At 44.1% G+C, this 119,445-nt stretch overlaps 1 protein-coding gene and 1 pseudogene across 1 annotated transcript; both read right to left on the reverse strand.

Moving 5' to 3' along the window:
* Positions 1-2,106: 2,106 nt before the first annotated feature.
* Positions 2,107-107,984, reverse strand: PTPN9 (protein tyrosine phosphatase non-receptor type 9). Its single transcript, XM_054450042.2, has 13 exons — positions 107,211-107,984; positions 56,386-56,529; positions 53,494-53,583; positions 52,418-52,542; positions 46,580-46,685; positions 38,257-38,367; positions 35,005-35,333; positions 22,102-22,195; positions 14,432-14,498; positions 8,319-8,397; positions 5,667-5,817; positions 4,775-4,982; positions 2,107-3,969 (listed from the first exon to the last, which is right to left on the reverse strand). The coding sequence occupies exons 1-13, from the start codon at positions 107,271-107,273 to the stop codon at positions 3,755-3,757; spliced, it is 1,782 nt and encodes a 593-aa protein (XP_054306017.1). The 5' UTR covers positions 107,274-107,984; the 3' UTR covers positions 2,107-3,754.
* LOC129014507 (small nuclear ribonucleoprotein F-like) lies at positions 42,124-44,208 on the reverse strand (annotated as a pseudogene).
* Positions 107,985-119,445: the final 11,461 nt, after the last annotated feature.

Here is a 119,445-nt window from a genome sequence, read left to right on the forward strand (position 1 = left end):
GGTGAAAAAAACAGCAATCAAATCAGAAGCAGAAGCCTGCTTTAGCTCACAGTGTTTTCTTCTTTCCTGAACACTGTCTTTCTTTTTTATTTATTTATTTATTTTGAGACGGAGTTTTACTCTTGTTGCCCAGGCTAGAGTGCAATGGCGCAATCTCGGCTCATTGCAACCTCTGCCTCCCGGATTCAAGCGATTCTCCCATCTCAGCCTCCCGAGTAGCTGGGATTACAAGCACATGCCATCACACCCAGGTAATTTTTGTATTTTTAGTAGAGATGGGGTTTCATCATATTGTTCAGGCTGGTCTCAAACTCCTGACCTCAGGTGATCTGCCCACCTCGGCCTTCCAAAGTACTGGGATTACAGGCATAAGCCACTGCGCCTGGACCCTGAGCATTTTCTCTTGCTTTGTTCACTAAGTCTCCTGTATGAGAACCCCGACTTGCCAAACAGATTTTGGGTTGCGTCTCCGCCTTCCCTTTCCTTTACCTCCTCCTTTAACACCTAACACAGGTAGGTTCACACTGGTAAAAGCTACAAACAATGGCAGTGGGAGGAGTTCCTCTGAGTTTTACTGAAAATTTAGGAGACATCAATTCGTTAACTCTCTATAGGGTCAGAAACATGAACTAAATCTGTGGTTCCAAACCTGGATAATCCTGTTACTAACAACCTACTGGATGGGCCCAGGAATCAGCATTTTATGGAGCTGAAGTGATAGATAATCTCACCAATCTTCAGATATGCAATGAGGAACTCATGCATAACCTTAAATTCACAGGGCAGTCGGGTTACAGCCTCTTCAAATAAATGACAATTTAAAGTTACCTCCTCCAGGCCTTTTATCATTAATCCCATTTCTTACATGTTCCACCAAACCCCTGACCTCTCTGGTTTCCCAGATTTCCAAGAATCTCTGTTCACTTCTTATGTTTGTGCACTCCCAAGAGAATGGAGGCTCATATGGAGAAAGAACTAGATTAATCTTCTGCTCTACACTTGAGCTCCTGATTATGGTAAGAAACTCAATAAAAATTTATTGGCAGATCAGAAGATGGATCCTTAGAGGAAGTCTAGTGTAAGAGTTGAAAGAAGATACTTTGGAGTCAGATGGTCTGGGATCCTGGCTGTAGCAAATTAACATTCCTGTCTCTCAATTTTTTTCTTTTGTCAATACCTACCTCAAAAGGTTGTTGAGGGTGAATGAGATGATACCTAGAAATTACTCTGAACAGTGCCTGGAATAGAGTGAGCATCCAGTAAATTGGCTGCTGTGACTATTATTAACACCTCAATATTTCCCAGCCACAACTGCCCCAACTGGGCGCCTGCCCAGGCCATCAGCAGCCAACAGGTATGATATGGGGAGTGGTCTTCCATGTACAAAGCTTCTGGTTCCATTCTTTCTAAGAGAGAAATGCAAATGACTCAAGATCTTCTCACAAAGACCGTGTACCCATAGATACGGAGTTTCCTGGGGAGAATGATAACCCCTTTGGTACGCTGCAGACATGAGGACCCTACATCAGGAGGTCCTAGCTAGGACAGTCAGTCACCAACCCTGTCGCCCTTCGAGTCTACTACATGAAGCATGGGCACAAGAACAACAACCTGGAATTTAAGAACTATTTATACTCTGAAAGGAGAGCTAAACAAACCTCTGTTCTCCAAAGACAAGATCTCCATCTTCCATGCAGTGAAGAGACCACAGGCTTTGTAAGCAGACCAACTTGAGCTCGTTTTAGAGCAAATCACTGTAACCCTCTGGACCTCACCTTCCTCATCTATATAGAAATGAGAAAGGGGTGCACAGGAGAAGGGAGAGAAGATAATATCTCACTGAATTGTTGTGAGGTTTGAATGAGACAGTGGGGGGAAAAGCACCTTAGCAGAGCACTTAGCACATCTCAAGCACTGAACTGGTGCTGGTCCCTCTGTCCAGAGATAGGGCCATGGCCTACAGACAAGGTGAACTCAGAGTGTCAGAACTCAAAGTCTCAGGTACTGAAGCCTTGGGTCCCTCCCTGCCTCCCTCATCCCTCCCAGACCAGCCCCTGGACCCCCTCCCTCATGTCCCAGGCTGCTAAATTGATGAAGCTAAAAGGGTTTTGATCATGTCGGTATATTTATATGTAAATACAAAACTGTATCACTGTAAGATATTGAATATGAACATTACAATTATTTTCTGAATCTGACTCAGTCCATTGATATTAAATACAAAATGAAATGATTGTAAAAAATAATAATATACACATTCAAAGAGCTTATTACAATATAAAATTATTGAGGTCTGATCAGCTGCCAACCTCATCTTCTGTGACAGGGGAAGGTTTAGGAGTTCCTGGGATTTTTGGGGAATGTGGAGTGCTGAGGACTCTTGATTTATCCCTAGCACATAAGGATGAGTAGACTGGGAGCAGGCAGGGACAGGTTGGGTGGGTAGGGGACAAACAGTGATTGCAGGGGACCACCTCACTCAGCCAGGGGGTGAAGCTTTTTATTGACACAGAACCCACCCAGTTTGAGGGTCTAGCAGGCTAGCAGGCAGGAAGAGATGGGCATCTCAGTAGACAGGGCCAAGCTGCATAAAGGAACCATCCAGCAAAAGAAAAAGGGCCCCAGCTCATCCTCCCAGGGAGGTATTTTCTTAGTAGTTTTTTCTTTCTCATACCTGGGCTCCCCCTCCTTCCTTCTAAGATTCGTACCGATTGCATTTGGCTCTGGCTGCTCAGTGAGTTCATCTCTACCCTCCGCCTCCCATCCCTGGGATAGTGAAAGCGAGAGTATGGAATCACAGTGGAGGTCTGTTCCCCAAATTGGCCAAGTAAATGCAGAAAAATCATCAGATAAGGGAAATCCATGCTGAGCTAACCCAGTGTCACCACAAACTAATACATTCTTGGCTCCAACAGGTGGCAACTGGAAGGAGATAAGTCATTACTTAAGGAAGGGGCCCTGTGGCAGGAACATGGAGGAGATGTGTGTGTGTCCTCTTCCACCACTCTGTAGCCTGACAACAGGAGACATGATCACCAACCCAAGCTAGTCCAGGATAAATAGTAGGGTCCGAGAAGCAAGAGTCCTGAACTGCAACACGGAGCCCCAGGAACTTCTGCAAAGGAGTATCTGTGTGTATACGTATTTATAGAATATGATCATATTATCACATACAATATATATTATATACACACGTACATATGGACCTATACACATAAGTGCACATACACACACGCACACACACAGAATGACAGAAAGGACTGGAATACACGCCCTACTTATAAACGTGCTTGGCACTCAGGACGATCTCTAGAATATGTAACTTGGTCAAGCTCTCTGGGGAGAAAGGCAAATGCTCATCAAACCTCCCCATAAAATTCTAGCAAAGGGAAGGAGTGGGAGACAGGAGACCTCCAGAAAGAGAATGGCGGGAGAAAGGAGGAGGGAGGTTCCTTCCCCACTTACCTCGGAGACCCTAGCAAAAATCAATAGCCACAATTTGGTTTTGATAAGGCACAGTTTGATAGCAGATGCTAGGAATTAAGAACACATTGCTGCTGGCCCTTTCTAGTGGCAATTTCACCACATTTATCTAGCCAAAGGGAAAGGCTGCCTTGCGTGCACACGTGTGCCGGGAGACACAAGAAAGAAGTTGATCCATGGCTTCAGCGTAACTGATGGCAACCTATAGGCTCAGCAGTGTCCAGGGTAGTTTAAGGAAGGCTGGCCAGCAGGTAGGAGGTTCGTAAGAGAGTTACTGACTCTCCACGGCCAGCAGGTTTTGGCCAGAGGATACCATGCCCTCCTTCTCTGCGAACTCCAGGATGGCCTTGTAGCAAAAATAGTACTGCTCAGGGGTCTGGATGCTGAAGGCCCTCTGGGTCCTCATGCGTGACACCGTCTGGAACACATTAAGGGTGCCAAGCTCCTCCAGCTGTGCCAGGCAGATGTCCAGTGAGCAGAAGGTACCTGAAGAAGGAAGGAAGTGATCACATCTGGTTTACCTCTCCTCTCTTCCTCCCTCTACCAAATAACCCAGGCAGAACTGAATGAATGAATTCAAAGGCAAAGTGCCTCATGGCAGAAGGCCAGGTGGCCTTAGGCCTGAAAGGACTCAAGGAGGAGGTCACAGGGAGTGTTGGAGGCCAGAGAAATGAGAAGGCCTCCTATCTCTCAGGACATACACTGGGGTAACAGGAAGTGGAAATGGGAAGGTGACACGGGAACTTCCTGCTTCAATCCCAGACAGACAGACTGACAGCACTCCCACACCTAATTTCCAGAGTCCACAAGTTTTTCAGAGGCCTAACAAAAACCTATTCCCAACTTTCTCCCAAAGGGACCTTTGAACTAGAAAGGCCAACATTTCCTACCATGTACATGCCCTTAAGGCAAAAGCTGCTAACTGGCTCCACAATGGAGAACACAGCACAGGGTGGGGAGTCCCTCCAGGGAGGGCTGGATGGGAAGGAAGCAGCAGCTCAGCTGAGCTCTCTGGGATACCTGCAGTGACAGTGCTAACAGGTGACAGAGTCAGCGTTATGATGGGGTGTATAAAACATCAACCCCTAGAGGACTTGGCTTGTGAAATATATATTCTGGCCATCACTTGGTCCACCAAAAGGACATTAGAAGAGGGATTTTTCACAGCAATTCACCACCAAGGGAGCAAGTGAGTTCCTTCTCCAATCACAGATGTGGGCTAAGAGCTTTGTTTTTCCTCGTCCACCCCTACTGCCCCTGCAGACACCAAGAGTTGCATTAGGTGCGTTACCTGTCCTGCCAATGCCTGCACTGCAATGGACCACAATGGGTGGCTCAGGGCACTGCCCTTTGGAGCGTGCTCCCATGTTGCTCACAGCCAGACTCTGCTGGTTTCTGACCACTCTCAAGAAGTCAATGAGGGAAGCTGCTGAGGAAGGGACACCATAGTCTGGCCAGCTCAAGAACTGGAAGTGGGTCACCTGGCGTTTCTGCCGTTCCTTAGATGAGAAAAGAAGTAAACGTTAACGAGGTTATTTCTGCCTGCCCCTAGCTACCTCTGGCTTTTCCAGATTCTCAACACCCTGGTTATCCCCACCACCAAGGCTCCTATCCACCACTGTCAACTTTTCCCATAATTGCTTCTTTACTACAAACCCAAAGGAAGGGTTGGTTAATTGTTTGGAAAGGGCAGAATTCCTATACTGTAAGATCCAGAATTTTTTTTGAGACAGGATCTCACTCTGTTGCCCAGGTTGGAGTGCAGTGGCACGATCAAACTTACTGCTGCCTTGACCTCACAGGTGTGTGCCACCATGCCCAGCTAATTTGTTCTATGTTTTGTAGAGACAGGATCTCACTGTGTTGCCTAGATTATCTTGAACTCCTAGGCTCAAGTGATCCTTCTGCCTCTGCCTCCCAGAGTGCTGGGATTACAGGCATAAGCCATTGCACCCAGCCCCAGATTTCTAAAATTATAAGCTTTACTCCTATTTAATGTTCCTATCGTGCTGCAGTAATATGGCTATATTGGCTGTGAGTTAAATATCCTCATCCTGTCCCTAGAAAAACAGAAGCAACTCATAACTTCCCTGGTATCCTACCTATTCCCTCTGGAGATTTTCATTACAGTAATTATTCTCCCCCTGTTTCAACAAGGTGAGAAAAAAGAAACCTGGATTTACCTCTGTGTTGTGAATTTCTAGCGTTGTTTTCTTATAATGATTCATGTTCTCCACGCCTAGATTGGTCACTGTGAGGAAGCCAAATCGGATCCGAGAGTCTTTTTCTAAAGGCCAGTACTGGCCACACTTTCTCCTGCCGCCTTCCTCAAAGCTGAAGACACACAGAGCAAGGTAAGCCTTCCATCCTTCCTCTCCACAGCAGTAACCTGGCTTCCCCAAAGACCTGATATACCCCCAGGCAGCAATATCATCTCTTGCATTGCTTCTAACTTACACCATTGATTCTCAGCAGAAAGGAAAGGAAACCTCTTCATTCTAAACAAATGTACTCACAGCTAAAGTTTCTGTATATAGCAGACAGTTACTGAGCACTTACTACAGCATTTGGTCCTTTTCCTAATACGCAATAGTACTTCTCACATATGTGGGATAAATACTGGGTGAACAGAGAAAAAAACAGTATAGTAGCTGGGTATAGTGGTGCATGCCTGTAATCCCAGCTACTTGGGAGGCTTAGGCAGGAGAATCACCTAAGACCAGGAGTTTGAGACCAGCCTGGGTAACATCGTGAGACTCCATCTCAAAAAAATAAATAAATAAATAAATAAAAGAAAAAGAAAAAAAAAGAGTAGAGAAAATATGAAAATATGACAGGTCAGAGAGAATTCTCTGATAAACTGATAAACTGATAAACACACATCTACTGGTATGTTAGAAGGAGGTTTATGTAAAGGCCTGAAGTCCCAGCCCAGGCAACATGGAAACCCTGTCTCTACTAAAAATACAAAAATTAGTCAGGCATGGTGGTGGGTACCTGTAGTCCCAGCTACTTAGGAGGCTGAGGTAGGAGGATTGCTTGAATCCAGGAGGTTGAGACTGCAGTGAGCTGAGATGGTGCCATTGCACTCCAGCCTGGATGACAAAGTGAGACTCTGTCTCAAAAAAAAAAAGACCTAGGCCAGGCGCAGTGACTCATGCCTGTAATTCCAGCACTTTAGGAGGCCAAGGTGGTGGATCACCTGAGGTCAGGAGTTCGAGACTAGCCTGGCCAACATGGTGAAACCCCATCTCTACTAAAGATACAAAAATTAGCCAGGCATGGTGGCAGGCACCTGTAATCCCAGCTACTTGGGAGGCTGAGGCAGAATAGCTTCAACCTGGGAGGCAGAGGTTGCAGTGAGCTGAGATCACACCACTGAACTCCAGTCTGCGCAACAGAGTGAGACTCTGTCTCAAAAAAAAAGGCCTAAATCTACCTCGCCACCCTCCAGTGGCCCCAAAGTATTCCAAGGTAGAACTTCTCCCACTACCTCCTCTCCAAATAAGTGGTGGTTATAACAGTGTTAAGGAAAGGAATTTAACATTCACATTCATTTTTTTCCTTCCTCATCTGAAATAGGTTATTCCTTAAATTTGCCAGATTTGTAGACCAAAATTTCAAAAATATTCCTTTCATTAAAATCTTCCTGGCCAGGCGCAGTGGCTCACGCTTGTAATCCCAGCACTTTGGGAGGCTGAGGCGACGGATCACGAGGTCAGGAGTTCAAGACCAGCCTGACCAACGTGGTAAAACCCCATCTCTACTAAAAATACAAAAATTAGCTGGGCATGGTGGCACATTACTATAATCTCAGCTACTCAGGAGAATCACTTGAACCCGGGAGGCAAGGGTTGCGGTGAACTGAGATTGAGCCATTGTACTCCCACCTGGGTGACAGAGCAAGACACCGTCTCCAAAAAAAAAAAAAAAAAAAAAAAATTAGCTGGGTGTGGTGGCACATGCCTGTAATCCTAGCTACTCGGGAGGCTGAGGCAAGAGAATTGCTTGAACCTGGGAGACGGAAGTTACAGTGAGCCAAGATCACGCCACTGCACTCCAGCCTGGCGGCAGAGTGAGACTCCATCTCAAAAGAAAAAAAAAAAGTAGCAACAAATGGAGAGCAAAGGGAATCTGGTAATTCAGGAGTCAGGAAGGCAGCACCCCTCTGGAAATAGGGAACAGATTAAAGGAGAATTGTCCCATGTTTCCCAGAACTTCCTTTAGTGGATAACGCCAGGACCTCAAAATAGGGTATAACTGGCACAGGGTTGCCAGAGCCAGGGATTAAAGCTTTAACAAGTTAGATCTATTCATCTCCACCATACCCGGGTTGTGGATTAGCTAAGAGATATCTCAAAATCTTTGCCCTGGCTTTCCTAATCCTCAATTTTTTTTTTTTTTTTAATTGAGACAGAGTCTCGCTCTGTAGCCCAGGCAGGAGTGCAATGGCGTGATCTCAGCTCACTGCAACCTCTGCCTCCTGGGTGCAAGTGATTCTCCTGCCTCAGCCTCCCGAGTAGCTGGGATTACAGGCACGCACCACCATGCCCGGCTAATTTTTTGTATTTTTAATAGAGAAGGCACCATGCCTGGCTAATTTTTTGTATTTTTAATAGAGACGGGGTTTCACCAGGCTGGCCAGGCTGGTCTGGAACTCCTGACCTCCTGATCCGCCCGCCTCGGCCTCCCTAAGTGCTGGGATTACAGGCGTGAGCCACCGCGCCAGGCTGACCCTCATTATTTCTAAAAGCTAAACTTCCCTCTTCAATCTTAGGGACATGCTTAGGGACAGAGTGGAGGTGGAGACCTTTGGAAAAAAGGGATTAACTCACCGAGTGGTCATGACAATCACCAAGACTTTTTGCTCCCATACCATGAGCCAGAAATCACGATAGGTATTCTCCAAAGGACCTGAAATAAAAGGAGAAGACAAGAAACATGACTCTGGGAAACACTTTTTTTCTTTTGTAGGCTCTTCTGTTTTACTCCCCAATGGTAACTCCAAACCACAGATGGTTAGCTCCCTGCTCATCTTTCCACATCCCTGCTATTCAGTATGGTCCATGGACCAATCACACCAGCATCGTATGGGAGAGTGTAAGAAACATGAATCTGCATGTCAACGAGATCCCCAGGTGAGTCGTAGGTAGGTTTGGGAAGCACTGCTACATACCCTCAGAATCTTAATCATCAGAACTTCAGCCATCACATCCAGGCTGACAGTGTCACCTGTGTACGAATCTCTAGCTGTTTTCATCTCACCTAAGCTTCAGTTTTATAATCACAGATTGCTTACTAAACCATTAACCTTCTGTTTCCCATAATCTCAGATTCATTATGTCTGCAACTAAGTCTCCTCCTTCAAAATTAGCTTTATCTTGGCCAGGTGCAGTGGCTCATGCCTATAATCCCAGCACTTTGGGAGGCCATGGCAGGCAGGTTGCCTGAGCTCAGGAGTTTGAGATCAGCCTGGCAACATGGTAAAACCCCATCTCTATGAAAAATACAAAAATTAGCCAGGTGTGGTGGCACATGCCTGTAGTCCCAGGTACTTGGGTGGCTGAGGCACAAGAATCGCTTGACCCCGGGAGGTGGAGGTTGCAGTGAGCCAAGATCGCACCACTGCACTCCAGCCTGGGCAACAGAACGAGACTCCATCTCAAAAAAAAAAAAATTAGCGTTATCTTGCAACTTTCTTATCTCTGTTAACAATACTAGCATTCTTAAATCATTCAGTCTTAAAAAGTTGAAGTCAACACTGACTTACCCATTTCCTTCATCTCCCAGAAGCAGTCAGTCACCAAATCCTAGAGATTTTTTACCTTTGAAATGTTTTTGGTTTTTATTCTTTTGCCCTCATCTTCTCCCCATCCTGTTCTTCCTGCTCGATTTCACTGACACAAAGACCACGTCATCTTCTGTCTAAGTTACTGTAACACCCTCTTAGTCTACTTTTCTGAAGAGGCCTTTTTCCCTTCCAGTCTACTCTGGGAAACCCCACCAGTTTAATCTTTCTTAAAAATTACTTCATCAGAACATAGACACAGCATGCTCACTTTGGCCTCTATTCTTTCGCTCAAGCTGTCTCCGTCACCTCCAATGCTATTCATTTTCTACCCATTTTCAAGTGCCGCCTCTTCCTTGAAGCTTTCTCTGACCACCACATTCCTTGTGAAGCTTCTTCTCTTTTGCTTTTGATGGCACAGCTGGATCTATACAGGTTGACCATTTAATTTATATACTCTTCCATCCATTATTTTACTTTGTGGGAATTAATGATATCTCACTAAACATGGTCCTAAGGACAAAGGATTACAGGTGTGAGCCACTGCGCCTGGCCAAATTCTCCTTTTATAGTTAGAACCTGCACAGGGCTGAGCACTCAGCAATAACTCTGAAGATACTTGTGGGCTACTAACTCCACTTTGATCAAGACAGTAACCGGCCGGGCGCAGGGCTCACATCTGTAATCCCAACACTTTGGGAGGCTGAGGCAGGTGGATCACTTGAGGTCAGGAGTCCGAGACCAGCCTGGCCAACATGGTAAAACCCCGTCTCTACTAAAAATACGAAAATTAGCTGGGCATGATGGCGGGTGCCTGTAATCCCAGCTGCTCGGGAGCCTGAGTTAGGAGAATTGTTTGAACCCGGGAGGCAGAGGTTGCATTGAGCCGAGATCGCACCATTGAACTCCAGCCTGGGCGACAGCAAGACTCCATCTCAAGAAAAAAAAAAAAAGTAACAACTCAAGATAATTCCTTATACTTTCTGGGTGTTTCTTTCCTCTCTGCTTTCAGGAAAGCAGTGCAGTACTAATGGTTAATTTTGGTCTAGAAGTCTGCTGGTTCTACTACCATTATTGCTAAGTCTTTTAGCAAGCACTAACATGATACTGGAATACCCTCTCTGCAGAAGTGGATGATGTCAAAAGCATGTGAGATCTTAGAAATACACTAAATATCCAGTAAGAGAGGATTAATTAAATTATGACATATCAGGTGGGGTGCAGTGGCGCATGCCTGTAATCCCAGCACTTTGGGAGGATGAGGTAGGCAGATCACTTGAGCCCAGGAGTTTGAGACCAACCTGGGCAACACTGCAAAACCCTGTCCCTACAAAAAATACAAAAACTAGCCAGGTGTAGTAGCACATGCCTGTAGTCCCAGCTACTCAGGAGACTGAGGTGAGAGGATCATCTGTGTGTGCCTGGAGAGGCCGAGGCTGCATTGAGCCATGATCATGAACCATGATCATACCACTCTGTCACCCAGCCTAGGTGACAGAGTGAGACCCTGTCTCAAAAATAAATAAATAAATAATACCATACCATAATTTATACAGTCTATAAAGTTGATGTTGTAAGAGCTGTATTTTTTGCTATGAAAAGGTATTCAGATACCATTAAATGAAACGAGATAGTATAGAAAGAGCACATTTGGTTAAATTAAAAGTTTAGTTTTGTTTTTTTGAGACCGAGTATCACTCTGTCGGCCCAGGCTGGAGTGTAGTGGCGTGATCTCAGCTTACTGAAACCTCTGCCTTCCGGGTTCAAGCGATTCTCCTACCTCAGCCTCCTGAGTAGCTGGGATTACAGGCGTGCACCACTACGCGGCTACTTTTTGTAGTTTTAGTAGAGAGGGGGTTTCACCATGTTGGCCAGGCTGGTTTCAAATACCTGACCTCAAGTGATCTGCCCACCTTGGCCTCCCAAAGTGCTGGGATTACAGGCTTGAGCTACCGTGCCCGGCCTGGTTAAATATTTTGTATGCCTATATCTGCATGTATGCATAGATAAAGGTCTAGGAGGAGATGCTGTAAAATGTTAACATTATCTCTGGGTCCTAGGGTTATGAGGGATTATTTTTGTTTTCTAAATGTTCTACAATGGACATGCATTACCCTAGTATACACATCAAGAAGACAGTAAGGATACCTTTTCCACATCCTACTCTCCTGCACTACAGCAGCTCTCATATACTTCATTTTCCACATTCAGACCACTGGCAGAATTGGAGTACTGAGCAGTCAGAGCACATGGTAACTCAGTTACCAGACTCGGGCTGGGCAAACTTCTCACAGGCTCAAGAGAGATACTAAGAAGGGAAAGTTGTACTTCCCAGCTTAGATCCTTTAACAGTAAACTTCTCTCAAAAAATAAAGTCAGCAGTTTATACTGACGTAGGTGAAACAATCCACTGACTTGACTTGTAAAAACTTCTGAACCAAACACACATGGGTTCAAACCCTGGTTCTGCCACTTACTAGCTGCATGGTCCAAGGTCACGTAAACTTTTGGGTTTCAGTTTGCTCATCTATAAATTAATAAACCTCGCTTGCAGAGTCTCTATAATAATTAGATAGCATTTATGCATCTGACATATAATAGGTCTTCTCAATAGATGACATCATTAATAGAAATATAGGCCAGGCGCACTGGCTGATGCTTGTAATCCCAGCACTTTGGGAGGCCAAAGTAGGCAGATCACTTCAGGCCGGGAGTTCGAGACCAGCCTGGGCAACATGGCGAAACCCTGTCTCTACCAAAAATACAAAAATTAGTCAGGCATGGTGAGAGGTGCCTGTAATCCCAGCTACTTGGGAGGCTGAGGCACGAGACTCGCTTGAGCCCTGGAAGTGGAAGGTGCAGTGAGCCAAGATCATGTCACTGCACTCCAGCCTGGGCGACAGAGCGAAACTCCATCTCAAAAGTTAATTAATTAATTAATTAAAAATAAAGAAGTTGCAGACATTATGCTATTTTATTCCTAAATACTTGAGCACTTACTAGGAAAACAAGGACATCCTCCTATAGAAAAATACCATTATCACCTTAAGCATACATTAAACATGGATACAATGTTGGCTAATAAAAAGTCTCCAATTGTCTCAATAGTTTGTCTTCAATAGATTTTTTTCTCCCAGTTGAGGATCTAATCACAGATACTCTTTTTTTTGAGACAGAGCCTTGCTCTAGTCACCCAGGCTGGAGTGCAATGGCGCAGTCTCGGTCCACTGCAACCTCTGCCTCCCAGGTTCAAGCAATTCTCCTGCCTCATCCTCCCGAGTAGTTGGGACTACAGGCACCCACCACCACACCCAGCTAATTTTTGTATTTTTAGTAGAGACGGGGTTTCACCATATTGGCCAGGCTGGTTTGGAACTCCTGACCTTGTGATCTGCCTGCCTCGGCCTCCCAAAGTGCTGGGATTACAGGTGTGAACCACCAAGCCCGGCCAATCCTCTTTTTTTTTTTTTCTTTTTGAGTGCAATCTCGGCTCACTGCAACCTCTGCCTCCTGGGTTCAAGCGATTCTCCTGCCTCAGCCTCCTGAGTAGCTGGGATTACAGGCATGTGCCACCACGCCTGGCTAATTTTGTATTTTTAGTAGAAACGTGGTTTCTCCATGTTGGTCAGACTGGTCTCGAACTTCCAACCTCAGGTGATCCACCTGCCTCAGCCTCCCAAAGTGCTGGGATTACAGGTGTGAGCCATTGCAACCGGCCCTTTTATTTATTTATTTTTGAGACAGGATCTTGCTGTGTCAGCCAGGCTGGAGTGCAGTGGCACGATCTCGGCTCAGAGCAACCTCTGCTTCCTGGGCTCAAGTTATACTCCCACCTCAGCCTCCCAAAGTACTGGGGTTACAGGCGTGAGCCACTGTGCCCGGCCATGGTTCTCTTTAGTCTCCCTTTAATCTAGAACAGTTCTCTGCCTTTTTGTTTTTTATGGCATTAACTTTGGAGAGTCTGAGCCAGTTTTCTTATAGTATGTCCCACAGTCTGGATTGTTTCCCATGACTAGATATGGATTTTAAAACTGGCAATACACAATGCAGGTGATATTCATTTCTCAATGCATCATATCAGGAGGTGTACATAATGTCCCTTTGTCCTTTACTGGTGATACTAAGTTTGATCACTTAATTAAGGAGGTATCCACCATATCTTGCTCTGCAGTGGTCAAGGGCCTTACACCCATTTGATGGTTTGTTGTCTTTCTGTGTTATGATTTCCTCCTACCATCTTTGAAAGTGACATGATATTCTTGAGATGGAGAGGCCAGGTCAGGAAGAGTACTAGGATCATAGCAACATTTATAGAAACTCCACCTGAAATCCTCCTAGAGGCCGGGCATGGTGGCTCATGCCTGTAATCCCAATACTTTGGGAGGCTGAGGTGGGCAGATCACGAGGTCAGGAGTTCGAGACCAGCCTGTCCAACATAGTGAAACCCAGTCTCTAATAAAAATACAAAAATTAGCTGGGTGTGGTGGCACACACCTGTAGTCCCAGCTACTCTGGAGGCTGAGACAGGAGAATCACTTGAACCTGGGAGGTGGAGGCTGCAGTGAGTTGAGGTCGTGCCACTGCACTCTAGCCTGGGCGACACAGCAAGACTCCATTTCAAAAGAGAAAAAAAAATGAGAAATCCTCCTAGGGCTCAGTATTTCACTGTCAGACTCATTAGCACATACTATCTATGTCAGAACATTTGCTGGAGTGCTCCATGATGGGATAGGAACCAGCCTAGGCCTATTAGGACAGCAATACTCATTCCTAGATTGGACTCAATCTCTGAGAAGTCCACTGCTATTCTTGGCCTCTCACTAGACAGGAAGAGCATGAAGGGCTCACTGGCTGATGAATTCTGATGCCCTACACCCTTGCCAATACTAAGAAATAGCCCCAAAACTTGTAGGCAGTAGTGTCATGTGTTTAAATCTCCAGTTTATCTCTATGCGGTGAGTTTCCAGGCACACCTGGTACGGAAACCCCAAACTACTTATCTGCTTTTCTCAACCACCACCAATCTTTATAAAAGGCCAGGATCTAGTGGCCAAAACCTCCACTCAAGTTACCATTTGTTTAAAAATTATGCTATCATTTGGCACAAGGAATCATAAGTAGATGGCACAAAATCAACATGGGAGGGACAGACCAGCTTACCTTGTGTGCCAATGTAAGCATTCTTCTGCTTGTAGCCATCCATGAAACTGGCATTGATGTAATCTGTCTAATGATAAAAAGGAGACATCACTATAGCTACACAGAATATACCATTTGGGTCATAAAATGATGTACTCAGTAAGTAAAACCCAAGGTGTGAATATTCTCTTCTTGTTGAGCAGAAAATGAGGAGTGAAATGGCCAGCTCAAACCCTCACTTCAATAAATGGTGCTGGGACAAGTAGATATCTACATGCATAAAAATCAAGCTGACTCCTTCCTCACACCGTAAAACTGACTCAAAATGGATCACAGACCAAATGTAAGGGATTAAAACTATTAAAACTCTCAGAATAAAATATAAGAGTAAATCTTTGTGACCTTGGGTTAGGCAAAGCCTTCACAGATATGACACCAAAGGCGTAAGTGACAAAAGAAAAGAGATAAATTGGACTATATTAAGATTAAAAACTTATGCCAGGCGCGGTGGCTCATGCCTGTAGTCCCAGCACTTTGGGAGGCCGAGGAGGGCGGATCACGAGGTCAGGAGATCGAGACCATCCTGGCTAACACGGCGAAACCCTGTCTCTACTAAAAATACAAAAAAATAGCTGGGTGTGGTGGCAGGCACCTGTAGTCCTAGCTACACAGGAGGTTGAGGCAGGAGAATGGCATAAACCCGGGAGATGGAGCTTGCAGTGAGCTGAGATCGTGCTACTGTACTCCAGCCTGGGCAACAGAGTGAGACTCCGTCTCAAAAAAAAAAAAAAAAAAAAAATCATTCATCATTAGCCATCATGGAAATGCAAATCCATACCACGAGATACTAATTTATACCCACTAGGATGGCTACAGATATCAAAGATAGATAATACTGTTGGCAAGGATGTGGAAAAACTGAAACCCTCATACATGTGTAAACCCTCCTTATACATTGCTAGTGGTAATGTAAAATGCTGCAGTTACTTTAGAAAACAGTCTGGTTGTTCCTCAAAAGATTAAACAGTTACCATATGACCCAGCAATTCCACTCCTTAGCAAAATAACACACATCCATACAAAAACTTATACATAAATATCCATAACAGCATTATTCATAATAGCCAAAAATGCAAACAACTCAAATGTCCTTCAACTGATAAATGAATAAAAGTGGTATATCCATACAATGGAATATTATTTGGCAGTAAAAAGGAGTGATGTGATGATACATGCTATGACATGGATGGACCTAGAAAACATTATGCTAAATGGTAGAAGCCAGACACAAAAAGCTACATAGTCTAGGATTCTCTTTGCATGAGATCCCTAGAACAGGCAAATCTATGGAGATAGGAAATAAATCAGGGTGGGTTAGAGGGAAATAGGTAGCGACTGCCAAGGGTGTGAGGTTTCTTTGGGAAATGAAAAAAATGTTCTAAAGTTGATTGTGGCGATGGTTGCACAACTCTGTGAATATACTAATAGCCACTGGCTTATATACTTTAAATAGGTAAATTGTATGGTATGTGAACTGTTGGAGGCTGAAAGAATGAGGGTCATGATCAACTCAGTATACCACTGGAGGCTACATGAGCAAAAAGCAAACTGTTCTCATGAAAGCAGGATGTTGGCAAACTGACAAACTGCGTCTGCCGCCCAGAAGGAATGCTGAGGGCAGTCACAACCCAGGCACAAGTGTTTCTTGTGGTTAGGCACATCTGAAGCCTGTTAGCAATAATGCATACCTGTGATCAATTAAGCAGCTGACCAATCGTTACCTCCTCCTCCCTGCTCTTGCTACCCAATAAATAGGAAGGGCTGTAGAAGCTCAGGGCTGCCTTTGCTCACTAGAAGCAGGGAGTTCTCTTCTTCCCCATGTTACCCTTCCTTTAAAATAGTTATTTTTGTCTTAAGTTTTCATTTCTATGTTCGTCCCCCTTCATTCAGTCTCCTAATGACGGTCTCAAGTAATAACAATAGTAACTGCCCTAGTGACATCTCAAGCAGTAATTGTGGCAGTCTGCCAGAGTGAACTATATAACTCAATAGAAACTGTTATTTACAAGAAAAGGGTCCATCAGGACTTGCAACACTGTAGCACAGGACCAAATGAGAGGCAAGGCAAGCAAGTAGGAACATCTGGTCCGTCCTGCCACACACAAAAGGCAAAATATGAATGGAGAAGAAATAAAGCTACATCTCATACTTAGGACCATCAACAGGACAGGCCAAACACCTGGACTCCATTACTACCTGAATTAATGCAAAGCAGCTTCCAGTCAAATTCAAAGGCATCTCAATGAATAGCTCCTGACTACCTCTCTTCCAGGGTATTCTCCCACCTCCTAATGTCCTCAGTCTTAATTACTTCAACATCATTTTTTATTAATACCTACTCACAAGATCCTTTGATCCAGGCTGATAAAAGAGAAACATCAATCAGCTGCAGTTTCATGTTATAGTATAACTAGTTGAGAGTTGAATGGATGGAGGCAGTGGAATGGATAAGGGAAGGTGTGAAGGGTTACAGAAGGACAAAAGAAAAGTTTCAATAGCAAACTAGGGAAAGCTCATAACCCACTGCACTACAGAGAGGTCAGACTAACTCTTTCCTCAACTTATCACTCGTTCTCTTGTGGGTCCTATCACTGGGAGGGCAGTCTGAACTGTCAGTATCCCATAGCTAACCTCCTAAGATATCTCCACCTCATGGTCAAACCCGTGTTACTTGGATTTGTGTTCGTTAGCCAGTCAGTCTACCAATTTATCACTCTACTATTTATTTAGTCAAGAGTTTCCTCCTTAGAAACTGTTTCTTTGACTAAATAAATAGTGGAGTGATAAACTTGGAGTTTTCCTTCCCATAGCAACTAGTATTAACCTCATACGATTACTGTCCTACCCTGACTCAGACAACTTCACTGAGCTAATAGACCACCTGCAGCAGACCCAGCATGCTAAAAGCCTCACTCACTTCCAAACAGGCTTCTCAATCCAGGGTGCACCCAGTCAGCCAAAGCCCATCCTCTACTCAACCTGGCACATACAAATGGTATACCCGCTCGAGGATCAAGGGGAGAAGGTATGGAAAAGTACAAAAGATTTACCTGGTATATGCCAGTCAGCATTAGTAAGAACATAAGGAGGAACTAACTTCATGCTTTGAAAAGAATTGTCACTTCTTTAAAGAAGACATTATTTCTTTATAACTAAGAATTACCAGCTTTAGCACTGGTCTCTGAGCTGATTTTTAATTCCCAAGGAATTAAAATTTTTAATTTCAGCAACTTCAGAAGAATCATTGGATATTAAAACTGAAGGCCGGGTGCAGTGGCTCACGCCTGTAATCCCAACACTTTGAGAGGCCAAGGCGGGCAGATCACGAGGTCAGGAGATCGAGACCATCCTGGCTAACATGGTGAAACCCCGTCTCTACTAAAAATAGAAAAAATTAGCTGGGTGTGGTGGCGGGCACCTGTAGTCCCAGCTACCCAGGAGGCTGAGGCAGGGGAATGGCACGAACCCGGGAGGTGGAGGGTGCAGTGAGCCGAGATCGCGCAACTGCACTCCAGCCTGGGTGACAAAGCGAGACTCCATCTCAAAAAAAAAAAAAAAAAAAAAATGACCCAGAGACAAAGTATACACTTGGGGGCAAATTGAAATAGCAGGAAGAACAAACCCGGCACACTATGTTATGAGCCATTGCTACAGACTGATCATTTGTGTCCCCCATAACTTCAAATGTGTACATCCCAACCCCAGACCCTCAATGTAATGGTATTAGGAGATGGGGCCTTTAGACAGGTGATTAGATGATTACGACCATGAGGACAGAGCTCTCACAAATGGGATTAGTACCCTTATAAGACAGAAGAGTTCTGAAGTGCTCCCTCACCCCTTCTGCCATGTGAGGATGCAATGAGTAGACAGTGGTCTATGAACCAAGAAAGGGGCCCTCACCAGACCCTAAGTCTGCCAGCACGTTGATCTTGGACTTCCCAGACTCCACAATAGTGAGAAACAAATTTCTGTTGTTTATAAGTCATCCTGCATGTGGCATTTTTGTTACAGCAGCCCAAACAGATTAAGGCAGCCGTGTTCAACAGAAACTGGGACTAAGAGCTTTAAAATTCCAGAAGCAAATCAAGTAAACAATTCACTAAAAAACCTGAATCGTCCAAATAACAAGGTATTGTATACTTGAAAATTGTGGACAGCATATTTTAAGTGTTTTCACCACAAAACAAGGTAAATATGTGAAGTAATGCATATGTGGTTTTTTGGTTTTTGTTTTTTTTTTTTTTTTGAGACGGAGTCTTTGCTCTGTCGCCCAGGCTGGAGTGCACTGGTGCGATCTCGGCTTACTGCAAGCTCCGCCTCCCGGGTTCATGCCATTCTCCTGCCTCAGCCTCCCGAGTAGCTGGGACTACAGGCGCCCACCACCACACCTAGCTAATTTTTTCTATTTTTTAGTAGAGACAGGGTTTCACCGTGTTAGCCAGGATGGTCAGAATCTCCTGACCTCGTGATCTGCCCACCTCGGCCTCCCAAAGTGCTGGGATTACAGGTGTGAGCCACCATGCCCAGCAAAGTAATGCATATATTAACTAGCTTGACTTAGTGTCTCTGCAATTCATACATATTTTAAAATATTATATTGTATACCATAAATATATACAATTCTATCAATTAAAATTTAAAAACAACTAAATGTCAGGAAACAGAATGGAAAAATAGCCCCATAGGTGGAAATTCCATGAGAGTGTTAAGTCCCCAAAGCTAAGTAAATAATTTTTTTTTGCTTTCGGCCCACAAAGTAAATAATGTCAAAAAAACTAAAAACTAAAATCAAAATAAAATCAAAAAAAGCCTAAATACTCCATTTACTATAAAAATAAAGCCTCCGCTAATGTTTCAGTAAGGAGAGGGACTACAAATCAGACAATAATCTTCATATTAACCACAGGATGACTAGAAGAGTCTCCCAGTACACTAAGATTCACTCATTCACAAATATATCCTGAGTGTCTGATATGTGGCAGGCAGTGTTCTAGGTACTGGAAACAGGAAAGTCAACAAAATGGATAAATACAGATATCTCTGACTCCAGAGCCCCAACTCAACTACTGTACTCCACTCCTTCAGGGCATATACGATGATGATCTCAGCAGTACTGATGAATTTACCCTCCAGCCAGCCAGTCTCTTAGCTCAAATGCTCCTGCAGGAAAATCTTCTCCAAGGGTCCTGGATAGGACTGTGAATTCAGTTTATGTGCTTGAAACAATAGGGACAAGAGAGTTGGAAACCATGATCCTGGGGTCCCAATCCACATATCATATATGCCCAAATACAAGGCAATAAGTTTTCCAAAAATTATTCCCCAGAAAGAGAAGGGATATAACAAATCCTTATAATATGTGTCATGTTGAAGAGGTACTATTTAAATTACTTTACTTTGCCGGCGCAGTGGCTCACGCCTGTAATCCCAGCACTTTGGGAGGCTGAGGCAGTCGGATCACCCCAGGTCAGGAGTTCAAGACCAGCCTGACCAAAATGATGAAACCCTGTATCTACTAAAAATATAAAAATTAGCCGGGCATGGTGGCATGCACCTGTAATCCCAGCTACTCGGGAGGCTGAGACAGGAGAATCACTTGAACCCAGGAGGTGGAGGTTGCAGTGAGCTGAGATCGCGCCATTGCACTCCAGCCTGGGCAACGAGAGTGAAACTCTGTCTCAAAATAAATAAATAAATAAATAAAAATAAAATAAGTTACTTTGAACAACCTCAGTCAATGCTGGGTTTTTTAAATCAGATCACCTAACAAAATTGGATTTTTTAGAGATATCGCCTAATAAAATTGGTATATCAGAAGGGAAAAAAAGGAAGATAATAATAATTTAGTCATTCATCTCAAAATTCTAAGGTTGGATGTTGCTGTAAACAAGTTATATTAAAAAGGAATTATGGCCAGGCACACTGGCTAATGCCTGTAATCCCAGCACTTTGGGAGGTCAAGGTGAGAGGATTGCTTGAGCCCAGGAGGAACTTAGGCAACAGAGCGAGACCCTAGCTCTACAAAAATAAAATTTAAAAAAATCAGCCATGTGTAATGGCGTGTGCCTGTAGTCTCAGCTACTTGGGAGGCAGAGGTGGGAGGATCTCTTGAGCCCAGGAGTTCAAGGGTGCAGTGAGCTATGATCAAGTCACTGCACTCCAGCCTGGGTGACAGAGTGAGACCCTGTCTCAATTTTTTGTTTTTTAAGGATTTTACAAAGGAATAGGTGAATGAATCATATTATAGGGGATGCATAAGATGCAGGATGAATTAAAAAACCAACTTGTCCTGGCCGGGTGCGGTGGCTCACGCCTGTAATCCCAGCACTTTGGGAGGCCGAGACGGGCGGATCACGAGGTCAGGAGATCGAGACCATCCTGGCTAACATGGTGAAACCCCGTCTCTACTAAAAATACAAAAAATTAGCTGGGCGTGGTGGCAGGCACCTGTAGTCCCAGCTACTCGGGAGGCTGAGGCAGGAGAATGGCGTGAACCCGGGAGGCGGAGCTTGCAGTGAGCCAATATTGCGCCACTGCACTCCAGCCTGAGGGACAGAGTGAGACTCCGTCTCCAAAAAAAAAAAAACAAAACCAACTTGTCCTAATGTTACCCTAACAGATTTTCCTGGTTTAGGATAAAATTTCCAGTCACAATGCCACACACTTAAAAGTAAATAAAGATGTTGTACTCTGGAAAACCTTGTTAGACTGACTCAAAAAGTGGCCTGTAATTCCAGCACTTAGGGAGGCTGAGGCAGGAGGATTGTTTGAGCACAAGAGTTCAAGACCAGACTGGGCAACATAGTGAGAACTTGTCTCTACAAAAGTATTTAAAACTTAGCCATGTATGTGGCACACGCCTGTGGTCTCAGCTACTTGGGAGGCTGAGGTACAAGAATCACTTGAGCCCAGGAGGTCAAGGTTGCAGTGAGCTGTGGGCAATAAAGCAATAAAGCAAGGGCAATAAAGCAAGACCCTGGGCAATAAAGCAAGACCCTGTCTTGAGGAAGGAAAAAAAAAGTGGCTCAAATGTGACAAAGACACTAAAGTTAAAGGTGTATGTAAAGTGTTTGAATAAAATATTCATTAAATATCTCTGTTAATAGATTATATATGAGGTTTTTAACATGTAGATATAATCAAATTAATATATTAAATAATATAGTCATTTGACCATTTCATCTCTATCCCTAGACATTTATGTATACATAAGTTGTCCACAATTTCCTCAGATACAGATGGAGAAATCAGAGGTCACTTACAATCAAGGTTGCTTTGTATTGATGCATATATACTCACCAAAGGAATTGCACTATATGACCATGACTTTACAACTAAGGAGTAAAACGATAAATAATTTAACATCTATGAAGCACCTACAATGCATCAGACCTTGCACTATCAGCATTCACATAAAGAATTTCATTTAATTTCCACTCAATACTGTGAGATGGGCATTTGAGGACTTGCCTATGGTCACAGACTAGTATGTAGCAAAATATAAACTCAAACCTAATCTCTCTGGCCTTGGAGTCTACTTTCATTCTACCGAAGTATTAGTAAGCTTCACTTTGGAAGAAGCTCAATTTCCCCCAGTGCACCTAAAAAGATTACATTTATCTGTCTACCTGAGTATGGCCACTTCGCTTTGTTAGCTTCACTCTAGTTTGGTCCAGGCAGGGTACATCACCATAACGGTTTTTCTCTAGGTTTCCTGGAGACCTGAAGGAAATGAAACAAACAAGCAAGAATAAAGAAAAAGTGGGGACAGTGTGTATGTACAAAGTCTGACCATGCAAAAGGGGTGTCAATTACTCTTAGGGGTGGAGACATGGAAGCTTTTCAATTTCTAGCCCATACAGTTCCATATCATTTAACATTTTTTGTGGTAAGTACATACTACTTCTAAAAGTAAACATATCTCCATTCAAAAGAGAGAGGGAGACCAGGCATGGTGGCTCACACCTATAGTCCCAGCACTTTGGGAGGCAGGAGGATTGCTTGAGGCCAGGAGTTCGTGAGCAGTCTGGGAAATGTAATGAGAGCTTATCTCTTTTTTTTTCTCTTTTTTTTTTTGAGACGGAGTCTGGCTCTGTTGCCCAGGCTGGAGTGCAGTAGCGTGATCTTGACTCACTGCAAGCTCCACCTCCTGGGTTCACGCCATCCTCCTGTTTCAGCCTCCCGAGTAGCTGGGACTACAGGCTCCCGCCACCATGCCCAGCTAATTTTTTTGTATTTTTAGTAGAGACGGGGTTTCACCGTGTTAGCCAGGATGGTCTCGATCTCCTGACCTCGTGATCTGCCCACCTCGGCCTCCCAAAATGTTGGGATTACAGGCATGAGCCACCGCGTCCAGCCTAATGAGAGCTTATCTCTAGAGAGAAGTCAAAAAATTAGCCGGGCATCATGGCACACACCTGTACTCCTAGCTACTCAGGAGTCTAAGGTGGGAGGACCGCTTCAGCCCAGGAAGTCAAGGCTGCAGTGAGCTATGACAGTGCCACTGCACACCAGCCTGGGTGACGGAGAGAAACCCTGACTTAAAAAAAAAGAGAAGCTGGGCATGGTGGCTCATGCCTGTAATCCCAGCACTTTGGGAGGCCAAGGCGGGTGGATCACCTGGGGTCAAGGGTTTAAGACCAGACTGGCCAAGATGATAAAACCCCGCCTCTACTAAAAATACAAAAATTAGCCAGGTGTGATGGCACACACCTGTAATCCCAGCTACTCAGGAGGCTGAGCCAGGAGAATCGCTTGAACCTGGGAGGTGGAGGATGCAGTGAGCCAACATCGCACCACTGCACTCCAGCCTGAGTGACAAAGCAAGACTTTATCTCCAAAAAAAAAAAATTAATTAAATTTAAAAAGAGAGAGAAAAGAGTGGGGATGGGAGTCCCAAATGGCCAAGGCAGAAATTGGTACTAAGAAGTGGGGTGCTTCTGTAACAAATAACTAAAAATGTGGAAGCAGCTTTGGAACTGGGTAATGGACAGAGCTGATGGAATTTGGAAGTACATGCAGAAAAAGCCTATGTTGCCATAAACAGGCATAGAAGGCAATTCTAGTAAGAGCTCAGAAAAAGAAGAGCTGTAGAGAAAGCCTCAATCTTCTTAGAGATTACCTAAGTGATACTGATCAGAAAACTGGTAGAAATATGGGTGGTAAAATCCATTTTGATGAGGTCTCAGACAGAGATGAGGAGCACATTAGTAAAAAGAGAGAGAGGGAGAGAAGGGGAGAGAAATGGGGTATACCACCAAAAAAACTCTAGCTGCAGATAAAAATTTCTACTACTTATTTGTCAAAAGATGTTCAAACAAAATCTCTTCAATTCCAATTTCATTTTCTTTTTGAGACAGGGTCTCAAAGGTCTCCAGGGTTGCCCAGGCTGGAGTCCAGTGGCACAATCACAGCTTACTTGCAACCTTAATCTCCCTGGGCTCAGGTGATCCTGAGCCCAGGTGTAGCTGGGACTACAGATGCATACCACCATGCCCAGCTAATTTTTAAATTTTTTGTAGAGAAAGGGTTTTGCCACATTGCCCAGGCTGGTCTCAAACTCCTGGGCTCAAGCAATCCTCCCGCCTCAGCCTCCCAAAGTGCCGGGATTGTAGGTGTGAGTCACCGAGGCTGACCTTAAATGCCAGTTTAACATGGTAGGTTGATAACACATATTGACTGCACTCCATTCATCCAGTAGCTTCACTAAAATGATGAAAAAGGAGTATTCACTACAAACCCAAAAAGTGACAGTGGAGACATCAGCACACAAAGAATGTTCAACTCATTTTGACAGAGAAAAAGCAGATAGGAGGATTTTGGCTGACGTGGCCAGACACAGGAGCTAGGACCAAGGGAGGTACCTATAGAGAGACAAGATGGCACACCCTCAGAACTCCCTTACCATGGAAAGCAAGGTGAGGAACAGATCTAAAAATGGGAATAAAATGAAAATCTGAATGTTATGTAGTGAAAATCCCTGACCCATTCTCATTGTCCTGACCTACACTCATATCCAAGTTTGGATCCCCTCAGCGGATCCAAAGGACGGGAGAACTCTTCACTGGATAAAGTAAACAGCATCAGGTGAAAGAATTCTGTCATTTGGAGAATACCCAACAAAAAGCTAGTTGTCTGATCATTATAATCTGAAGCTCATCCATGCAAAACGAGCTTCCATGCAGCTTGTTTTTGTTTTTGTTCATCACTGTCTGCTTTTGTAACCATGCAGCTTTTAAGGACCATAAATGTGAACTAAAAGCCAAGGATCTCAGTGTAATTAAGGAAAGCCTTTACACAAAGACTTTAATACACAATTCAAATAACACAATTCAGGCTGGTCACGGTGGCTCATGCCTGTAATCCTAACTCTTTGGGAGGGCCAAAGTGGGAGGATCACTTGAGCTCAGGAGTTCAAGACCAGCCTGGGCAACATAGCAAGACCTTGTCTCTACTAAAAATTAAAAAAATTAGCTGGGCATGGAGGTACACACCCGTAGTCCCGGCTGTTCAGGAAGCTGAGGTAGGAGGATCACCTAAGCTTGGGAGACAGAAGCTGCAGTGAGCTATGATTGGATCACTGCACTCCAGCCTGGGTGACAAAGTGAGACCCTGTCTCAAAATCAAACAAAAAATAAACAAACAAAAAACCCATAATTTAAACACATGGGGGCTACAGAAGTTTAAAAAAAAAGATAGTCAATAAGAGAAAAATAACCTCTAAAAGGCTATCATTAATATCCTCAAAGAGAAAATAGATGATACAATTATACATAAAACAAGAAGAGAGTGCAATGAAAAAGGAACAGAGAAGAAAAGCTCTTGGAAATTAAAAATAATATCCAAAATAGGAATTTTAATAGACGAGATAAAAGAGAAAGTTGAGGAAATTTCCAGAATACAAAACAAAACAAAAAAAGTGATGAAAATATGAGAAAAACTGGCCAGGCACAGTGGCTCATGCCTGTTATCCCAGCACTTTGGGAGGCTGGGGCGGGCGAATTACTTGAGGTCAGGAGTTCAAGACCAGCCAGGCCAACATGTTGAAACTCGTCTCTACTAAAAATACAAAAATTAGCAGGGCATGGTGGCACACGCTTTGTAGTCCCAGCTACTCGGGAGGCTGAGGCGTGAGAATTGCTTGAACACGGGAAATGGAGGTTGCAGTGAGCTGAAATTGCGCCACTGTACTCCAGCCTGGGCGACAGAGCGAGACTCCGTCTCATTTAAAAAAAATATATATATATATATATATATATATATGAGAAAAATGAAGAAAGTTAAGAGAATCATTCTGGGACACAAGTCAGTAAACTATGCCCTGGCCACTTGTTTTTGTAAATGAAGTTTTACTGGAACACAGTCAAGCCCATTTATTTCTGTACTCACTAAGTATATATTGACAGTGTTGAGTCAGTAAACTATGCCCTGGCTACTTGTTTTTGTAAATAATGTTTTATTGGAACATAGTCAAGCTCATTTATTTCTGTACTCACTAAGTATATTTTGACAGTGTTGAGTACTTGTAACAAAGACTGTAAACCCCACAATACTGAAATATTTACTATCTTGCCCTTTAAGAAAAAGTTTGTCAATCCCTACTCTAGGAGATCCAACCAGACTGATAGGAATATATATATATATATGTAATCTATATATTTACATATATAGAGAGAGAGCAAGTGAGAACTAACATAATGCAAGGAAAGAAATCATTTAAAAACAGTGTAACAAGAAAAGCCCTAGAACTAAATAACAAGCCTTCAGATTAAAAGAATCTATCAAGTAATCGATGTAATAAATTTTAAAAGAGGACCTACACTAAGGGACATCATTGTGAATCTTTTTTTTTGTGGGGGGTGGACAGAGTCTCGCTCTGTCCCCTAGGCTAGAGTGCAGTGGCACAATCTTGGCTCACTGCAACCTCCGCCTCCCAGGTTCAAGGGATTCTTCTGCCTCAGCCTCCCGAGTAGCTGGGATTACAGAAGCCTGCCACCACACCTGGCTAATTTTTATATTTTTAGCAGAGACAGGGTTTCGCCATGTTGGCCAGGCTGGTCTTGAACTCCTGACCTCAGGTGATCTGCCCTCCTCAGCCTCCCAAAGTGCTAGGGTTACAGGCTTGAGCCACTGTGCCCAGCCTCTCTCAATCCTTTTACGTGATCTATTTTTCTTTTTTCTTCCCTGGGCATTTTAAAGATAATTTCTTTTTCTGTTTAAGAAATTTAGACTGGGTGCAGTGGCTCACTCCTGCAATCCCAGCACTTCGGGAGGCCAAGGAGGGCAGATCTCCTGAAGTCAGGAGTTTGAGACCAGCCTGGCCAACATGGTGAAACTCCGTTTCTACCAAAAATACAAAAATTAGCCAGGCATGATGGCACACGCCTGTAGTCCCAGCTACTCAAGAGGCTGAGGCAGGAGAATCACTTGAACCCAGAAGGTGGAGGTTGCAGTGAGCTGAGATTATGCCACTGCACTCCAGCCTGGGTGACAGAGTAAGACCCCATCTTAAATAAATAAATAAATAATAAATAAATAGACTGAGAAAGAATAAGATCAGACAATTCACAGACAGCATCACTAGTAATTGGAAAAGCATTGCCTTAAAAATTCTGAGATAAAGTTATTTCTAACCTAGAGTTCTATACTCTAGCAAAATAGAATAAAAGAAAGAAGATGGTCTACAATTAGGAAACAAGATCCAACAAAGGAAAGAGGGAAAACTGCAAGATAAAAACTGAGGAACAAGCCTAGAGAATAACCAACCACAGTTTAGACTAGAACGAAAGAAAAAGTTCTGAAAGTGAAGTCTCAGGAAAAAAAAAAAAATAGACGCAATTAATTATCTGATACATTCAATCACTTGGAAACTAATGATAACACTGTAAAATAAATCTGATTGGGCATATAGAAAAATAATGAAGGGCCAAGCACGGTGGCTCACACCTATAATCCCAGCACTTTGGGAGGCCAAGGTGGGCAGATCACTTGAGGTCAGGAGTTCAAAACCAGCCTGGCCAACATGGTGAAACCATGTCTCTACTAAAAATACCAAAAAACATTAGCTGGGCAAGGTGGCAGGTGCCTATAATCCCAGCTACTCAGGAGGCTGAGATGTGAGAATCGCTTGAACCCAGGGTGTGCAGGTTGCAGTGAGCCGAGATCACGCCACTGCACTCCAGCCTGGGCAACATCAAAACAACAACAACAAAACAAAACAACAACAACAACAAAAAGAAAAAGAATGAGGAGTGTACACAGAAAACTAAAGGAAATGAAAAAATCTGGTAATTAACTCCAGAAGAAACAAAAAATTGAATTGATAAGATTATTAGGCCAGGTGTAGTGGCTCATTCCTGTAACCCCAGTATTTTGGGAGGCTGAGGCAGGTGGACTGCCTGAGCTCAGGAGTTTGGGACCAGCCTGGGCAACATGGCGAAACCCCGTCTCTACCAAAAATAAAAAAAATTAGCCAGATGTGGTGAAGCATGCCTGTGGTCCCAGCTACTCTGGAGGCTGAGGTGAGAGAATTGCTTGAGTCTGGGAAGCAGAGGTTGCAGTGAGCCGAGATAGAGCCACTGCACTCCAACCTGGGTGACAGAGTGAGAGCCTGTCTCAAAAAAAAAAAAAAAAAAAAAAAAAAAGGCTGGACGTAGTGGTTCACACCTGTAATCCCAGCACTTTGGGAGGCCGAGGCAGGTGAATCACTTGAGGCCAGGATTTTGAGACCAGCCTGGCCAACATGGTGAAATCCCACCTCTACTAAAAATTAAAAAAAAAAAAAAATTGTTAATATATTTGATCATTTCATAGTAGCCCATGTAGCTCTCCAGTAAAAATAATTTACATAGTCATAATAATGTACAATGACGATTCAATTTAAGAATGTTACATATAATTATTGGAAGAGTAGTCAGAATGAAAGTGGAGGCATAGTATAAGAGCTAAATGAGCACCTACAATAAAAGTCACTAAAAGTATTATTAAGTTTTGTTTTTTTTTTTGAGACAGGGTCTCGCTGTGTATTCCCAGTTGGAGTCCAGTGGCACAATTTTGGCTCACTACAGCCTCAACATCCCAGGCTCAAGTGAGCTTCCCACCTCAGCCTCCCAAGTAGCTGGGATTACAAACACACGCCACCACACCCAGCTAATTTTTGTAATTTTTTGTAGAGACAGGGTTTCACCTGTCTCTACATGTTGCTCAGGCTGGTCTTGATATCCTAGGCTCAAACGATCTACCCACCTCAGCCTCCCAAAGTGCTGGGATTACAGGCATTAGCCACTGTGCCTGGCATATTATAAGCATTTTAATTTAGAATTAGGGATGAAATACCAGGGGAAACAGCTACAAGAGTTGAATACATGATTATAGGTAATGGAACTGAGGGTAAAACAGGAATTTGCTATTTATTTTGTCATTGCTTGTCTTCTTTAGAACTGTTTGGTTTTGAAAAAAATTATTTGCATATATTAACTGAAAGCAAAGAAATTACAAAGGTCACACATATAAAATAATACTCTATATTGTTCATGAGTGCTTATGCATATATAACAGTATAAACAAAATGAACTAGAAAGAAATACCATATTCATACTAGTAGCTGCTTATGATGAGCCGGGAGAAGTAAGGATGAGGATTAGAAGGACTTTCAACTTTATAATAAATTCTTTCTCTCATATACTAATTAAAAAGACAGCTGGGCACAGTGGCTCATGCCTAAAATCCTAGTGCTTTGGGAGGCTGAGGTGGGAGAATCACTTGAGCCCAGGAGTTTGAGACCACCCTGGGCAACAGAGCAAGACTCCCTCTCTACAAAAACTTCAAAAAAATTAGCAAGGTGCGGTACCCCATACCTCTCGTCCCAGCTAATAGGAAGGCTAAGGCAAGAAAATCACTTGAGCCCAGGAGGTTAAGGCTGCCATAAGCTATCACAGTGCCACCGCACCTGCACTCCAACCTGTGTGACAGAGCAAGAACACATGTCTCTCGTAAAAAGAAAAAAAAAGGCCGGGTGCAGGGGCTCATGCCTGTAATTCCAACACTTTAGGAGGCCAAGGTGGGTGGATCACCTGAGGTGAGGAGCTCGAGACCACCCTGACCAACATGGCGAAACCCTGTCTCTATGAAAAATACAAAAAATTAGCTGGGCTTGGTAGCGGGCACCTGTAATCCCAGCTACTTGGGAGGCTAAGGCGGGAGAATCGCTTGAACCCAGGAGGCAGAGGTTGCAGTGAGCTGAAGTCACACCATTGCACTCCAGCCTGGGCAACAAGAGCAAAACTCTGTTTCAAAAAAAAAAAAAAAAAAGATGAAGCAAATATAACAAAATATTAACAAGAGTCAGTGTTGATTCCGTGGTAGGAACATAGTTGTCTGTAGTGTCATACTGTACTTTTCTGCATCTTAAAAAATTTCAGCCCGGCACGGTGGCTCATGCCTGTAATCCCAGCACTTTGGGAGGCTGAGGCTGGCGGATCACCTGGGGTCAGGAGTTGGAGCCCAGCCTAGTCAATATGGTGAAACCCCATCTTTACTAAAAATACAAAAAAAAAATTAGCTGGGCATGGTAGCAGGCACCTGTAATCCCAGCTACTTGGGAGACTGAGGCGGGAGAATCACTTGAACCCGTGAGGCGGAAGTTGCAGTGAGCTGAGATCATGCCACTGAACTCCAGCCTGGGCGACAGAGCGAGACCACATCTCAAAGAAAAATATATATATATATTTCTCCCTTCCCATACGAATATGCCTAGTGAATAAAACCAATCCTAAAAGATTACATACAATATGTATGTAATTTTTTTACATTTTATATAATGTTACTTGATATAACAACAATTTGGAAAGGACAAAATTATAGAAATGGAGAATAGATTAGTGGTTGCAGGGGTTGGGAATGGGGAGGTGGTGGGAAGGAGGTATATGTTTACTATAGGGCAATGAGGCTGGGCACAGTGGCTCACGCCTGTAATCGCAGTACTTTGGGAGGCCGAGGTGGGTGGATCACCTGAGGTCAGGAGTTTGAGATCAGCCTGGCCAACATGGTGAAACCCCGACTGTACTAAAAATACAAAAATTCACCAGGCATGGTGGTGCACACCTGTAATTCCAGCTACTTGGGAGGCTGAGGCAGGAGAATCGCTTGAACCTGGGAGGCAGAGGTTACAGGGAGCCGAGATTGCACCACAGCACTCCAGCTTGGGTGACAGAGCAAGACTCTGTCTTAAAAAAAATAAGTAAATAAAAATAAAAATATTGATCACTTCTCAGCCTTTTGGCTAAGATCAAGTGTAAAATAAAAATATTGAAGGGCAATGAGGGGAGCCTTGTGGTGATAGAACTCTGTATCTTGACTATGGTGACAGATACACAAACCTACATGTGTGACAAAACTGCACAGAACTAAATACACACAAAGGAAGTAAAACTGGGGAAGTCTAAATCAGATTGGTGGATTGTATCAATATTAACATTCTGGCTGTGATATTACACTATAGTTTTGGAAGATGTTACCATGGGATAACTGTAGAAAGGGCACATGTAATCTGTCTCCATTATTTGTTACAACTGCAGGTGAAGCTACAATTATAAGAAAAAGTAAAAAGAGAAAAGGGAAAGAAAGTCTCTTGGTCCAGGGGAATCCTGGGCAAGAATGAATATACACTGATAGCCACTTCATAATCCAGAATTCCAAGGGAGACACAGTTTGTTCTTTGTAAGTAGCTCTACTGGGAGTTGGTGTAAGTCAGAGGCTTGGAGCTGATGAGGATTCTAGGTTCTAAATCATAAAGTGGGGAATCAGTCATTTAACAGGCAAGACTAGAAGTCCTCTCATTGGATGAGAGATCTGTTCTCTGATTGTCAAATGGTAGCTGGTTCGGATGATGCCAACAAGACAATCTAAACCCACTTTTTTTTTTTTTTTTTTTGAGACAGAGTCTTGCTCTATCGCCCAGGCTGGAGTGCAGTGGCATGATCTTGGCTCACAGCAACCTCCGCCTCCTGGGCTCAAGTGATTCTCCTGCCTCAGCCTCCCAAGTAGCTGGGAATACAGGCGCACGCCACCACACCCAGCTAATTTTTGTATTATTAGTAGAGACGGGGTTTCACCATGTTGGCCAGGATGGTCTCAATCTCTTGACCTCGTGATCTGCCAGCCTCAACCTCCCAAAGTGCTGGGATTACAGGCGTGAGCCACCGCGCCCAGCCAAACCCACTTTTTTAATGGAGGAGGGGAGACTCCATAGTAGAAATGACATCTCAAGAGCCTCACAGCAGCTGGTAGTTGCAGAAGCACCAAGAGCAAGGTGAAGAATCCCCAGGATAAGTGTGCATCCTCTCAGATCAGCCTAGCATGCCTCCCTGCTCCAACGTACTTCCTTGATTCAAGACTGCAAGGGAGGCTGGGCACGGTGGCTCATGCCTGTAATCCCAGCACTTTGCAGGGCTGAGGTCGGCAGATCACTTGAGGTCAGGAGTTCGAGATCAGCCTGGCCAACATGGCAAAACCCCATCTCTACTAAAAATACACAAATTAGGCCCCATCTCTACTAAAAATACAAAATTAACCGGGTGTGGTGGCACACGCCTGTAATCCCAGCTACTCAGGAGGCTGAGGCAGGAGAATTGCTTGAGCCCGGGAGATGGAGGTTGCAGTGGGCTGAGATCGTGGCACTGCAATCTAGCCTGGCTGACAGAGTGAGACTCTGTCTCAAAATAAATAAATAAATAAAAATAAAAATATACATATATATACATACACACACACACACACACACACACACACATATATACACACACACAAATTAGCTGGGTGTGGTGGCACACACCTGTAATTCCATCTACTCGGGAGACTAAGGCACAGAATGGCTTGAACCCACAAGGCAGAGGTTGCAGTGAGCCGAGATCATACCATTGCACTCCAGCCTGGGTGATGGAGTGAGACTCTGTCTCAACAACAACAACAAAAAAGACTTTAAGGGAATAACTATTCTGTTTTCAAAAGAGATTGGATGTAAACAGGGAGTCTGGTAGTTGGGTATAAGTAGCACCTATAATTCCAGCCCTTTGGAAGGCTGAGGCAGGAGGATCACTTGAGCCCAGGGGTTCAAGACCAGCCTGGGCAACATAAGGAGACTCTACAAAAAATAAAAAAAATTAGCCAGGCATGGTGGTGCATGTCTGTGGTCTCAGCTACTCAAGAGGCTGAGGCAGGAGGATCAATTGAGCATCAAGAGTTGGAGGCTGCAGTGAGCCATGATCATGCCACTATGTTCCAGTCTGGGGGACAGAGCAAGACCCTGTCTCTAAAAAATAATAATAATAATAAAATAATAAATCCAATAAATAAAATGAAATGAAAATTAAATAAAAATAGGGGTCTGGAGCTGGTAGGGAAGAAACAGAGCTGTATGAGAGAAAAGAATACTTTCCCTTGTTGATATATGGTCTGTGTCCCCTTTTTCTCCTCTTATTTTCCTTTGCATTCTTGCTCTGATTGACTTCTTTCTCAAGTGCCTCTTATCTCTTACTTTCCCTATCTCATTATTTTCCCCAACTCATTATTTTCCCTCTTTGCTTTGCTAAAAGACTCTATCCCTGCATCTTATTCAGAACACACTAACTACACTGGACAGGAGTTACAAGAGAGAAGAGGTACTCACAGAATCCTAGATTTCTAAAACATTTAAGCTACAAAGGTAGGTGAGTATCAGAGTCCAGTAGTCACATATTATACAGAGGAAAACCGAAGTGCTGAGAAGGGAAATAACTTGTGTCACTCACAGAGGGAATTTTTGGTTAAGTTGGAATATGAGGCTGGGACCCACTAGAACAGCTTCCCTCATTTTCTTTCCTTTTTTTTTTTCTTTTCTTTTTTTTTTTTTTCCTTAGACAAAGTCTTACTCTGTCACTTAGGCTGGAGTTTGGTAGTGTGATCATAACTCACTGTGGTCTTGACCTCCCGGGCTCAAGTGATCCTCCTGCATAGTTGGGACAACAGGAGTGTGCCACCATGCCTGGCTAATTTTTTCGTTTTTTATTTTTGTAGAGGTAGGGTCTTGCTATGCTGCTCAGGTTGGTCTCAAACTCCTGGGCACAAATGATCCTCCTATACCTTTACTCCCAAAGTGCTGGGATTATAGGCGTGAGCCACTGTCCCCAGCCCTCGTTTCTGTAGTTTTCAACAGTCACAGCTCACTAGCTGGAGAGAAAGAGATTTCTGGGGCAGCCAATTAAAACATGGTAAGAGAAATGACAGCAACATGGTAAGAGAAATAATCTGACCAGGTGCGGTGGCTCACACCTGTAATCCCAACACTTTGGGAGGTTGAGGCAGGAGGATCACTTGAGCCTTGGAGTTTGAGACCAGCCTGGGCAACATGCCAAAACCCCATCTCTTCAAAAAATAAAAAATTAGCTGGACATAGTGGCGTATACCTGTAGTCCCAGCTACTCAGGAGGCTGAGGTAGGAGGATCACTTTAACCTACGAATTTGAGGAAAAGAAAAGGAAAAAAGAAAAGAAAAGGAGAAGAGAAGAGAAGAAGAAAAGAAGAAGAGAAGAGAAAAAAGAAAATGAGGCCGGGTGCGGTAGCTCATACCTGTAATCCCAGCACTTTGGGAGGCTGAGGCGGGCAGATCACCTGAGGTCAGGAGTTCAAGACCAACCTGGCCAACATCGTGAAACCCTGTCTCTACTAAAAATACAAAAATTAGCCAGGCATGGTGGTGCGTGCCTATAATTCCAGCTACTTGGGAGGCAGGGAGAATCGCTTGAACCTGGGAGGCGGAGGTTTCAGTGAGCCGAGATCGTGCCATTGCACTCCAGCCTGGGTGACAGAACAAGACTCCGTCTCAGAAAGAAAAAAAAAAAAAAGAGGGAAGGAGGAAGGAAGGAAGGAATTACAGGTGTGCGCCACCACACCCAGCTAATTTGTGTGTGTGTGTGTGTGTGTGTGTGTGTATATATATATATATATAGTTATCAAGCAGTTATGAGCCAGAGTTATAAACTAGCCAGATGGTTTTGTGATAGGATTTGAGAAGAATGAAAATCTCAAGGGGTTAAAGTCCTATGAGGCAACTGTACTCTCTGGCTGTGGATTATTTTAAGTGTACCACATACCCCTCCTCAAGAAGTAATGTTATACCATAAATGTTATGGGGAGAAACTGCCCAAATGAACAGACCAGCACTCACACTGAGTACTGGAATAGAGAGTAGCCTATTTTGAACCTACTTTTTTAAAAAAAACTTGCATTTCAGAAAAATATCCAAAAATATGTCTAACAGGGTTATCCTGTTGGTACCAAAGACCTTCAGAAATTTCAGAGCATAGGATGTTGGCAAGAAGCACCAAAGCAGAAAGTACCTCTTTCTGCATGTGAGAAACCATCATTTATGTGAGAGTGATGTTCCCTAACACAAGGAAGGGTCTCTGCTAAGCAAGTGAGGGGTGGAAGGAGCTGTTGCCAGAGCCCACCAGAAGCATCCTGGTAACCAGCTGCTGGCCCAAACTTTTTCTACTTACATGGAACAGTGGAAAGTGCCAACAGGGTTCTCACGACGAATGTCTTCATATTCCTCATAGATTCCTTGCTTTTGCCTGGCATTAACATAGTCTACCAACTCTTGGATGGTCATAGCATGGGGACCTGGAACATGTACTGAGTCCCAGTCTAAGGCAGGAGGGAGGGAGAACAGGATGATCTCATCGAAGGGATCTGGGTGGCCGTTCACCTGGGGTAGGAACTGGAAATTCCAAGTGGCGAGATCAATTTTGACGTACCCACCCAGGTTTTCTGGAAGACACTCCCTGGGCAGATGCTGCGTGACCTCAGATGTCTTTAATATTTGAATCTGGAAGGTTAGAAAGAATCATGTGAGTATGTGGGAGGAGGGAAAGGCATACAGAATGACAAAGAATAAATGTATTTATATCAGGTTTGGAGGATGGGATAAGATTTTCTTGAAATACAAGGTATACTTGTAAAAGTAGTAGACTACATTTCATCTGCCTGAGATTTAAATCCTATGAATTTGCCAGATAAAAATGTGAACTCCCAGAATGTATATAAAATTCACTCCTGGAATTAAGGACACTGTTATACATCTTCTGAAAGGACGATATAGTGAACAAAAGCTTTATATTATTAACAAGGCTTCCCAGCATTGCTGCATGCTGGTACTCTCTTTTTGGCCACTAAGAATGCATAGGTAGTAGTTATTTTTGTCAACCCCATACTCAGACAACCAATTCTAAGGCCTGTTAGCTTGTGTTTTACTCAGCTTGGTATAACTGTTCACAAAGATAGGATTCTATGAAAGCAAGACACCTAGAGGCAGGGTAGCCCAGGAAAAATGTTAGATAACACTTTTTTTTTGAGACAGGGTCTCATTTTTTCACCCAGCCTGGAGTGTAGTGGCATGATCAAGGTTCACTGCAGCCTCAGCCTCCTGGGCTCAAGTGATCCTCCCACCTCAGCCCCTCAAGTAGCTGGGACTACAGATGCACACCACCACGCCCAGCTAATTTTTTGTAGTAATCATAAAACTTAATTCTGCTCTCTGCTTGGACATAGCCATGCTGGAACAAATTAGCTTAACTGGTTCTCCTTAGGATCTCTGTGGAATGGGGATGCTCTTCCTACTAAAAGCTCATCTCTTTTGCTGTCGCCTCTTCTTGGAATGCCTTCTTTTCCTCCTCTGCCTCTTCATGGACCAGCACAGCTCACCTCTTCTGTGAAGTCTTTCCTGACTGCCTGAGGCAATATGCTCCTCTGCGTTCCTGCAGAGCCAAAGCCCTCATATGTGTGTCTCTGTGTTCCCTATAAAGACCATGAGCTCCTTGAGGGTAGACTGTCTCACTTAATTTTTAATTATCAGGAACCAGTGCTTCGACTACAAAAAGTGCTTAATATATTTTGAGTTTATACATGCATGTATAATTCCTATAATTCAAGTGCAAGAACTTGCCTATGGATTCCTCTCAAAGAGTTACTTTAGAAAAGATCTCTCCAGCTGGCATGGTGGCTCATGCCTGTAATCCCAGCACTTTGGGAGGCCGAGGCAGGTGGATCACCTGAGGTCAGGAGTTTGAGACCAGCCTGGCCAACATGGTGAAACCCCATCTCTACTAAAAAAAATACAAGAATTAGCTGGGCACGTTGGCAGGAGCCTGTAATCCCAGCTACTTGGGAGGCTGAGGCAGGAGAATCACTTGAACCCGGGGGACGGAGGTTGCAGTGAGCCAAGATCATGCCATTGCACTCTAGCCTGAGTGACAACAGCAAAACTCTGTCTCAAAAAAAAAAAAAAAAAGAAAGAAAAGATCTCTCCTGGCTGGGCACGGTGGCTTACGCCTGTAATCCCAGCACTTTGGGAGGCTGAGGTGGGTGGATCACGAGGTCAGGAGATCAAGACCATCCTGGCTAACATGGTGAAACTCTGTCTCTACTAAAAACACAAAAAATTAGCCGGGCATGATGGCACATGCCTGTAGTCCCAGCTACTAGGGAGGCTGAGGCAGGAGAATGGCTTGAACCTGGGAGGCTGAGCTTGCAGTGAGCCGAGATCGCTTCACTGCACTCCACCCTGGGAGACAGAGCGAGACTCTGTCTCAAAAAAGGTGGCTCACGCTTGTAATCCCAGCACTTTGGGAGGCCGAGGTGGGCGGATCATGAGGTCAGGAGTTCGAGACAAGCCTGGCCAATATGGTGAAACACCGTCTCTACTAAAAATACAAAAATTAGCTGGGTGTGGTGGTGTGCGCCTGTACTCCCAGCTACTCAGGAGGCTGAGGCAGAAGAATGGCTTGAACTCAGGAGGCGGGGCTGCAGTGAGCCAAGATCATGCCACTGCACTCCAGCCTAGACAACAGAGTGAGACTCTGTCTCAAAAAAAAAAAAAAGAAAAGAAAAAAAGAAAAAAAAAAAGAAAAGCTCTCTCCTACTCTGTGTCATTAGGTCTCTAAGTAGCTTACACAGAACCAAATGTCTTCACTTTCATGTCCTGTCTTTTAATTGCTGCAATCAGTAACTGAGACCATAAATCTTTAAATCATGGAACACTCAGGAGATTATAACAGAATTAAAGTTTTTGGTTTTATTGTGGCGGCGGCGTCTCACTATATTGCCTAGGCTGGTCTCAAACTCCTGGCCTCAAGCAATCTTCCCGCCTTGGCCTCAGACTCCCAAAGTGTTAGGATTATAAGCATGAGCCACTACACTTGGCCCAGAATTAAGGTAATTTTGAACGCTTTTGAAATTGGGAACCAACAAGATGTTCTGAGAAAAAAAATGCCAGGAATAAAGGCAGAAAGAGACATAACGAAAAACTTTCTCCACAACCCTGGTGTTCAAGGGATTGAATGATGTTTCCAGTTGAACAAATTCTAATGCCAGTTCAACTAATGCAGTTATATTACAAGCTGTTAAATATTAAAGGCCTATGCAGCACTAGGATAAATTTTGGAAGTAGCAGCTATCCCCAAGTTACCTCCAGGACACATTCCTTCAGTACTATCTTATGCAAGGTGCTATAGAAAGTGAGAACCAGATAAACTGTGTTTAGTTTCAAACTTCAAGAAGCTTGTAGGACAGTGAGAGGCAGTCTGTATCGAACTGACTAACACATCAGGTAGAGAATATAAGTGAATGCACTAACAGAAGCAGAATGGGCTCTAGGAGACACGCCAGGAGGATTTTTTGAAGGTAGAAAATTAATTGGCAGGAATTCACTGTATCTATTCACCTCCAGATAAAAAAGGGCGAGCTTGCCTTACCCTCTCCCGGACTTTGTCCTTCAGGAGGAGGCTGATGATGGAATAGGGCACTCGGAACCATATGGGTGCCCCCACAATCAGCACCTTCTTCAAACGGGCTGGAAATGCTCCCTGTGGAGAAAACACATGAGGATTTAAGTGTAATGGAACCTGTGACTCTTCAAGCCCAAGTTTAGGTTTTCTGCTCTTTTCCCCATTCCTACCCAGCAGGGGGAGTCTACAGCCTAATTCAGGTTTGATCTCAGCAGCCAGAGGAAAAGTGGTTAAACAAACTGAAGAAATTAGAAGCTGATTTACCTTTAAAAATAACAATGTTAAGTTCTTGTCTACCATAAGCTTTATGGATCAAAAACTATTCTGACTTCTCATCTCAACAGATATCCTACACATACCACACATCAGCATACATACATGCCTCCTAAAAAAGTTACGTTATTAAAACTTGAAGGAAAAATGAGATCATGAATAAACTGAACATTAAACATTTCTTGACTAGGTGCTGTGGCTCATGCCTATAATCCCAGCACTATGGGAGGCTGAGGTGGGTGGATCACCGGAGGTTGGGAGTTCAAGACCAGCCTGGCCAACACAGTAAAACCCATCACTACTAAAAACACAAAATTAGCCGGGCATGGTGGCAGACACCTGTAATCTCAACTACTCAGAAGGCTGAGGCAGGAGAATCACTTGAACCCAGGAAGCAGAGGCTGCAGTGAGTTGAGATCACGCCATTGCACTTTACCCTGGGCAACAAGAGCGAAACTCTGTCTCAAAAAAAATAATATGGCTGGGCGCAGTGGCTCACGCCTGTAATCCCAGCACTTCTGGAAGCTGAGGCGGGCAGATCACTTGATGTCAGGAGTTTGAGACCAGCCTGGCCAACATGGTGAAACCCCATCTCTACTAAAAATACAAAGATTAGCCGGGCATGGTGGCACATGCCTGTAATCCCTGCTACTCGGGAGGCTAAGGCAGGAGAATCGCTTGAACCCAGGAAGTGGAGGTTGCAGTAAGCCAAGATTGCACCACTGCACTCCAGTCTGGGTGACAAGAGCGAAACTCCATCTCAAAATTTTAACAATAATAAATAAATGAAAATTAAAAAATTTAAAAAATTTCTCTTTCATAACTTTTCATTCAGTCTGATGTATGCATAATCTTTTTAAAATCTATTCATTCATCTATGTATTTACCAATCAATAAATATAATCTAATGTGCACTATGGCAAATGAGATCTAAAAAAAGGAGATATCCTCATCCACACAAGATATAAAGATGAAAAAATCATTCATTCCTAATCCACAGTGCTTAGTTTTTTTGTTTGGTTGGCTGCCCTGTTTTCGTTTTGTTTTGTTTTTGAGACAGGATCTTGCTCTGTTGTCCAGGCTGGAGTGCAGTGGCACAATCGCCACTCACTGAGTCCCGTACCTCCCAGGCTCAAATGATCCTCTTACCTCAGGCTCCCAAGTAACTGGGACTGCGCCACTACACTTGGCTAATTTTTTGTATTTTTAGTAGAGACAGGGTTTCACCATGTTGGCCGGCTGGTTTCGAACTCCTGATCTCAAGTGATCCTCCTACCTTGGCATCCCAGAGTGCTGTGATTATAGGCATTGAGCCACTGCTCCCGGCGTGGAGTTCTTAATTTTCATATGGTTAAATGTATTACTGTTTTCTTTTCTGGTTAGTGTGTTTTGTGTCTTAAATCCTTTTCTATTTTAATATCAGAAAAAGTACTTTTTTTTTTTTTTTTTTTTTTTACTGCTGTACCACCGATTCCACCAATGTGTATTAATTTTTCTAATTTGGTTTTTTTATTGTAAAATATACACAACAAAATTGACCTTTTAAACCATTTTAAGTGTACAATTATTGGCGTTAAGTATGTTCACAATGCAGCCATCAGCACTATTCATTTTCAGAACTATTTCATCATCACAAACAAAACCCCTGTACCCATTAAATAACATCTCCCTATTCCCTTCTCCCCCTAGTCCCTAGTAACCTTGGTTCTACTTTCTGTCTCTATGAATTTGCCTATTTTAGGTCCTCGTATTACTGGAATCCTACTATATTTGTCTTTTTGTCTTGTTTATCCTACTTAGCATGTTTTCAAGGTTAATCCATATTGTAGCATGTCTCAGAATTACATTGCTTTCTAAGGCTGAATAATATTTCCTCATAAATATACCACATTTTTCTTATCTATTAATGCATTGATGGACATTTGGGTTGTTTCCACTTGTACACATTGGTTGTTTCCACTTGTCCAGATTTGAGGAGCTATTTTCCACATTGTTTCCACTTGTCCACATTTGAGGAGCTATTTTCTTTTAAAAATTTAAACTTTTGTTTTTGTCCCTTTTTTTTGAGACAAGGTCTCACTCTGTTGCCCAGGCTGGAGTACGATGGCACCATCATGGCTCACTGTAGCCTTGACCACCCAGGCTCAAGTGATCCTCCTACCTCAGCCTCGCAAGTAGCATGTGCCACCATGCCTGTCTAATTTTTGTATTTTTGTAGAATAAAAATACAAATGGTTTCATCGTGTTGCCCAGGCTGGTTTCAAACTACTGGGCTCAAGCAATCTGCCTGCCTTGGCCTCCCAGTGTTGGGATTTCAGGTGTGAGCCTCCACACCTGGCCTGTTTTTGCTATTTAAGACTTTAACCTATCTGAAGTTGATTTTTGAACATAGTATGAGATGTAGGAATCTGACATTTTTTTCTATATGGGTAGCTGTTTTGTTTTCCACCTTCACATATTAAAAAGTCTTGTCTTTTCCCAACTTAGACTTTCTATTTGTCAGTTTTAACAAAGTCACAATATCCTGGGGAATAAATATGACACAGGTAATTTAATTAACCATGTAACCATCATTCTGATTATTCAGTTTGTTTTCAGTCCTAAATAATCCTGATATGCGCACTTTATCTTTTCCTTTTTTTTTTGAGACTCACTTTAATATTTTTTTTTTTTAGTCTCACTTGGTCACCCAAGCTGGAGTGCGGTGGCACGGTATCTGCTCAAGGGTTCAACCAATTCTCCTGCTTCAGCCTCCCGAGTAGCTGGGATTACAGGCGTGCGCCATCACGCCTGGCTAACTTTTTTGTATTTTTAGCAGAGATGGGTTTTCACCATCTTGGCCAGGCTGGTCTCGAACTCCTGGCCTCAAGTGATCCGCCCGTCTTGGCCTTTCAAAGTGCTGGGATTAAAGGCATGAGCCACTGTACGCGGCCTCCTTTTAAATTATTTTAAGAAGCTGTTTCTAAGACTGGGATTATTTGGCTAAAGATTATGAATATTCTTTTTTTTTTTAAGACAGGGTTTTATCAACTGGGCTGGAATGCAATCATATGATCATAGCTCACTGCAGCCTCATATCCTGGGCTCAAGTGATCCTCCTGCCTCAGCCTCCTGGGTAGCTGGGATGATAGGCACACACCACCACATGCAGCTAAATTTTGTACAGTCAGGGTCTTGCTATGTGGCCTAGACTGGTCCTGAACTCCTGGCCTTAGGCAATTCTCCCACATCAGCCTCCCAAAGGGCTGAGATTATAGATTTAAGTCACTGGAGCCAGCTTAAGGTATTATTTTTAATTATCTAAAATAAATGTACAGTAAATACTTTTTATAAATCTTTGTTTTCCTGATTGTTTCCTTAGCATATAATCTCAGAAATACAACTGATCAAAGGGTATGTGCATTTTTAAGGATTTATAATGCCAGATGCCTTCCAAAAGGTGTTAACGACTTACTGAACTGACAGTATATGAGGGTGCCATACAGTCATTTATTTATTTGAAAAACAAACAAATCTTTGTTGTCTAGAAATACATATTTTAAAAATCCCCCAGAAAAGATGCTATTCTCTCTTTTCCCCATCCTCTTCCTCTTCCACACCTCTGAGACAAAGGACATTATTATACTTTAGTAAAACTTCATCCAGATGTCCAGACAATACCCCAACTATGTATTCTTCTGTATTTGCAAGCTACATGTTCATATAGATAACATCTGTAGATCTGGTTCATCTACAGATACCAGTTAGCCTTTGTAATCCATTCCCCACTTAAGTTCCACCATCACTGGCTTTTCTGTTAATCCCTTGAGGAAAGGTTTGGGATTGAGGGGTAAATCCTTTATAACCACAGGAGAATGCTGCAGGCTATTCACTGCTGACCAAGCTGCCACCCATCCCTGGTGACTGCAGCAGGTACCCCCAGACAGTCATGTAAATGGACTAGGCCCAGGTCTGTAGTTCTTTGCTCTGAAAAAAGAGACATAATAGCTTCTACTTTCTATGTATCATTTTGTGGAAATAACAGGTATTTCACTAGAATGGTTTTTGATTTGGTGGTTAAAAGGACTTTGGACATTTAGGTCCTGAAATAAATTGTTGCATCTCTGAAGGAAAAGATGAAAGTAGTTTATCACACTTCAGTGAAGAGGCCTTTGGAGAAGTTTGTTCTAGATGCTGTATATTCTCCATAGAGGAGTGCTGGGGATTTTCCAAATCAGTAGAACTAAAGGGTAACTGAAGAGAACAGAGAGTGACATGTCAGATTGAGAATCAGTCTTTTGAGGCTGGGCGTGGTGGCTCACACCTGTAATCCCAGCACTTTGAGAGGCCAAGGTGGGCGGATCACTTGAGGTCAGAAGTTCGAGACCAGCCTGGCCAACATGGTGAAACCCCATTGCTACTAAAAATACAAAAATTAGCCGAGTGTGGTGATGAGCACCTGTAATCCCAGCTACTTGGGAGGCTGAGGCAGGAGAATCACTTGAACCCAGGAGGCGGAGGTTGCAGTGAGCTGAGATCATGCCATTGCGCTCCAGCCTGGGGGACAGAGAGAGACTCCGTCTCAAAACAAACAAACAACAAAAAAGAATCAGTCTTTTCAAAGTGGCAAAAAGGGCTGGGCATGGTGGCTCACATCTTTAATCCTAGCACTTTGGGAGGCCAAGGCTAGTGGATCACCTGAGGTCAGGAGTTCGAGTCTAGCCTGGCCAACATGGCAAAATCCCATCTCCACTAAAAATACAAAAATTAGCCAGGTGTGGTGACGAGCACCTGTAATCCCAACTACTTGGGAGGCTAAGGCAGGAGAATCACTTGAACCTGGGAGGCAGAGGTTGCAGTGAGCCGAGATAGCACCACTGCACTCCATCCTGGGCAAAAGAGTGAAACACTCTGTCTCAAAAAAAAAAAAAGAAAAAAAAGTGGCAAAAAGAATAGGCTAGAAGATACTAGCTACAATTCCTCTTTTTTTTTTTTTTCTTTTGGATTTCTCAGGAATGATTTCTTCCTAGTTAGACCGCCAGTGTTGCATGGTAACCCCACCCATGAAAAGGCTGGAATATTGGAAAACTGCATGAAACTAAGCGCTGTGGGTTGGGCACAGTGGTTCACGCCTGTAATCCCAGCACTTCGGGAGGCCAAGGTGGCTGGATTGCTTGAGCTCAGGAGCTTGAGACCAGCCTAGGCACCATGGTGAAACTCCATCTCTACAAAAGATACAAAAATTAGTTGGGTGTGGTGGTGCATGCCTGTAATTCTAGCTACTTGGGAGGTTGAGGCATGAGAACTGGTTGAACCCAGGAGGTAGAGGTTGCAGTAAGCCAAGATCATGCCACTGCACTCAGCCTTGGCAACAGAGCAAGACTTGGTCTCAAAAAAAAAGAACTTCTGTTAGTCAAAGAGCTTCATAAAAAGTAAAAAAACAAGCTATAAATTAAGAGACAGTTTACTGTGCGCACACATTATTTGTGTGTGTGTATATATGTATCTTCATGGATTAGAATCAATAATATATTAAAAACTATTAATTTCTAAATGGACAAATCATAAACATTTCACAGAAGATAGCTAACGAATATATGAAGAGATAGTTAATTTCACTAATAAAAGAAATGCAAGCTATACCACAACATACCATTTCATATCCATTTGATTGGGAAAAAAATTAAGAAGTCTGACATTAGTAAGTGCTGGAGAGGATGTAGATCAATGGAAATCTTTACACATGGCAAGGGAGTACGACTGCTTTGAAACACAGTCTGACATTGTCTTATAAAGTTAAATCTTCACAGACTTTAGGACCCAACAATCTACTCCTAAGTGTATAACCTAGAGCATGCATTCTCAATGGGGGAGATATCACCTCACCAAAGGGGTAAAATTAGTAGGAGAGCAGGGTGAGGTGAGCCAGAAAAAAAAAAAAGAAAAAAGAAATCGGGCCAGGTGCGGTGGCTCACGCCTGTAATCCCAGCACTTTGGGAGGCTGAGGCAGGCAGATCACAAGGTCAGGAGATCGAGACCATCTTGGCTAACATGGTGAAACCCCGTCTCTACTAATAATACAAAAAAATTAGCCAGGCGTGGTGGTGGGCGCCTGTAGTCCCAGCCACTCTGGAGGCTGAGGCAGGACAATGGCATGAACTTGTGAGGTGGAGCTTGCAGTGAGCCAAGATCGTGCCACTGCACTCTAGCCTGGGCGACAGTGTGAGACTCTGTCTCAAAAAAAAGAAATCCACTCTTTTTATCTATACAGAGTACATAAAGAGGCCAGGCACAGTGGCCAACACCTATAATCCCAGCACTTTGGGAGGCCAAGGAGGCGGTACTGCTTGAGCCCAGGAATTCAAGACCAGCCTGGGCAACATAGCGAGACTCTGTCTTTATTTAAAAAATAAGGCCAGGCGCAGTGGCTCACGCCTGTAATCCCAGCACTTTGGGTGGCCGAGGCGGGTGGATCACCCGAGGTCAGGAGTTTGAGACCAGCCTGGCCAACATGGAGAAACCCCGTCTCTACCAAAAGTACAAAAATTGGCCGGGCGTGGTGGCAGGCACCTGTAATCCCAGCTATTCAGGAGGCTGAGGCAGGAGAATCACTTGAACCAGGAGGTGGAGGTTGCAGTGAGCCAACATTGCACCACCTCACTCCAGCCTGGGTGACAAGAGCAAGACTCCATCTCAAAAAAAATAAAAATAAAATAAAACAAAATAAAATAAAAAATAAATAGATTTTAAAGAGTACATAGAGATATGCAGTATATTTATGGTATTAAAATTTCATTAGAAGAGGAATTATTAGGGGAAAAAATATTTAAAAAGGCTCCTTAGTGAGGCAACAATGAAAAAAGGTTGAGAAACACTTCCCTAGAGACCCTCTTACACATATGCACCAGAAAACATGTTTAAGAATGTTCATAACAGCACCATTCATAACATAGGTTGGGTATTCCTTATCCAAAATGCTTGGGACTAGAACTGTTTCAGATTTTGAATTTTTTTCAGATTTTAGAATATCTGCATATACATAATGAGATATCTTGGGGATGGGACCCAAGTCTAAGCAGGAAATTTATGTATGTTTCTTCTTTTTTTTTTTGAGACGGAGTCTCACTGTGTCGCCCAGGCTGGAGTGCAGTGGTGCGATCTCGGCTCACTGCAACCTCCGCCTCCCGGGTTCACACCATTCTCCTGCCTCAGCCTCCCAAGTAGCTGGGACTACAGGCGCCCGCCACCAGGCCCGGCTAATTTTTTTTTGTATTGTTAGTAGAGACAGGGTTTCACCATGTTAGCCAAGATGGTCTCGATCTCCTGACCTCGTGATCCATCCGCCTCAGCCTCCCAAAGTGCTGAGATTACTGGTGTGAGCCACTGTGCCTGGCCTAAATTTATGTATGTTTCATATACACCTTATACACATAAGTGTGCCTCAGATTCCCAAAGTGCTGGGATTATAGGCGTGAGTCATGGCACCCAGCCCATCCCACTTTTATGACTCAGAATGTTCCTGTGCATTTTTTTTTTTTTTTTTGAGACACAGTCTCACTCTGTCGCCAGGCTGGAGTGCAGTGGCGCAATCCCGGCTCACTGCAACCTCTGCCTCCCAGGTTCGAGCGATTCTCCTGCCTCATCCTCCCGAATAGCTGGGACTATAGGCACGCACCACCACACCCAGCTAATTTTTGTGTTTTTAGTAGAGACAGGGTTTCACCATGTTGGCCAGGATGGTCTTGTCTCTTGACCTCATGATCCACCCACCTCGGCCTCCCAAAGTGCTGGGATTACAGGCATGAGCCACGGCGCCCAGCTGTTCCTGTGCATTTTTTACCTGAATTCCTCCCATTTCACTTTTAAGATCATGTCTTGTTCTAAGGAAGCACAGAGTAGTCATCATTTACAGATGACCTTTACACTGAACATAATGTCTGAAGTTTGCATCTTTCCTAAATCTTTTCCCAAATAATTAAAAAAAAAAAAAAAATCCCAAGCATTGAAAGAAACTTGAGAGGGCCCTCCATAGCCTTACCTTCAGCAGGTTTAGGACTTTCTTGCCAAGATCCAGCTCAAAGTTGGCATAATTAGAACCACACATGTCATAGATAAACACCAGTCCATTCCTCTGAGTTTCAAAGCTGTAAATCAACCATTGAACAAAAACATTTCTAAGTAAGAAGATGGATGAGGCAGGTTGAAAGCCTAATGCCAAAACAAAACCTGAGAGTATGAGACACATCTAGGATCAAAACAACTGCCTGACTGCACACTGGTCTTACAAAAAGATCTCTTATCTTTGGTGTCTGCTATGTTTATTAAGGCAGATTTATCCAGATTTACCAAATGCCAAACTCATAGGTTGAGAATGCTCTACAGCAACTAAGTTATCAAAATCTGAACTGTTTTCTCCCACCCCTCTGAATCTACCTACCCAAATCATATAACATATTCCGTACTCAACCCCAAAGTTTCCTCTTCCATGAAAATTTCCCTGATAACTGTAATCAAACATGCTACCAATCGTTTTTTTCCCTTAAAGCCCCATAAATCTTTCTGTGGATTTTTCTTGTGGCCTTAATATACTCTGTGTAGCCATCTGATTCTCTCCTAAAGGACAAGAACTTGTTGTTCAACTCATTATGCCCAACAGTCCCTAGCACAGCCCTTAAAAATAAATGGTCACTGAATTGTAATTCAGTAGACTGGAAGCCCATCTCTAAGAAAATATTTCAGACCTGTGAAAAACTGTGTAGAACAAAACTGCCTCTAAGCTCATTGATAGTAAATTTGTCTCTTATGACCTCGTGGAGGAAGAGAACAAACCCATAAATGGCCTTTGGAAAGCATTCCTAAAAAGTAGATTAAGGCTGACATGGTGGTTCATGCCTATAGTCTCAGTACTTTGGGAGGCTAAGGATGGCGGATAGCTTGAGCCCATGAATTTGAGACCAGGCTGGGCAACATGACAATACCTCATCATGTAGTGACCTATAGTCCCAGCTACTCGGGAGGCTCAGGTGGGAGGGTCACTTTAGCCCAGGAGGTCGAGGCTGCAGGGAGGTCATGCCACTGCACTCCAGCCTGGGAGACAGAGTGAGATCTTGTCTTAAGAAAAAGTAAGGCTGGGCACAGTGGCTCACGCCTTTAATCCTAGCACTTTGGGAGGCAAAGGCAGCTGGATCGCTTGAACCCAGGAGTTCAAGACCAGCCTGGGCAACATGGCAAGACCCTGACTCTCTTTAAAAAAAAAAAAAAAAGAAAGAAAAAAGAGGGAAAACAAAGAAAAAAAAAGCAGATTAACAGGTATTAATAGTAAGCCATGGCTGGGTGTGGTGGTTCATACCTATAATCCCAGCACTTTGGGAGCCTGAAGCAGGTGGATCACCTGAGGTCAGGAGTTCGAGACCTGCCTGGCCAATATGGTGAAGCCCCATTTCTACTAAAAATACAAAATTAGCCGGGTATGGTGGCACATGCCTGTAATCCCAACTACTTGGGAGGCTGAGGCAGGAGAATTGCCTGAGCCCAAGCAGCAGAGGTTGCAGTGAGTTGAGACTGCACCACTGCACTCCAGCCTGGGCAACAGAGCGAGACTCCATCTCAGGGAAAAAAAAAAAAAAAAAAAAAGTAAGCCTATTCCCAGACCAAACTGAGGAACATTTGAAGATACAGAAAGTATTCCTTAGTCCAATTTCCCAGATTTATAAAGATTTCTCAAAGATGTACTCTTCCACCAAGCCAGATCCGTACTTATATGTGATTTGCAGACCCAAATAGTCATTAGGATAAATTATTTGATTGGACTACTCACAAATGACAGCAAGAGTTTTCACATCTATTTAGAATTGAGAAAATGTTTGGCACAAAACACATTCCTGAAATCAGGAGTCTCAAAGTTATTGTTTTTTGTTTTGAGACAGAGTTTCACTCTTGTCACCCAGGCTGGAGTGCAACGGCGGGATCTCGGCTCACTGCAACCTCCGCTGCCCGGGTTCAAGCAATTCTTCTGCCTCAGCCTCCAGAGTAGCTGGGACTACAGGCGCCCGCCACCACACTTGGCTAATGTATTTTTAGTAGAGACGGGGTTTCGCCATGTTGGCCAGGCTGGTCCCGAACTCCTGAGCTCAGGTGATCCACCCACATCGGCCTCCCAAAGTGCTGGGATTACAGGCGTGAGCCACTGTGCCCAGCCTCAAAGTTATTTTGTATCTTACTATTTTTGCACCAGCACCTCCTGGGAACCTCCATATCTTCATCCCTTTAACAAATTCCAAGGCAGAAGCACCCGCCCATGAGCTAACATTTCAAAAATGTCTAATTCTGAGGTACATGAAAGTTTCTCCAGCAGACTTAGTTTCAACTGGCACCTAATGTGTTACATTAGTGTTAAATCTTTACTCCTTTTTGTTATTTATTTCTTCATTTATTTTTTAATTTTTAGTAGAGATGGGGTTTCATTACGTTGCCCAGGCTGGTCTCAAACTCCTGACCTCAAGTGATCTGCCCCCCTCGGCCTCCCAAAGTGCTGGGATTACAGGTGTGAGTCACTGCGCCCTGCCCTTGACTCTTTTTTCACAACCCCAGAGAGACCATGATCCACAAAGGTCCAAGATGCCGTTAAAATGTGTGGCACAGGACAGGTCCAGTGACTCACACCTGTAATCTCAGCACTTTGGGAGACTGAGATGTGAAGACTGCTTGAGGCCAGAAGTTCGAGACCAGCCTGGTCAACAGAGTGAAACTCCGCCTCTACAAAAAAATTTTAAAATTGGACGGGTTTATTAGTACGTGCCTGTGGTCCCAGCTCCTTGGGAGACAGAGGCAGGAGGATCATTTGAGCCCAGGAGTTGAGGCTGCTGTGAGTTATGATGATACAACTGCACTTCAGCCCGAGCAAGAGTGAGACCCTGTCTCTTAAATAAAAAGAAACAAAGAAAATGTGTGGCATAATTATTGAATAGGCTATCCAGATCTAGATACTTTCTATTTCTCCATGAGCTCCTCAAGGGTCAAATTCAAATTATGGGCTTTCCCCTCATGACTCCAGCTTGTGGCAGGGGACTAAAACAAAAACAAGTCAGTGAGGGGGCAAAGAGAATTTAAAAAAAAGAAGCTTGGATGCATAATGAATGATCCAGGTTCTATATTCCCAGATCAAAGTGCTCATCCTGTGAAGGCACATAAAACATGAATGCAGTAAGATTTTCACACTTTAGGGTATAGAATAGATAGATAGATAGATAGATAGATAGATAGATAGATAGATATGTGTGTTTATATATGTGTGTATATATATACATACACTTTTTTTTTTTGGAGACAGAGTTCGCTCTTGTTGCCCAGGCTGAAGTGCAATAGCGTGATCTCTGCTCACTGCAACCTCCGCCCAAGTTCAAGTGATTCTCCTGCCTCAGCCTCTTGAGTAGCTGGGATAACAGGCACTGACCACCACACCTGGCTAATTTTTTGTATTTTTACTAGAGACGGGGTTTCACCATGTTGGCCAGGCTGGTCTCGAACTCCCGACCTCAGGAGATCCACCCCCTTGGACTCCCAAAGTGCTGGGACTACACGCATGAGCCACCAGAATATATATATTTTTAAGACAGCATTTTACTCTGTTGCCCATGCTGTAGTGCAGTGGCACAATCATGGCTCACTGCAGCCTCGACCTCCCAGGGCTCAGGTGATCCTACCAGGGCTCAGGTGATCCTCCCAGTTCAGCCTTCTGTGAGTGTCTGGGACTACAGGCAAATACCACCATGCCTGGCTGCCTAATTTTTAAACTTTTGTAGAGATGAGGTCTTGCTATGTTGCCCAGGCTGGTCTCGAACTTCTGGACTCAAGCGATCCTCTCACCTGGCCTCCCAAAGTGTTGGGATTACAGGCATGAGCCACTGCACCCAGTTTAAGATTTACAATGGGCTGGGCACAGTGGCTCACGCCTGTAATCCCAGCACTTTGGGAGGCCAAGGCGGGCGGATCACGAAGTCAGGTGATCGAGACCATCCTGGCTAACAAGGTGAAACCCCATCTCTACTAAAAATACAAAAAAAAAAAAAAAACGGGCATGGTGGCGGGCGCCTGTAGTCCCAGCTACTTGGGAGGCTGAGGCAGGAGAATGGCATGAACCCGGGAGGCAGAGCTTGCAGTGAGCTGAGATAGCGCCACTGCACTCCCGCCTGGGGAACAGAGCAAGACTCCGTCTCAAAAAAAAATTTTTTTTAAATTCCTGAGCTACATGTTACAGAAAACACCAAGAAGTTTAAAACACAGTCCCTGACATTGGTTTTAAAAAAACTGAGAAGCCAGATGCAGTGGCTTATGCTTGTAATCCCAGCATTTTGGGAGGCTGAGATGGGAGGATTGCTTAAGCCCAGGAGTTCAAGACTGCAGTGAGCTACAATTATGCTACTGCACTACAGCCTGGGTAACAAAGCAAGCCCTAGTCTCAAAAAACAAAAAAGAAAGAAACTGAGGATAGGAGATCCATGAGGGGCTACCAATGAAACAAGACTGGTTACAGATCACTTTGAAGAAGACGGATGATGGATATGTGGATGTTCATGATACCATTCTCTCTCAACCTACAGAGATTTGGATGTTAAAAAGAAAGTTTCCTGCCCTCAAGAAGCGAGTGGATTCATCATGTTGCCTAGGGCTGGTCTCAAACTCCTGGGCTCAGACAATCTGCCCGTCTCAGCTTCCCAAAGTGCTAGAATTACAGGCATGAATCAATGCGCCTGGCCTCAATATAGCACTTCTAATCCGGAGGACCAGCTAAAGATGTTGAGAGCAGTAAGAAACTGTAAATTGCAAGCACCAGGGAAAAAGGAATAGCAGAACAACAGCATGGGAGGATAGAAATAACTCTGCCCAAGAGTGAAGAAACCAGGATCTTAAAACCAGCTGGACTAACATGTGATGACTGTAAAAAACTTCTCGGGGCTTGAGTTTAATTGTCAATTGAATTGTAACAATACCATTTACCTTAGCAGGGAGACAGTGATGACCTGAGCTCGTTCTTTATGCTTATGCACCTGTTTTTATTAAGGATGGTTTTTGCTTAACTTTATACTTCTGGACTTCTCCCTGAATGTTTTTTGTTGTTGTTTGCTTTGTGTGGGCTTTTTTGTGGGTTTTTTTTTTTTTTTTTTTGAGACAGGTCTCGCTATGTCACCCAGGCTGGAATGCAGTGGCGTGATCATGGCTCACTACAGCCTCACCCTTCTGGGCTCAAGTGATCTTCCCACCTCAGCAACCTCCCCCACCTCCCCCAAGAAGCTGGGACTAAAGGTGGACGCTACCACACCCAGCTAATTTTTTGTATTTTTTATCAGAGACAGGGTTTCACCATGTTGTCCAGGCTGGTCTCAACTCCTGGCCTCAAGCAATCCACCTGCTTCAGCCTCCCAAAGTGCTGGGATTACAGGTGTGAGCCACTGCACCCAGCCCTCCCCTGAATGTTGAGTCTCAAAATCCTCTGAACTAAATGGCATTATTCCTGTTATGCAGACAAAGAAACTGAGGCCCTAGAGGTTCTGATATGAGCAAAAAGAACCAGCACAGGTCATCTCCCCCTCATTCTTTTCCAATAAGTAGTTTTCCATACACTGAAGATTGCCAATAATTGACTTTCTCAGCTTCTGTTTTCCTGACATAGAGCCAAGGTGGTAAAGAGAATGCCCACCATCTTGACAGTGCTTGCAAACATGCCGAGTCCTAAAGGACATGGATTGTTTTCTATTCATAGCATTGCCCAGGGCACATCCTAGGAGAATGGTGAAGGCACTGCTGAATTTAATCAAGTAAAAAACTGTCACTTTCCTACCTGCATGTAGAATACCTAAAAAATAATCTCAATGCTTACCTATCCACAGCTCTGTCTAGCAAGTAAAACAGAGCCTGAAGTACCACATGTTGGACTGACTTGTGGGGATGATGCAACCTGGCAGTAAAGAGGGCAATGGAGGCTCCTGTTGGGTCCCGAACATTCTAAAGCAAATAAAACAAGAAACATTAAAAAAATCAAATAGAAAATCACAGCAATTACTAAGACTTATATACTGGATAAGGGTTTGATACATGTAGAAAACAGATGCTAACAATAATTCCCTGACTTCACCAATTGCTCTCCAAAGGGAAGAATGTTAATATCATCCCTTGCCTGATTCTCTCAGGACTCCCTAGACCATATTTCTGTGGTAAGAAAAAAAAAACACATTCTCTTTGCTCTTCAACTACAGACAGATCAAAGGATGGCTGTGCACTGGCTTCCTAGCTAACTTCCCTGGCAGAATGGCAAAAGAAACAAGCAGCAGGAGAGAACCAGGGAACAGGACCATGATTTCCACCCTCTGCCTTAAAAGTGCCATTGTATGTTTACTTGAAAGGCTGAGGTCTCAACTAAGTGGAGAGCTTGTGTTAAATATGGAAGCATGGGTGTCTGACACATTGCATACCTCTCCCAAAGACCATGACTAACCTTAATGGACCAACTGAAGAAACTTTTCTAAGTCTACTGTACAACTGATTTTCTATAATTCAATTATTCAATTATCATTAGTAACTCTAATTACTAGAAACTATTAGTAATTCAATTGTTACTAAAATAATTTTATACCAAACTGCATGGCTGTTTCACATCTGCTCCTAACTGTGGAGACTCTCTAGATTCAGGATAAGGTATATAGGAACAAAGTCCAAACAGGGGGATGGGGGAGAGATAGCATTAGGAGATATACCTAATGCTAAATGACGAGTTAATGGGTGCAGCACACCAACAAGGCACGTGTATACATATGTAACAAACCTGCACATTGTGCACATGTACCCTAAAACTTAAAGTATAATAATAATAAAATTTAAAAAAAAAAAAGTCCAAACAGGACACCAGTTAAAAAAGGAAGTAATAAGGCCCTATGAGATAGGTCCCTAAACACTCACTAAGATGGTGAATTTTCCACTGAGGATCTCAGAACGAAGAGGTTCCTCATGAGGTTTCAGCTTTACAATGCCTTCCTTCCTTCGAGTTTCCTAAAAAGGAAGCACAGCAAAATGTATTAATATGAAAATACTGTATATCCAGGACAGCACCATGTAACCACCAAATCTCAGGGATAAGGTGGTTATCAATGAATGAATGAATTATAAATTTCATAACTAAATAAATTTTATAACTAATTTCATAACCAATTCTACTTCATTTAGTTGAATTAGAATTCAATTAAATGGGCCGGGCGCAGTGGCCCACGCCTGTAATCCCACCACTTTGAGAGGCTGAGGCGGGCAGGTCACCTGAGGTCAGGAGTTCAAGACCAGCCTGGCCAACATGGTGAAACCTTGTCTCAGCTAAAAATACAAAAATTAGCCTGGCATGGTGGTGCGCGCCCATAATCCCAGCTACTCAGGAGGCTGAGGCAGGAGAATCGCTTGAACCCAGAAGGTGGAGGTTGCAGTGAGCCAAGACAGCACCACTGCACTCCAGCCTGAGCGACAGAATGAGACTCTGTCTCAAAAAAAAAAGCAGCTAAATGAATAATGAAGTCAACTAAATGAATTATGAATTTCTTTGTAACCTGCCTCCAAGCCAGTCAAGCATTTTCAGAATTCCTGTCCAAAGCTACTTTATCAGCCCCTCAGGTAGGGTATTTTTCTCTGACTCAGTAAGAACTCTAACCCTGAAGAGTAACCAGTATGTTACATTGAGGTGCAGGATCAAGGTTCTTAAACACGCAGCAGCACTGACATGGTACCAGGACACTAAAATATGGACCTCAAAAATGTCTGGATGCATACATCCTCACATATTTTCTAGGTTTAGGCCTCTCCTATGTTTAAATAGGAGCCTTCTCTCCACCTGATATTGTCTCCAACAGCAGCTACCATGACTTCATTTTCCTCACCCTGATGGCCAGATTCTTTTTTTTTATTTAACTGAGACCGAGTCTCACACTGTTGCTGAGGCTGGAGTGCAGTGGCATGATCTTGGCTCACTGCAACCTCCACTTCTAAGAGATTCTCTTGCCTCAGCCTCCTGAGTAGCTGGGATTACAGGCACATGCCACCACGCCTAGCTAATTTTTGTGTTTTTAGTAGAGATGGGGTTTTGCCATGTTGCCCAGGCTGGTCTCGAACTCCTGGGCTGAAGCAATCCACCCGCCTCAGCCTCCCAAAGTGCTGGGATTACAGGCATGAGCCACCGCGCCCAGCCTCTGCAGTTCTCCTCTTAAATGACAAGGTTGACCACCTACATTTCCTTTTTCCGGAGACATTCTCTACCTTTATATACCGATAACAAAAAAATATTATCTTGGTTTGTCTTATTTCATCAACTGCTTGTTTTAAACCTCTTAGGCTGGGCACGGTGGCTCACGCCTGTAATCCCAGTACTTTGGGAGGCCGAGGTGGGTGGGTCACTTGAGCTCAGGAGTTCGAGACCACCCTGGGCAACATAGCAAAACCCCGTCTCTACAAAAAATACAAAAAATTAGCCAGGCGTGGTGGCGCGTGCCTGTGGTCCCAGCTACTCGGGAGGCTAAGGTGAGGTGGGAGGATCACTTGAGCTCAGGAAGCAGAGATCTGCAGTGAGCTGAGATCATGCCACTTCACTTCAGTCTGGGAGACACAGCAAGACTCTGTCTCAAAAAAAAAAGTGCTTCCACAGAATCCAGTGCTGCCTTATCATAACATTTCTACAACTCTTTGTTTATTCTTTCTTTTTTTTTTTTTTAAACAGTCTCATTCTGTTGCCCAGACTGGAATGCAATGGTGTGATCTCAGCTCACTGCAACCTCCACCTCCTTGGTTCAAGTGATTCTCCCTCCTCAGCCTCCAGAGTAGCTGGGAATACTGGTGCCACTACACCCAGCTAATTTTTGTAGTTTTAGTAGAGATGCGGTTTTGCCATTTTGTTCAGGCTGGTCTCAAACTCCTGACCTCAAGTGATCCACCTGCCTTGGCCTCCCAAAGTGCTGGGATTACAGGCAGGAGCCACTGCGCCCAGCCCTAGTCTCTCTCTCTAAATAGTAATCTCTGCACCTGGAACACAGTAAGTATAAAATAAGTATCTGTTGAGTAAATGAATGAATATTGAATAAGCTGGTCCACAAGATAGATGTAACCAAACTTCAGTTAAGCTAATCCTAGTGCTTCTTATCCCAATTTTTTTTTTTTTAAGGGAGATTTTGTATTTCTTTAGAAGGATTCTGACCCCAAAGTAACATGCTGTATAATGTTTTATCAAAGACGCTACTAACTGAGAAAGCAAACAGAAGCACAAAACTAAAGTCTGTGCCCCCTCAAAAAACAAAAATCAAAACAAAGTAAAATCCTAATGCCGCTACATTTGCATAAAGATACTTTAAGATAATGGAACTAGCTAATACACAGTTGCTCTTCTTTTCCAGTGTTAAAACTTCCCTTCCTGAACTGCCCACTAAGCTCATCATTCATCTGAATGGCAAGTTTCTGAAAGCCTTAGACATCCTGAAAACCAAGATTTTCATGTGGCCAGAGGCCAATGAAACGAGCTAGGATTAAAATTCTAGGAAGGGTGAACCCCTATCCTGTCACCAGGATGCTGTCAGGCTACTTCCTCCGTCTCAATCATTAGATGTGGCATCCTGGTCTACGATCAAAACTTAGGTACAAAAGTACTGCCTTCCAGTAGCTGCCTTGCCCAGCTTCAGCTCTCACAAGGGCTCCTGGATATGGATCCATTTTTTATGAAAGTGGGGAGGAACACTTAGAGAACCGATGTGTGTGTCGAGCATGAGAGGGACAACAGCAACACTTAGCCCAACTGCCACAGGTCTGGTCCACCCCTGAGCCACATACTCTGTAGGAGTGGAACAATTCTATGGCACGGAGCACATCAAACTTCCTTGCCATGAGGAACTTGACAGCCACATTCCAAGACAGCGGGGAAACATTGTACTGAACTGTCCACTTGTTAATCTCTTCGAGAAACTGCTTGGTAGCCTGTTTGACAAAGAAAGAAAGAATAATTAGTAAGAAGAGAGCATATTTATGGAGTCAAAAAACAAGTAAAAACTATCATCCCTTCCCTAAGCAAGTCTGAACCCAGTTTGCTACAGGGAGCAAGGAAACAAAAACAAAAAGGTAGAAACAGGTCTGAAACCAGACATAGTTAAAATTTGTATAATTCAATGAGGCCAGAAGCCAGATCTAGGTTCAGAAAACAGGACTTAGTGCAAGTATGCATGAAAAAATGAGGGGGGAGAAGAGAGATCCTGAATGAGATGCAAATTACTAGTCCCAAAGCAAAAAATAAAAAAATAAAAAAAACTTGGGAGGCCACACTTTGGGAGGTGGAGGCGGGAGGATCACTTGAGGTCAGGAGTTCAAGACTAGCCTAACCAACGTGGTGAAACTCCATCCATCTCTACTAAAAATACAAAACTAGCTGGATGTGGTGGCGCACGCCTGTAATCTCAGCTATTTGGGAGGCTGAGGTAGGAGAATTGCTTAAACCCAAGAGGCAGAGGTTGCAGTGAGCTGAGATCACGCCATTGCACTCCAGCCTGGGCAACAAGAGCGAAACTGTCTCAAAAAAAAAAAAAAGAAAGAAAGAAAGAAAAAGAAAACAAAAAGAAAAGTGGCCAGGCCTTCCGAAGGATTATTGCCTAATGCAGTGTAGTATAGCAGTCTCAGCTGCTGCTTTGGTCCCACAAGCCAACTGGACACAGCAAAAGAATCAGAAAATGGTTTTGGCTTTGGAATTTGAGACCAGTAAAATTATTAAGAAGAACTTAACAAATCAAAAGAGCAGCTATTCTTTGTGCTAACTGACCCCACTGGACCTCTTCATGCTTTGCATGGCAACCCCAAAACTGGATACTAGTATCCAGGGTCAGTAAGAGCCCCTCTGGATAGCGGTTTTGGAAAGGGGAGGAAATTTTTCATTTTTACTGTCTGACCCAGGCTGGCAAGATGCCTGCTTCCAGAACTATTTGTATCTCTCAACTAATTCATGTTCTTTTATGCACTCTCATCCTATTTCTCCTTACATTATAACCAATTTCCTTTTTAGACAAACTACTTTTCTGTTTCTTCATTTTAGAATGATTTAAATTGGGATTTTTTTTTTTCTTTTTTTGAGACAGGGTCTCACTCTGTGACCCAGGCTGGAATGTAGTGGCACAATCTTGGCTCACTGCAGCTTCGACCTCCTGGGCTCAAACAATCCTCCAGCCTCAGCCTCTCGAGTAGCTGGGACTAGAGGCATGGCATATGTCACCACACCCAGTAATTTTTTTCTTTGTTATTTTTAGTAGAGACAAGGTCTCACTACATAGCCCAGGATTGGTCTCAAACTCCGGGGCTCAAGCGATCCTCTCATGATCCCTCTCAAAGTGCTGGGATTACAGGCATGAGCCACTGCCCTCAGCACTTTTTTTTTTTTTTTTTTTTTGAGACAAGGTCTCACTCTGTCACTCAGCAGACTGGAGTGCAGTGGCACAATCACTGCTCATTGCAGCCTCAAACTCCTGGGCTCAAGGGATCCTACCGTCCCTGCCTTCCGAGCAGCTGTGACTACAAGTGCACACCACCATGCCTAGGTAATTTTTTTGATTTTCTGTAGAGACGAGGACTCCCTTTGTTGGCCAGGCTGGTCTTGAACTCCAGTGCTCAAGTGATCATTCCATCTCGTGTTCCCAAAGTGCTGGGATTGCATCTGTGAGCTAAATTGGAATTTTTTTTTTTTTTTTTTTTTTTTTTAGACAGTCTCACTCTGTCACCCAGGCTGGAGTGCAGTGGTGCAATCTTGGCTCACTGCAACCTCTGCCTCCAGGGTTCAAGTGATTCTTCTGCCTCAGCCTCCCGAGTAGTTGGGACTACACGCCCAGCTAATTTTTGTATTTTTAGTAGAGACAAAGTCTCACCATGTTGGCCAGGCTGGTCTCCAACTCCTGACCTCATGATCCGTCCGCCTTGGCCTCCCAAAGTGCTGGGATTACAGGTGTGAGCCACCACACCCAGCCAGGAATAATTTTTTTGTAGGCATTCTACACTACTAAAAGCTTCATGCATGGCTATTCTGTCCCTTCCATCCAGAAACTTTTCTCAGCTGTTTGTCTACAATATGATGAACCTGATGAGAATTCTGAATTTTAACCATACCTCTATTCCCAATCAACCCACAGTTATGACTTATTTATTCATATTTAATAAGCACCTGTTATTTGTTAAGCTAATACTTGCACTGAAAGGTATAACGAATAAAAAAATGAGGTTTGCTTCGAAAGGTATAAAACTAGCTTACCATGTGACCATGGACAAGGTAATTCTGTCTTTGCTAATTTTTCAATTGAAAAATAAAGGGAGGACTGGGCACGGTGGCTCACAACTATAATCCCAGCACTTTGGGAAGCCAAGGCGGGTGGATCATTTGAGGTCAGGAGTTCGAGACCAGCCTGGCCAACATGGTGAAACCCTGTCTCTATTAAAAATACAAAAAGCAGCCAGGCTTGGTGGCATATGTCTGTAATCCCAGCTACTCAGGAGGCTAAGGCAGGAAAATTGCTTGAACCCAGGATGTGGAGGTTGCAGTGAGCCAAGATCGCGCCATTGCACTCCAGCCTGGGTGACAGAGTAAGACTCTGTTTCAAAGAAAAAAAAAAAAATGGCTGGACGTGTTGGCTTATGCCTGTAATCCCAGCACTTTGGGAGGCCAAGGAGGGCAGATCACGAGGTGAGGAGTTCGAGACCAGCCTGGCCAATATGGTGAAACCCCGTCTCTACTAAAAATACAAAAATTAGCTGGGCAGGGTGGCATGCGCCTGTACTCCCGGCTAGTCAGGAGGCTGAGGCAGAAGAATCGCTTGAACCAGGAGGCAGGGTTGTAGTAAGCCAAGATCGCACCACTGCACTCCAGCCCGAGCGACAGAGAGAGACTCCATCTCAAAAAAAAAAAAAAGAAAGAAAGAAAAAGAAAGGGAGGGCTGGGCACAGTGGCTCATGCCTGTAATCCTAGCACTTTGGGAGGCCAAGGCAGGAAGATCACTTGAGGCCAATTCAAGATCAGCCTGGCCAAGATAGTGAGATCCTGTCTCTATTATACATATATATTACATATTATATATTATAATAATATATAACATATATAATATATAATTATATATGTTATATATTAATTTAATTATATATAAATTAATATATGTTATATATAATATATTATATATTAATATATAATATATAATATATAATATATTAATATATAATATATAATATATAACATATAATATATAATAAATATATGTTATTATATAATAATTATATAATTATATTATAACATAGTATATATATTTATTATATATAATTATATATAATATTTATTATATATAATTATATATAACATTTATTATATATAATTATAATAATATATAACATATACTATATAATATATAATATAATATATAACATATACTATATGATATATAACATAATATATAACATATATTATATATGATATATAACATAATATATAACATATATTGTATATAATATATAATATATAACATATATTGTATATAATATATAATAATATATATAATATTATATATATAATATAATATTATATATATAATATAATATTATATATTATATATTATATTATATATTATATTATATATAATATTATATATTATATATTATATTATATATTATATAATATAATATTATATATTATATATTATATTATATAATATAATATTATATATTATATATTATATTATATAATATAATATTATATATTATATATTATATTATATAATATAATATTATATATTATATATTATATTATATAATATAATATTATATATTATATATTATATTATATATTATATTATATATAATATTATATATTATATATATATAAAAGAAAAATAAAGAGAAAAAGCATAATAGCAATGACCTACTTCAGAGTCTTGGCAACAAGTCCTACCTTACAAATACAATCCAAATTGCTACACACTATTTAAACAACTGGCAAACTAAAATCCCAGGAGAGTCAGCAATACCTCATAACAGAGCATCTGATTCATCCCCCAATTTCTAGGAAAGGACAAAAGTACTTTATAAACCCGAGGAAAGTCTAAACGGCCTGAGGCTGCACCTGAGCTTTAGAGCCTTACAATTAAGGCAACATAGCTTACACCATTGGAGAAGGAAAGAACCAGCAAAACCAATCAGGCAAAGTGCATGAAAAGAGCCAAGAAATAAAGACCATGAAGAAAAGCTTTCAGAAGATCATTTTGGCCTGGAACCAGCTGAAGCCACACCAGAGAAATGAGTCCCAGAGAAGACAACAGGACAAACTTAGAATGCTCCTTCAGAAAATAGTTTGAGTTGCCTCTGTGGAGTGAGTGGCCAGCATCAAAATGAGGAAAGATGGAAGGAAAAAGAAGTGAGCACAGAAAGATGCCAGAAATAAAACTCTAGCCAGTCAGTAAATTCTCCAGGAGACATGGTACCTGGTTTTGTTTTTTTGTTTTTTCTGCTTTTTTTTTTTTTTTTTTTGAGACAGAATCTCGCTCTGTTGCCCAGGCTGGAGTGCAGTGGCGCAATCTTGGCTCACGGCAAGCTCCACCTCCCGGGTTCATGCCATTCTCCTGCCTCAGCCTCCCGCCACCACACCCGGCTAATTTTTTTGTATTTTTAATAGAGACGGGGTTTCAGCGTGTTAGCTGGGATGGTCTCGATCGCCTCACCTCGTGACCCACCTGCCTCGGCCTCCCAAAGTGCTGGGATTACAGGTGTGAGCCACCACCCCCGGCCGAGACATGGTACCTGTTTTTTAATTAACCTATTATCCTTTAAATCCAGTTCTCTAGTGGGCCTCTCTGATGTTGCTTATAGAATAAAACACCAGAATAATAGAACATATTTTTCCTGCTACTTAGCTGGGTATATAATTTCTAATATAAAATAATCACTGGATAAATCAATGTATAAGTAGAAGTGGAAAATCTAAATGACCAAGAGGTGATTTGAACTCATCACATATCCATCTGTTAAGATAAATTTTCATTTTTTGGCTGGGCACAGTGGCTCGCCCCTGTAATCCCAGCACTTTGGGAAGCCAAGGTGGGCAGATAACGAGGTCAGGAGTTCGAGACCAGCCTGGCCAACATAGTGAAACCCTGTCTCTACTAAAAATACAAAAAATTAACAGGGTGTGGTGGCAGGTGCCTGTAATCCCAGCTACTTGGGAGGCTGAGGCAGGAGAATCACTTGAACCCAGGAGGCAGAGGTTGCAGTGATCCAAGATCGTGCCACTGCATTCCAGCCCAGGAGACAGTGCGAGACTCTGTCTCAAAAAAAAAAAGATAACTTTTCATTTTTCATAAATAAACCATGTCCTAATAAGAGAAAGGCATGCAGGTTTCACACACTTCCTTCAAAGTATATCTTGCCTTCCTTTTTATTAAGCTCAGTTCTTCCAAGGTTCTTCATGTTCTGTAGCTCCCAAGAGCTGTTGCCTTGAGCTGACCTCTGTCCCCCTGCTGGTCAGGATGTTATTCTTGGCTTTAAGCACAGGAACAATTCCTCCTGGTTTGGCCTGACCAGGCCTTGCATGTAGAGTCCAGTGTACTGTAAACAGTGATGTGATATTTACAGATACAAATACACACGCATAGCACCTGCTCTGTTCAGCCTCAGATTCACCCTCCTGTGCACCCATCCCTCTGGTGGAAGAGATGAACCTCTAAAAGGAGTCAGAAAGAATGGTCTCATCTTCAACAACCTTCCTTTAGACAGTTAATCAGATTTCTCCCTCTGTTTACACATAGGTTTAACATGACCACTGAGTACAAACTAATTTGTAGCTCTGCTGGTTACCAGAAAAACAAGTCCCAGCAACTTTAATGAGCAACACAGTCTTCAGAAGGGATAATTGAAATTCTCGAAATTAAAATTCAGTGTATTTCCTAGTGAAAGAAAGAATGGGCCAAAAGATGAGTCACAGCTTAGAAAATATTTTAACTCCAGGACAATGGTTTGAATCTATCTATGCTTATGAAACACAAGTTGTTAACACCTGGCAGCTAAGGAAGAGCTGGAGTTCAAACAGCTCTGGTCTTCCTTTGGAATAAGGTCTGAATTGATATATGGAGAAACTAACATTACCACTTACAACCCTCCTTAACCAGTTTTTCAAGTAAGGGTAAGATTTGTTTTGTTTTGCTTTTTTGATACAGGGTGTTGCTCTGTCACCGAGGATGGAGTGGAGCGATCATGGCTCACTGCAGCCTCGACCTCCTGGGCTCAATTGATCCTCCTGCCTCAGCCTCCCAAGTAGCTGAGACTACATGCATGCGTCACCACGCCTGGCTAATTTTTGCATTTTTTAGTACAGATGGGGTTTCATCATGTAGCCCAGGCTGATCTCGAACTCCTGGGCTCAAGCAATCTGCCTGCCTCAGCCTCCCAAAGTGCTGGAATTACAGGCATGAGCCACCGTGCCTGGCCTCAAGGGTAAGATTTGTTCCTGCATAGTCAAAAAGCATACTATAATTATCTACTTCTCCCACAACCACGTTTAAATAAATAAAAACAAGTTTCTTGACTATGGCCATGAAGATAAAGATACTAGAGAACCTGCTATAAAACAGCTGAGAAAGCTGTCAATTAAGCAGGGTACGCCCTGGACACAATTCATTAGTGTTGAAATAATGGTATCAGAGAGAATAAAACCAACAACATAGCCTCCATGTTACATCAAACTCCAAAGAGCAGCTATAATTTTGAGATGAGCTTTGAGCAAGGAACTAGCCACTCAAGAGGTCAAGAATAATGTGCTGGCACTCTCAGTTCCACAAGTAGTACCTTAAATCCTATATCCCAAGACAACCTAGGAGAGAGTGAAGAGCCAGACCTATAAGAAACCTGCTCTTGAAATAAACAAAAAACTTCTGTCTCCTGAAATGTCAGTTACCTAGCAACAAAGAAGAAAGTTTAGTGTGGTTCTGGGGATTGTAAAGAACCAATCCATCTTCTTATTCACTACTGTGTGTTATTTGGGCAAGTCATTTAACCTCTCTGAGCCACAATTTCCTCACCTTGAATGAGAAATGGATGGAAGAGCACCCACTACCATACCTAGCACTTGGTAGTCTCTGAATGGATGAATGTTCATTCTCTTTTTTCTTTACTCTGGTCATTTCACACTAAAACTTCTTTCAACAGAGATAGAGTTTCTTAGAATCATATGACCTCTGTTGCTTCCCTTTAGCCTGTATCAATGCAATCCCTCTAATCCATTTTATACAAAACCATACATTTAAACTAGAAAGATGTGTTCAGGCTGGGAGTGGTGGCTCACGTCCATAATCCCAGCACTTTGGAAGGCCAAGGTGGGAAGACTGCTTGAGCCCAGGAGTTAGAGACCAGCCTGGGCAACATGGTGAGACCCCATCTCTACAAAAAAATTTAAAAATTAGCCGTGCATGGTGGCACATGCATGTGGTCCCAGCTACTTGGGGGGCTGAGGTGGGAGGATTGCTTGAGCCTAGGAGGCCAAGGCTGCAGAGGGCCAAGATCATACCATTGCACTCCAGCCTAGGTGACTGAGTGAGACTCTATCTCAAAAAAAAAAAAAAAAAAAAAAGGCCAGGTGCAGTGGTTCACGCCTATAATCCCAGCACCTTGGGAGGCCGAAGCAGGTGGATCACCTGAGGTCAGAAGTTTGAGACCAGCCTGACCAACAGGGTGAAACCTCGTCTCTACTAAAAAAACAAAAATTAACCAGGTGTGCTGGCTTGCGCCTGTAATCCCAGCTATTCAGGAGGCTGATGAGGGAGAATAGCTTGAACCCAGGAGGCAGAGGCTGCAGTAAGCCAAGATCATGTCATGTACTCCAGCCTGGGCGACAAGAAAGAAAGAAAAACAAAAGAAATAAACATTCAACTGAAAACTTTTTTTTTTTTTTTTTGAGATGGAGTCTCGCTCTGTCGCCCTGCTGGAGTGCAGCGGCACAATCCCAGCTTACTGCAACCTCTGCCTCCCGGGTTCAAGCGATTCTCCTGCCTCAGCCTCCCAAGTAGCTGGGATTACAGGCGTGCACCACTACGCCCAACTAATTTTTGTACTTTTTAATAGAGACGGGGTTTCACCATGTTGGCCAGGATGGTCTTGATCTCTTGACCTTGTGATCCGCCCACCTTGGCCTCCCAAAGTGCTGGGATTACAGGCATGAGCCACCGCACCCGGCCCATTTTTTTTTTTTTTTTTTTTTTTTTTTTGAGACAGAGTCTCACTCTGTTGCCCAGGCTGGAGGGCAGTGGCCTGATCTCGGCTCACTGCAAGCTCCGCCTCCTGGGTTCACGCCATTCTCCTGCCTCAGCCTCCTGAGTAGCTGGGACTACAGGCGCCCGCCACCACACCCGGCTATTTTTTTGTATTTTTAGTAGAGACGGGGTTTCACTATGTTGGCCAGGATGGTTTCGATCTCTTGACCTCGTGATCCACCCACCTCGGCCTCCCAAAGTGCTGGGATTACAGGCGTGAGCCACCGCGCCTGGCCTCAACTGAAAACACTTTTTAAAGGACCAATTCTTCCTTATTCAAGGCTCTGTGGCTATAAAGAAAAAGCTGAGGCCAGAAGTATTTAGACTTCAGTTCCCATCTTTTTGTCCCTACTTTCAGACTACTCTGGCAGCTCCAGAGATTAACAATACCATCCTAGGCACAAGCTCCTTTTAACAGCGCAAACTATGGAGAGGTCTCAATACAATAAAGAAAGAGGTGTTGATAACAGGTGTTGTGCAGAACAAACACCATGAAAAAATGCAGTCAGTCATCCTGCAATGAAGACCTAAATAAGGAAAGTGATTCAAGATAAGATGCAATGTCTGGCTTTTACCAAATTTGAAGATACTTCTGTTATTTCAACAAATATGCCATTTCTCCATTATTTCAGTGATGGATGCATTAATGAACTACCTTCCTCTCATGCCTGTTTCCCCCCTCTCTCCTTCATTATGAATTACTGCCTTTTTATATCTATTGATCCCTTCAGCCCATATTAATCTGCTAGGAGACAGACTCTGAGCAAAGACACACTGGTTTGCTATAAGGCAGCAAGAGGTTTGATGAATTTCCAAACTAAAACTACAATTTTTCCATAAGCACTTTGTTAATGTACCAAAAAAGGAAACAAATCCAGTCCCTTTAATATTTACTGGTTTATCTCAAATATTTTCCACTTCTCAGGAAAACACTGCCTTTTCTTAAAATGTGATTTAAAAATAGATAATGCTTTCTTAAATAGGCTCTTACTGCATTTGGGAAAAGTTTTAAGTATATTTTCTGATTTTACCGTATTATAAAACAATGTAATAACAAAAATTTGCAGAAAAGTAAAAGGCCAGTCATAATCCGCGCACACACACATTTAAAGAAAAATTTAAGGGAAGGGGAGAAGAAAGGATTAGTCAAACATTCACAACAAATATTTGCTGAGGGCCCATTCTGTGCTAATCAGTACAGTAGTTGTTGAGAAGACAAAACATAGATTGCTTCTTGGCCTTTCGTTAAGATCAAGTGAGAAGACACAACATAAAGACATAAAGACCCTATTCCAAGCAGTTTACAATCATTTAACTATGGAGACAGATGTATAAATAGGTCTTTACCACATAATGTAATAAATTCTAGGAAGGTTCTATGAACAGAATGCTATGGGATTCAAACTCTCTCTATGGATATAAAAAAATTTTTTTAGGAGTGCCTTGAAGGATGAGTAGGAATCTGTCAGGCAGAGAAAAGTATTCTAGTCAGAGAAAACAAAATGTTTCAAATCAGGGTCATGAAAGAACAGGGCTTATTGGGGATATCATATAGCTAGTGTGTCCAATGTGTATGAGGGAGAATGGTGGGAGATGTGTGAACAGGGGGGCTGAACCAGACTGGGAAGGCCCTTGTATGCTGCACTTCAAATTCCAGACATGATCCTATAAACATAAAAGATTCAATAGAGATCTTTAAGCAAAGAGATGAGATGATGAGTTTGGTTCCCCTCTCCCACCTCAAAAAAATAACTATAAGCAGTGGGGAAGTCAGACTGAAAGGAAAAAAAATCTAGCAACAGGGAGGTAAGTTCCCTGAAGACAGGGATCATATCTATTTTATTCACCTAGTTCCTAGCACTGTGCCTGGCACAAAGCACTTACTTAATAAATATCTATGATGAATGAATTAATTATTGAAGTCTCAATATTATTAACATTTAGAGGGCAGACAGAAGATGAAGAACAAAGGAACTTTTACAGTTTTCTTTTAGAAATACTAGTGATTGCAGGCCAGGCATGGTGGCTCACATCTGTAATCCCAGCACTTTGGGAGGCCAAGGCAGGCGGATCACCTGAGGTCAGGAGTTCAAGACCAGCCTGACCAACATGGCAAAACCCCGTCTCTACTAAAAATACAAAACTTAGCTGGGCATGGTGGTGGGCACCTGTAATCCCAACTACTCGGGAGGCTGAGGCAGGAGAATTGCTTGAATCCAGGAGGCCGAGGTTGCAGTGTGCCGAGATCGTGCCATTGCACTCCAGCCTGGGTGACACAGTGAGACTGCGTCTCAAAAAAAAAAAAAAAAAAAAACTAGTGATTGCTGAAAATCAAATAAATGGAGATCTAAACAAAAACAAGAGGAATCGTCAAATATCTTCCTTAAAAAAAAAAAAAATAGGCCAGGCTCGGTTACTCACACCTGTAATCCCAGCACTTTGGGAGGCTTAGGTGGGCGGACCACGAGGTTAAGAGATCGAGACCATCCTGGCCAACACGGTGAAACCCCGCCTCCATTAAAAATACAAAAAACTTAGCTGGGCAAGGTGGCGTGCACCTGTAGTCCCAGTTACTCGGGAGGCTGAGGCAGGAGAATCACTTGAACCCGGGAGGCGGAGGTTGCAGTGAGCCGAGATGGTGCCACTGCACTCCAGCAGGGCGACAGAGGGAGACTCCATCTCAAAAAAAATAGGCCAGGCGCAGTGGCTCACACCTGTAATCCCAGCACTTTGGGAGGCCAAGGCAGGCGGATCACCTGAGGTCAGGCGTTCAAGACCAGCCTGGCCAACATAGCGAAACCCTGTCTCTTCTAAAAATACAAAAATTAGCCGTGTGTGGTGGTGCCTGCCTGTAATCCCAGCTACTTAGGAGGCTGAGGCAGGAGAATCACTTGAACCCGGGAGGCAGAGGTTGCAGTGAGCCAAGATTGTGCCATTGCACTCCAGCCTGGGAGAGAAAGCAAGACTTTGTCTCAAAAAAAAAAAAAAAAAACCACAAAACTTCACAGTAAAGATAGCTCTCACATTACAGGCTTCTCGAGGAATGTAAAGACTTGGTTTAACATCAGGAGATCTATCAAAGCAATTTTTATGTTAACAGGAAAAGAAAAAAAGTATATAACCTTCTCAACAGATGCTGAAAATGCACTGTGTAAAATCCATCACACATAGGCCCTGTAATTTTTTTCTATTAAAGATGGGAAGGCCAGCAGGTCTGCTATCACCACCACTATGCAACATTGCACTGAAGGTCATACCTAACAGAAGCCAAAAGATGCATAACAACCTGATGTATAAAGACAGGAATTTTAAGCCAGCTGCGGTGGCTCCAATCTATAATACCAGCACTCTGGGAGGCCGAAGTGGGCGGACTGCTTGAGCTCAGGAGTTCGAGACCAGCCTGAGCAACATGACAAAACCCCGTTTCTACAAAAAATACAAAAATTCGTCCAGCATGATGGCACACGCCTATAGTTCCACAAGTGGGAGGATCACTTAAGCCCGGGAGGCAAAGGCTGCAGTGAGCTGAAATTGCACCACTGCACGGCCCCCAGCCTGGGTGACACAGCCAGACCCTGTCTCGAAAAAAAAAAAAGGAATGTTAAAGAAGAGAATAAAATTCAGAAACCACACAGTGCATATCTAAGTATATAGTATATGAAACAAATGACTATTAGTAAGCAAAAAGTATTACAGGAATTTAGATATGCATATAAATATTTGTAGGATACACAAAAAACTGGTAATAATGGTCACCTCTGGGGAGAGAAAATGAACTGGGGCTGGGTGTAATGCTTCACACCTGTAACCCCAACACTTTGGGAGGCTGAGGCAGGAGGATCACTTGAGTCCAGGAGTTCCAGACCAGCCTAGGCAACAAAGCAAGACCCAGTCTCTATTAAAAAAATTAAAAAAAAAAAAAAAAGAAAGAAGGAAAATGAACTGGGAAACAGCGTTGGAAGATAAACTATAAGCAACCTTAAAAAATTTTTTTTTGGCCGGGCATGGTGGCTCACGCCTGTAATCTCAGGTGTTTCATCATCTTGGCCAGGATGGTTTTGATCTCTTGACCTCATGATCCGCCTGCCTTGGCCTCCCAAAATGCTGGGATTATAGGCGTGAGCCACTGTGCCCGGCCAGTGATTTATCTTTAGTAAACAAATTACATTTACTATCTTCTCTCTGAAGGAAGTTGGTATTTAGAAGATTTTTTTTTTTTGAGATGGAGCCTCGCACTGCCACCCAGGCTGGAGTGCAATGGCACAATCTTGGCTCACTGCAACCTCCGCCTCCCAAGTTCAAGTGATTCTCCTGCCTCAACCTCCCGAGAAGCTGGGATTACAGGCATACCTGCCTACTTTTTGTGTGTGTTTTTAGTAGAAACGGGGTTTCACTATGTTGGCCAGACTGGTCTCGAACTCCTGGCCTCATGATCCACCCGCCTCAGCCTCCCAAAGTGCTGGATTACAGGTGTGAGCCACCGCGCCCGGCCTAGTAGAGAAGATTTAATTGGAGGACCACGAAGGTAGAAATGTTCACCCATTTGAATATGTGAACTTTTTTGTTGTTGTTTTTTGAGACAGAATCTCCCTCTGTCACCCAGGCTGGAGTGCAGCGGTGCGATCTCCACTCACTGCAACCTTGGCCTCCCAGGTTCAAGTGATTCTTCTACCTCAGCCTCCTGAGTAGATGGGATTACAGGTGCGCACCACCACGCCAGGCTAACTTTTGTATTTTTAGTGGAGACGCGGTTTCACCATGTTGGCCAGGCTGGTCTCGAACTCCTGGTCTCAAGTAATCTGCCTCAAGCAACCCCCCTGACCTCCCAAAGTGCTGCGATTATAGGCAAGAGCCACCACGTCTGGCCTCAATGTGTGAACTTCTAAATTATATGTCACGTTTTATTTATTAGGAAGTATGAAGTATAGAATTCCTTATGGCTAAGACCTATAAAGGTATCATTAAAAAATTTAAAGACATAAAATACCCCTCAGTTTCTCTGCCTTTTTGAAGGAAAGCATCAGAAATAAAAGACAAAAGTGAAATAGACTTTTACAAAAGTTTAGTCCATTAAGATAGAGCAAATAAATAGGCACAATGAAAGAAAAGGGAGTAGAGTCAACTAGGTTTGAGTGCACTGTAAATACTTTTTTAAAAATAATGTGTGGCTGGGCATGTTGGCTCACGCCTGTAATCCTAGCACTTTGGGAAGCCAAGGCAGGTGGATCTCAAGAATTCGAGACCAGCCTGGCCAACATGGCGAAACTCTGTCTCTACTAAAAATACAAAAATTAGCCAGACATGGTGGCACATGCCTGTAATCCCAGCCACTCAGGAGGCTGAAGCAGGAGAATCGCTTGAACCCAGGAGGTGGAGGTTGCAGTGAGCTGAGATCGCACCAGCCTGGGTGACAGAGCAAGACTCTGTCTCTTAAAAAAAAAAAAAAAAAAGAAAGAAAGAAAAATGTGAATCAGGTCCGATTGGAAGCACTACTTCTGCTGCCTTCCTGTTTGTACTTTTCAGCTGCTGCAAGAATGATCCAGGCGGCTGCTGAGTGAGGTGACTCACATAAACCCAGCACTTTGGGAGGCTGAGGTGGGAGGATTCCTTGAGACCAGCATGGATAACATAGTGAGATCCTGTCTCTATTTAAAACAAAAAAAAGGATGATCCAGGTGGGACGAGATGACTCACGCCCGTAATCCTAGCACTTTGGGAAGCTGAGGTGGGAGGATCGCTTGAGCTCAGGAGTTTGAGACCAGCCTGGGCAACACAGGGAAACCTCATCTCTAAAAAAAAAATTAAAAATTAGCCAGGTGTGGTGGTGCACACCTGTAGTCCCAGGTACTCGGGAGGCTGAGGTAGGAGGATCACTTGAGCCTAGGAGGTCCAGGCTGCAGTGAGCCGTGATCACACCACTGCACTTCAGCCTGAGTTAACAGTGAAACCTTGTCTCAAGAAATAAAAAAATAAAAAATAAAAAAAAGAGACAGGATCTTGCTCTTGCCCAGGCTTGAGTGCAGTGGCATGATCATAGCTCAGTGTAACCTTGAAGTCCTGGGCTCAAACGATTCTCCTGCCTCAGCCTCCCTAGTAGCTGGAACTACAGGTGTGTGCCACCACATCTGGCTACTTTTTTAATTTTTGTAGAGATAGGGTCTCACCAGCCGAGACTGGTGTCGCACTCATGGCCTCCAGTGATCTTCCCCCATTAGCCTACTGAACTGCTGGGATTACAGGCATGATCCACCACACCTGCCCTCATTTTATTATTTATTTATTTATTTATTTATTTTTTGAGATGGAGTCTCGCTCTGTCGCCCAGGCTGGAGTGCAGTGGCATGATCTCGGCTCACTGCAAGCTCCGCCTCCCAGGTTCACACCATTCTCCTGCCTCAGCCTCCCCAGTAGCTGGAACTACAGGTGCGCACCACCATGCCTGGCTAATTTTTTGTATTTTTAGTAGAGACGGGGTTTCACCGTGTTAGCCAGGATGGTCTTGATCTCCTGACCTCCTGATCCGCCCGCCTCAGCCTCCCAAAGTGCTGGGATTACAGGCGTGAGCCACTGCACCTGGCCTTTATTATTATTATTTTTTGTTTTTGAGATGGAGTCTTGCTCTGTCACCTAGGTTGGAGTGCAGTAGTGCGATCTCAGCTCACTGCAACCTCCACCTCCCAGGTTCAAGCAGTTCTCCTGCCTCAGCCTCCCGAGATTGAGACCATCCTGGCACATGGTGAAACCCTGTCTGTGCTAAAAATACAAAAATTAGCTGGGAGTGGTGGCGTGCACCTATAGTCCCAGCTACTCGGAGGCTGAGGCAGGAGAATCACTTGAACCTAGGAGGCAGAGGTTGCAGTGAGCCGAGATGGTGCCACTGCACTCCAGCCTGGTGACAGAGCAAGATGCCATCTCAAAAATAAAATAAAATAAAATAAAACAAAACAAAATAAAATAAAATATAAATCATTAATAGGACTACTCCCAGCAATCTGGATAAATGTATATTGGGAACTCAGAACCAACTGCTTAAAACTACATGTGGCACAGAATCTTTCCCAGTGAGTTTACAAACATTTTCTTACTTTAAAAGATAACCCATACTATCAGGTCTCTTTATTCTGATATCCACATGTTGCAAGATAGAAAGTCTTTCTTGTTCACCCGTTAAGGGACTATGTGAACTTCAAACTCAAAGCCCTACAAATCTCATCAGAAAGGGTAAGGCCAAATAACCATGAAGAAAGGCCTAACACCCATCTGCCTAATGAAACCAAATGGGATGGTTCTGAAACCATGGGACTCTTCCATCTACCACATCAAGCATTATGTAAGAACCCAAGAAGAAAAAAAGCTAACTGCTATTAAAGGATTAATATCCCACTGGGAACGGATCAACAGGAAACCAAGGTTGACCAAGTGAAGTTTCCCATGAGTCCAAAGCTTCAGGCAACACTGGGGGGCCAGAGTTAACTGAGCTGTTAAACATGAAAAGCTCCTCAGTGTTAATGACTTCCTACCAGCAGAAGTGAAGGGCTAAGGTTTATCAGCACTCCACCAGCCAAGTGTGACAGCCCAGATCAGAAATAGTTTGTCTCCAATACCTGATGAGCAGAAAATGTTCTATTCCTTTTCAAATGCTATTTCTGTCTCCCTTGGCTCATGGTTCCTTTGCACACATAAGACAGCATTAGTCACATATTAAAGAAGGCAATTCAATCCCTTCATTTTTTTGGGGGGCTTTTTTTAAATTATACTTTAAGTTTTAGGGTACATGTGCACAATGTGCAGGTTTGTTACATATGTATACATGTGCCATGTTGGTGTGCCGCACCCATTAACTCGTCATTTAGCATTAGGTATATCTCCTAATGCTATCCCTCCCCCGTCTCCCCACCCCACAACAGTCCCCAGTGTGTGATGTTCCCCTTCCTGTGTCCATGTGTTCTCATTGTTCAATTCCCACCTATGAGTGAGAACATGCGGTGTTTGGTTTTTTGTCCTTGCGATAGTTTGCCGAGAATGATGGTTTCCAGCTTCATCCATGTCCCTACAAAGGACATGAACTCATCATTTTTTATGGCTGCCCTTCATTTTTCTAGAGCAAGATTTTGCCCCTCCCAGTTCACATAGACCAAAAAGCAAGGTCCTGCAAGAAATCACAATAGTAGTAACCATGTGTGAAGCATTTAAGATATACCAAAGAAGGAACCATACTACATCATACTCAACACTGACAAGCTAGGTATTATTAACCGCATAAAGAAATCAAAGGCTCACGGAGCCGAAGCAAACTGTCCAAGGTTACTCAACCAATAAATGGCAGAGCTGAGGTTTTGAGCACTGAATCCAAGTCTTTTCAAATCCATATAGTCTTTCCATTCCACTAAATGGGGGTGAGAAATACAAGACACATATCATTCATCTTATTAGGTAATATATATGTCATTTGTTTGTTGATCTATGCACAAAATTATTCGAAGAATAAATAAGAAACTGGTAGCATCAGCTGTCTCAGAGGAGAACTAGGTAGCTGGGAGACATGTTGAGAAGATTAATATTTTCCATATTCCTTTCTGTATCTTTTTAAGTTTAAATCGTATGACTATATTATCCACTCAAAAAATAACAATAAAACATATTAGTTTTATATAGCCTTTAACTAAAATATACATAACAGGAATTTTTGAACATAATATTTTTGAAACTACGCCACCAAACAATAATAAGTTTGTTGGTAATCTTCATTTCAGGGCCAAAAAAATGAGTTAGGGAGCTCTACACAGGGGTAAAGGATGACAGCTGTTTTACGAACTGCTAGCCCTAGATGGGGATGCTTCAATGCACTGCAGGAGTGTGCCACTCTCACTTTCCTACTGGAGGCATTTGCCAATAGCATATTTACTAAACACAAGCTGGCATCTCTCCTCTCAGGTCTAGAAAACACTTGCCAGGCAAAAGTTATCAAAGAGGATGAAGAATTCCTAGAGACAACGGAGGAAATAGGTAAACAAGGAAAACAAGCAAGTAAACAATTCTAAATTGTCATAAGAGAAAATTCATGTTAGGAGGTTGAGAGGCAGAAGAATATAACACAGAAGAGAAACAGAAAAAAATGAAACCTGCCAAGTAAACAAGAAGTTCCTGGCCAGGCGTGGGGGCTCACACCCATAATCCCAACACTTTGGGAGGCCAAGGCAGGAGGATCGTTTGAGCCCAGGAGTTTGAAACCAGCCTGGACAACATAGGGATATCCAATCTCCACAACATATGAAAATAAATTAGCTGGGTGTGGCGGTATACTGCTGTGGTCCTAGCAGGAGGCTGAAGGGGGAGGATCACTTGAGCCTGGGAGTCCAAGTCTGCAGTGAGCTGTGATGATGCCACTGTGTTCCAGCCTGGGTGACAGAGCAGAACCTGTCTCAAAAAGCAAAACAACAACAAACAAACAAAACACACACACACAAAAAAAACAAGAAGCTCCTCATCCACCAACAAGAGCAAAGTCATCTAGGTTCCCAGAGGGAGGTAACAGGGGTAGCTGGTCACACTCTCCACAAGAACCTGTAGACAGCTTGCCAACTGCCACTCATGCCGCTAATGACTGAGTGAACCACACAACCAGAAGAAACCTGTAAAGTCTTTCTGGGGGAAAAAAAATTTTAAAGAGCTTGGTAAACACAGAGAGTGGGAGCGGCCTTTGGTAACATTTTTTTTTTCTCTTCTTCCAACTGATAGCTTAGACTTTAGGAAAGAAAGGAGGAACGTGAATGGCTGTGAGGAAATTGAAGTTGGCTTTCCAGATCATGCTAAAACATTCTTCCCCTTCCTCTACTCCCAAACCTGGCTTATTCCTATTTATCCTTCAGGTCAGCCTAAATCCTACTTCATCCTATAAATTTCTACTGCCTTCCAGCCAAGCACTGACCAAACAGTATTATAAAGCTTATGTTATTGTCTATCTGCTCCCACTAAACTGTAAGCTTGGGAAGATGCAGGGGCCAAGGGTTCTATGCCACAACTGCATACTCAACACCAAGCATAGTGACACCATTCTGATAAGTAAATGTGTCAATGGTGATGGGCTCTTGGCCTGCTAAAAGAGTGTGGTTCAGAGAGTAGGAAGAACATATTTGAACACTTGCCAATCTGATTATGGGAACTTAAAATTTAAAATACAGGAGAGGGCCGAGCATGGTGGCTCACACTTGTAATCCCAACACTTTGGGAGGCTGAGATGGGTAGAATTCTTGACCCCAGGAGTTCAAGACCAGCCTGGGCAACATAGTGAGACCCCCATCTCTAGAAAAGATTTAAAATAAAATAAAGTAAAACAAAACAAAATAAAGTAAGAGGAGAGCAAAAAATTCCTAAATAAAACTGGGAAAGAACATCAGGAAAATAACATGAGAAGAAAAGCAATGAAAGAGGGGACTATTAAATCACAGAAGAAACTATCTGGAAATTAGATATCTTAATTCCCTGCCAATATCTTAATGTCAGACGTCTATAATAGGATATACAAAATAAAATAATTTAAAATAAATTTATGGCCAGGTGCAGTGGCTCACGCCTGTAATCCCAGCACTTTGGGAGGCGGAGGCAGGTGGAATCACTTGAGGTCAGGAGTTCGACATCATGACAACAGCCTGGCCAACATGGCGAAACCCCGTCTCTACTAAAAATACAAAAATTAGCTGGGTGTGGTGGCGCACGCCTGTAGTCCCAGCTACTCGGGAGCCTGAGGCATGAGAATTGCTTGAGCCAGGGATGGGAGGATGCAGTGAGCCAAGATCACATCACTGCACTCCAGCTTGGGTGACAGAGCAAGATTCTGTCTGAAAAAATAGATTAAAGTAAATTTATGGATTTTGTAAAATAAGTAAGACATGGTCTCTACCCATAAAAATCTGAGTTTGGCGGAACTGTGGACACAATACACCAACTAATGGACAAATGGAATTCAAATTTTTATTATTTTTACTTATTTATTTTTGTCTTTTACAAACAAAAGTAAGTAATTCAAATCTCAAGAGGGGAAGTGGAATGACAGCACATCCCAAAATGATATTCCCTGGAGAAATCCACAAACCACACTAGAAAATTTCTGAATGAGGATAAAAGAGAGTAATGGACATGATACAGCTACTGGGAGACCCCTTCAAACTTCTCAATAACAGAAAATATAGATTGTTTTCTTGACTCAGATCCCAAAATTGTCAGGGTGATAATGGTGTATAGAAATAGGGAACTTTGGCCAGGCGCAGTGCCTCATGCCTGTAATCCCAGCACTTTGGGAGGCCGAGGCAGGCAGATCACGAGGTCAGGAGTTCAAGACCAGCCTGGCTAACACGGTGAAACCCCATCTCTACTAAAAGCATAAAAAATAAGCCAGGCATGGTGGCACATGCCTGTACTCCCAGCTACTCAGGAGGCTGAGGCAGGAGAATCGCTTCAACCTGGGAGGCAGAAGTTGCAGTGAGCCGAGATCGTGCCACTGCACTCTAGCCTGGGCGACAGAGTGAGACTCTGTCTCCAAAAAAAAAAAAAAAGAAAAAAAAAAGAAATAGAGAACTTCATGAACCTTGACATTTGCTCGATATCACATTTAACTTAAAAAGGGTGGGTAGGCACAGAAAGCCTGATAAATTCTTGTGGACAGTTTCATCCTAAAATTATAAGAGAACGACTACACTGGACATTATCCAGACTAAGGAGAAATACTAGGTGAAAAATTGAAAGGGTTTCAAGAAGAAAGTAACCACGTAATCCTTAAAAGTGTGATAGCCAACAACTAAGTGTTGTCAACAGGAGGCAGTTAAGAACGCAAGTTCTAGACAGAGCACCAGTCACCCTACATTAAAGACCCAGTTCTGCCACAGCAGAACTCTGACTCAGGCAAGTCAAAAACCACCTGTGCCAGGCCAGGCATGGTGGCTCATGCCTGTAATCCCAGCACTTTGGGAGGCCTGGGTGGGTAGATCACCTGAGGTCAGGAGTTTGAAACCAGCTGGCCAAATGGTGAAACTCTGTCTCTATTAAAAATACAAAAAAATTACCAGATGTGGTGGCGTGCACCTGTAGTCCTAGCTACTAGGGAGGCTGAGGCAGGAGAATCGCTTGAACACGGGAGGCAGGGGTTGCAGTGAGCCGAGACAGCACCACTGCACTCCAGCTTGGCCGACACAGCAAGACTCTGTCTCAAAAAAAAAAAAAAAAAGACCAGGCACAGTGGCTCACACTGGTAATCCCAGCACTTTGGGAGGCCAAGGCAGGTGGATCACGAGGTCAAGAGTTCAAGACCAGCCTGGCCAACATGGTGAAACCCCGTCTTTACTAAAAATACACAAATTAGCCAGGCATGGTGGCAGACAAAACAAAACAAGACAAAAAAAACCTCTGTGCCATACATTTTCTCATCCAAAAAAGGAAACCTGCCTATGCCGTCTCGCATGATCAAATAACTGGCTATCCTTGAAGGCATTGTATAAAACTTACTACACTGCATTAAGTAACACCAGACCTTAACAATAGCTAATACTTACTGGATATAGGCTTCTTTTTTTTTTTTTTTTTTTTTTTTTGAGACGAAGCCTCACTCTGTCACCCAGGCTGGAGTGCAGTTACTCAATCTTGGCTCACTGCAACCTTGGCCTCCTGGGTTCAAGCAATTCTCCTGCCTCAGCCTCCTGAGTAGCTGGGATTTATAGGCATGCACCACCATACCTGGCTAATTTTTGTATTTTTAGCAGAGATGGGGTTTCACCATATTAGCCAGGCTATTGTCGAACTCCTGATCTCAAGTGATCCACTTGCCTCGGTCTCCCAAAGTGCTGGGATTACAGGCGTGAGCCACCACACCTGGCCCCTACTGGGTACAGAGTTCTAATCACAAGTCAGAGACTAAGATTTAGATAGATTATCAAATTCTCTCAATAGCCCTTAAAGATTGATACTATTATTATCCCTATATTACAGATGAGAAAACAGATTTCCAACTGTTAGGTAACTTGTCCAAAGTCCCAGAACAAGAAAAGTGGTAGAGCCTGAATCAGAACACAGGTTTTCTGACTCTAGAGAATCCACATTATAGCCACCGTATTACAGTGCTTTCAAAATGCAGATTTAACTAAATTAAAATATCATAATACAAACTTTTTTTTTTTTTGAGTTGGAATCTCACTCTTGTCACCCAGGCTAGAGTGCAATGGGACAATCTCGGCTCACTGCAACCTCCACCTCCCAGGTTCAAGCTATTCTCCTGCCTCAGCCTCCCGAGTAGCTGGGATTACAGGCACCCACCATCATGCCCAGCTAATTTTTGCACTTTTAATAGAGATGGGGTTTTGCCATGTTGGCCAGGTTGGTCTTGAACTCCTGACTTCGTGATCTGCCCACCTCAGCCTCCCAAAGTGCTGGGATTACAGGCGCGAACCACCACGCCCAGACTAATATCATAATATGAACTTCTAAAGAGAAGACAGATGGTGGTATTGCTGTTTTAATTTTTGTTTTTGTTTTTTCCTTTAGAGACAAGGGAATTTTTTTTTTTTTTTTTTTTTTTTTTTGAGACGGAGTCTTGCTCTGTCACCCAGGCTGGAGTGTGGGGACACGATCTTGGCTCACTGCAAGCTCTGCCACCCGGGTTCACGCCATTCTCCTGCCTCAGCCTCTGGAGTAGCTGGGACTACAGGCGCCCGCCACCATGCCCGGCTAATTTTTTGTATTTTTAATAGAGACGGGGTTTCACAGTGTTAGCCAGAATGGTCTCGATCTCCTGACCTCGTGATCCGCCCACTTCAGCCTCCCAAAGTGTTGGGATTATAGGCATGAGCCACCGCGCCCAGTCAAAAATTTCAAAAAAAGATAAATGGAGACAGGGTCTCCCTCTGTAACCAAGGCTGAAGTGCAGTGGGGCAATCATAGTCCACTGTAATTTCAAACTCCTAGGCTCAAGCAATCCTCCCATCTCAGCCACTCAAAGTGCTGGGATTAACAGGTGTGAGCCACCGCGCCCGGCCAGATGCTGGCGTTTCTTAAAGAAATCCTTAAAAGTGAGATAATATGAATTATGCAATTAATTATAAATTATTCCAATTTCATTTTTTTTTGAGACAAGGTCTCACTCTGTAACTCAGGCTGGATTACAGTGGTGAGGACATGGCTCACTGTAGTCTTGATCTTCCACATGCAAGTGATCCTCCTGCCTCAGCCTCCTGAGTAGTTGGGACTACAGGGGTGGACCACCACACTTGGCTAATTTCTGTATTTTTTGTAGAGACAAGGTTTCACCATGTTGCCCAAGCTGGTCTCTTAACTCCTCAGTTCAAGTGATCTGCCTACCTCAGCCTCCCAAAATGCTGGGATTACAGGCGTAAGCCACCGCATCTGGCTGCTAATTTCAAATTTAAAAAGGGAACAATCTGAAGAGACTAGTGCAATCGAAAAGCATTCTCGAGTACAGATGTTAAAAGGCCACTCACAAACACGTACAAAAAATAGAAGGCATAGTTAAAAAAAAGAGTGATGGCTTTAACCTAAAAGAAAAGTAACAGCCCATAACGAGGCAAGGCTTGTTAATAAAGCTAAGGATAACAACAAGGGTTTTGTGAGAACTGTCTAGATCTTGGAAGGCTGGGGCGGAAGGATTGCTTGAGACCAGGGGTTCAAAACCAGCCTAAGCAACATGGCAAGCCCTCGTCTCTACTAAAATTAAAAAATTAGCTGGGTGTGGTAATGCACGCCTATAGTCCCAGCTACTCGGGAGGCTGAGGTGGGAGGATTGCTTAAGCATGGGAAGTTAAGGCTGCAGTGAGCCGTGCCTGCATCCCTGTACTCTTGCCTGAGTGACCGAGTAAGACCCTGTCTACACCCACCCCCACTAAAAAAAAAACTGTCTTGATAAACTCCTTTTTCCGTTTCTCTATCAAGTACAATGTTCAGTTTGAAGTGGGAAAAAATAAGCCCTGTGAAAAGAGAGAAGTGAATTTCAAAACAGCAGAGACCCTAACAATCTTGTGAGAACTCCAAGGCAGCCTGATAAACCCGTCGTAGATCTTTTTTTTTTTTTTTTTTTGAGACAGAGTCTTGCTTCTTCACCCAGGCTGGAGTGCAACGGCGCTATCTCGGCTCACTGCAACCTCCACCTCCCGGATTCAAGCGATTCTCCTGCCTTAGCCTCCCGAGTAGCTGGGATTACAGGCACCTGCCACCACATCCAGCTGATTTTTGTACTTTCAGTAGAGACGGGGTTTCACCATGTTGGCCAGGCTAGTCTCGAACTCCTGACCTCAGGTGATCCACCTGACTTGGCCTCCCAAAGTGCTGGGATTACAGGCATGAGCCATCACGTCCAGCCAGTGGGGTCAATTTTAAAGGACATAAAAAATAAAAAGATTGGCTGGGTGCAGTGGCTCACGCCTGTAATCCCAACACTTTGGGAGACCGAGGTGGGCAGATCATTTGAGGTCAGGAGTTCCAGACCAGCCTGTCCAACATGGTGAAACCCCATCTTTACTAAAAACACAAAATTAGCTGGGCGTAGTGGCGCATGCCTGTAATCCCAGCTATTAGGGAGGCAGAGGCAGGAGAATCGCTCGAACCCGGGAGAAGATTGCAGTGAGCCAAGATCGTGCCATTGCACTCCAGCCTGGGCAAAAAGAATGAAATTCCATCTTGGAAAATAAATAAATAAATAATAAAAATAAAAAGTTTTTTTTTTTCTTTTTTGTTGAGCAGGGTCTCACTGTGTTGGCCAGGCTGCTCTTGAACTAGGCTCAAGCGATCTTCCTGCTTTGGCCACCCAAAGTGTTGGGATTCCAGGCATGAGTCACTGTGCCTGGCCAAACATGAAAAGATTTTAAAGGAAAGGCCTGGAAGGAGAGAAACAAACAGACCAATGTTTACTGAGTGCTTATAGTGTGCTGGGCCATGAGGCAAGTACTTTACATCCATGTTTTATTCAACCTTTCCAACAGGCCCATTTGTAGATATTAAAACTTTTAAAAAAATTTTTTTCAGACATGAAATCTCACTGTTGCCCAGGCTGACCTCGAATTCCTGGGATCAAGGGATCCTCCTGCCTCAGGCTCCAGTGTAGCTGGGACTACAGGCATGCACCAACCACCCTGCCGAGGGCTGTTAAGACATTTTAAATATGAGGAAATGAAGGCCCAGAGAAGTCAGGACTTCACCAAGTCACATTGCTTCCCATGATACAACCAAGACTGCAAAACCAAGTCTGACTCTAAAACCCATGCTCTTTTTCTTTTTGAAACGGAGTCTCGCTCTGTCACCCAGACTTGAGTGCAGTGGCACAATCTCAGCTCACTGAAACCTCCGCCTCCCAGGTGGGTTCAAGTGATTCTCCTGCCTCTGCCTCCCAAATAGCTGGGACTACAGGCATGTGCCACCAAGCCCAGCTATTTTTTCTATTTTTAGTAAAGAGGGGGTTTTACTATGTTGGACAGGCTCGTCACCCCATGCATGCTCTTTCCATTACAGAGACTGTATCTGTCTCTGGCCCAGTCCCATTGATGGCAATGAGCACATTACAGAGGCGTAGCATCCGAAACAAGGAGGCTTACCAGACCTCATGTGTAATATAGATGGTCCCCAATTTATGATGGTCTGACTTACAATTTTTTGACTGTAGCCAGGCGTGGTGGCTCATACTTGTAATCTCAGCACTTTGAGAGGCTGAAGTGGGCAGATCACTTGAGGTCAGGAGTTCGAGACCAGCCTGAACAACATGGTGAAACCCCGTCTCCACTAAAAATACAAAAATTAGCTGGGCATGGTGGCGCATGCCTGTAGTCCCAGCTACTTGGGAGGCTGAGGCAGAAGAATTGCTGGAGCCTGCCTGGGAGGTGGAGATTACAGTGAGCCGAGATTTCACCATTGCACTCTAGCCTGGGTAACAGAGTGAGACTCCATCTCAAAAAAAAAAAGAAAAAAGAAAAAAAATTTGTTTTGACTTTACAATGGTACGAAAGTGATAAGCATTGCCGGGCACGGCGGCTCATGTCTGTAATTCCAGCACTTTGGGAGGCCGAGGTGGGTGGATCACCTGAGGTCAGGAGTTCGAGACCAGACTGACCAACATGGAGAAACCCCATCTCTACTAAAAAAAAAAAAAGTAGAAAATTAACCGGGCATGGTGGCGCATGCCTGTATTCCCAGCTACTCAGGAGGCTGAGGCAGTAGAATCACTTGAACCCGGGGGGTGGAGGTTGCAGTGAGCCAAGATCGCACCATTGTACTGTGGCCTGGGCAACAAGAGGGAAACTCCATCTCAAAAACAACAACAACAACAACAACAACAAAAAAACTGATAAGCATTCAGTAGAAACTGTACTTTGAACACCTATACAACCATTTTGTTTTTCACTTTCAGTATTCAATTAATTACATGAGATACTCAATGCTTTATTATAAAATCACCTTTATGTTAAATGATCTTGCTTAATTCTAGGCTAATGTAAGTGCTCTGAGCATGTTTGCGGCTCAGATATGAGCTGAACATCATAGGATAAGCTACGCTCAGTAGGTTAGGTGTTTTAAATGCATTTTCCACTTACGATATTTTCAAGTTACGATGGGTTTATTGGGACATAACCCCACAGTAAGTCAAAAAGCACCCAGGCTGTCTTCATTTCTGAGTGCTGAACTTTAAGAGAGTCACTGGCAAACCAGATATGGTCCCATAAAAGATTTAGATAAGGGCACTGGGTCATGCTGACCATACAGAAGGAGGGCCTTTAGCTAAGAGAACAAATATATAGTAAAAATAGAACACTAATCCAAAAGATCAAAACTGGATGGTGCAATGGGCTAGAATGGTACTAAAAAGCAACAGGCTTTAGAGTCAGACAGCCAGGGGTTTGTAGTCCAGATTCCATCACTCACTGTTTAGAATCCAGGCAAGTTACTTAACTTCTCTGAACCTTAATTTCGACATTTATAAAATGGGGGTAATACTACACAAAATTGCAAGAGGGGAGAAAAGGTAATATTTGTAAAATTCTTGGGACATAAGACTCAACAAATGGTAGTGCACATTAAATCTAACAAAATGAAATTTAAGGATAAGTGCAAGTAAATCAATTTTAGAAGCACCAGATGAAACTTAACAGGAGTACATAAGAAAAGAATTAAAGATCTTAGTAGACTTGAATCTGTGAGTCAACAGCTTGCTAAGACTGCCAAAAATTATTGTGAATTTGGAGACCATTACAGAAGCACAGTGTCCAAAACAAGGAGTCCTATCAGACTTCATTCATGATACTGTCTTTAGTCCTGAGTGCTAAACTTTAAGAGGGTCACCGGCAAATTAGAATCAATCCAGGACAGACGAGAAAAGTTAGTAGCTCTGAAAACACAGTAACTTGCCTCTTCTTCCTGGCTCTATATTCCCTCCACTCCATCCAACCAAAGCTACCTGACAACTGCTTCCATCTCTATGCCCCAGTAACACATTCATGCTCATATATCCCCCCACAACATATTCACGTCCCTCAATTTTGCCCCAGTTCCAAAGCCCCAAATGGATCTGACAGAGTGACTTGTTCACTTCTAGTCCAAAAATCTAGGATGAGGCATGTCAGACTTGCTGCTAATCTGGCCCTGACCTGCAGATTAGACTTGATGCTAATCTGCACCAAATCTAACTGGCCCCTGCGTTCTTCCTGAGGCTGAGACCCAACCCTGTACCCTGGGTAACTGAATCAATCCTGAGTCTGAGTCACATACTCAAGAAACTAGGACTCTTCCTGAATGTCTCCTTGACCCACAGCTCTATTACTCCCTTAAAGGGATGCAGCTGGTCAGGAGTATACAATTAGACAATGTCAGTCATCTCAACCATTTCAAACCTGCTAGACCGATACTTTCTTTTTTTTTTTTTTTTTTTTTGATTTTTTTAAGACAGAATCTTGCTCTGTCACCCAGGCTGGAGTATTGCAGTAGCACAATCATGGGTCACTGCAGCCTCAACCTTCCATGCTCAAATGATCCTCCCACCTCAGCCTCCCAAGTAGCTGGGACTACAGGAGTATGCAACCATGCCCGGCAAAAAAAAAAAAAAAAGAATTTTTGAAACAGAATTTCGCTCTTGTTGCCCAGGCTAGAGTGCAATGGTGCAATCTTGGCTCACCACAACCTCCGCCTCCTGGATTCAAGCGATTCTTCTGTCTCAGCCTCCCAAGTAACTGGGATTACAGCCATGCGCCACCACACCCAGCTAATTTTGTATTTTTAGTAGAGATACGGTTTCTCCATGTTGGTCAGGCTGGTCTCAAACTCCCGACCTCAGGTGATCTGCCTGCCTCAGCCTTCCAAAGTGCTGGAATTACAGGCATGAGCCACCACGCCTGGCCTTTAAAATTTTTTTGTAGAGACAGGGTCTCCCCATGTTGCCCAGGCTGGTCTCAAACTCCTGGACTCAAGTGATCTTCCCACCTCAGCCTCCTAAAGTGCTGGGATTACATGTGTGAGCCACCATGCCCAGCCTAGATCAATATTTTCAAATCCAAAAAGGCCCTCAGATAAACTCAGAAACAAACCTATACATGCTCACAAAATGGTACAAGTTGATCAGCTTATTGTACCTAAGGGACTATTTGCAAACCTACAAAGAATGAAGTCTTAAATAGCTGCCTGTAATCTGGATGTCCTCACTGCAGTGAGGCATCAGCTCCCCAGCAGAACCCAGACAGTAAAATCTGGTAACTCACATGTCCAGACTCTCAGGACAACTAACACTGGAGTAACATGAGCTTCCCTATGGAATGGTCTTGTCAAAACTGGCAGGTTTTCCTGGCTGAATCAGAACAGCCTGTGTCTTGTTTCATTCAATACTCCCTTGGAAGCTAAGCATCTCTCTAGGGAATGCCATCTGCAGTGGACATCAGGTATCTCAATGCCCTCTTTGCAACCATGCAAATATCCTGGTTCCATTTCTATATCTCAAGAGACTCTGCTCTTTCTTCAGATGAGAAAAATCATGATAAATGCTAGTCTTTGAGAAGTCTGCCTTGCTGTTCCTCTTCCAGGGAACAGTTCAGTTCTAGTCCAGAATCAAATGATTCCTGGAGCTTTCATCCAGTTCAGACTGCTTCTATACCTAGTTCCAGAGCCAATTTATAAATTCAAGATTTCCCTTCCTGAACTGTACCTGAATGTCTAAATTCACTTCTAGATGTTTCCTTGATCAACAATAGCACCCTAGATATTCTCTGGATCACTGATTGTCAGACTTTGAGTATGCATTTAGAGACGTTAAAATACATATTACTGGCTCCCACCTTGGAGTTTCTGATTCAGTAGGCCTAACGCAGGACTTGAAAATGTGCATTTTTATTTTTTTATTTACTTTTCATTTTATTATTATGAGTATTTTTGAGACAGTCTCTCGCTCTGTCACCCAGGCTGGAGTGCAGTGGTGTGATCTCAGTTCACTGCAACCTCCACTTCCCAGGTTCAAGCAATTCTCATGCTTCAGCCTCCTGAGTAGCTGGGATTACAGGCATGCACCACCATGCCCAGATAATTTATGTATTTTTTGTAGAGACAGGGTTTCGCCATATTGGCCAGGCTGGTCTCGAACTCCTGGCCTCAAGTAATCCACCCACCTCGGCTTCCCAAAGTAGTGGGATTACAGTTATAAGCCACTGTGCCCGGCCAAAAATTTGCATTTTTAACAAGCTCCCAAGGATGCTGATGTTGGTGGTCAGGGAAACACACTTTAAGAACCACTGCTCTAGCCAGGTGCAGTAGCCTACACCTATAATCCTAGCACTTTGGGAGGCTGAGGCAGGACGATCTCTTGAGCCCAGGAAATGGAGGTGGCAGTGAGCTATGACTGCACCACTTCATTCCAGCCTGGATGACAAACAAAGCGAGACCCCCGTCTCAAAAAAAAAAAAAAAAAAGAGAGAGAGCGAGCCACTACTCTAGATCAAAAATTTTTTTTTTCTGTCGCCCAGGCTGGAGTGCAGTGGCACAGCCTCGGCTCACTGCAACCTCCACCTCCCACATTCAAGCAATTCTCTGCCTCAGCCTCCTGAGTAGCTGGGATTACAGGCGCCCACCACCACGCTTGGCTAATTTTTGTATTTTTAGTAGAGACGGGGTTTCACCATCTTGGCCAGGCTGGTCTCGAACTCCTGACCTCGTGATTCCCCTGCCTCGGCCTCCCAAAGTGTTGGGATTACAGGTGTGAGCCACTGCGCCAGCCTTTATTATTATTTTATTATTATTATTTTGAGACAGGGTCTCGCTCTGTCACCCAGGCTGGAGTGTAGTGGCACAATCTCAGCTCACTGCAACCTCCGCCTCCCAGGTTCAAGCAATTCTCTGCCTCAGCCTTCTGAGTAGTTGGGATTACAGGCATGTGCCACCACACCTGGCTAGTTTTTGTATTTTTTTGTAGAGACAGGGTTTTGCCATATTGCCCAGGCTGGTCTCAAACTCCTGAGTTCAAGTGATCCACCTGCTTCAGTCTCCCAAAGTGCTGGGATTCAGGTGTGAGCCACCACACCTGGCCTCATTTTCTTTATTGTGGTAAAATACACCTAACAATATTTATCATTTTTACAATTCCTAAATATGCGATTCAGTTGCATTAAATAAATTCACATTGCTGTGTAACTAGCACCTATAACCCAAAACTGTTTTATCATACCCAGCAAAAACTCTGTACCCATTAAACAATAATTCCCCCTTCCCAACTTTCCACAGCCTCTGGTATTCTACTTTCTGTCCCTATGAATGTACCTATCGTAGGTACCTCATACAAGTGGAATCACACAGCAGTTGTCCTCCTGTGTCTGGCTTATTTCATGAAGCAGAATGTTTCCAAGGTCCATCATGGTATATAGCATATATCAAGACTGCCTTCCTTTTAAGGCCGAGTAATATTCCATTATATGTATATACACCATTTTGTTTATTCGTCTGTTGATGGACACTTGGGTTGTTCCACCTTTGGCTATTGAGAATAGTGCTGCTTATCAGACGCAGTGGCTAATGCCTGTAATCCCAGCACTTTGGGAGGTTGAAGTGGGCAGGCAGATCACCTGAGGTCAGGAGTTCGAGACCAGCCTGGCCAACATGGTGAAACCCCGTCTCTACTAAAAATACAAAAATTAGCCAGGTGTGGTAGCGCATGCCTTTAGTCCCAGCTACTTGGGAGTCTGAGGCAGGAGAATCTCTTGAACCTGGGAGGCGGAGGTTGTAGACGGCTGAGATCACACCATTGCAATCTAGCCTGGGCGACAGAATGGGACTCTGTCTCAAAAAAAAAACATAAAAAAACAAAAAAGAGAATAGTGCTGCTATGACATGGGTGCACAAGTATCTCTTTGAGACTCTGTTTCAATTCTTTTATATACTTAGGAGTGAAATTTCTGGGTAATATGGTAGTTCTACGTTTAATCTTTAGAGAAACTGCTAAAGTGTTTTCCACAGTGGCTGTACCATTTTACATTCCTAACAGCAATGCCAACACTTGTTTCCCATTTTGTTTTGTTTTACTTCTAACCATCCTAGTAGGTAGTGCTTAGCCATTATTATTATCACAAGTTTTGATATGAGCTTTTACCAATACTTATAGCACTGTAAAGACAGCATGACAACAATGAGAGGTTCTGACTAGTTTCCAGCTTCAAATGGCTTAGCAGTTCCATTCAAAAGACAAGTTTTCACAATTGCTTCTAATTTTCTTGAAAAATCACCTCCAAGGCTAGCATTTACCTAGCTTCAGGTTGACTAAGAAAGAAAATGGGCTGGGCGCGGTGGCTCACACCTGTAATCCTAGCACTTTGGGAGGCCAAGGTGGGTGGATCACCAGAGGTCAGGAGTTCAAGACCAGCCTGGCCAACATGCCAAAACCTCATCTGTACTAAAAATACAAAAATTGGCCGGGTGCAGTGGCTCACACCTGTAATCCCAGCACTTTGGCAGGCCGAGGCAGGCGGATCACGACGTCAAGAAATCAAGACCATCCTGGCCAAGATGGTAAAACAGTCTCTACTAAAAATACAAAAATTACCTGGGTGTGGTGGCTTGCACCCGTAGTGCCAGCTACTCAGGAGCCTGAGGCAGGAGAACTGCTTGAACCCGGAGGCGGAGGCTGCAGTGAGCCGAGATCGCGCCACTGCACTCCAGCCTGGCAACAGAGTGAGACTCCGTCTCAAAAAAAAAAAAAGAAAAAATAGAAATACAAAAACTAGCTGGGCGTGGTGGCACACGCCTGTAATCTCAGCTACTCAGAAGGCTGACGCACGAGAACTGCTTGAACCTGGGAGGCGGAGGTTGCAGTGAGCCAAGACCGCGCCACTGCACTCCAGCCTGGGCGACAAGAGTGAGTCGCTGTCTCAAAAAAAAAAAAAAAGAAGAAGAAGAAGAAGAAAGAAAATGATATTTGGGGTGGCTGAAGAAAAGAAAAAAACGAATATTTTTTTCTTTTTAAAAAATTTCTCACTGGGCACGATGGCTCATGCTTGTAATCCCGGCACTTTGGGAGGCCAAGGTGGGTGGATCACTTGAGATCAGGAGTTCAAGACCAGCCTGGCCAACATGGTGAAACCCCATCTCTACTAAAAATACAGAAATTAGCTGGGCGTGGTGGCATGTGCCTGTAATCCCAGCTACTCGGGAGGCTGAGGCAGGAGAATTGCTTGAATCTGGGAGGCGAAGGTTGTGGTGAACTGAGATAGTGCCACTGCACTCCAGCCTGGGCGACAGAGTGAGACTCTATCTCAAAAAAAAAAAAAACTTCTCTGATAACTTAATTCCATAATAACGTTGTTTTATCCATAAACAAAATGGCACACACTGGCATTCAGTTTCCGGAAATGTCTAATGGTTTCTCTAGAGCATTTAGAAATTAATCTAGAAAGGTTATTTTTGAAAACAAAAGTATGTGGAAAATCTTGTATATTTTAATCTTGCTGGCTAATCACTTCTAAGTCCCTAACCTAGCCAGAAATACCATTTTTTCTTCATTTTGGGGGTTTTCAAGGCATGGAAGAGCTAGAGCCTCCTTAGTGAGACAAATGGCCATTCCCAAATAAAACTGTTTAATTGTCCTCATATATTACATTTAAGTCTTCAGGACTTTCTCTCAGTAACTCTTTTCCTTCATGATTCCAAGAAAAAAATCAGGAAAATATAGAAAGTATAAAAGAGCAGTAAAAATAACTTCCTGGCTGGGTGCGGAGGCTCACACCTGTAATCCTAGCACTCTGGGAGGCCAAGGGAGGAGGACTGCTTGAGCCCAGGAGCACGAGACCAGCCTGGACAACATAGTGAGACACCCATCTCTATTTTTTTGTTGTTGTTGTTAATTACTTTAAGGCCAGGTGCGGTGGCTCACACCTGTAATCCCAGCACTTTGGGAGGCCAAGGCAGGTGGATCACAAGGTCAGGAGTTCAAGACCAGCCTGACCAACATGGTGAAACCCCATCTCTACCAAAAATACAAAAATTAGCCAGGCATGGTGGCTCGTGCCTGTAATCCCAGCTACTCTGGAGGCTGAGACAGGAGAATCGCTTGAACTCAGGAGTCTGAGGTTGCAGTGAGCTGAGATCACACCACTGCACTCCAGCCTGGGTGACAGAGTGAGACTCCGTCTCAAAAAAAAAAAAAATTACTTTAAAAAGCCAGGCACGGCGGCCCATGCCTGTAATCTCAGCACTTCGGAGGCCAAGGCAAGTGGATCACTTGAGGTCAGGAGTTCAAGACCAGCCTGACCAACATGGTGAAACCCTATCTATATTAAAAATACAAAATTAGCCGCGCACGGTGGTGCATGCCTGTAATCCCAGCTACTTGGGAGGCTGAGGCAGGAGAATCGCTTAAACCCAGGAGGTGGAGGTTGCAGTAAGCTGAGATCACACCACTGCGCTCCAGCCTGGGTAACAAGAACAAAACTCCATCTCAAAAAAAAAAATTACTTAAAAAAAATTCCGTTTTTTGGAAAATTTTCTTCCTCAACTTTCTTACACTTGACACAAGTTGAAAAAAAATCTAGCTTAAAAACAGAAAAGGAAAAAAAAAAAAACGGGCAAAATGAAAGTATCATGGAAAAACAATTTCAAAAGCTGTTGTCCCAGATATTGATAGGCAAGTATATGAAATATACTTTCCCATTATACTCACTGTGGTACTTGAGAGATTAAACTGTATATATATATAAGACTATGGCTCCAGCTGGAGTGCAGTGGCGTGACCATAGTTCATTGCAACCTTAAACTCCTGGGCTCAAGTGATCTTCCCACATCAGCCAACAACAGATAAGTGCCACCATGCCTGGCTAATTTATTTTTTATTTTATTTTTTATTACTTTTATTTGAGACAGAGTTTCGCTCTTGTTGTCCAGGCTGGAGTGCAATGACACGATCTCGGCTCACCACAATCTCTGCCTCCTGGATTCAAGAGATTCTCCTGCCTCAGCCTCCCAAGTAGCTGGGATTACAGGCATGCGCCACCATGCCAGGCTAATTTTGTATGTTTAGTAGAGATGGGGTTTCTCCATGTTGGTCAGGCTGGTCTTGAATTCCCGACCTCAGGTAATCCACCAGCCTCAGCAGCCCAAAGTGCTGGGATTACAGGTGTGAGCCACCATACCCAGCTAATTTATTATTATTATTACTTGTGTAGACATGGGGTCTTGCTGTGTTGCCCAGGTTGGTCTCGAACTCCTGGCCTCAGATGATCCTCCCGCCTTGGCCTCCCACACTACTGGGATTACAGGCGTGAGCCACTGTCCCTGGCCAAGATGGATTTTCATAAAGGCAAAGAGCAGAACTTCTATTCTGAGAGGTACAGCCAGAGGCTTATATGAACTCCCCAACTTCATTAACCTCATTAAATCATATAATTTCTGTCATACGTAAATGTACATTAAACAGTGACATCTAGGAACAATAAACAACTGGGAACAATGTAGCCACACCTCTCCAGGGAAACTTGTGAGTGGCTGAAACCAGGAATGTTGAACACACAAATGTCCAGGGAGAGCTATTTCTGGGGTGTGTGTGTCATACATGAACACACATGGTTAAAGGCAGAGGAAGTGCACTGGAGACAGCAGTTAACCAGAAGAGTGAGTCTCAGTGCTTCTACTGAAAGCCTCTGAATATCATCCCTATATCTTAAAGACAATCATCCTAGGCCTGGCGCGGTGGCTCACGCCTGTAATCCCAACACTTTGGGAGGCCGAGGCGGGTGGATCACGAGGTCAGGAGATCGAGACCATCCTGGCTAACACGGTGAAACCCCGTCTCTACTAAAAAATACAAAAAATTAGCCGGGCGTGGTGGCGGGCGCCCGTAGTCCCAGCTACTCGGGAGGCTGAGGCAGGAGAATGGCGTGAACTGAACTCCAGCCTGGGCGACAGAGCAAGACTCGTTTCAAAAAAAAAAAAAAAAGATAATCATCCTAAGCAAAACAATCAAAACAATACCTGCTTCGTAGGCTATGTGAAGAACAAACAATTTCAAAAAAGTTTCACTCATTCTTCAGCAAACATATTTTAGTTTCTTTGTTTTCTGTTTTTCTTTCCATCTTTTATTTTAGGTTCAGGGGGTACATGTGCAGGTTTATTACATAGGTAAATTGTGTGTCACAGGGTTTGGTGTACAGATTATTTTGTTACCCAGGTAATAAGCATAGTACCCAATAGACAGCTTTTTGATCCTCACCCTCCTCCCACTCTCCACACTCAAGTAGGCCCAGGTGTCTACTGTTCCCTTCGTGTCCATGTGTACTTAATGTTTAGATTCCACTTATAAGTGATAATGTATGGCTTTTTTTTTCTTTTTTCTTTTTGAGATGGAGTCTCACTCTGTTGCCCAGGCTAGAGTGCAGTGGCGTGATCTCGGCTCACTGCAACCTCTGCCTCCCAGGTTCAAGCAATTCTCCTGCCTCAACCTCCCAAGTAGCTGGGATTACAGGCACCTGCCACCATGCCCAGCTAACTTTGGTATTTTTAGTAGAGAAAGGGTTTTGCCATCTTAGCCAGGTTGGTCTCGAACTCTTGACCTCAAGGGAGCCACCTGCCTCAGCCTCCCAAAGTGCTGGGATTACAGGCGTGAGCCCACACCCCGGGCTGGCATTTGGTTTTCTGTTCTTGCATTAGTTTGCTTAGAATAATGGTCTCCAGCTCTATCCTTGCTGCGAAAGATATGATCTTTTTTATGGCTCTGTAGTATTCCACGGTGTATATGTACCACATTTTCTTTATGCAGTCCACTGCTGATGGGCACTGAGGTTGATTCCATGTGTCAGCAAACATATTTTGAACCCTCCAAAATACACTAAGAATTCAGAAGTTCGAGTCCCTGTCCTCATTGCACATAACAAGTCCTCCTCCTTGACAGGTACTCTATAGTTTAATAACTGCCTTCAAAGAACTAGAAAGCAATTCCTCAAGGATAGAGAGCTCCAACCTTGCTATACAAGGACCTGGCACATACCAACAGATAATAAATGATTGTTGAATGAACAAACTATTTTTCTGCTTATGATCTAAAAAAAATCCTCAGTTGACATTAACATGAAAAAGGATTGATAAAAAATAACACTGTGTGGTGATTATCAGGCAAACAGAGACACTTCATGGCAACACTCAGAAACATTTGGAGGTATACATGTACTGAAACATCACAATATGTACAATTATTATTATGTACAATTATTATGTCTTTTTTTTAATAGAGATAAGGTCTCACTTTGTCACCCAGGCTGGAGTGCAGCGGCAAAATCATAGCTTTGTAAACTTTGTAACCTCAAATTCCTGGGCTCAATCAATCCTCCTGCCTCAGCCTCTCAAAGTATTGGAATTACAGGCTTAAGCTACCATGCCTGGCCAAAAACAATAATTTTAAAAAAGAGAAACACTTGAAGGGGAAAAATAAAAATGACACCACATTGGCCAGGCGTGGTGGCTCACGCCTGTAATCCCAGCACTTTGGGAGGCTGAGGTGGGTGGATCACGAGGTCAGAAGATCGAGACCATCCTGGCTAACACAGTGAAACCCCGTCTCTACTAAAAATACAAAAAAAATTAGCCAGGCGTGGTTGCAGGCACCCGTAGTCCCAGCTACTCGGGAGACTGAGGCAGGAGAATGGAGTGAACCCGGGAGGCGGAGCTTGCAGTGAGCCAGAATCGCGCCACTGACGCTAGCCTGGCCGACAGAGTGAGACTCCGTCTCAAAAAAAAAAAAAATGACACCACATTATCATGCCATGGCAAAGCTCAGTAGTGTTCTGTCATGTAAAATCCCTCCATCTCGAGTGCAGTGGCTCATGCCTATAATTCTAACGCTTTGGGAGGGCAAGGTAGGAGGATCCCTTGAGGCGAGGAACTTGAGACCAGCCTGGGCAACACAACAAGACCCTCTCTCTATTAAAAATAAATGCATAAAAATAAATTTTGGCTGGGCGCGGTGGCTCACGACTGTAATCCCAGCACTTTGGGAGGCTGAGGCGGGCAGATCACAAGGTCAGGAGACCAGCCTGACCAACATGGTGAAACCCCGTCACTACTAAAAATACAAAAATTAGCTGGTGTGGTGGCACATGCCTGTAATCCCAGCTACTCAGGAGACTAAGGCAGGAGAACTGCTTGAACCCGGGAGGCAGAGGTTGCAGTGAGCTGAGATTCTACCACTGCACTCCAGGCTGGGCGACAGAGCAAGACTCCGTCTCAAAAAATCTATAATAATAATAATAATAATAATAATTTTTTTAAAAGCTGAATAAAATCCCTCCACCTCTGAAAACCCCTGTAAAGGGTGTGGAAATGGCTCATTTTACCCCTATGATGGTTATGCTATAAAACAACTGGTTTTAGACTAGAGCTTTTCAGTATGAGAAGTCAATTGCTGAAATCAGTATTTGGTGACACATATTTTCATAAATACTAAATGTGTTGAGCAAAGACCTATCTTTAACTTTAAAGTGAAAACTTCAAACTGTTCCTAACTACAAAATTTTTCAGAGATAAACCATGGTTTCTCAACTCTGGCACTACTGACATTTTGACCAGATAATTCTCTGCTGTAGGGAGCTGTCCTATGCATTAGAGGATGTTTAGCAGCATTCCTGACCTCTACCCACTAGACGCCAGTACCACCTCCCACAGTCATGACAACTAAAGAAATTTCTAGATATTGACAAATGTTCTGGGGGGAGGATCATCCTGATAGGGAACCAGAAATAAACAATGGAATGATAATTTTCTTCATAAAGGCTGTTTAAATAAGATATGGAAGATGATACAAACTATCATTCTTTGCACTCATTTGCGAATCATTTTTAGATCATCAGATGACCTTTTAATATTTTATCTGAAAAGAAGCAGCAGAAGCAGACCACCACCACCAGTGCACCTAAAGGTAATGTGTAACCTATAAAGAAGAAATAAACCAATGAACCAATGGATGACGCAAAAAGTCTTAAGAGTAAAAAATCAGCTAAGGTAGCCTCAGTACTCTGCTATGTATATTACTCATGCATGGTAACTGTTAGAATTCTTAGGCTATCTTGAAATCTTTTATTTCAATGCTACAAAGTCAGACTCTTCATTTTTCTTCCTATTTTTATCTGAAAAAAAAAAAAGTTTCCTGTATCACAGAGAGCAAGAATACTTACCACTATTTATTGAGCATTTTGTAAATACAAGGGATTTTACTTAATTAAGCAGATCTCCAAAAAACTTAAGGAAATAAGACAAAACAGATTCAGGAACGTTAAATAAAACACCAAGAGCCACAAAGGAAGCTGAGGGATTCCTGAGGTCTACCAAAGGGTCATCACCATCACATCCCAAAAGGCCTAGGTTTTACTTATAAATCTTTTGGTTTATAAAAAGGCCAGATTTGCAATAATATTAAAAACTGAGATCTCAGCATTTAATAGTATAATCTTAAACGTGTAAAGAGCACATAGTACTTTTCAGAAAGTTATTTTTAATTATAAAAGAAACATAAGTGGCCGGGCACAGTGGCTCATGCCTGTAATCCTAGCACTTTGGGAGGCCGAGGCGGGCAGATGACCTGAGGTCAGGAGTTTGAGACCAGCTTGGCCAAAATGGCGAAACCCCATCTCTACTAAAACTTTAAAAATTAGCTGGGCATGGTGGCGAGTGCCTGTAGTCCCAGCTACTTGGGAGGCTGAGGCAGGAGAACTGCTTGAACCCAGGAGGCGGAGGTTGCAGTGAGCTGAGATTGCACCACTGCACTCCAGCCTGGGCGACAGAGTCTCACTCTGTCTCAAAAAAAAAAAAAAAAGAAAAAAAGAGAAAGAAACGTATGGGCTGGGCACAGTGGTTCATGCCAATAATCTTGACATTTTGGGAGGCTGAGGCGGAAGGATAGCTTGAGCTCAGGAATTTCAGACCAGCCTGGGCAACATAGTGAGGTCCTATCTCTATTAATGAGAAAAAAAAAATTAGCTGGACGTGATGACACAGGCCTGTGGTCCCAGCTACTCAGGAGGCTGAAGTGGGAGCATCGCTTGAGCCTGGGAGGTCAAGGCTGCAGTGAGCCATAACTGTGCCACCACATTCCAGCCTCGGCAACAGAAACATACAATCATTGTAGATAATCTAAAAGCCCATTTTTTTTTCTTTTTCTTTTTTTTTTTTTTTTCAGATGCAGTCTCACTCTGTCGCCCAGGCTGGAGTGCAGTGGCGTGATCTCGGCTCAGTGCAACCTCCGCCTCCCATGTTCAAGTGATTCTCCTGCCTCAACCTCTGAAGTAGCTACAATTACAGGCGTACACCACCATGCCCGGCTAATTTCTTTGTATTTTTATTAGAGACGGGGTTTCGCCATGTTGGCCAGGCTGGTCTTGAACTCCTGACCTCAGGTGATCTCACCGCCTTGGCCTCCCAAAGTGCTGGGATTTCAGGCGTGAGTCACCGCGCCCAGCCTTAAATAGCCCATTTTTTAAAAGATTGGTTGTAATAATGATGTACATAATGAATGATTATCATATTATCATAATGACATGTATCTATAATAATGATTCACATCAAAACAAATGCAAAGGTAAAGATTAGCTAGGTGTTCAAGCAATGAACAAGTAACTAATGGGTGAACATCCCCAGACACTTCAGTCCTAAAGTCACAGATGACTTTTTTAGAACCTGCCCAGAAATTACTGTAGAAATAAATTCTGGCTTCAGAATAATTCAACAAACTTACCTGTGCTACCTGCATTGAAAAAAGTGACAAGTACTGTGCAGGTATGTTGTGGATGGATTTGGTATTTCAGAGGAAACTGGTACATACTACAGAAACTGCCTTTCCCAGAGAAAAAATGAAATGCTGCCAGGCACGGTGGCTCACGCCTGTAATCCCAGCACTTTGAGAGGCCGAAGTGGGCGGATCACAAGGTCAGGAGATCGATACCATCCTGACTAACACGGTGAAACCCTGTCTCTACTAAAAATACAAAAAATTAGCCGGGCGTGGTGGCAGGCGCCTGTAGTCCCAGCTATTCAGGAGACTGAGGCAGGAGAATGGCATTAACCTGGGAGGCGGAGCTTGCAGTGAACCGAGATTGTGCCACTGCACTCCAGCCTGGGTGACACAGCGAGACTCTGTCTCAAAAAAAAAAAAAGAAAAAAAAAGAAAAAATGAAATGCTTATCTCAGAAACATAAATTAAAGAAAAAAATCATCTGTAATCTACTGTTTCAGTCTTATCATTTTATAGTTTGGACCTAAGAGATCACCAATCCTTAATAAATAAGGTTTCCCATGAGTTCTGGAGCTTCTCTGCCTCCTGTTCGCACCCTCCATGTCCATGTTTAATAACCTAATGCCAGCCAGGTGCAGTGGCTCACGCCTGTAATCCCAGCACTTTGGGAGGCCGAGGCTGGAGGATCACTTGAGCCCAGGAGTTTAAGACCAGCCTGGACAACAGAACGAGACCCTGTCTCTACAACAAATAAAAAATAAAAAATCTAACTGGGCATGGTGGTATGGTGGTGCACGCTTTCAGTCCCAGCTTTTCGGGAGGCTGAGGTAGGAGGATTCCTTGGGCCAGGGAGGTCAAGGCTTCAGCAAGCCATGATCATGCCACTACACTCCAGTCTGGGTGACAGAGTGAGACCCTGTCTCAAAAAAAAAAAACAAAAAACAAAAAACAACCTAATGCTGGATGGACACAGTAGCTCATGTCTGTAATCCTAGCACTTTGGGAGGCTGAGGATTGCTTGAACCCAAGAGTTAGGGACCAGCCTGGGCAACAAAGCAATATCCCCATCTCTTTAAAAAAAAAAAAAATGTGCCAGGCATGGTGGTACATGCTTGTAGTTCCAGCCACCATGGAGGCTGAGGAAGGAGGACCACTTGGGCCCAGGAGTTTCAGGCTGCAGTGAGCTAGGATCAAGCCACTGCACTTCAGCCGGGGCAACAGAGCGAGACCCTGTCTCTTACTAAAAAAATTTTAAAAAGTGAACCAAATGCTTAAGAAGCTAACTTGGTTAGGTTCCTAAGGGGCCTTTTCAAAATCAGATATAAAAGTGCTGATGCCAGGCCCTCCAGCACTGAGAAGCGTAGGCTAAACTACCTTTTCGAGGAACATCTTCCCTTATTCCAGAAGAATAGGAATAGAAAACGGTGGTTATTTTAGTGGTCAGGAAGAGCAACCAAGATCTCGCATGGAGGTGTGCTTAGAGGGAAAATGTTAAAATAATTGATTAGGAAAAAGAAAGTACGAGAATTGTCTGATATACCAAGGCAGGATGGTAGACAGAAGCAGTGAAATGGCTGATATTACACTAGAGGTTGCATCTGAACAGATAATCAGGGTTAGGTTCTATGACTTCTAATCTTGGCACGGCAATGGACCAGCCACACTGCCGTAAAATGGGGCTTAATATTTAGAAAATAAAGTTTAAGTACTCCAAAATTACTATGTCTTTTCCAAGACAATAAAGGCATAAAAGTCAGAAAATGAAACTAAAATATACTCGCAATGAGTCTTAACTTTTACCTCTTTAAAACAGTTTTAGCTCCTGGCCAGGCATGGTAGCTCACGCCTGTAATCCCAGCACTTTGGGAGGCCGAGGTGGGCTGATCACCTGAGGTCAGGAGTTCAAGAGCAGCCTGGCCAATAAGCTGAAACCCCATCTCTACAAAAAATACAAAAATTAGCCGGGCGTGGTAGCGGGCGCCTGTAATCCCAGCTACTTGGGAGGCTGAGGCTGGAAAATCACTTGAACCCAGGAGGCAGAGGTTGCAGTGAGTGGAGATAGTGACAAGAGTGAAACTCCATCTCAAAAAAAAAAAAACAGTTCAGCTCCTTTCTAAAGGAGGGTCTTTTCAATTCATTCATAAGTACTAGGTCGGGTTCCTTAGAGAAAACCTCCAGGCCCCTTAATATTCACAAAACTAAAGTCCAAGACCCTTGGCTCAGAATTTTTTTTTTTGAGATGGATTCTCGCTTTGTCACCAGGCTGGAGTGCAGTGGCGCGATCTCAGCTCACAGCAACCTCTGCCTCCCGGTTCAAGCAATTCTCCTGCCTCAGCCTCCCGAGTAGCTGGGACTACAGGTGCATGCCACCATTCCCAGCTAATTTTTGTATCTTTACTAGAGACGGGATTTCATCATGTTGGCCAGGATGGTCTTGATCTCTTGACCTTGTGATCCACCCACCTCGGCCTCCCAAAGTGCTGGGATTACAGGCGTGAGCCACACCACACCCAACCAGAAATTTTTAATAGAGCAAAATTCTCACATCCAAATGAGGTTTTACCTAATTGCCACTTACAATATCATAAGCTATCAGCAATAATGAAAATAATAAGAGTTCTTCACCTTTCCTTCCTTCTTTCTCTCTGTAGAAGACCTCAATTTAACATCATGAATCATTTGGTCCTTGACGTATGGTAACTTCCGGGGAGACAGATGACATTTAGCACAGGACATGTAAGACTGTGGGAAAAGGGAAGTTCTTGGCCGCAAGAAATGGGACAAAACCCTTGCCCTTGGGAAAAATGCCAAAAATCTCTGAAGTCCACGCTAAAGCAGTTAAATTTTTAGCTTTAAAAGATTCCATTACAAAAATCCAAACCAGACTGGGCACAGTGGCTCATGCCTGTAATCCCAACACTTTGGGAGGCCGAGGCAGGAGGACTGCTTGAGCTTAGGAGTTCGTGACCAGCCTGGGCAACATGGTAAAACCTCCCTCTACAAAAAATATAAAAAATTAGTCATGTGTGGTAGCATGCCTGTAGTCCCAGGAACCCGGGAGGCTGAGGTGGAAGGATCACTTGAGCCTGGGAGGCTGGGAGGTCGAGGCTGCAGTGAGCTATGATCATGCCACTGCATTCCAGCCTGGGTGACAGAGTAAGACCCTGTCTCCAAAAAAAAAAAAAAAAAGCAAAAACCACACCATGCAATTAGAATAGGCTTTTAAAAACTACACTATAAAAGTGCAAGATAATAATTTTCTGGAATTCATAAGAACCTGTACTAGGTGATGGTCCCCAGGGTGGATATGAATATTTTTTCCCCTTGTAATTGGCTTAAGCTAACATGGTTCTAAAATTTTTTGCTATTCAAAAACGATGAGGATGGGCATGGTGGCTCATGCCTGTAATCCCAGCACTCTGGGAGACTGAGGCAGCCGGATCACCTGAGGTCAGGAGTTTGAGACCAGCCTGGCCAACATGGCGAAACCCCGTCTCTACTAAAAATACAAAAATTAGCCAGGTATGGTGGTGGACACCTGTAATCCCAGCTACTCGGGAGGCTAAGGCAGGAGAATTGCTTGAACCCGGGAGGCGGAGGTTGCAGTGAGCCAAGATCGTGCCACTGCACTCTAGTCTAGGTGACAGAACAAGACTGTCTCAAAAAGAAAAAAACAAAAAACAATGATGAATATCATAATAATGGCTAACTTTTCTGACTACTTATTATATAATAAGCATTGGGCTAAGTGCTCTACATGCATCTCCTTATTAATCCTTACAACACTGTAAGGTCTAAATAACATAAACTTTAAGAATTTTCAAAAAAAGAAAAAACATAAAATTAAAATAAAAAAAGAAACAAAAGAAAAAAAAATAATTTTCAGGCTGGGCATGGTGGCTCACGCCTGTACTCCCAGCATTTTGGGAGGCCAAGGTGGGTAGACTGCTTGAGCCCTGGAGTTCAAGACCAGCCTGGGCAACATAGTGACACCTTATCTCTATTATTTAAAAAATGAAATAAAATAAATTGGCGGTGGCTCACGCTTGTAATCCCAGCACTTTGGGAGGCAGAGGCAGGTGGATCACGAGGTCAGGATATAGAGACCATCCTGGCCAACATGGTGAAACCCCATCTCTACTAAAATACAAAAATTGGCCGGGCATGGTGGTGCACGCCAGTAGTCCCAGCTGCTTGGGAGGCTGAGGCAGGAGAATCGCTTGAACACGGGAGGTGGAGGTTGTGCCACTGTGCTCCAGCCTGGTGACAGAGCAAGACTCCGTCTCAAAAAACTAAATAAAAAATAAAAATAAAACTATTAACAGAAGCATAAGTACTTTCGAAAACTACTCTATTGTCCTATCAATCACCACTGGGATATCCATGCAAAACCAAAAGACCCTAAACAGCTATACTTACACAGAATTTTAATCTAGTGAGAGTTCTAGTTAAGAGTCTTGGCAGGGCGAGATGGCTCACACCTGTAATCCCAGCACTTTGGGCTGCTGAGGCAGGTGGATTACCTAAGGTCAAGAGTTCAAGACCAGCATGGGCAACATGGTGAAATCCCATCTCTACTAAATATACAAAAATAAGCCAGGCGTGGTGGCAGGTGCCTGTAATCCCAGCTACTCGGGAGGCCAAGGCACGAGAATCACTTGAACCCAGGAGACAGAGGTTGCAGTGAGCTGAGATCGTGCCACTGCCCACAGCCTGGGCAACAAAGCAAGACTCCATCTCAAAACACAACTAATAACATAATGACAATGAAGATTAATACTTATATGTAGAAATTGTCCTTCACACTGCCAAACTGCTAGCCCATTAAGAAAGCCTTTTACGGCCAGCCATGGTGGCTCACGCCTGTAATCCGAGCACTTGGGGAGGCCAAGGCAGGCGGATCACTTGAGATCAGGAGTTGGAGACCAGACTAGCCAACATGGTGAAACCCCATCTCTACTAAAAAGAAAATACAAAAATTAGTCGGGTGTTTTGGTGCATGCGTGTAGTCCCAGCTACTAGGGAGGCTGAGGCAGGAGAATCGCTTGAACTCGGAAGGTGGAGGTTGCGGTGAGCCAAGACTGCGCTCCAGCCTGGGCGACAGAGCAAGACTCTGTCTCAAAAAAAAAAGAAAGAAAGAAAAAGAAAGGTTTTTACAAGCCTTGTGCAAAAGAACAAGAAGATATAAAGAAAATAAAATTTTATCGTAGTTGTGACCACACCTTGAAATGGAGAGTTGACAACTCCGTTTTAAGGAACAAATTTTTTTCCTATAGTAATTTCATCATAATTTCTTGCACAGAGTATACAATATGTTTCCGCTGGCAATATACAGTTGAGTAAAGGTTTTCTGTATCTTCTCCTCTGTACTTTTCAAACTATATTTTAAGAAGCATTAACAAAACCAAACACATATATCAATACCAAAACCCACAAAATTAGCTATTTTATACCCACTTAGGCATTTAAGTAAATTGGCTAATGGCTTCATGGGAAGTAATGTAGTGTAAAAGAGGAAACACTGGCAGTGAAGGCAGAAAACCTAGACCTGGGTGGAAATCATGGCTACAACACTTGTTAACTATGTGACCTTGGGCAATTTCCTTCTCTCAGTCTGAGTTTTCTTATTTGCAAAGTGAGGGTAGTAATTCCAATCTTGGGAGGGACGATTAATTGCATGTGAAATGCCCACCACAGAGCCTGACTCAAAGCAGGAGTTCAGAAAAGATACTGTTATGATTGTTATTCATATAAGCTCCTTAAAAGCAAAAACATCATATTTGTCCTTGTAGCCCAATTGCAGGCTTTATAATTATTGAGGAGCTGAAAAACAAGAAACACCAAAGTTACAAATGAGGATTTGTATCCGTTCAACACATGCCTAGACAGAAAATGAGACTAAGTAATCATGACTTTCAAAAACTATATCAACGCATACACAGCATATAAATCGAAGTATATATTGCCATTTGATGGGGAAAAAAATCAAAATATGTAATGTGCTTATTTTTAAACCACTCTGAAAGAAGATGATGCTGCCTGTATACAAATCAGGAGTACAACTACTCTTCATTCATTCTCCAAGTATTTCCATAAGTGCCAGTCATTATGTCAGTCATTATGCTAGGCAATGTGCATATGATGGGGAGCAAAAGCGAAAATAATCCCAACCCTCATGGAGCTTGCTTGCAGTCATGTAATCACACAAATAAGTGTTAACTTGTGATAAGTGATATGAATGACAGGTAAATAGTGCTCTGAGAACCTATTAGGTTAGAATCTAATCTAACTGAAATCAAGGAAGGCCTTCCAAGGAGGTGAAACCTGAGAGCTGAAGGATGAAGAGGAGGTTAACAAAGGGAGGTGTTTCCAGATGGAGGAAAGCAGCTCCTGCAAAGACCCTGTAAGCAGGAGGAAACAAGGCAAGAACGCAGGACTATAAGGCCAGTGTGCATGGAGCAGAGACAAGTGTGAGAATTAGCTAGGGCCTAGGCTGCACAAGGGCCTAGATTATAGCCTACATTCAAAAGTTGTAATTTGATCTCAAGAGCAATGACAAGGCCTGTAATCCTAAGGCTTTCAGAGGCTGAGGCAGGAGCACGGCTTGAACCCAGGAGGTTGAGGCTGTAATGAGCCGTGATTACACCACTGGACTCCAGCCTGGGTGACAAAGTGAGATCCTGTCTCCACAAAAAAAAAAAAAAAAAAAAAAAAAAGCAACCAGAAGCCACTGAAGAGTTTTATGAATGCTTCTTTGAGGGGCAGGCAGGCTGAGGGGAAGACGAAATCAGATTTTCAACAGGACTCTGGCTTCTGGATTCTGGAATACGGATGGACCAGGTGGGAAACAATAGTCCTGTCAGGATAGGATAGTAGCTTGGAATAGGGTGATGGCAGTGATGGTGGAAGGAAGCCAATGAATTCAAGAGATATTCAGGAAAATCTAACACTGTATTGTACACAAGGGCAGAGGGACAGCAGTGTCCAAGACTTCTGGGTTTCTGATTCATACGACTGTACAGAAGGAGATACCACTCAGGAGGTATTCTGCTTCAGAAATGTATTTAAGGAGCTAGGCACGGTGGCTCACGCCTGTAATCCCAGCACTTTGGGAGGCTGAGGTGGGTGAATTGCCTGAGGTCAGGAGTTCGAGACCAGCCTAGCCAACGTAGTGAAACCCCATCTCTACTAAAAACACAAAAACTTAGCTGGGTGTGGTGGCGGGCGCCTATAATCCCAGCTACTAGGGAGGCTGAGGCAGTAGAATTGCTTGAACCCAGGAGGCAGAGGTTGCAGTGAGCCAAGATCACGCCATTACATTCCAGCCTGGGCAACAAGAGCAAAACTCTGTCTCAAAAAAAAAAAAGAAAGAAAGAAAGAAAAGAAATATCTTTAAGGCTGTTTACACAGGCCAAAAAGGGCCTAACTGCACTACACTTCTGCATGAAAATGTGTAAACCCAATTTGATCCCCTACTTTAAATAAGGCTCTAGAAGATTTTTTGCTATTTACAGAAATCAAACTGACTCTCAAAAGTACAAGGATTTTCCCACACTGAAGAAATTTCAAAGATTCTGCCACAAGCTTCTAAATCAACTCCAAATGAATGTTAAATTGGTTTGAGCAATAGGGCAGCATTACGGAGTGAATGTGTCATTTCCCATGAGGACCACTTTGATAAGGCTAACACTTATGTACTGCTGTTTAATTTAAATATTTTAAATAAATCTTAATAGTTAAGAGTACTCTTGGCTGGGCGCGGTGGCTCACGTCTGTAATCCCAGCACTTTGGGAGGCCGAGGCGGGTGGATCACGAGGTCAGGAGATCGAGACCATCCTGGCTAACACGGGGAAACCCCGTCTCTACTAAAAATACGAAAAATTAGCTGGGCGTGGTGGCGGGCACCTGTAGTCCCAGCTACACGGGAGGCTGAGGCAGGAGAATGGCATGAACCCAGGAGGCGGAGCTTGCAGTGAGCCGAGATCGCGCCACTGCACTCCAGCCTGGGCGACAGAGCCAGACTCCGTCTCAAAAAAAAAAAAGAGTACTCTTGGCTGGGCACGGTGGCTCAGGCCTGTAATCCCAGCATTTTGGGAGGCCAAGGCGGGTGGATCACGAGGTCAAGAGATCGAGACCATCCTCCAACATGGTGAAACCCCGTTTCAAGTAAAAATACAAAACTTAGCTGGGCATGGTGGCACGCACACCTGTAGTCACAGCTACTCGGGAGGCTGAGGCAGCAGAATCGCCTGAATCAGGGAGGCGGAGTTTGCAGTGAGCCGAGATCACAACGCTACACTTCAGCCTGGCGACAGAGCAAGACTCAGTTAAAAAACAAAAGGGTACTTTTGGCTGTGCGCCATGGCTCACGCCTGTGATCCCAACACTTTGGGAGGCCAAGGCGGGTGGAACACCTGAGGCCAGGAGTATGATGAGACTAGCCTGGCCAACATGGTGAAACCCCAGCTCTACTAAAAATACAAAAATTAGCTGGGCATGGTGGGTACCTGTAATCCCAGATACTCAGGAGGCTGAGGCAGGAGAATCGCTTGAACCTGGCAGATGGAGGTTGCAGTGAGCCAAGATCACGCCATTGCACTCCAGTCTGGGCAAGAAAACCCAAACTCCGGCCGGGCGCGGTGACTCACGACTGTAATCCCAGCACTTTTGGAGGACAAGGCGGGCAGATCATGAGGTCAGGAGTTCAAGACCAGCCTGGCCAACATGGTGAACCCCCGTGTCTACTAAAAATACAAAAATTAGCTGGGCATGGTGGCAGGCGCCTGTAATCTCAGCTGCTCGGGAGGCTGAGGCAGGAGAATTGTTTGAACCCTGGAGGCAGAGGTTGTAGTGAGCCAAGATCAGGCCACTGCACTCCAGCCTGGATGACAGGGCGAGGCTCTGTCTCAAAAAAAAAACAAAAAAACCCCAAAAACTCCATCTCAAAAAAAGAGAGTACTCTTATGTGACATTGAACTAAAATATGATAACATTAGGTATTACCATAATTAGAACTATAGTGCTTTTGTTTCAATATTTTGAAATGCTTGTAAATAAATTATATATATATATATATATATATATATTTTTTTTTTTTTTTTTTTTTTTTTGAGACGGAGTCTCGCTGTGTCGCCCAGGCTGGAGTGCAGTGGCGCAATCTCGGCTCACTGCAAGCTCCGCCTCCCGGGTTCACGCCATTCTCCTGCCTCAGCCTCCCGAGTAGCTGGGACTACAGGCGCCCGACACCACGCCTGGCTAATTTTTGGTATTTTTGGTAGAGAACGGGTTTCACTGTGTTAGCCAGGATGGTCTCGATCTCCTAACCTCATGATCCGCCCACCTCTGCCTCCCAAAGTGCTGGGATTACAGGCGTGAGCCACCGCGCCCGGCCAAAAAATAATATTTTGTAGGAAAAAAAGAGATAAGATTTTAAAAACACACACACACACAATCTCTTGACTTTAATAAACATTTTGCCGTTTCCATCCTAGTCCTTGTTAATGCCCATCACATTCAATTCAGGGTAAAATATAAGGTTTTTACTAGTTAAACACATCTGTATATATGTGTACGCACTATGTACAAAGTAAAGCCAATACTATGTCAATACTATCAATACTTTAATATTTACTTTTCCTGGTTTTAGTTTTCGGATGCTATTTGCATAGAATACTGATGGTTTTAAGTCTTAAAAACAGAAATCTGACTGACCCAAGGAAAAGGATGAAAGAAAGAGATTTTGTCCCTTTAAAATCAGCCAACACATCCTATCTTAGTACTGAAGTACTTCCCAATTCTGGCAGGATGGGCTCCTTGGCCACCTGCTTGCACTAGGGTCTGACTAGCATTTTATTAACATCCAACTGCAGTTACCAGGACATTCATTACCACTGCTTGTACAAAGCAGAATTCTTTTTAAATTTTTTTCCCATACTGATTTCATCACCAGGTGTCAAAAGGCAAAACCGTGGCCTGAGGCCAAATAGAAAAATGTCATCTCCACAAATGAGGAGAAAAGACAAGGACTTTAAAAAATCAGGTCAACAAGCCCATTAGCCAATAATAGTTCGTAAAACTAGACTGTCTTCACACTAGAGGCTGTGCTAGCAAATGTGGTCCTTGGAAACAAGAGCTGTAGAGCTTGAAATGGGTTGCCAGCATGGTTTGCCTTTTTCTTTTTTCATGTTTATTTTTATTTTTTTATTTATAACATGGAATCAGACTATGACTATAATCGAGCATAGCTATGGCGGGGTATGGGCAGTGCCAAGGAAGAGACAGCGAAAAGCCCGTAGGGTTCCCAATCTAAGCTAGCAGACCTTCCCATCTTCCTCATGAGTGGTCCCTGTCTCCGCAGCTGGAATGTGCCGGAGGGAAAGTTACAAGGGCCCCCAAAATGAGACAGCAAACCACTTCCTTCTGAAAACTAAAGGTCATAGGCTTTTAAGGAACAATAGAGCTCAATGTAAGCTTCAGAAAGATGGAGACAGTTAGATGAGACGAGGATAGGGAAGCGGGGGTGAGGAGATGCGCCCCGTCTGGGATAGCTGAATAGGGGGGTCAAGGCCAGGGACTTTAGGAACACGAGAAGGGCTGGATCTTCCATAACCTGCCCAAGTGGGCCTGAGAAACCTAAGAGGCTCCTCTGAAAATCTAGGGCATCTATGCATCCAATACTCTCAGCCCTCTCCTCGGGAAGGGAGATAATCCCCACAGGAAGCACCCCCCAAACTGGGGCTTTTCCTGCCCTTCAAAAGCCACAAACCCTCACGGAAAACATTTACAAGGGAGTGGAAGGGCCGGGGGCAAGCAGCGGTTCTGCAAATCTCGGGAGGAAGGCCGCTGGAGCCAAAGAACTTCGCCCCTGGAATAGGGGGTGGGGTGCGGAGGGCACCGTCTGAGGCCCGTAAGCCTCGGGGAATGAAGCGGCGGGAACGGGAGCAGGGTCCCGTGGGTTTCCCGACGAGGGGGTGGCGGCCTGGGGCGCGGTCGCCGGTGAGGGAGGCCCGCGGGCCGGGCACGGGAGCGGGGGCGCTGCGGGCCCGGGGCTGCAAAGAGCCGGGACTCGGGAGGCAGAGGCCGGCGTAGGCCTCGGGGGCCCGGACACACCCACCGCGGCGGCCTCGGGCCCGCTTACCTGCTCCTCCTCCGGGGTCAGCTCCGGCGCCATGTCGGGCCGGGGCGCGGTCGCGGGCTCCATCCCCCCGCCACCGCCGCCGGGCGGACAGAACTCGCTCGCGAGCGCGGGAGCCCGGTGCGCTCGGCCTCCGCTTCCGCGTCCCCGCGCCTCAGCAGCCCGGGGCCGGCTTGCGCATAGTGTGGCCGGCAGGGCCCGGTGCCCGCAGCGGCCGCAAACGCCGCTTCTGCTTCCTTAAGAAAAATCTCTCCGAACTGCAGCTCTCTTCCGGGAGGAAATCCTTTTTTATATTATTCGCTCCTTTCCTCACACTCCCCCTTATCTCCCGGGGAAGAAAAAGTGCAGGCGAAGAGCTAACAGCCGCTCGGGATTTAAAAGGAAATCGGAAATCAGGAACTTTTAGAGCCGGGAGCGAAGGGTCGGCGGAAATTTCCCGAAGGCCACCGACCCCTTCGGCGCCCCGCTTCCTCGGCCGCGCTCCCGCTCCTCCACAGCGCCACAGCGCTCGGGGCCGCCCAGCCGGGCCGTCCTCGCGGACGCTGGCCCTGCGACCTGCGCGGCTGCTTCAGCCAGGCTCCTCGCGGGCGGCCGCAGCGAAAGGGAGGGAGTGGAGACGGAGCGAGGGAAACGCGCCCCCCTCCTGACTCACGGCCAACGCTGCGGCCGCCCCGCGGCCGCCCGAGCCCCCCGCGGCTCCATTGAGAAACTGAGCGTCTCATTCACAAGCTGGCGGCGAGGAGGGCCCGGCGGAGCTAGGACGCAGTCCGGGAGGGGGAGACAGAGAGGAGCCCGGGCGGGGGAGGGGACCGGGAGGGGGAGGGGACCCGGGCGGGGAGGGGACCCTAGCTAGACGGAAGGCTACTCGACTGCAGGAGGGAGAAAAAGGAAGAAAAGAGTATTTCGTGAGGCTCAGATCCTCGGAGGTGGAGGAGAATACGTTCGTTTGCAAATTATCTGCTGACTGGCACCTCTCCTGGGGTTAACTTGCCGCTGCCACCTACGCGTGAGAAACCCACAATCCTCAACTATTTGTCGCTTGCAGCCTGAAAGACCCTGGAAAGGTTGCCTGCCAGGCCAGGATGCTTAGGTGGAAGGAATCGCACCTGCCTCCCTCTCTCTCCCTCCTTACTGGCTGCACCCTGTAATTCATCTCCAGTGTAGCTAATTTTAATCCCCCATAGAAACGACATCAGACTCCGAACATCATTCAGGAATGACGCGGCCTTTGCAGACCTTTGATTTTCACTAGGGCAAGTGCAGCAAAGGGTTCAGAATTAGGGGTACAGTCTTGGAGTCATTTGGGGAGGAATGGGGCATAGAGAAGGCAAGGCTGGGTCTGGTATGTTGCTGCATTATTCCAAGCCAAAGATAAACATTCCAAAGGGACCCAAAGTCCACAACCAGTTCCAAGGCTGAAGCCCTGGAGCCAGTCCTGAGGGACCCAAAGGAGGGGCCTTCAGACAACAGGAAGGTGCTGTGAGTTGTGATGCTCCTACGATTTTTTTTTTTTTTTTTTTTTTTTTTTTTTTTTTTTTTTTTGAGACGGAGTCTCTGTGTCGCCCAGGCTGGAGTGCAGTGGCGCGATCTCGGCTCACTGCAACCTCCGCCTCCCGGGGTCAAGCGATTCTCCTGCCTCAGCCTCCTGGGTAGCTGGGATTACAGGTGCGAGCCACCACGCCCGGCTAATTTTTGTATTTTTAGTAGAGACGGGGTTTCACCATGTTGGTCAGGCTGGTCTCGAACTCCTGACCTCGTGTTCCGCCCGCCACGGTCTCCCAAAGTGCTGGAATTACAGGCAGGCGCGAGCCACCGCGCGCCCGGCATTTTTTTTTTTTTTTTTTTTCTTTTTTTTGAGACGGAGTCTCACTCTGTCACCCAGGCTGGAGTGCAGTGGCGCGATCTCGGCTCACTGCAAGCTCCCCCTCCCAGGTTCACACCATTCTCCTGCATCAGGCTCCCAAGTAGCTGGGACTACAGGCGCCCGCCGCTGCGCCCAGCTAAATTTTTGTGTGTGTGTGTGTGTTTTTAGTAGAGGCGGTCTTTCATCGTGTTAGCCAGGATGGTCTCGATCTCCTGACCTCGTGATCCGCCCACCTTGGCCTCCCAAAGTAGTTGTTGTTGTTGTTGTTGTTGTTGTTGTTTAACACAGGGTCTCACTTTGTTGCCCAGGCTGGAGTGCAGTGGCGTGATCACAGCTCACTGGAGCCTTAAAGTCCTGGGCTCAAGCAATCCTCCCGCTTCAGCCTCCTGAGTAGGTGGGACTACAGGTGCACACCACTGCACCTGGCTAATTTTTTTTTTTTTTTTTTTAGAGATAGGGGTCTTATTATGTTGCCCAGGCTGGTCTCAAACTCTTGGTAAACTGCCTTTGCAAAATTATAACTGAGGATTTTATGACAGTGAAAGAGATCAGACCTAACTGACTCTATCTTGTTTCTAACCCTTAAGCTGTCCTTGTTCATTCCTGGGCATAGGCCGAACTAACTTTGGGAAGGAATTCAGTTCATGGTTTGACTCTGAAACAAAATTGATAACAGCCCTTTCCTGAAAAGACCCCCTTCTTCCCTGGGGTCCAGTCTGCCTTTGCAGGACTAACAAATTAAGCTACAAGATTAGAAATTACAATTTAGGGGTCATGCAACCATGGGCTCCAAGAGTCTAAACCTCCCCAAACTGTTCCTGGGGATAACATCACTATTGTAAAACCTAAGATCAGTGCTTGAGATATTTTGCAGACCCTGCACCCAGTGGATCAGCTGATACCATCCAGACTGTTAATCTGGCCCAAATAGGTCTGCCATCCCAACCAGGAACAGAAGACAGCAAGAAAAACTCATTTCAACTCCCTATGATTCCATCTCAAACCTGACCAATCAGCACTCCCCACTTCCTAAGCCCCTACCCACCAAATTATCTTTAAAAACTCTGATCCCTTAATGCTCCAGGGAGACTGATTTCAGTAATAATGAAACTCCAGGCCGGGCATGGTGACTCACGCCTGTAATCCCAGCACTTTGGGAGGCTGAGGCAGGCGGATCATGAGGTTAAGAGATCGAGACCATCCTGGCCAACATGGTGAAACCTCGTCTCTAGTAAAAATATAAAAATTAGCTGGGCGTGGTGGCGCACACCTGTCGTCCCAGCTACTCGGGAGTCTGAGGCAGGAGAAGCGCTTGAACCTGGGAGGTGGAGGTTGCAGTGAGCCAAAATCGCACCACTGCACTCCAGCCTGGTGAAACGGCGAGACGCTGAATCAAAAATAATAATAATAATAATAAAACTCCACTCTCCTGCACAGCCCGCTCTGCCTGAATTACTCTTTTGCCATTGCAATTCCCCTGTCTTGATATATCCGCTGTGTAGGCAGCAGGCAAGGTGATCCCATTGGGCAGTTACACTGGACTCAGGCGATCTTCCTGCCTCAGCCTCCCAAAGTGCTGGGATTACAGGTACGAGCCACCATGCCCAGCCTTCTAGGATTTTTGTTTTTGTTTGAGATGGAGTTCACTCTTGTTGCCCAGGCTGGAGTGCAATGGCACGATCTCGGCTCACTGCAACCTCCACTTCCCAGGTTCAGGCAATTCTCCTGCCTCAGCCTCCCTAGTAGCTGGGATTACAGGTGTCTGCCACCATGCCCAGCTAGTTTTTTGTATTTTTAGTAGTGATGGGGTTTCACTGTGTTGGCCAGGCTGGTCTCGAATTCCTGACCTCAGGCAATCCACCCGCCTCAGCCTCCCAAAGTGTTGGGATTACAGGCATGAGCCACCATGCCCGGCTCCTTCTAGGATTTTAAAAACAATCCCTGACCTCAACTATTTATGCATTAATGCAATAGGAACTTCAGGCTGCCCTTGGTAAGAATCAGAGACGATATCCTTGGTGTTTGAATCTTTATCTCAGCTAGGATATTTTCTCCTTTGCATCAATACAGCTGACTGGAGGTTGACTTCATCACTCCTTTAGTTTCAGTATTGTAACCAGTCTGGAAGACTTTTTTTTTTTTTTTTTTGAGTGGGGGTCTTGCTCTGTTTCCCAGGCTGGAGTGCAATGGCGCAATCTCAGCTCACTGTGACCTCCGCCTCCTGGGTTCAAGCAATTCTCCTGCCTCAGCTTCCCGAGTAGGTGAGATTACAGGCGCCCACCACCACACCCTGCTAATTTTTGTATTTTTCGTAGAGACAGGGTTTCACCATGTTAGCCAGGCTGGTCTCAAACTCCTGACCTCAGGCAATCCGCCCACCTCGGCCTCCCAAAGTGCTGGGATTACAGGCGTGAACTACTGCATCCAGCCTGTTTTCTTTTTATTGAAGTGTATTATACAGAAAAAGTGCAAATATAAGTGTACTGCTTGATGAATTTTTTTATTTTATTTTCTGAGACAGGGTCTCACTCTGTTGCCCAGGATAGAGTGCAACAGCACAATCCTGGCTCACTGCAACCTCTACTTCCTGGCTTAAGCGATCCTCCAGCCTCAGCCTCCCAAATAGCTGGGACTATAGGTGCGTGCCACCAGGCCCGGCCCATTTTTGTATTTTTTGTAGAGACGGGGTTTCGCCACATTGCCCAGGCTAGTCTCAAACTCCTGAGCTCAGAGCAATCCACCCACCTCAACCTCCCAAAGTGCTAGGATTACAGGCGTAAGCCACTGCGCCTGGCCAGATGAATTTTCATAAACTGAACACACTCGTGTCTGTGCCCAATGCACAGATCAACAAATAGAATATTCTGAACTTGCCAAAGCCTCGCCTTTTGCCCATCCCCCACCCCACAGTCAGTTACTACTCTGCTGAAGGGTAACCACTATCTTGCCCTTTTTTTGTTGTTGTTTTTTTAAGAGACAGGGTCTCTCGCTGTGTCACTCAGGCTGGAGTGCAATGGCACGATCTGGGCTCACTGCAACCTCTGCCTCCTGGGTTCAAGCGATTCTCCTGCCTCAGCCTTCAGAGTAGCTGGGATTACAGGCATGCGCTACCATGCCCATCTAATTTTTGTATTTTTTTTAGTAGAGATGGGTTTTCGCCATGTTGGCCAGGCTGGTCTCGAATTCCTGACCTCGAGTGATCCACCCACCTTGGCCTCCCAAAGCTCTAGGATTATAGTTGTGAGCTATCACGCCCAGCCCCAGGCTGATCTTGAACTCCTGGGCTCAAGTGATCTGCCTGCCTCCCCCTTCCAAAGTGTTGGGCGTCAGCCACCGTGCCGGGCCAAATATGCTTTTTCTCCCTAGGCAAGCAAATGGTTCTAGGACTAAACTGGAGTAAGAAACAGCAGGACCTTAGTAGTACAAACCATTGATTGGAGACAGGAGAGGATGGAGTCTCTCAACTCACTATTTACACTTCACATTTGTTTTGCCCACTGATCCTCAGGACACCAGGGGTCAGTGATTTATCCAAAGTCACACAACTAAATAATTAGTATTGAGCTAAAACTTGAACCTAGGCATTCTAACTGCTGATCTAGGGACTGGGTGAGGAGGAGAATTAATAGAGATATTTAACTGAGTGGGCTGAGAGAGAACTCAGCAGTGTTTTCAGAGGCACAGCTGTGTGTGTGGGCGTGTGGGTGTGTAAGGGAAGAGAGTTCTCCGGAACTGTTATCCATCACTGTTTTAACAGGACAATGTTTGGAAATTTCTGAGCACAAACGTGAATAACAAAACAAAGTGCAAGGCAGCTGGCTGGCTGGCCACTTTGTTCTGAGAGGTAAATCCAGGAGAACCAGAGTAGAGAGGCAACTACCTCGCTTGCCTGTAACTGCAGGCTTGAACCAATGAAGTCAAGTATGGTACTGTCATCCTGCCCAATCAAATCTTAAAGGCTGGGCTGGGCACTGGGGCTCACGCCTGTAATCCCAGCACTTTGGGAGGCCCAGGTGGGTGGATCACTTGAGGTCGGGAGTTCGAGACCACCCTGATCAACATGGTAAAACCCCGTCTCTGCTAAAAATACAAGAAATTAGCCAGACGAGATGTCGCATGCCTGCAATCCCAGCTACTCGGGAGGCTGAGGCAGAATTGCTTGAACTCGGGAGGCAGAGGTTGCAATGAGCCAAAATCGCGCCATGGTACTCCAGCCTGTGCAACGAGAGCAAAACTCTGTCGCAAAAAAAAAAAAAAAAAAATCTTAAAAGACTGCAGAATGGCTTGTAATATCAAAAGACTGAAAACATTATGAGGCCAGGCGCGGTGGCTCACGCCTGTAATCACAGCACTTTGGGAGGCTGAGGCAGGCGGATCACAAGGTAAGGAGAACAAGACCATCCTGGCCAACATGGTGAAACCTTGTCTCTACTAAAATACAAAAATTAGCTGGGCATGGTTGTGCGCACCTGTAGTCCCAGCCACTCGGGAGGCTGAGGCAGGAGGATCACTTGAACCCGGGAGGCAGAGGTTGCAGTCAGCCGAGATCGCGCCACCACTGCATTCCAGCCTGGTGACAGAGGGAGACTCTGTCTCAAAAAAAAAAAAAAAAAAAAAGCTGGGCACGGTGGCTCACACCTGTAATCCCAGCACTTCGGGAGGCTAAGGTGGGCAGATCACGAGATCAAGAGATTGAGACCAACATGATGAAACCCCGTCTCTACTAAAAATACAAAAATTATCTGGGTGTGGTGGCGCATGCCTATAGTCCCAGCTACTTAGGAGGCTGGGGCAAGAGAATCACTTGAACCTGGGAGGTGGAGGTTGCAGTGAGCCGAGATCGCCCTACTGCACACCAGCCTGGCAACAGAGCAAGACTCCTTCCCAAACAAAGAAACATTATGGCCCATCAATAGAATACTCAGTAAATAAATTACAGTACACACATACACTGAAATAATAGGTTGACATTTATTGTGTCCTTACATTTACCCCACACACTGTTCTAAATGACTTTCATTCATTTACTCTCACCATAATAGTATAAGAAATGTGAAACTATGATCCTTATTTTACAAAAAGCATATATAGTAGATCCATATGTACTGATACAGCCTCCTTACATTTTTTTTTTTTTTTTCCTGAGATGGAGTCTTGCTGTGTTGCTCAGGCTGGAGTACAGTGGTACGGTCTTGGCTCATTGCAACTTCCGCCTCCTGGGTTCAAGCAATTCTCTGCCTTAGCCTCCCGAGTAGTTGGGATTACAGGCACCTGCCACCACACCCAGCTAATTTTTTGTATTTTTAGTAGAGATGGGTTTTCACCATGTTGGCCAGACTGGTCGTGAACTCCTGACCTCGTCATCCACCCAGCTCGGCCTCCCAAAGTGCTGGGATTACAGGCGTGAGCCACTGCACCCAGCTGCTTTTTTTTTGTTTGAGACGGAGTCTCCCTCTGTTACCCAGGCTGGAGTGCAGTGGCACGATCTCGGCTCACTGCAAATTCCACTTCCCTGGCTCAGGTGATTCTTGTGCCTCAGCCTCCCAAGTAGCTGGGATTACAGGCGTGAACCACTGCGCCTGGCCCCTCCTTGCTTTTTATTTTTTTTGAGGCAGAGTGTCACTCTGTCACCTCAGCTGGAGTGCAATGGCACGATCTCAGCCCACTGCATCCTCTGCACCCCCCCCCCCCTTTTCAAGCAATTCTTCTGCCTCAGCCTCTCAAGTAGCTGGGATTACAGGTGTGCACCACCACATCTGGCTAATTTAATTTTTTTTATTGTTATTATACTTCAAGTTCAAGGGTACATGTGCACAATGTGCAGGTTTCATACGTATACATGTGTCATGTTGGTGTGCTGCACCCATTAACTCATCATTTACATTAAGTGTATCTCCTAATGCTATCCTCCCCCCTGCCCTCTCCCCACACCCCACGACAGGCCCTGGTATGTGATGTTCCCCGCCCTGTGTCCAAGTGTTCTCATTGTTCAACTCCCACCTATGAGTGAGAACATGCAGTGTTTGGTTTTCTATCCTTACGATGGTTTGCTCAGAATGATGGTTTCCAGCTTCATCCATGTCCCTAAAAAGGACATGAACTCATCCTTTTTTATGGCTGCATAGTATTCCATGGTGTATGTGTGCCACATTTTCTTAATCCAGTCTATCACTAATGGACATTTGGGTCGGTTCCAAGTCTTTGCTATTGTGAATAGTGCTGCAATAAACATATATGTGCACATGTCTTTATAGTAGCATGATTCATAATCCTTTGGGTATATACCCAATAATGAGATCGCTGGGTCAAATCGTATTTCTAGTTCTAGATCCTTGAGGAATCGCCACACTGTCTTCCACAATGGTTGAACTAGTTTACGCTCCCACCAACAGTGTAAAAGAGTTCCTATTTCTCCACATCCTCTCCAGCATCTGTTGTTTCCTGACTTTTTAATGATCGCCATTCTAACTGGTGTGAGATGGTATCTCATTGTGGTTTTGATTTGCATTTCTCTGATGACCAGTGATGATGAGCATTTTTTCATGTGTCTGTTGGCTGCATAAATGTCTTCTTTTGAGAAGTGTCTGTTCATATCCCTCGCCCACTTTTTGATGGGGTTGTTTGACTTTTTCTTGTAAATTTGTTTAAGTTCTTTGTAGATTCTGAATATTAGCCCTTTGTTAGATGGGTAGATTGCAAAAATTTTCTCCCATTCTGTAAGTTGCCTGTTCACTCTGATGGTAGTTTCTTTTGCTGTACAGAAGTTCTTTAGTTTAATTAAATCCCATTTGTCTATTTTGGGCTTTTGTTGCCACTGCTTTTGGTGTTTTAGTCATGAAGTCCTTGCCCACGCCTATGCCCTGAATGGTATTGCCTAGGTTTTCTTCTAGGGTTTTTATGGTTTTAGGTCTAACATTTAAGTCTTTAATCCATCTTGAATTAATTTTTGTATAAGGTGTAAGGAAGGGATGCAGTTTCAGCTGTCTACATATATATCTGGCTAATTTTTGTATTTTTAGTAGAGACAGGCTTTCGCCATGTTGACCAGGCTGGTCTCGAACTCCTAACCTCAGGTGATCTGCCTGCCTCAGCCTCCCAAAGTGCTGGGATTACAGGCGTGAGCCACCGCGCCTGGCCCAAAACAGATGTTTTGTTTTGTTTTTCTGAGACAGAGTCTCAATCTATCACCTGGGCTGGAGTGCAGTGATGCGATCTTAGCTCACTGCAACCTCCGCCTCCCGGGTTCAAGCGATTCTCATGCCTCGGCCTCCTGAGTAGCTGGGATTACAGGCGCCCACCACCATGCCCGGCTAATTTTTGTATTTTTAGTAGAGATGGGGTTTCACCATGTTGCCCAGGCTGGTCTTGAACACCTGACCTCAGATGATACACTCACTTCAGCCTCTCCAAGTGCTGGGATTACATGCGTGAGCCACCACACCCAGCCTAGAATAGACATTTTATAAAATAAGACATTTAAATCTCAACAGGCATATGAAAAGATGCTTAACTTCACTGATCATCAGAGAAATGCAAATTGAAACTACAATAAAGCCAGGCATGGTGGCTCATGCCTTTAATCTCAGCACTTTGGGAGGCCGAGGCGGGTGGATCACTTGAGGTCAGGAGTTCAAGACCAGCCTGGCCAACATGGTGAAACCTCGTCTCTACTAAAAATACAAATATTAGCAGGTCACAGTGGCGCACATCTGTAATCCCAGCTACTCAGGAGGCTGAAACAGGAGAATCTCTTGAACCTGGGAGGCAGATTGAGCCACTGCACTCTAGCCTGGGCAACAGAGTGAGACTCCATCTCAAAATAAATAAATAAATAAAACTACAATGAGATACCATCTCACCCCAGTTAAAATGGTTTTTATCCAAAAGACAGGCAATAACAAATGCTGGCAAGGATGTGGAGAATAGGGAACCCTCATACACTTTTGGTGGGAATATAAATTAGTACAACCACTATGGAGAACAATTTGGAGGTTCCTAAAGAAAACCTAAAAATATAGCCAGGTGAGGTGGCTCATGCCTGGAGGCTAAGGCAGGAAGATCACTTGAGTCCAAGATTCCAGGAGTTTGAGTCCAGCCTGGGCAACACAGTGAGACCTCATCTGTACAAAATATAAAGAAAATTAGCTAGGATTAGTGGTGCACACATGTAGTCCCAGGTACTTGGGAGGCCGAGGTGTGAGGATCACTTGAGCCTAGGCGATAAAGGCTGCAGTGAACTGTGATTACACCACTGCACTCCAGCCTGGGCAAGAGAGTCAGACCTTGTTGAAAAGGGAGGAGAGGGGAGGGGAAGGGAAGGGAGAGAAGGCATAGAGGAAAAGAGGGGTGGGGGGGAAGGAAGGGGAGGGGAGGAAAAGGGGAGGGGAGGGAAGGGGGAGGGAAGGAAAGGGGAGGGGAGGGGGGGAGGAGGAAAAGGGGGAGGGAGGAGGGGAAGGAAGGGGAGGGGAAGAGAGGGGAGTGGGAGGGGAGGGGAGAGGGAGGGGAGGAAAGAAAAGAAAAAGCCAAAAATAAAGCTACCAATCCCCCTCCTAGGTATATACCCCAAAGAAAGGAAATCAGTATATTGAAGAGACATCTGCACTCCCATGTTTATTGCTGCACTATTCACAATAGCTAAAATTTGGAAGCAGCCTAAGTGTTCATCAACATATAAATGGATAAAGAAAATACGGCACAGATACACAATGGAGAACTATTAAGTCATAAAAAAGAATGAGGCCGGTTACAGTGGCTCACGCCTGTAATTTCAGCACTTTGGGAGGCCAAGGGGCAGATCACTTGAGGCCAGGGGTTGAAGACCAGCCTAGCCAACATGATGAATCCCTGTCTCTATTTAAAAAAATATTAAAAATACAAAAATTAGCCGGGTGTGGTGGTGCACACCTGTAATCCCAGCTACTCGGGAGGCTGAGGCATGAGAATCACTTGAACCTGGGAGGCAGAGGTTGCAGTGAGCCAAGATTGTGCCACTGCACTCCAGACTGGATGACAGAGTGAGACTCTGTCTCAAAAAAAAAAAGAGAGATCCTGTCATTTGCAACAACATGGATGGAACTGGAGGTCATTATGTCAAGTGAAATAAGCCAGGCACAGAAAGACAAACTTCCCATGTTCTCACTTATTTTGTAGGAGCTAAAAATTAAAATAATTGAACTCATGGAGATAGAGAGCAGAAGGATGGTAACCAGAGGATGGGAAGGGTAGTGGGGGGTGGGGGAGAAGTGGGGATGGTTAATGGGTACAGAAAAATAGAAAGAATGAATAAGAGCCAGGTGCAGTGGCTCATGCCTATAATCCTTGCACTTTGGGAGGCCAAGGCAAGTGGATGGCTTGAGCTCAGGAATTTGAGACCAGCCTAGGCAACATGGCAAAACTCTGTCTCTACTAAAAATACAAAAAAGATCACTTGAGCCTGGGAGGCAGAGGTTGCAGTGAGCTGAGCTCACGCCACTGCACTCCAGCCTGGGTGACAGAGTGAGACTCTATCTCAAATTAAAAAACAAAAACAAAAACAAAAAAAAAGTTTAAAAAAATTTTAAAAAAAAAGAATGAGTAAGGTGTATTTGCTAGCACAACAGGGTGACTATAGTACAAAATAATTTAATCGTACATTTCAAAATAATTAAGAATATAATTGGATTGTTTGTAACACAAAGGATAAATGCCTGGGATGGATACCCCATTTACCTTGATGTGATTATTACGCGTTGCATGCCTGTATGAAAATATCTCATGTGACCCATAAATATATACATCTACTATGTGATGTACCCACAAAAAAGAAAAAGAGAAAGAAAAAAATAGCATAAGTTTCAGGTCTCTGTCTAGAAAGCTTATCCTCCCCTCCCAGCACCTTCTTCACCAGACATATCTGACTCATCCTTAAGGTCTCAGCTCAAAAGTCACTTCCCCAGCAAGATCTTCCTTGATTACTCCCTAAACTGAATTGCACTTTCTGAGACTCATAGCACCCTTTTATTCGTCAGAAAGCTGATCACAATTTGTAATTATGCACTTGTTTCTACATTAATTGGCCTAGTGTTTGTGTGCCTTACTAGATTGTAAGCTTCAGGACGGCAGGAACCACATCTGTCCTGTTGGCTCCTGAACTCCCAGCACCTAGAACCTAGAACATAGTAGGCAATCCCTTGATAAATGTGTTGAATGACTGAATCAAGGAAGATGGCCACCTTATCTATGAGACATATCTTACCATTTTCCCCTCTCTTTTGTTGTATTTATTTGGGTTTAAGAATAGACATACTTCCAATGCTGGAGTTGGAATTTTATAACCTTCTCCACCAAACACCTTTATTTCTAAAATCCAAAGCTCCTCTCAAACATTGCTCCAAA

This window comes from Pongo pygmaeus, chromosome 16 (assembly GCF_028885625.2).
Source record: "Pongo pygmaeus isolate AG05252 chromosome 16, NHGRI_mPonPyg2-v2.0_pri, whole genome shotgun sequence".
Classification (NCBI taxonomy): domain Eukaryota; kingdom Metazoa; phylum Chordata; class Mammalia; order Primates; family Hominidae; genus Pongo; species Pongo pygmaeus.

Bases quoted from the DNA above. Each gene is read 5' to 3' on its own strand.
- PTPN9 (XM_054450042.2), bottom strand. From the start codon at position 107,273: ATGGAGCCCGCGACCGCGCCCCGGCCCGACATGGCGCCGGAGCTGACC. The intron at 46,686-52,417 runs GTAAGCATTGAG...GTTGATTTACAG, and splicing joins CTAGACAGAGCTGTGGATAG to CTTTGAAACTCAGAGGAATG. The intron at 3,970-4,774 runs GTAACGCACCTA...TTCCTTCTTCAG, and splicing joins TGCAGGCATTGGCAGGACAG to GTACCTTCTGCTCACTGGAC.